At 40.0% G+C, this 144,179-nt stretch overlaps 2 protein-coding genes, 2 non-coding genes and 1 pseudogene across 7 annotated transcripts; 3 read left to right on the forward strand and 2 right to left on the reverse strand.

Moving 5' to 3' along the window:
* Nucleotides 1-838: 838 nt before the first annotated feature.
* On the forward strand, nucleotides 839-942 carry LOC118985066 (U6 spliceosomal RNA). The gene has a single exon (XR_005066050.1). It is a non-coding gene; the product is annotated as a U6 spliceosomal RNA (small nuclear RNA).
* An 11,196-nt stretch (nucleotides 943-12,138) lies between these two features.
* Nucleotides 12,139-86,527, reverse strand: ZYG11B (zyg-11 family member B, cell cycle regulator). Of its 4 annotated transcripts, XM_037043257.1 has the most exons (15): nucleotides 86,332-86,527; nucleotides 65,099-65,264; nucleotides 55,752-56,506; nucleotides 49,477-49,617; nucleotides 46,012-46,068; nucleotides 45,671-45,790; nucleotides 44,620-44,684; nucleotides 36,390-36,489; nucleotides 36,113-36,163; nucleotides 34,320-34,481; nucleotides 34,163-34,210; nucleotides 30,284-30,481; nucleotides 30,099-30,151; nucleotides 28,448-28,545; nucleotides 12,139-16,781 (listed from the first exon to the last, which is right to left on the reverse strand). In XM_037043257.1, exons 1-15 carry the CDS (start codon nucleotides 86,359-86,361, stop codon nucleotides 16,591-16,593), a joined length of 2,235 nt encoding a protein of 744 aa, XP_036899152.1. In that variant the 5' UTR covers nucleotides 86,362-86,527; the 3' UTR covers nucleotides 12,139-16,590. The 4 variants fall into 4 exon arrangements, with proteins under 4 accessions (XP_036899152.1, XP_036899151.1, XP_036899153.1 ...); XM_037043256.1 differs by lacking the exon at nucleotides 45,671-45,790 and having other exon boundaries at nucleotides 45,892-46,068; XM_037043258.1 differs by lacking the exons at nucleotides 45,671-45,790; nucleotides 86,332-86,527 and adding an exon at nucleotides 72,306-72,331 and having other exon boundaries at nucleotides 45,892-46,068.
* Nucleotides 18,195-18,301, reverse strand: LOC118985065 (U6 spliceosomal RNA). Its single transcript, XR_005066049.1, has one exon. It is a non-coding gene; the product is annotated as a U6 spliceosomal RNA (small nuclear RNA).
* A 28,550-nt stretch (nucleotides 86,528-115,077) lies between the features above and the next one.
* COA7 (cytochrome c oxidase assembly factor 7) lies at nucleotides 115,078-127,805 on the forward strand. Its single transcript, XM_037043260.1, has 3 exons — nucleotides 115,078-115,239; nucleotides 119,609-119,749; nucleotides 127,149-127,805. The coding sequence occupies exons 1-3, from the start codon at nucleotides 115,134-115,136 to the stop codon at nucleotides 127,595-127,597; spliced, it is 696 nt and encodes a 231-aa protein (XP_036899155.1). The 5' UTR covers nucleotides 115,078-115,133; the 3' UTR covers nucleotides 127,598-127,805.
* LOC118985072 (uncharacterized) lies at nucleotides 117,795-117,934 on the forward strand (annotated as a pseudogene).
* Nucleotides 127,806-144,179: the final 16,374 nt, after the last annotated feature.

Raw genomic sequence — 144,179 nt, forward strand, 5'->3', positions numbered from 1 at the left:
TAAAACTATATATATAACTAAACAAGAAATAAAAAATATGTATTTTAAAGACTTTTCTCCTGAAAATTTGGCACCAGCACCTCTCATATGGGTCCTCTGCTTCAACTCCTGCTTACAGTAGGTGGCTCAACTATGAGGCTCTTTTAACCTTGTAAGTAACAAAATGAACTAAGCTTTCTTGTTCCCTAAAGAGAATCAAGAAAACCCTTATCACATGCTCCAAGAGAATAATAAATTACTACATTTTAGCTAATCAAAATGAAAATCTGTCTTGGGAAAGGATAGTTCTGGGCCCTGGATTTGAATGCTAGTTTGGGTTGCCACTCCACCTCCTTACTAACTTCTGAGGCTCCGGCAAGATTCTTAATGCTTCTGAAACTCAACCTCCCAAAGTAAAATGGGATGAGAATTCCTCACCTCTCGAGGTCGATGCGAGGATTAAATAAGATAATGTATGTAAAACACAGGACAATGCTTACAAAGCAAGTCCTTGATTAGTGGATTCAAATGTTAAAATTATTTTTCAAGTACAAATAACTGCAAAATGCTTTTCTTTCACTTAATCCTCATACAAAAAAATTCTGGGCTATAGGTATCTCCATTTTATCCATAGAGAAACTGAACACCTGAAGGTTGTGTAGACAAATTGTTTTACCCTCCTGATAAGTGGAAAATCTGGGAGTCAAAATCGAGTTTTCTAAACTCCAAGTCCAAATCACTATTCTTTCTTTTTTAAGTGGACTATTTCATAACCTCCCCTCTGTCCTCAAACTTGGAACACCTCCTCTCCCCACCAAACTCTCAACTTCCTCTTTCCCTGAAGAAAAGAAAAGCGATTGTGCTGGTTTGGGCAGCACATACGCCATTTTGGGAATGATACAGAGATTAGCGTGGCTGCTGCACAAGGATGATGCGCAAATTTGTGAAGCATTAAATGGAAAGAAAGAAAAACAATCAAAAAAGAATGTCTTAAACCTCTGCTATTACCTCTATCCGCCAGTATAGGTTCTTTGTCTTTGCATTCCCTCCCATTACTGTGAACAATTTTTGCTGTTACCGAAGGCCAACCCCTGGACTTGTGCACTAAGTCTCATCCCCTCCTGCTTGTTCAAAGACATCATCCAGCAACATCCTTTTTTTCTCCTACATTATCATCTTCTCTTTCTTACTTTGGGATTATTGCCACCAGCATATAAACAAGCTGATATTTTCCATAATTAAATAACAAAAGAATGCTTCTTTTTCTCTAATTTCCCTATTCAGGTATTATCTCCATACCTCTACTACTTGCTGCCTCCAACTTTTCTCCTACCAATTTCTTTCATCCCTACCATTGCACTAAACCACTCTTGCCAAGAACTGCCATTCCTCATCTTAATTTGACTGTTCAGCAGCGTTTGACGCAAATGGTCACTTTTTCCCCCTAAAGTTCTCTATTTAGCTTCCAGGACACATCTTGACCTCCTCCTCCCTGTTGCTTCCTCTTTCTTCTTCCTTTCCCTTCTCCTCCTGCCTCATGGCTGCTCCTTCTCATCCTCTGGATCCTTTACCACCCAGACTCTAAATCTTTGTGTACCCCAGGAATCTATCCATTCTCTTTTACTTGTGGTGATTTTATCTATTTCATAACTTTAAAGTCAATCTATGTTCTCGTATATTCTTATTTTATATGTCTAGCCTAAAGCTCACTTTTAAACTTCAGAGTCATATATCCCGCTGTCTATTTAACATGTCCACCTTGTTATCTAAATGACCTTAATGTATCAAAAGCAGACTCCTGGTGGTCTCCCCTCAACCTGCTTTTCCTACCAGTCTTTCCCAATTTGGTTCTGGCAACCCCTTTCTTTCAGTGGTTTATGACAAAAACCTTGGAAATCATTTTTAACTCCTCTATTATTCTTACATCCCATATTCTTTTAGGAAATCTTGTTGGCTCTATCTTCATTTTTTTAATTGGTTTTAGAGACAAAGAGGAAAGGGGAGAGAGAAACATCAATTTATCGTTTCACTAGTTTATGCATTCATTGGTTGCTTCTTGTATGTGCCCCAACTGGGGATGGAACCTACAACCTTAGCTTATTTGGATGATGGAACCTATAACCTTAGCTTATTAGCTCAGTCTACCCAACTGAGCTATCCAGCCAGGGCTTGTTGGCTCTGTCTTCAAAATATATTCAGAGACTGTCTATGTCTTACCTCTTCCATCACTGCTATTCAGGTCCGAGCTTCTATCATTACCCACTTGGATTTTTACAGTATTCTCCTGTCTGGCTTCCCTGCGTCAACTCTTGCTCCATTAATATCTACTCTCAACATAGGAACTAGAGTGATCAATTTAAATGATCATGTCACTCTTCTGCCCAAAACTCTCTAATAGCTTCCCATCTCACACAGAATTAAAAAAAATAACAGTAATGCTCTGCAAGATTCTATATAACCTGTCTTCTCCATGCCCTTCTCTCACCTCACCTTCTCTCACTCTTCCCTTCGCTTATTCTACTCCAGCACTATTGGATTCCTTGCTGTCCTTATGGAAGGCTCTTATTTCCTTCAAGGTTTTTTTTAAAGATGTTATTTATTTTTTCAGAGAGAGAATAAGGAAGGGAGAAAGAGAGGGAGAGAAACACTGATGTGTGAGAGAAACATCAATTGGTTGCCTCATGCATACCCCCGGTTGGGGACATGGCCCACAACCCAGGCATGTGCCCTGACAGAGACTTGACCTTTTGTTTCACAGGCCAGTGCTCAATCCACTGAGCCACACCAGTCAGGGGTTAGTTACTTCAAGTTTTGTTCAAATGTTGGCTAATCAATAAGGACTTCTCCCACTATGATGCATTAAATGGAAATCCTCACCACCATCAGCAAGCACGCCCTCCCTATATTTCTTAGCCCTTTTATCCTGCCTGCATACTTAACACTATTTGTCATGCTATATATTTATTTTATTTGTTTATTTTCTTCCTCTTCCCAAGACAAAACTGTAAACCACAGGAAAGCAAGGACTTTGTTTTGTTGAATCCCCAGGCCTAAAACAGTGCCTAATTTATGCAAGGTGATCAATAATATTAGTGTAAAAAATACAATTGTTAACTGGAACAAATGAATTATAGCTGTTGGGGGGTTCTCTCTGAAATCAGACATGGTCGCATCTATGTAGAGAGGGGCAAATTTTGGGGTAACCTGTTCCTCTACCCTTTCCTTCCATAGTCTCCTCTGTATCTATCTCATACCTATTCTCCAGTCTTCTCCTTCAATCTAACAAATCATTTCTGAGGATTTCGTTCATGCTCTTAATTGGCCTGTTACCAGACTCATTCCTTCCAATCTTCTACCTAAAACATAAATCTGATCCATTCTCCCCAGTTTAAAACACTTGCATGGCTCCCCCATTAACCTGAAAAATGAGAAGTGAACGTCTTAGCGTGGTTTTAGATGGGCCTTCATGATCTTGACTCCTGGTTACCTCTCCAGCTTAAACCATCAGTATTCTCCTTGTAACCTTTCTTTTGGTCATTATGTACTGAGATGGTTTCAGTTCTAGAAATGTACTTTTGTATATTCATTGTTGTCCACTCTGCCTCCCCCTAATAGGTATTGCCTATTAATCTTTCAGGTCTCGCTTAGATGTCACTTCCTCTAGAAAGCCTTCACATGAATAACCCACCCTCTTCCAGCCAACTCTATAGAACAGATAGGGTAAGTGTAGTGCAGATACAGATTAATTGGGAAGTTTAAGGAAAATAAACTTCTGAAATGAAGTTAGAAAACAGTAGTTAAGATCTCTTTAAATCATAAAGTTCTTTAAGAACTTTAAATCATACAGTTCTTTAAGAACTTTGTATAAAATTTTTCCCTATTGATTTTACAGAGAAAGGAAGGGAGAGAGAGGGAAACATCAATTTGTTGTTCCACTTATTGATATATTCATTGGATGGTTGTTATACGTGCCTTGACCAGGAATTAAACGACAACCTTGGTATAGCAGGATGACACTAATCCACTGAGCTACCTAGCCAAGAGATGAACTTTGTAAAGTTTTTAAAGCTTTATTGCCATGAAGTACAGGGGAAGATCGTGAGCTTTGATGTCAAAAATCCTGAATTCAAATTTTATCTCCACCTCTCCTTTAGGTAATTACTTAACCTATGAGCTACAGTTTCCTCTTCTGGAAAATGAGATAAATAACATCTAACTCGCAGAATTTCAAAAACTAAGAGAATGTCTAATGCCTGATGTGTTATTTTTGTCTTCTCAGATGGGATGCTTTCTAAGGGAGAGAGTTCTGTCTTTGTGTCTTTCTGGGCATCAAAAACGCAAACATTAGCCCTGGCTGGTGTAGCTCAGTGGATTGAGCGCGGGCCTTCGAACCAGAGGATAGCTGTTCAATTCCCAGTCAGAGCACATGCCTGGATCGCAGGCCAGTTCCCAGCAGGGGACCCACGAGAGGCAACCATACATTGATATTTCTCTCCCTCTCTCCTTCCCTTTCCCTCTAAAGATAAATAAATAAAATCTTTAAAATTAAAAAAAATACAAACATTAGCTGTGAAGATTTGTGACTTGTGTTATCTTTGGTTTGCTTGTTTCTCCCATTGTAGTGATCAGCAGTAACACCTTTATTGTAGAAAGGGCCTGCCCGGGTAATGAAGGCTCTGGAACCTTACAGGGGTTTTAGCAGCCCTAAACAGGAAAGGGTTAAGAGGTCTTCCCGGAGGATTATTGGTAAAAGTAATACAATCAAGTAATGAACTTGAAGAGAAAGGGCTCCTGGGGAACCAAATTAACTAGGGAAATGGTCCCCTGGGGCTATTTCACAGATTCTTGCTGTCCTTACTTAAGTCATCACCCGTAGGCAGAAATGAGTAAAGTAAGGACAAGTGATACATATAAAACTAAATGCATATGCAGGTATTTGAAAGATTGTCCTGACCCCGGCTGATGTGACTCCATTGGTTGGAGCGTGGTCCCCTACCCAGTCAGGGCCTGTACGGGGAGGCAGCTTACTGATGTTTCTCTTTCTTCCTTCCTCTAAAATCAATAAATTAAATAAATAAATAAATAAAATAAAGGATTGTCCTTTATTCTGACACGATGCCTTCCTATTTATTGGTGTTAACAATTTTTTAAAATGAACTTACTAGCCCTGGCTGGTGTACCTCAGTGGATTGAGCACAGGCCTGTAAACCAAAAGGTCGCTGGTTCAATTCCCAGTCAGGGCACATGTCTATCTCTCTCCTTTCTGTCTCCTGTGTCTAAAGAGAAATAAATAAAATATTTTAAAAAATGAACTTACTCTGAGCCCTGTTGGGAGGGAAAACCCCTCTGCCAACTTAGGTCCAATTGGTGGATCTTGAATTAACTGACAATGAATAAACAGGATAAAAGTTTATTTCTAGCAATACCCTGTAGAAACTAGCTCCAAGAACACGTGGAGGTAAAGGTTTATATGCTGGTATGATCAAGGAGAGTGGTTTAGAGTTTCAAAGAATTGAAGGGTCTGATGAGTGTTGTTTATACCATCATTTTGGAATGCCCTGGTGCCTGCGGTGAGTGCCTTCCTGACTGAAGATCTCCCTGAAGGTACATGGGGTTTGTGGCAGCTGATTTCCATACAGATTGATTCTAGTTAGGTACGGGATGTCAGATAAAATTTCTTTCTGTAACTTCTGTAGCTTAGATGTTTTCACATTGAAATGATCTCTATAAGGAGTTTCCGTTTCGTGGGTTATTGATCTCTTTAGCCCCACCCAAGAAATTTTCTTCCCCAATATGTAAAATGGTACGTTTTCTTGTAGGGCCAGTGAGATCAAAAAATCATAAATTTGGAAAGCTGTCAATGGGGTCCGTTCTTTGAGATAGGCCAAAAAAGTGCATAGAAATAGCCTTAATAGTCAAATTGGATTTTTCCCCTTTAGAGTTCAGGTTTAAGAGCAAAGATTTCAGACTTGGCCCCTGGCCAGGTATCTTGGTTAGAGCACCACCCCAATACGCCTAGGTTGCAGATTGCATCCCAGTCGGGGCACATACAAGAATCAACAAGTGCACCCTGGCTGGTGTAGCTCAGTAGATTGAGTGCAGGCCTGCGTGCAAACCAGAGGATCGCAGTTCAGTTCCCAGTCAGGGCACATGCCTGGGTTGCAGGCCAGTTCCCAGCAGGGAATGCACGAGAGACAACCATACATTGAGATTTGTCTCCCTCTCTCCTTCCATCCCCCTCTAAAAATAAATAAATAAAATATTTAAAAAAGAGAATCAACAAGTGCATAAATAAGTGGAACAACAAATTGATGTTTCTCTCTCTCAAATCAATAAATAAAAGTTTTTTTTTTCCAGAAGGAGCATAGACTTCAGAGTGTGGCAGACCTGAGTCTTCTGTGTGACTCTGACACCTCCTAGCTTGTAACTATGGCAAAGTTATTTAATAACTCACAATTTCCTTACCCACAAAAGAGAATAATTATCTTCTTTACAAGGCTGTTGCAAGGCTTAAGTAAGAAAATATACACATGTGCACATTAAAAAGGCTTAGCATAGTGCCTGCCTTGATATATTGTACTTTTTGACTACATTGGAACTCCAAATCAGTTATTGGAATTGACTTAATATCTAGTGGTATTTGAAATTATAGACCCTTTGCAATAGCACCGGGTTCATAGTGCTAATTGATTGACCCTGTTAAAGAAAATCCAGAGGCATAAGATCACTTGTGTTAAAACTCATGATACCAAACAGAGACTTAATATCTGACCTAATTGCCGTTTCAGCCTCTCCCAGAAACATAATCCTAATCAACCAGTCTGGAGTTTTCTGGTCCACACCAATGAAGTAATCTGTCAGGTAGATCCTCTCCATTTCCTGCCCAGCGCCCAAAGGAAGATAAGATAATATGCATGACAAAACCCCAAAAGAATGTGTCCTGGTCTAAATATATATAATCCTTTCTTAGCTTTTGTTAATAACTCCCTTGCTTCACCCTTCTTCCTATAAAACCTTTACATTTTGCACAACCCTCGTGGAGTACCCTTCTAGTTGTTAGATAGGATACTGCCTAATTCACAAATCACTTAATAAAGCCAATTAGATTTTCAAATTTACTCTGTTGAATTTTGTTCTTTAACCACCCCTAATTCTAAACTATTGTTGATCTATCCCTATAGATTTTTTAAAAGATCTTAAAAAATATTTTGTTTATTTTTACAGGGAGGGAAAGGGAGGAAGGAAGAGAGGAAGAGAAACATACAGATTGATTTCCTCTCGCACACTCCCAAACGGGGCAGGGCTGCAACCCAGGCGTGTGCCCGAACCTGGAATCAAATCGATGGCTTTTTTGATTGGGGGAGGATGCCCAACCCACTGAACCACATCAGTCAGGGCCCCGGAAGTTTTTTAAGGGGAAGACTCTTTAAATCCACAGTCAATAATGTGATTTGTTTCATGAACCAGTTTCAGAGGGCTCTTGATTACACTTTTGTCTTCACATACAGAGACATCATTACTGAGATTGTACAAAGCAGTGAAAGGCCCTACAAAGAATGGGGATTCTGGTGTTAAAACATTGTCTAGGTTTTAACATACAGGTTCCTCTACTTATTACCTATGTGAATTGTTGCAAGTCATTTGACAATAGGCTTCCCCTTATCTGTAAAATAGAAGGTAATTATCTCCCTTTATAAGATGTTGGAGGGTTAGATTGAATACAGTACTTGGTTCATTATTCATATTTGCAGTTTTGAATTGATGACATCAAGAATTAGGTAGAAAATTTATTTGGTAACTGAATCTCCATATTCAAATATGATAATCACATTCTAAATATGTGTTTGAAATGGTTCCTTTTAAAAAAAATAAAAAATAAATTGCCCTGGCTGGTGTAGCTCAGTGGATTGAATATGGGCCTGTGAATCAAAGGGCCACCAGTTCGATTCCTAGTCAGGACACATGTCTAGGTTGCAGGCCAGGTTCCAAGTAGGGGGTGTGCAAGAGGCAGCCACCCATTAATGTTTCTCTCCCTCTCTTTTTCCTTCTCTTCCCCTCCATCTAAAAATTAATAAATAAAACCTAAAAAATTTTTTTAAAATTTCACCCTGGCCTGTATGGCTCAATTTGGTGGAGCATCATCCCATAAACCAAAAGGTTGCAAGTTTGATATTCAGTCAGGGCACATACCTAGGTTGCAGGTTCAGTCCTTGGTTGGGGTACATACAGGCAGCCAATAGATGTTTCTCTCTCAGTAATGAAAAAAATGTTCTGGCATGAGGATAACTTTTTAAAATTACAGTTGATATACAATATAATATTAGTTTTTAGGTATACAAGATAGTTATTAGACATTTATATAACTTACAAAGTGATCCCCCCATAAGTTTAGTACCTCATCTGACACCATACATAGTTATTATAATATAATTGACTATATTCCCCATCCTGTATGATTATTTTATAACCAGCAATTTGTACTTCTTAATCCCTTCACCTTTTTCACTCAATCTCCCAAACCTCCTCCCATCTGGCAACTGTCAATTTGATTTCTCTGAAAAACGGTTCCTTTTATGTGTATTAATGTAAGGTGAAAGGAAAGCAAAGGTTTTTTTGTTTTTAGTTCTTATACTTGCATCCCATTCTGAGAGAGACACTCATTAGAGATGGTCTTTGACTGAGTCATTGCAAGATGATTTTAAACAACTGTCTTAGTCAATGCATGGGGGAAAGCCATTTACCTGCAACTTCTAGTCACTGGTGCCATTTCCCCAAACCTGCTCCAAAGGCTGGCTTCTGGAAGCCAAGAGCTCAGTGTGGGTACTCCTACTCTGTGACTTATCCTTTCATAGATTGGAGCCTGTGTAAAGGCTGAATTTTGAGACTGCATTAGAATCAAATCATAGCCCTGGCCAGATGGCTCAGTTGGATGGAGCATCTTCTGTATATCAAAAGGTTGCAGGTTTGATCCCCAGTCCAGACACATGCTTGGGTTGCAGTTTTGATACCCAGGGGTGCAACCAATTGATGTTTCTCTCTTCACCATCCCTCTCTTTTTAAAAGTCAATAAACATTTTCTCAAGTGAGGATTTTATTTTATTTTTTTTTATTTTTTTTATAGATTTTATTTATTTATCTTTAGAGGGGAAGGAGAGAGGGAGAAAAGCATCAATGTATGGTTGCCTTTCGTGCGTCCCCTGCTGGGAACTGGCCTGCAGGGAACATGCCTGCAACCCAAGCATGTGCCCTGACTGGGAATCGAACTGCCATCCTCTGGTTCGCAGGCCTGTGCTCAATCCACTGAGCTACACCAGCCAGGGCTCTCAAGTGAGGATTTTAAAAAAAGTTTATAAGAGACAAAAACGACTAATGTGAGTCTCAAGATTACTGCCTTTTCAACTCTTCCTCTCAATTCGAGGAGCTATGCAGTTAGTCAGACTAGTTCATTGGAATATCATGATGCAGATTAAGAATGGGGAATTGGAGATGGCAGGTTAAGCAGAAAGAAAGAAAAAATTAGCCAAGACAGAGTGGGTCTATCTATACAATAAAAATAGGAGGAAGGGTGGGGAAGGGTAAAGAATGGAGGCTTTTACTTTTTAATTTTTGAAGTGTTGGCTATCAACAACACAGCTCAACAACTGGTTGGTTTAAATATTAACCAAAGATATTTGTTGTCTTCCTTGGTATGTATGATCCATAGTAATATCATGTAACTTTTGAGTGTGTTATTGGACAGTGAACAGTTAAGAAAAAGCTATAAACTCCTATTAAAACCACTATTACTCCAATACATCTACTCTGACGTTTCTGTTGTGAAGTAGTAGTACTTCATTCGCTGACAATTCTACAGCATCTAAATGCTGCCCAATAACACCATCCTCAAAGGACAGTTCATCTCTACTCTGACAACCTGGTGCACGTTCTTTTCTGTACCAATGCTATCTATGTAAATAGTTGTTATATTCTATTGCTTAGGGAGTAATAACAGGAAAAAGAAATCTGTACATGCTTGGTACAGACACGATTGTCATAGGCCTAATTACACAGTACACAACATCAACAACAGTCATTTTTTTCCAAATATTTTCCACCCAGTGTTGGTTGAATCCGCAGATGCAGAACCTGCCATTCCAGGGGTCAACTGTACTGCCTAAATCTAAGCAATCTCATGCTATTATGCAACAGTATGGTGTGGGGGCAGAATCCATTGGGTTGGAGGTTGGGAAATAAGAATTGTAGTGGAGTTTGTTACTGACTTGCTGTGAGATTTAGACAAGTTCATTTTACCTAAGACTTAGTTTCTTCAAATGTAAAATGAAGTTTCTGAAACTAAAATCACTAAGAATTCTTCCAGGTTATGGGGTTCTTCTACAATACTATACTTTGTTTTTCAGTAATTTCACTGACTAAATGTACTTTAAAGACATACATTATATCAGTTAATTATCTCAACAGTTTTGTGAATTAATGTCAACTCAGATATTATGTTTTCTAGTAAGTCTTCTTGGGCTGTGTAACAGCCGTCCCGTTTCATGTAGGTGTAGTCCCTGTGCCTCTGTAACAAGCACTGTGGATTGGGCTGTAATACGATGTTAAATAATATTTATTTATCTACTTACTTAATATTTCTTCTTCACAAATCTTTAATTTCCCTGAGAGATTTACAAATGATATAAGTTCCAACACTGAAATAGTACCTGGCATAGGCATTTAATGAAACAAATAAATGGAGCTCCAATGCTGGAAAACTTTTGCAATAAAACTGAGGCAAGCCCTGGCCTACTGGCCTACTAGCTCAGTTGGTTAGAGGGTTTCCCTGATACATCAAGGTTGTGGGTTTGATTCCTGGTCAGGGCACATGCAAGAGTCAACTGATGAGTGAATGGACAGGTACAGCAACAAATTGCTGCTTCTCTTTCTCCCCCCTCCCTCTCTCTCAAATCAATAAATAATTTTTATTTTAAAAAAAGAAATCATCTTAAAAAACTGAAGCAGAATAAGAAGAAGCCAGGAAAGTTCCTTGGCAAGTGGAATGCGGAAACTGAGACAGAGAGCTGACTCATCAGGCCTCATATCCAACCCCCTAACTGGCTTGCCTCCTCCCTTCTTGCAAGACCACTCTCTCAAGCATTAAGCCCTCAGGACAATGATCAGCATCAAATAATCTTTAGGAACCAAACCTGGGGTCTATTTACCATAGAGATAGTTTTAGTCAAACTAGAGATAAGATAACGTCTAGGTTTCATTTGTGTTTCAGCTCCAGGCTCAGAAAAGCAGCAAAACCAGAAGCAATGCCATGGCTACATCAGGACCAGATGCAATTACCAATACATCTCTATGACCAATGAGTAAAGACCATGACGCTGACTACACACATACCTGAAAAGCTAATGAATATCCTGTTGAGATCCTCCCCTAAAATTCCTGCCTTTAGAAAACAGATAAAAACCTTTAAGACCCAGTGTATTCACAATCAAGAGCACTTACTCACTCTCTCTCTCTCTCAGGGATGTCCAACCTGCGGCCCAACACAAAATCATAAATTTACTTAAATTTTTTTTTCCATCAATTTTCATTAGTGTTTGTGTATTTATGTGTGGCCCAGAAACATCAAAATGTTGGACCCCCCCGTGTCTAAAGCAAGACCCTTCCTTCTTTCTTCAGGCATGTAGATTTGCTTTTCTTTCTCCTAAGCTCTAAGGGGCCCCATGAGACTTGCAACCAGGGGAACAAGAGGCAGCAGCAACTTTCCTGGGCTGACCCCCTGAACCCGTCTCCAAAGATTCCTTTTTTTTTTTTTGCCTCTGTAACTTGTTTCCTGAGTCCATGCAGAACAGGTGCCTTATTTCCTCTGCCTCTGTGACTTTCTTTCTAAAAGGCCAAGGCAGCTCTCTGAGTAGCCTGCTTGAGGCTTCTCTTCAAGTATACTTTTGCTTTGAGTGTTAAATATACTTCCTCTTACATTCGACTTCTTGGCTCTGAATTCTTTCTTTGCTGAACTCAAGAACCAAGAGCTGACAATGCCAGTAACAAAACCATTGTTCTTTTACAGAAAGTAATTATTATAAAAGGATAACTAAGGAATCACAATCTTGCATTAGTATTACACTTTAAAGCAAATGTCTAGAATCAAAGTAGACAGGACATACTTTAGATAAAATTTATAACATTTATTTAGGCAAAAAAAAAAAAATCCCAAAACAAAAATCTGTACACACAACATTAAAACCTAAGTGATGTCCTGATTTAAAATACAGCATGATTCATGTATAGAACACTGCCATTCATCTGGCCACCGTGAGAACAGTGCCAGCAGGCCATAACTAAGAACCTTTGAAATGTACACACATTATACTTTCCAATAAATTTTTCAAATCCTTTGAAAGGAGTTAAACTAAACTCTTCCATTAGAATTCAAGCTAAAGATAGCTTTTCTCGCACAAACAAGTCAGAATTTGACAGTGGGGTTTCTACAAAAGTAAGGGATTTTTACAATTTTATTCTTGCAGGTTATCTGAGAATACAAATCTTGATATAACATCTTCTCATTGTTAAAGGAAGAAACCACTCTGAACCCAATTTGAACAGTTTTTCCAAAAGTGAGTCCCAAATTGAGCACATACTATGAATGAACTAGATTTACAATTTCTCACAAAATAATTTTGATAAATTTGGATTTTCTAAATATTTTTAATAGTCACTCTGTCTAGCTATAAAGTTAGGTTGTGCTGTCCAAAAGAGCACTGCTTCATCCAGGGAAATAAGAAACAGCATCGATTTTCTCATAGATTACCCCAAAACTGGGAGGTGGAAGAAACAGGCAAAGAAAAGCTCTTTCTTAGGCTACCTATCAGTTAACATAGAATGTCTTACATTAAGATTCAGAAACTAAAGAATGCATAATTAGGAGTGTACCATGTCATGCAAAGACTATGTAATACTAAAATAGATAAAGCAATTACTCATTTAAAGCACACTCAGAAAATTTTCTTATCATACTGCTATTCTCATCACTGGATGAAGGCTGGATATGCGTTATTTCTAAAATAAACAGTTCATGAGTTAACACTGAAAATTAAAAATGTGTCAATACAAAGCAAACAGTCAAGATTAAACATCCAATACCCACACAATCATCTGAAACTGCTACAATGGATTTGAGAGGGAAACCATTAATTTGCAAATCTCTCTGTAAGCTTAGAATACTGCTCTGAAGCCCTAGCCACGAAGTCCCCAACAAGTATTCAAAAACATACAGATGAAACTGCCCACAGCAGCTGACAATGTGATAGTGCCTTTAACTTACACCTTTAGTTTAATAATACTGCTTATCCCAAGACAAAAGTTGCACAATAACCAAAAAAATGAGTTTGTTTTCCCTACTACTCACGACCTCTTTTCAAACTTGGGTCATCCTGCTGCACATCAGGACCGTTCTATGGAAGGGAAGGGGTGGGGGACGGTGGTGGGTGCATGTCATCCATGCCTTTTGAAACATTAAGCCAAAACCATGATCCATTCATCTAACTTACTACCCCCGTTGAGCACATAAAATCTGTTTTCATTAAAATGTGGTTCAAAGGGCTAGAAGATGACCCAATGGTATCTTAACGCACAGCATATTTAAAAAGTCAGCCAAATGAAAGTGACTGGGGAGAAAAAGGACCAATGCCAATGGTCCCACTAGTGAAATCAACTTCCTAGGCTGGATATGTAAGATTAATGTTTTTAAATATAGGTCTTTTTTTGGATGTTCACCATCGAAAGATAAAATTAAATTCTCACAGCAGCCTGTGGTGATTCACCACCACCCTGGGTAATTCACTTAAATTGACTGGTGCCACTAAACAGCATTTCTATCCAGGAGTGAGGAGCAGCAATATTAAAGTCAATTCCTGGAATTGTGGGTCTGATATGATTTTTTAAATCTTCAATTAAGATCAGTAGCCACTGAGTTCTTGGCCAGAGGGTAAACTGACCCCTTATCACTACTTGGTTTATGGTTCTTTTCAAATGCAAAAGGAAGAAATTTTTTAGAGTACAAAGACTACAGTAAAACTTACTTGATGAAAACAATGAAATGGCTTAAATATTCTTGCTTTAATTTCAGAATGTTCTTGTTTTACTCAATGACACCAACATGCCTCATTATACTCTAAAAAGCCTAATTCAATTTCCTTTAGCTCTAACTCTTGCTGTTACTGTGGACTGATGTAGTGGTATTTTACAATATCTCAGTGCAGCTACAATTTGAGCAATGAGTGGTTCAACTCTAGTCTAAATTGTGCTTGAAACAGTACCTTTAAGCCATTGAAGAGGTAACCCTTGAAGACACCAAGTACTGTTAAATTCTATTATCTAGATGTAAAAGGGAGGCCTAACAGATGCTAACTGTAGAGACAGGCCAGTTATGCCTTATAATTTTGATATACACATCTATTATATTTTAGCCAGATTCAAGACCTTAGAAACAATTCTGAGCCTTAATTAGCTATACAATTTAAAGAACCATCCCAACAATAAAGGCACTACAATTTTTATATATTTGGGATGTGATCAATTATTTTGCTTTTAAGAATCAGAGATATCTGGCCATCATCAGTGTTCAAAGTAGTAAATTAAAATATTTTTGCATCTTCATCCATCAACAAGTTATTCTGCATAATGAAGAGATTTATTATTTTCTGTACATTTGTAGCCATTTCTAAAAACAATTTGTTAAGACAAAAATCTAGGATTAGCCCATAAGAAACGTGCACTTTTGTCTTGAACAGGATATAAGGAAAGCTTGAAGCCAAACTTTTCAAATAGGCTTTCCTTTAATTACACAAGCTAGGAGACCTGGAAATGGTCAACATAGTTCCTAGCAATTTCCAAGCTACTTCCAAGCTGTAGGCTGTCATTTTCTACATTTTGCCTTAAACATGAAAATTCAAAATAAAAGGGGGGAAGGGAATTTTAAAGAATTTTCCATTTCCTCTGAAACAGACTTAATCTGTGAAAATTTATGCTGGACCTGTAACATTTTCTTAAACCAATTAAGTCAAAATTAATCCACAATTTAATTTGATTTTTGATGGTTCTAAAAAGCTATTCAATACTTTTTTTAAATTTAAGTTTTCATCCCTGTGGAGGAATAGCAAATAATTCAAGTGTGATTATTATAATAGTGGTATAAAATGTGTACATCAAAAATGTTATCAGCATACTAATAAACCAGCTCCTTTCTAAATTGTTTCCAAATTATCACAATAATTTAAACATACCGTTTAAAATCCCCATTGAAAAAAATTTGGTCATCTATGAAAAGAAATGCAGTCATAGGAGACTGTGATTAACATTATTCACAAAGTAGAATTTGAAATGGGAATTAAGTTTCTTGGTAGCTTGCTGCCCCCTAATTGCCATTATTGATATAATGATAACTGACTCTTTACTATACTGTACTAGGTATATTAATGGAAAGGCAACTGTCTAAAAAATAAAACCATCAAGAAGTGTTTTCTCTCATGCGCTGCACCTGGATTCACTACATTTAACAACAGTCTAATTCTTGTTATTAATTTTTGGCAGTGAGATGTGGACACCTTTTCCCAGCATGAAAATATTAAGATACACATAACTTCTTGTGACAAAATGTACTGCTGTTAATTGTATTTCACTGAGCAGGTAACATCATGTGTAGTCTCTATTCCACTGAACAAAATGACTTTGAAATAGAGGGACAAGAATGGTCAGTTTTAACGAGACAGCTTAAAGATTCACATTTTTACAACAATGTGACAGATAGATTCAGACAGTCAATCTTTAACACAGAATGCTGTAATATTTTACACTGTGATGCTCAGGGAAATATTTCCAGAGAGTAACCAGCAGTCTGTGTAGGAAGCAGAAGCCCATGCTTCCAGGAAATAATATGAAGAAGCAGGTCCTGTTCACACCCTAGGACAGGTGAACTCCAGAAGGACAGCCTGCTCCAGTTTAAAAACCATACCGTAAGACCAGACCTTTTCCCAATTCTTAAATTCTAGTCTCCCTTAATAGTTTTTCTTTTCAGTAAATTTTTCTTCCAGCCGTCCAGGCTCCAGCCAGTGAGTAGCTTTCCCAAAGAGAGGATTCAGATTTCCATTCTTTCACACTAAGAAGGGCATCTTATAAAACGTACACAGATAGAGAATAAAGGCATTTTATACAGAAGCAATAAAAAATTTACAACTGAAGCAATGCTAGAAATCAGGTCAACAGCTTATCTGAAGCTGCAAACTGATTGGAAGGGTCTTTAAGATCAGGAGTTTCTGGCCTAAGGGTTCGTGCAAATTTTATCATAAAACTGTAGAATTTCAAGCACAGGTTAAGTGCAAACACTGAAAGATGTGGAAATTTTCCTAAAAAGCAATGATGAAGGAAAAGACCCTTCTTATCTCATAAGTTAAAAATCACAAAACAAATTAGAGACTGTTCACATGGGCAGTACTGTACATCATCAGTCTCAAACTGATCTAAGATTTTTGTCATAGAAACCCCAAAACATCAGAGGGTAAAGATATTCCAAATGAACCTATCACAAAAAGGATTCTTGTGATTCAGTTATCCAATTGCCTATGGCTATCAATTTAGTCTGGCCTGGGGCTGCTTTTTGCAGGGAGGGGGTCTCCCATGGCGTACAATGTGTTTTTCTAAGCTGTCCAGAATGGCCACAGCAATCTGTTGGACGTGGGGATCAGTCTGTTCATGTTCTTTGATGTTGTACAAATGCTGCAATCCTCCTTCCTCAATCAGCATGCTGCAATACCTTGAGGCTGAAAGAAATTAAGAGAAAAAGCTTTTCTTAAATTACGTAAAAATTATTCCACAAAAAATAATTCTTTTTTCACTTAAACTTTAGCTGTTTTGTTATAGACTACTAACATATGCCACAGCTTGCAATGATGTTATGTCTACAATGCAAGGTTCCACAGGAAACTAATATACATACCATGCATATATTTACATTTGTATTTTAATCATAACCTTAAGACATAGACAATCTGGAAAAAAATGTCTTTAAAGACTTCATTTATTTATTTTCAGAGAGAGGGGAAGGGAAGGAGAAAGAGAGGGAGAGAAACATCAACATGTGGTTGCCTCCCATGCACCCCCAATTGGAGACCTGGCCCGCAACCCAGGAATGTGCCCTGGCTGGGAATCAAACCAGTGACCCTTGGTTTGATAGACCCTTACTCTATCCACTGAGCAGCCAGGGCTAGTTGTTTTTTTTTTTTTAAGATTTCATTTATTTATCTTTAGAGGGGGAGGGAGGGAGAGAGGGAGAGAAATATCAATGTGTGGTTGCCTCTCATGTGTCCCCTGCTGGGAACTGGCCTGCAACCCAGGCATGTGCCCTAACTGGGAATCGAACCGTGATCCCTTGATTCGCAGGCCTGTGTTCAATCCACTGAGCTACACCAGCCAGGGCCTAGCTTTTTTGTTTTAAACTAGGAAGCATTCCACTGCATTTAATATCCCACATATTTTAAATGTTATTGTACTGATGGAGTTTGTTGGATTATTTACCCCAATGTTTTGTCATAGTGACTAAAGTGCTGTAATCATTCTTGTTCAAGTTTTTTGGTGGCCTTTTTATTTATGTATCTTGAGGAAATACCTGGAATGCTGAGCAAATGCTAAATATATGTTTAACTTTATAAAAAATCAACAAACTATTTTCTAAAGTGATTATGTAATTTTCCCACCCCCATGAGCAATGTCTATGTAAGTTGTTTGCACCCTTGCCAACACATGTCCTTGTCCATCGTGTTGATTACGGACAGTCTTCATAGTAGGTGTGAGGTGGTATCTCATTGTTTTTCTTTTTTTACTTTTCTTCTTTACTCCAGAGACAGAGAGGAAGAGGGGTGGGAGTGAGGGGAGGGGGGGGCAGGAGGAAGAGAGAGAAAGAGAGAGAGACAGAGAGAGAGAGAGAGATAGAAAGAAACATCGAGGTGAGAAACAAACATTGATCAGTTGCTTCCCATATGTGACCTTTTGGGTTAGGGGATGACGCTCCAAGAAAGAGAGCCACACTGGCAAGTGCTCTTATTGTTTTATTTTTCTCTAAAAACTGATAATGTTGAGCTTCTTTTCATATGCTTATTGGCTATTTGTGTATTTTCTTTGGAGAAATGTCTATTGAGATTCTTTGCCAACTTTTTAAAGATTTACTTACTTATTTATTGTATACAGAATGCTTCACAAATTTGCATGTCATCCTTGTGCAGAGGCCATGTTAATCTTCTCCATATCATTGCAATTTTTATATATATGTTGCCGAAGCAAGCACTTTGCCCATTTTTAAACAGGATTATTTTTCTTTTTATTATTAAGTTGTAAGGACTCTTTCTGTTTTTAAAGATTTTATTTATTTATTTTTAGAGAGAGGGGAAGGGACAGAGACAGAGAGGAAGAGAAATGTCAATGTGTGGTTGCCTCTCACATGGACTCCACTGGGGACCTGGCCCGCAACCCAGACATATGCTCTGACTGGGAATCGAACCAGTGACCCTTTGATTCACAGCTTGTGATCAATCCACTGAGCTTCACCTTCCAGGGCAACTTGTAAAAGCTCTTTACATGAGTATATTCTAAAAACAAATCCTTCATCAAATATATAATTTGCAAATATTTTCAATCATTTTGAGGGATTTTTTCACTTTCTTCTGTTTTAAAAAGTGTTTATTTATTTATTTTTTAGAAAGAGGGAGAGGAAAGAAGAAAGAGAGGGAGAGAAACATTGGTGTAAGAGAGAAACATTGATGGGTTGCCTCTTCCATGCTCCCTGACAGGGGACCAAACTGGCAACCCAGGCATAAGCCTGACTAGGAATTGAACAGGTGACCTTTCACTTTGTAGAATGATGGCCAATCAACTGAGCTACACCAGTCAGGACTTTTTTTTAAGTTTTTTTTTTCACTTTCTTGATGGTGTCCTTTGAAGCACAAAAGTTTAAAAATCTTTTTATTACATCCAATTAAATTACTTTTTTTGTCACTTACTCTTTTGGTTTCTTTCTAAGAAACAACTGCTTAATTCAAAGTCATAAAGATTTATACCTGGTTTACTTCTAAAAATTTTATATGCTCATGTTTATATAAAAGTAGCTCTTACTTTTAGGCCTATAACCCATTTCAATTTTTATGTATGGTATGAGGTAGGGGTTCCAGTTACTTCTTTCACATGTGTCTATTCAGTTTTCCCAGCACCATTTTGAAACACATATTCTTCCTCACTGAATTGTGTTGGCACCCTGTCAGAAATCAACTGACCATAGATATATGGATTTATCTCTACATTCCCAATTATTTTAAAAGGTTTTTTATTGATTTTTAGAAAAAGAAGAAGGGAGACAGACATTGATTTGTTGTTTTACTCACTTATACATTCATTGGTTGCTTCTTGAATGTGCCTTGACTGAGGATTGAACCTGCAACCTTGGTTTATCAGGACAATGCTCTAACCAACTGAACTATCGGGCCATGACTGTATTCTCAGTTCTAATGCATTAATCTATATGTTTACTCTAATGATGTTGAAACTTTTCATGTGCTTATTCACCATCCAAGAAGGGCCTGTTCAACTCTTTTACCCATTTTATAAACTTCTATTGTTTTCTTATTACTAAGCTTTGGGAGTTGTCTATATATTTTGAAACAAGTGCTTAATCAGATATGTAATTCACAAATATTTTGACCCAGTGAGTATACTGGCTTTTCATTCTCTTAACAATGTCTCTTAAAAAGCAGAAATCCCAAGCCTTGGACTTCTAGTCAAGATGGAGGGATAGGTAGACAGGCTTCACCTCCTTGTGCAATCATAGAAAGAACTCCAACTAGTTCTCAGAACAAAAAACACCCAAAAAAGCGAGCTGTATGGAAGTCTGACAACCAAGGATTTAAAAAAGCCACATTCATCCAGATGGGTAGGAGGGGTGGACCAGAGAGAGGGTTGGAGAGGCGTGGAGACGCAATGGGTACACAGCCGGTGGTGGCAGAACACACAGTGCCAAATTCAGGTATGGTGGATGAAAATCGGGAGGGATACCTTGGGAGCCAGGGATACCTTGGGAGCGAGGGATACCTTGGGAGTGAGGGATCCCAGCGCCAGGCCAGAATGCACAGCCCAGGGCTCCTGCACAGGGGAGATAAATCCCTGTAACTTTTGGCTATAAAACACAGAGGGGGTTTGGGCAATGGAAGAAACTAATAGATTTTCGGGGGACTCCATTTTTTTTTAAAGATTTTATTTATTTATTTATCTTTAGAGGGGAAGGAGAGAGGGAGAGAAACATCAATGTATGGTTGCCTTTCATGAGTCCCCTGCTGCGAGTTGGCCTGCAGGCAACCAGCCTGCAACCCAGGCATGTGCCCTGACTGGGAATCGAACCGCAATCCTCTGGTTTGCGGGCCCACGCTCAATCCACTGAGCTACACCAGCCAGGGCCTAAGGGGACTCCATTTAAAAGGTCTGCACAGACTTAGAACATACACAAACCCACCCACTCTGGGATTCACCATCAGGGCAACAGATGAAGTGTGCCAGTTGCATGTGGGAAGTGGATGAAATGATCGGAAACAGGGTGAGTGCTGGGAAAACCTTGAGATGCTAGGCACTGGCACTGTTCCCTCTCCAAGCCCTCCTCCCACACAGAGGCACAAAGTGGTGAAGCAGGTTGCCTTGCCCTGGTGGACCTGAGGCTTCACCCCACACAATTTACAGGTGCCTTTTCTACAACAGGCCATGCTACTAAGAACCTCTACTTAATACACAGAAACAAATATAAGGAGACTGCTAAATTGAGAAGACAAAGAAATATGGCCCAAATGAAAGAACAGAACAAAATCCCAGAAAAAAAAAACTAAACGAAATGGAGATAACCAACCTATCAGATGCAGAATTCAAAACACTTGTTATCAGGATGCTCACTGAGTATGACAACAACATAAAGGAAGAAATGAAGGCAACACTAAGTAAAATAAAGAAAAATGCACAGGGAACCATCAGTGGAGGGGAGGAAGCCAGGATTCAAATCAATGATTTGGATCCTAAGGAACAAATAAGCATTCAACCAGAATAACAAGAAGAGAAAAGAATTAAAAAACAAACAAAAAAAACCCAAAGAAAGAATAAAGAGCTTCTAGGACATCTCTAAACATACCAACATCCAAATCATAGGGATACCAGGAGAAGAGGAAGAGAAAGAAACTGAAAACTTATTTGAAAAAATAATGAAAGAAAACTTCCTTAATTTGGTGAAGGAAGTAGACATATATGTCTAGGAAGCAAAGAGAGTCCCAAACAAGTTGGATCCAAAGAGGGCCACACCAAGATACATCATAATTAAAATGCCAAAGATTAAAGATAGAGAATCTTAAAAGCAACAAGAGTAAGGAAGAGAGTTATTTACAAAGGAGTTCTCATTACACTATCAGCTGATTTCTCAAAAGAAAACTTGCAGGCAAGAAGGGGATGCAAAGAAGTATTCAAAGTCATGAAAAGCATGGACCTACAATCAACATTATTCTATCCAGCAAAGCTATCATTCAGAATGGAAGGGCAGATAAAGTGCTCCCTAGGCAAGGTATAGCTAAAGTGGTTCATCATTGCCAAGCTATTGGCAATGTATATAAATACACGGCAATGTATTTATAGACATGAAATGTTAAAGGGATTTATTTAAGGAAAACTATAAACATTAAAAGGGCAACAAATTCATAGCTATCAACAACTGAGTCTGAAAACACAAACTAAGCAAACAACCAGAATAGGAACAGAATCATAGATATGGAGATCATTTGGGGGGTTATTGGCTGGGTGGGGTAAGGTGGGGATGGGGAAAAGTTGCAGGGATTAAGAAGCATTAACTGGTAGGTATAAATTAAACAGGGGGATGTTGAGGATAGTATAGAAAATGGAGAAGTCAAAGAACTTATATGCGTGACCCATGGACATAAACTAAGGAGGGGGGACTGCAGGAGGGAAGGGGTGTACCGGGTTGAAAAGGACAAAGGGGGGGAAATTGGGACAACTGTAATAGTATAATCAATAAAATATATTTTTAAAAAGTAAAAAAATAAAAAGCAGAAGTCCTTAAGTTTGATGAAGAACAATTTAGCAATTTTTTTCTTCACCATTTACTACCTCTAGCTACACTTTGGTCTCTTCAATTCTTTACAAATTTAGTGTTTCTTCATCTAAAAGGTACAAAAGATTCCTGCTTTGGTCAATTTTTCAGGTCTTCATCCTCTTGAGCAAGTTCCCATGGACTTGTAAACACTCAATAAAATCTGTGTGACTTTCTCTTATAAATCTGTGTTTGTTAGTTTAATTTTCAGATTTGTATATTCCCTTGAGGTGGCCACTGGGGTCCATAAAATAGATAGATATGGGGATGCTGCACCACTGGAGAGAGACTAAATCCGGACTTACTCCCCTCGCACCCTCTGAGGCCCAAAGTGCTAGAGAGTCAAGGAGAACTTTTCCCTCCCTTATAATGGGTAAGGTGATATTCTTGTAAGAGTAACAGTTTGATAAAGAACTGGAATTGGTAACTGAAATACTGGCTGTCTAAAAAGGGGAGTGGAAACTAGCTGAGTAGCTTAGCTGCTTAGTGTGATGACCTGATTTGCCAAGATTATGGGTTCAATCCCCAGTCAGGGCACATATGAGTCAATCAATGAACATATAAATGAGTAGAAGGACAGGGTGATGTTTCTCTCTTTCTCTCTCTCCCTCTCTCCCACTCTCTCTAAAAAAAATTCAGTAAATAAAAAGGGAAGGGGGAAGGGAGGGGGGAGATGTACACCTGAAAGGCTGGCTTACACACCATCCTGAGCATATGCTCACAACTCAATATGAGCAGGACCAAGCAGTACCCCCAATAAATATTTTTCTGTTTTTATGGTGGATCTGGGAAGAGGGAGTGGGAAAGGATGTGGGTATGACTATGTAATTCTTGTCATGGGCGAATACTGGCAATGACTTTTTTGTTTTCTTCCTTTTTATCACCATATCACCTCAATTTTGGAAAATCCCCCTACCTGATGCAGTGGCCACAGGACCAGAGTTGCAACTACAAATGCTGAAAACAGTGATGATACTGAAGAAGAGCAAACAGGCCACTCCAAAGTGTGCCACTTTGGCATGCGGATTATTTTGAGCTGAAGGTAATCAAGATCCAATCGAGAAAAACTTTTACCTGTCCTGTAACTACCAGAAGGAGGTAAGATAGGGGGTCTGGCCCAGAAAGAGGAAACTATTACCAGAGACAACTTTTATCCAAACAGCCTATCTGAAAAGGGCAAACATCTTAATAACAAACCTCCTGAACACTCTCCTCCCCTTTGAAGCCCAGGCCCCTTCCCATTCCCTAGCTTAGGATAGCATATAAGCCTCATGCAAAACTTGGTCTTGAGTCTCATATTTTTATGAGGCTCCTGTACATAAGAAATTAAATATATTTTTCTCTTGTTAATCTGTATTATACAATTTGATTATTATACCAGCTAAAGAACCTATAAGGGTAGAAGAAAAATTTTTCCCTGCAACAGTTTTGGCAACTACAAAGGGACTTTCTCTAGCCAGACACTGTCCACTCTAGGGCTGCTGAAGCTGAGAGATCCTGGGAACTCTGACAAAAGACTGCATGAAGTTAGAATCCTTACCCTCTCAGTCTCCCAGACCTCTGCTTGCAGGATCTGATGGAATCTGGGCTTGTGAGAGTTCTTTTCTTTTATAAAATTTAGATTAGAATAAAATATTTGTGTGAACTGTTCCTTGAGTACAATGACTTTGGTAAAAATTAGTTATGAGTACTTTTGTTTTCTACTGATCCCTTTCCTCCCAGAGATATTCATTCTTTTAAAAATTGATTTTTATTTTTTTAAAGATTTATTTATTTATTTTTAGAGAGAGGGGACAGGAGGGAGAGAGGGAGAGAAACATCAACGAGTGAGAGAAACAACAATCAATCGGTTGGTTGCCTGTCGCACGCCCACCCACTGGGGACCTGGACCACCACCTAGGCCCGTCCCCTGACTTAGAATCAAAATGGCGACCTTTCACTTCACAGGCCTGCACTCAATCCATTTATCTACAGCACCTGGTGCTGATTTTGATTTTTTAGAGGGAGAAAAGGGAGAGGGAAACATCAATTCGTTGTTTCACTTATTTATGCATTCATTGGGTGATTCCCGCATAAGTCCTGACCCTGATGGTGGGGGCGGGGGAATCAAGTCCACGAGCTTGGCATATCAGGATGACACTTGAACCAACTGAGCTACCTAGCCAGGGCATGGTCATTGTTTGCTTTTGTCTCTGTCTTGTTCTATGTCATGAGAACTTGGCTTTATGACCAGTGAAAATATTCTCTCTGGTCTGTGCCAACCAGATACCAGTGCATATTTGATGGACAAATAATAAGCTCTTTGACTGAATGTGCCAGGTCTCAGGGGAGTTTGTTGTAAGGGGTCCTGGTCCATGAGGACCCTTTGTTGTCTCAGCTCCACTCACTGTCTTTTTTTTTAAGATTTCATCAAAGGACATGGTTATTATTTTTTTTATTTTTTATTTAGAGAGAGGGCAAGGAAGAAAGGACGAGAAAAACATCAATGTGAGAGAGAAACATCGATCATTTGCCTTTAGTGTACACCTTGACTGGGGAATCAAACCCACAACCTAGGTATGTGCCCTGACTGAGAATCAAATCCACCAAGCCACACCAGCCAGGGCAACCCTTGCTACCTCACTGGTGCTGAAAAACTCCCATTCCAACAGTACCCATCTAGTGTCAAAAATTAGCAGTTCTGTGACAAAGGAGTCTCATGTTCTTGTGGGAAACCAGAGATACTGTTTATACTATATCATTCTTACCACCTGTGACAATGAAATATAACTAATGTCTCTCAGTAAAGCTTTGTTGTTGTTTTTTTCCATGTACAGTCTCGTACAACTTGGTCTAAACTCTAAATACTCTAAGTATTTCAGAGTTTTTGATGCACTTGTAAATGTCATTTTTTCCCCATTTATAATGGTAGTTGCTAATACACAGAAATGTAAATGACTTTTATATATTAATCTTGTATATCCTGGAACCTTGCTAAACTCACTTATTAGATCTATTGCCCCTTTGCAGATTTCATGGGAGTTTTCTACATAGATAACCATATCAGCTGTGAATGCAAAGTTTTACTTCACTCTTTGCATTCTGATGCCTTTTGTTCCTTTTTATTTTTTATTTATTTATCTTTAGAGGAAAAGGGAAGGAGAGAGGAAGAGAAACATCAATGTATGGTTGCTTCTTGTACATCCCCTGCCGGGAACTGGCCTGCAACCCAGGCATGTGCCCTGACTGGGAATCGAACCGTGATTGTCTGGTTCACAGGCCCGCGCTCAATCCACTGAGCTACACCAGCCAGGGCCTTTTTATTCCTTTTTTGATCACACTGGACTGAATGTCCACTGCAATGTTTAATAATGGTAAGACTGAACATCCTTGCCTTGTTCCTGATCTTAGGGAGAAAACATTCCCATTTAATTTTTTACTTAATTGAGTTATAAGAATCCCTTAGACGCCCTTTTTATACCCGTTTGTCAAATTGCCTTTTCTGCATCTATTGAGATGATCAGATTTTTCTTTTTTTTAAGGCTTTATTTATTTATTTTTACAGAGAGGGGAAGGGAGGGAGAAAGAGAGGGAGAGAAACATCAATGTGTGCTTGCCTCTTATGCAACCCTGACTGGGGACCTGGCCTGCAACCCAGGCATGTGCCCTGACTGGGAATTGAACTAGAGATCCTTTGGTTCACAGCCCACACTCGATCCACTGAGCCACACCAGCCAGGGTTGTTCCTTTAAGTTCTTGGAAGATACTTACTACTGAGAGACAAAATAGTCCTGTGTTTTTAACAACCCATTTGTGGTACTTTGTTATGGTAGCCCTAGGAAACTGATGTATTCTATAAGAGAGATTATGTGATTATTGTAAATCATGTTGTCAAAAACTTTCTAAAATATGGAACAATGCAGCCCTGACCGGTGTGGCTCAGTTGGTCGGGTGTCATCCTGCAAAGTGAAAGGTTGCTGTGTGGATTCGTGGTCGGGGAACATCACGTGCCTGGGTTACAGGTTTATGCGACCAAGAGGCAACAGATCTGTTTCTCTCTCACATTGATGTTTCTGCCCCTCTCTTTCTCCCCGGCTTCCACTCTGTTTAAAAATAAATAAATAAGCCCTAGCTGGTGTGGCTCAGTGGATTGAGTGCCAACCTGCAAATCAAAGGGTCACTGGTTTGATTCCCAATTGGGGCACATGCCTGGGATGTGGGCCAGGTCCCTAGTGAGGGTTGTGCAAGAGGCAACCACACATGGACGTTTCTCTCCCTCTCTCTTCCTCCCTCCCCTTGTCTAAAAATAAATAAAAATAAAACCTTTAAAAAATAATAAAACATGTTTTAAAATACAGAAAAATGTTCCTTATAATGTATGAAATAGGTAGTATTATTATTGCCATTTAATAAATCTTGAAACTGAGGCCCAGCCTTAATAATTTAATTTGCTCAAGATGGCATACAGAGAAATGGTAAAACATGATTTGATCCAGCTAGATTCCTGTGTGTTCATAACCACTACCCTATACTATCCCTTAATTTTCAAAAGTTACAGGCAGCATTAAAACTTTTTATAAATTCTACTTAAATATAAACAAAATATGCCAGGAAAGCAAGAAAAAAGTATAGACTACTTTTTTAGTCTATAAAAAAAAACTAAACTACCTCAGTTGGAGATAAAATACTCTAATATTTCCCAAATTACAGTACATTTTAAAATAAATTCTTCAGAGTGGTCATTCCATAGCATAAACTTAAAAAAAAAAAACACTGACATCTAAAAGTAGTCACAAAAACAAACACTTACAGGGAAATGAACTATTATTTACTTATTAGGTTTTGCTTGCTCCCATAGAACTGTGAAAATTGTATTCCTTGAATAATAAGAAAAGAAGCCTAGGGGTTAGAGGCTGAGTATAAGATGGGATAGACTGTTCAGAAGCTAGGGAATTCTCAGAACCTGTGAGTACAGTAAGAGAAGAAAATGTTTATAGCAGAGGCTGTTTAATATAGCCAATGAGACGGTCTTATGTTTATGAATGAACGAGTCTGATTCTGGGGAATGTAGTAGGAGGGGTGAGAAAAGCTTCTGGGTGAACATTTAGGTGGGCACAAAGCAGTTTTTCTCTGTCCCATCCCATTTCCTAAACCGTCCTCCTCTGTCCATCTAATACAGAAGTGCTTTCACAGAGTTGCCTTTCTGTGGTACACACTGAGTTTTCACTAAAGAATGCAAAGATAAAAACTCTGACAAAATGTTACTGCTATTTGCTGTAAGATTATTGTTGAAAGCAACTCCCACATTTCCTATATAAGGCCATTTATAATATGGCCACTATTAATGTCCTATGAAAGATATTTAATTTGTAGTTAATTGCTTAGAAAAGCTTTACTTCATTCTCAGGATATATAATGTTTTTTTCCTCTAACACAAAAAAAGAACCATGTAGCTGATTATTTGCAGCCCAGCCACAAAAAGTATATGAAGCACTGCGTATGTATCTATATTCTATTTTCCCTCCACTCTATCTTTCATTTTCTTTTCCAAATCATTTTTCCTTGGTCCTAATTTTTAATTTTAAAACCTTTAATTTATACTTTATTATGAGTGTTTCTATGTGTTTCTTGTGCAATGTTTCAAATCATTTATGGAAGGAGCTTATATTAATAAATAACTGACAAAGAGTTGTATCACAACCTTCAAAAAAGAGTAATATAAAAGCTGACCTAAATGTTTCACTTCTCCACAGACCATGGGTAGCAACATCTTGAACAAGACAATTTTATGTAGTGAGGACTGGTACTGGAATGCACCATAAACAGTGGATCTCCTTAAAACCTTTTGCTCAACAAATAAACTCACTGTAGGCCCCTAATCTTTATAGTCCATGATGTTAGAAGAATATAAGTCTCATTCACCAGTATCATTCAGTACGTACTATTACTAGCTCATTCTGAAAGAATAAATTTAGTTTATAACCTAAGATTCTCTTACATTACATTTTCTAAAGTCTGTGTCTTTAAAAAAATCACTTTAGCCCTGACTGGTGTAGCTCAGTGGATTGAGCACAGGCCTGAGAACCAAACAACCATGGTTCGATTCCCAGTCAGGGTACATGCCTGGGTTGCAGGCCAGTTCTCATCAGGGGACGCACAAGAGGCAATCATACATTGATATTTCTCTCCCTCTCTCCTTCCCTTCCCCTCCAAAGATAAATAAATAAAATCTTTTTAAAAATCACTTTAATACACAATTTAGAAATGGCTTCCCTATGTACGGAGAAGATTCCGTGAAAAAGAAAACCACAGTTTCTTTCTGGTACATACGATTCTTGCTGCAGACATGCTGCATGGCCCAAACTGCCCACAGCTGCACTCCTGGTGTTGTGAAACAGCCAAGTAATGGGAAAAACGGATTAAAGGACCTAAAAGTTCAAAAGAAAATAATAAAAATTACATCCTATCCTTAGTGTCATCTTTTTTTTTAAAGATTTTATTTATATTTAGAGAGAAGGAGAGAAACATCAATGTGTGGTTGCCTCTCACACCCCCCACAATGGGGACCTGGCCCACAACCCAGGCATGTGCCCTGACTGGGAATTGAACTGGCAACCCTTTGGTTTGCAGGCCCTCATTCAGTCCACTGAGCCACACCAGCCAGGGCCTTAGTGTCATTTCCTAAAGCAATGATTCCTGAGCTTTTAATTTTAGAAATTTCATCCAACTATTTTTAAACTAGTATGAATAAGTTATAGTATACCTTTTCTTTGTCTTAGCCATTTGAAAAAGGACCATATTCTGACAAGTATTAGTAGAGAAGATAGACGGTGACCTGAACAAGGTACTAACACAGAAATTTGTTTTTTCCAAAAGTATTATTTTGGCCCTGACAGGTGTGGCTCAGTGGATTGAGTGTTGGTCTATGAACCGAAAGGTCACTGCATCAATTCCTGGACAGGGCACATACCTGGGTTGTGGGCCAGGTACCCAGCTGGGGACCTACAAGAGGCAACCAGTCAATGTTTATCTCCCTCTTTTTCTCCCTCCCTCCTCCCCTTTCTAAAAATAGATACACAAAACCTTAGAAAAAAATTTTTTGTCTTGAAGATATACATTTAAAGAATAGCAGATCTTGGTTGGAAAACTTAGAAATTAGTTGATAACTAACTGATATAACACCATGAAAAAAGTCTAGAATTAGCCTTTCTAGTTCTACTGGTCTTTTGCCCCAAAATGGCTAGAACATAATTTGGGGAATCAAAAATGTTGGCGGCATCAGCATTTATGAAGTGGACAACAAAATTAAGTTGTAATGATATTATTTATGCAACAATCTGAAATACTTCAGGTAATTAGTAATTAGCTATCAAGTCACCTAATTTCCATATAAACAGAGTTAGACATCCAGAATGCACTTTAATAAATTATTACAAGTCTTCCCTAAACTAATCTGGTGCTATTTGTAGTTCTCCTAATGTGTCATCTTGTTTTGGATCTCCTTGCATTAATATATTGTTTCCTGTTCCTAAAATCTTCCGTCATGGCTAAATTATCTCTCAAAACTCAGCTCACTGTTTTCTTCCTCTGGAGGCTTTTAACCATTTTCCACGGCATATTATGTACTCTCAACTTTAATTTTATAGCCTTCTATGAACACACTGGAATAATGGTGAATTCTATCTGATTCATATTTAGTCTCCCTCACTTAGCTGTAAGGCTCTTGTGTGCAAGCAACGCATCTTATTCCTCTGCACGTTTCAACGGCGCAGAACGAGTCCCTGGTGCTCGTCTTCAATAAATGTGGAATGCAGGAAGGACTGATGAATGAGGGTAACCAAAGTATAAACACGTTGCTTCATTTAAAGCCAGTAGAAAGAGAGATGTCTGAGTGAAAAATTATAAACCTAGTAGGAATGACCTTTCTGAGCAAGCAAAATGACTACATTACTGTCTTAATATTAATTATCTTGCTAATTACCTGTATGCTACCATCTCACACTCTGGGGTTGGCCATTTCAAAATAGCTGAATGCTGTAAGACACAAGACACACAAGAAAGGATTACAATATTTATTAGCACTGCACTATGGCATTATAAGGCTTTGACAATTTAACTACTCTGAATATTGTTTGTATGCTTCCAGAAAACACCAAATGATCCTACCAGATCATCCAGAAGAGAATTCCTTTGGCTACGGCTCAACGTCCAAGCTTGTTCACCTCTAGATATTAAATGGGCAATAATTCCTGCTGCAAAATAACTGACTTCCACTTCAACACTATGTAGGAGGCTACTGATGTGGTCTATAAAATCCTTCCACATTAATTCAGAATGCAATTCTTGTACTTCAGCTATATTGTTCTGAAAAAATAAAAAAATAAAAAACTTAAAGTAATATGTATAGTGAATGCCTAATGACCCCCTTATATCCTAAGAAAGAACAGCAACTGCAATAATTTAAGCATGCATCTACATATGGACAGTAAGTGAAGACTGTTGCTCTCTTAGCACTGTGGGATTATAGGTGATTTTTTCCTCTCCTCTCCAAACAAAATAATAAATAAACAGTAGAGAGTTCATTTTCAGGCAAAATGGCAAATTAGATAACCTAAAATTTTCCTAACATCAAATATCTAGAAGTGCTGGGTAAAAAATAGCTGACAACCTTTGAATATGTAACTTCACTTGGGTAAAAAGCACACGGAGAACAGCCCATCACCAACCTGCAGGAGCAGAGGGCTGGGTTTTAATAGACATGAAACAGCAGAAGGTAAGGGCTGAAAATTGGACCTAAGACTTCACATACAAAGGAAGAACTTTCAAGGTGTTACACCTCAATAAAAGATTAGACTGACATAGATACATGAGGAAAAAAACCTATAAAGACAAATATAGATTAAAAGCAAAAGAATGGGAAAAATAAACCATGTTAAGTCAAAAGAAAGCTGGAATGGCTATATTAATATGAGGCAAAGGATATTTCAAAGTAAAGAAACATAAGCAACCCTATGTTCACTGCAGTATTATTTATAGTCACCCAAGATATGGAAATAACCTAAGTGTCCATCAGTAGATGAGTGGATAAACCAACTATGGGACATTTACACAATGGAATACTACTAGGCAGTGAAAAAAGAAATTTTACCCTTGGCAACAGAATGGATGGACATGGAGAACATTATGTTAAGTGTAATAAGCCAGTCAGAGAAAGACAAGTACTTATACGTGGAATCTTATGAGCAAACTGAACTAACAAGAAAAATGGGGACAGACTCACAGATGGAGAACAAGACTACAGGTAGTTGTGGGGGGCAGAGGTAGAGGGATTGAACAAAAAGGAAAAAGGAAAAAGGACTCGTGGACATGGACAACAGTGTGGTGATTGCTGGGGGAAGGGGTATATAAAGGGACTAAATGGTAATAAAAAAAGTACAATAAAGAAAAAATATATTACTAGAGTTAAAGGAGGTTATTTTATTTGACAAAGGGACCAATTTAATCAAGAGAGGGTAACAGTTTATGAGCGTAACAACAGAGTTTCAAAATGCATGATTCAAAAATTGATACAACTATAAGAAAAAATAGACAAATCCATGACCAATTGAAGCTTCCAACACTCGTGTCAATAATTGCTACAACAGGTGAAAATGTGGTAGACTTGAGTAGTATCAGTTAACAAGACCTGACTGACATTTATAGAACTGTTATATCCACCAACAGCAGCACACACATTACTCTCAAGTACCCATGGGACATTTATCGAGATAGAGCATGTTTTAGGCCATACACAAGTCTCAATAAATTTAAAAGAACTAAAATCAGAGCCAATAACTCTAAGCGACCAACAGATTGCCAGCCTCTCAGAAGCCCAATTTAAGACACTATTTATCAGGATGCTCACAGAGTTGGTAGAGTACAGTCATAAATTAGAGGAACATATGAAGGCTAAACTAATTGAAATGAAGGGAGAGGCACAGGAAACCAATAGTGATGGAAAGGAAACTGGGACTCACATCAATGGAATGGACCAGAAGGAAGAACAAAACATCCAACCAGAAAGGAATGAAGAAATGAGAATTCAAAAAAATGAGGAGAGGATTAGGAACCTCCAGGACATCTTTAAACGTTCCAACATCCGGATTATAGGGGTACCAGAAGGGGGAAAGAAACAGCCACGAGTGGAAAACATATTTGAACAAATAATAAAGGAGAACTTCCCCAGTCTGGCAAAGGAAATAGACTTCCAGGAAATCCAGGAAGCTCAGAGAGTTCCAAAGAAGTTGGACCCAAGAAGGAACACACCAAGGCACATCATCATTACATTAGCCAAGACTAAAATGAAGGAGAGAATCCTAGAAGCAGCAAGGGATAAGGGGACAGTCACCTACAAAGGAGTACCCATCAGACTGTCAGCGGATTTCTCAAAAGAGACCTTACAGGCAAGAAGGGGCTGGAAAGAAGTATTCCAAGTCATGAAATCCAAAGACCTACAGCCAAGATTGCTTTATCCAGCAAAACTTTCATTTAGAATGGAAGGACAGATAAAGTGCTTCTCAGATAAGGTCAAGTTCAAGGAGTTCATCATCACCAAGCCCTTATTATATGAAATGCTAAAGGGACTTATATAAGAAAGAGATGATGAAAAATATTAACAGTGGAAGGACAGCAAACACACAGTTATTAACAACCACACCTAAGACAAAAGCAAACCAAGAGGACAGCTAGATCAGGAGTGGAACCATAGAAATGAAGAACACATGGAGGGTTAGAAACAGGGGGGTGGGAGGAGGAGAAGGGGGGAGAAGGCACAGAAAATAGCATAGATGGTAGGTAGAAAATAGATAGGGGGAGGGCGAGAATAGTGGGGGAAATATAGAATCTAAAGAAATTGAGACGCGTGGTTATAAACTAAGGGGGGGAGAATAGTGGGGGAGGGAGTGTGTGGGTGGAGGGGAATGAAGGGGGGAATAGAACAACTGTAATGGTATAATCAATAAAATATATTTTAAAAAAATAAATAAAAGAACTAAAATCAAACAAAGTATGTCAAATTAAAAAATAATGGAAGGTTGGGACAGTCTTAAACTTCTACATACATTATTTTCATTGGTTCACCAGTTACAATAAGCATGTATTCTTTTTTTTTTTAATTTTTAGAGAGAGGAGAAGGGAAGGGGAAAGAGTGGGAGAGAAACATCAATGTGTGGTTGCCTCCCATGTGTCTCCCACTGAGGACCTGGCCCGCAACCCAGGCATGTGCCCTGACCAGGGTTCAAACTGGCGACCCTTTGCTTCACAGGCCCGCACTCAATCCACTGAGCTACACCAGCCAGGGCAATAAGCATGTATTCTTTACAAATTTTTTTAGAAAGCATTTTTAGGCCCTTGAGATCCACTTTTCCTCTTGTAATGACTTAGGCCAACTTCTGTACCTAACAATCCTATGAACCTTGAATAAAACAATCAAGCCTACATTTTTTAAACTCACTAATCTATGCCTCTTACAACCTAATTCCTCGAGAACAGAGGTCGCCTCCAAAATGACTTTTACCACATGCACTTTGCCTGTTGCAATGATTAAAACATTTGACCCTCCCATCTTCCCCTCAAAATCCTAGAGGGCTCACTTTTCCTACACCCAATACATTTAGAGAATATCTGATTTGTCAAGCAGTCTTTTAAGTAGCAATTATTAATTACCAAACATAGCACTTAAGAATACTTTTAGGTTAATGACATTTTTTAATGAGATTGTTCTGATTATAAAAGTAAAACATGCTCATGGGGATATTTTATATTACACCAAAAATTATAAAGTATGTAATTCATATTTTTCCTTTTAATGTGGTGAAAAATCTTGGTATGTACATACAGTTTGTACAAAAGTATACATATGTACAAAAGTATACTGCTTTTTTCACTTAATTATAATGTGTTTATTTTCTAATGTCATTGTATATAAATAGAGCAGCAACTTCACTGCATTACTCAGACTGAGAACAATTACAGCTTTAAATTTAGCCAGAAATGTTTATATCTCACCAAAAGTCCTAGGACTTTCTGTTGAATGGATGACTCAGTTGGAAAAGACTGTAAAAAGAAAGAGAAAACTGTAAGCAAAGAACCAAATAAAATAAATTCTTAAATCAATCAATCATTCAATAAATGTCAAAACTGTAGGCTAAATTCCCATTCTAACCTCTAGAACCCTCATGAAGAGTTCTAACCCTTGGTTTTCAATAAAGTGTCTGCAAGTGGTTGGAGATTCATCTGTGAGGTTCCAAAGTGCACTCAAGGTAAATTTCAAAGTAGTGTCCACCGAATTTTGATTGGTTTTCTGCTTCACTATTTGAAGAAGTTGCTGAAAGAAGAAAAACTGAATTAATTTCTCATTAGTGAATTGTTATTGCTATTCCAATTATTAGTGGTAATAACCACAAGTCTATGAAGTTTCATCTCATGGCTTAAAACATTTCCTATTAAGTTTTTGTAAGTATAACAAACAACCTCCTGGATCAGACTTTTCCTTCAACAAGAAAAAAGCACAGGGACTTCATAAATACTTCTATGTTATTTTGATGGTACCTATAGTCTAATCACTTGTAAATAAAATGAAAAGCAAAATGATTAAAGCTTAGAACCAACTACCTTACCAATTGGTCCAACATATACTCATTTCAAATTCCGGAATAAAAAGGTGAAGAGGGAGAAGGAGAGAATGAAGCAAACAGTTATTTAGCAGCAGCAAACTATACTCTAAATTGTAGTAGTGCTACCCTCATTTTTCAGAAGAAGAAATTGCGTTGAAAAGTATTAAGTAATTTTTTAAAAGATTTTATTTATTTATTTTGAGAGAGAGAGAAAGGAAGGGAGAAAAAGAGAGAGAAACATCAAAGTGTGTGGTTGCCTCTCACATGGCCCCCACTGGGGACCTGGCCTGCAACCCAGGCATGTGCCCTAACTGGGAATCGAACTGGCACCCCTTTGGTTTGCAGCCCGCACTCAATCCACTGAGCTACACCAGCCAGGGCATATTAAGTAATTTGATCATAGTCAACTTACTAAGAGAATTTAAGAATTGGAAAATCTAATTCTAACTTCAAGTTTTCCTTAAAAAAAGAATGAACAAAATATAACAGTAAGATAATTAAAATTTATATTGGATTTAAATAAGATATCTTTGAAATTCTACTTGTAAATGATCTCTATCAGAACTTTAACCTAAGAGAAGTCTGAAAAATAAATGTTTTAAAACCTACACAGTGCATCCACAATTCCATTTTTAGGTTATATTTTGGGGGGTAAGAGGGAGTTCTGCTAAAACAGATATAAGAAAACATTAACGAATATTTAAAGTTACATACAATTCAAGAAAAAATTTTTAAGACATACAAACACTGCCCTGGCTGGTGTGGCTCAGTGGACTGAATACCAATCTGCAAATCAAAAGATCACCAGTTTGATTCCCAGTCAGGGCACATGCCTGGGTTGCAGGCCAGGTCCCCGGGGGCAGGGGTGGGGGCTGGGGGAAATGTAAGAGGTAACAGATCGATGTATGTCTCTCTTGCACATTGATGCTTCTCTCCCTCTCTTTCTCCTTCCCTTCCCCCTCTCTAAAGATAAATATTAATAAAATAAAATAAAATAAATAAATATGAAAGTTATAGGTGATTAGCCCTGGCTGGTGTAGTTCAGTGGATTGAGTGCAGGCCTGCGAACCACACGATCCAGGTTCGATTCCCAGTCAGGGCACATGCCTGGGTTGCAGGCCAGTTCCCAGCAGGGGACTCACAAGAGGCAACCATACATTGATATTTCTCTCCTTCTCTCTCCTTCCCTTCCCCTCTAAAGATAAATAAATAAAATCTTTAACATATATATATATATATATATATATATATATATATATATATATATAACATCAGAAGATATACAACAATGCCTTAAAACAATGAAACTGTTAGTGGTCTGCATAGAGGAGATAACACTTACCCTGACAATGAAGAGCTCAGCACCAAGTTGTGCGGTTTGTTCTGTAGAAAGCTGCAAGCAAGCAGAAATAGTAAATGTCTAAGAACCTACAAGTGTGACTTTATTGTCACTCACTGTAACAGACTCCAAACGTAGTACTAAAACCTCTGATCAGACTGGAATTCTGCAATGCTGAATACAGCTTGAATAAGCAGGATGACAGAGAGACTTTCTAATCTTTGTGGCTCACAGATTTTGGGAAAATAGTAACTATAAGGGGACACATGAGTTCAGGTACCTTAGCAGCCAGGATGGAAATGATAGCAACTGCCATCCTTTGCATGTTTTGATCCTCATGGTTGCAGAGCCACTGCATGACAAGCTTGGCTGCTTCAAACCTGAAAATACACAAATGGGTTGATGAATTAATCCTAGAGGCCCAAGTGCAGTTTCAGAGCCCAGACTGGAAACTGACACTATAATTTAAGTGTGTGAGAGGGAAAAGGAAAATTACTGTTAAATAATAGAGAATAATTATACTTAGTGTTCTGGAGATGGTACATCATTATTAACTGACAACACTTAGTAAAGGAACAAGTGTCAAAACTATTTGGCGTTCACCTTCTAAAATTATAACCTATTTCTATTATATAGCGACTTCTATACTATATACTATGTACTATGTACTATATACTATATACTATATACTATATACTACATACTACATACTACAGTTTTGGGGACCACTTTGTGTGACATCGGGAATTGTAGCCCCAAGCAAACCAGGCCTTGAATAAGGGCCTGTAAGTCTCAACCAGAACACTAGGATTGCTGAGAGGCAGGAATGACTAGGGTTCCCTCCAGAAATCAGGCCTAAAGAATGCATTATACCCCTTGAGGCTTGCTTTGCTTTGTATAGCCTGGCTGCCAAGAATCTGTTATCTAAATCCACAGCAGAAGGAATGAACTCCTAATCTCATGATCCATGCCTTAAAGACCCTCTAACAGAGACTTGACCTGAGGCAGATCTCTGCGTTTCCTCAACTGTTTAAGATAATACCTGTTTTCTGTAACTATGGCCTTTAGACATTGATTGATGAGCTTTGCATGCATGCTGTATACCCCTGCACATATCATTCTCAATAAAAGCCTCAGGAGAAAGGACTTTGGGGCTCTTCTCTGAGAGACTAGCCAGCCTTTTCTCCCCAAGTAGATCTTGTGTTAGTAGTCTCATTTCATCCGTGACTTCAGGGAACACTGTAGGACTGGGTCCCCCACACTATAGTAGTAAGTTAAGTATTTTCTGGGTTCCTCACAGTACCTAGCACAGTGGGAATTCATTCATTCATAAACATTCATTGAGTTCCTGCTTTATGCCAGACATTGTTCTTGGTGTTAGAGGTAGTGAATAAAATAAAAATATCTCTACTTTCACAGGGCTTAAACTCTAGATGGGAAAACAGATAATAAATCAGATAATAAGTAAAGTATGTAGTACGATTAAGTTCTGACATGCTACAGAGGAAAAAGAGCAGGGAAAGAGAAGATATGAAATGTTGAAATTTTAAGTAGGGTGGCTAGGGAAGGTCTCACTGAAACTTTTTTTTTTAATTTTTTTTGAGATTTTATTCATTTTTAGAAGGGAAGGAGAGAGGGAGAGAAATATCAATGTATGGTTGCCTCTCATGGGTCCCCTGCTGGGAACTGGCCAGCAACCCAGGAATGTACCCTGACTGGGAATCGAACCACAATACTCTGGTTTGCCGGCCCATGCTCAATCCACTGAGCTACGTCAGCCAGGGCCCTCACTGAAACTTTTGACGAAGAGCTAGATATGCAGAAATCTAAGGGAAGAGTATTCCAGGCAGAGAAACCAAGAAACTCACAAACCCAAAGTGAGAGTATGCCTGGAGATTTTGAGAAATAGTATGGAGGCCAGTGAGGCCAGGACAAATAGAACAAAGAAAAGAGCAGTATTAAGAAATGAAGTAAGAGACTTCCGGTCAAGATGGCAACATAGGTAAGATGGCTCATCTCCTCACACAACCACATCAAAATTACAACAAAAATATAAAAGAACCATCATTCGGAACTGACAGAAATCGAGTTGAATGGAAGTCTGACAACCACGGAATTCAAGAAACCGTTGCCTGAGGGAGGAGTGGAGGGTGCTGGGTAGAGGGTGGCAAAGGGGGGAAAATTGGGACAATTGTAATAGAATAATCGATAAAATGTACCATATTTTGCCATGTATAACGCACCCCTGTGAATAGTGCATACCCATGTTTCTGGCCCAAACTTTCAGGAAAAAAGTCTTTCATTTCAATTTTTTAATTCAACTATTTGTTTATTTATCTTTAGATACTTGTTTTTTGTATTATAAAGGAATTTTAGCATTTATTTTTTAACATATTATGGTACAAGAAATTTTATTTAACAATTACAAAAGAGAAGAACAAATACAATGTATTTGTATAATGTGCATCGTTATTTTTCCCTAAAAAATTTGGGCAAAAAAGTGCACATCACACACAGCAAAATATGGTAATTTAAAAAGAAAGAAAAAAAGAAAAGAAGTCAAAGATAATGGACCACATCATACAGTATTTTTTTCAAATCCTCACCTGAGGATATGTTTATTGATTTGAGAGAGAGAGAGAAAAACATTGATGTGAGAGAGAAACATTGATCCATTGTCTCCTATACGCACCCCAACCAGGGATTGAACCCACAACTTTTTTGGTGCGTGAAATGACGCTCCAACCAACTGAATCCCCCACCCAGGGTAGATCATATAGAACAAATTAACTTTTACTTTGAATGAGATGAAAAGCCATGGCAGAATTCTGAGGAGAGATATGATATGAACTTACTTATGTTTTTGTTTTTTTTAAACATTGATAACTTTTCTTTATTTTTTTTAAGATTTTATTTATTTATCTTAGAGGGGAAGGGAAGGAGAGAGAGAGAGAAATATCAATGTATGGTTGCCTCTCGTGCGTCCCCTGCCAGGAACCGGGAACTGGCTTGCAACCCAGGCATGTGCCCTGACTGGGAATCGAACCACGATCGTGTGGTTCGAAGGCCCGCACTCAACCACTGAGCCACACCAGCCAGGGCTTACTTATGTTTTTAATGAGATTATTCTATTGGTAATATTTAGAAAACTTCACAAGGACAAGGACAGAAACATGGATATCAGTTTGGAGGTGACCACAGTAATTCAGGAGAAAAATCACTTTCAATTTAATTCAAGTGACAGAAATGGAAGTAAAGACAAATGGTCAGATTTTGAATATATTTTGAAGATAGAGCTCGTTTTGTCAAAGGACTGGGTGTGGGGTGTGAAATAAGAAGAGAAATCAAGGGTGACAAAAAGTAATATATCTGATTATTATACCCATAATTTTATCTTTCAAAACTCAGGTCAAATAGTGTCATGCTCTTTGAGAAGCCTTCTTTGACAAGGTTTATCATTGTCTTCTCACTACTCCTTAGCACTTGTTTATAACTGTCAGGTAGTTGTGATTATCTGTAGATTCACATGAATCCCCCATTAGCATGTGAATTACTTCAAAAAAAAATTTTTTTAATCCTCTACCTGAGGACTTTTAGAGAGAGAAGAAAGGAGAGAGGAAAGGAGAGAAACTTTGATGCAAGAGAAAAGCATCAATTGGTTGCCTCCCATGCTGGGACCAAAGATTGAACTGGCAACCTAGGTATGCGACCTGACCGGGAATCAAACCCACAATCTTTTGGCCATGGGCTGACGCTCCAACCAACTGAGCCAAACCAGCCAGGTTTGGCTGAATGATTAGAGTGAGTAAATAACTCCTCTGCAACTTCTTCCAATTTCCTGTTACCTGTTTCTATTCTCAAGGCCATCTCTGATGAAGCCCATTATTGGCATTCTTTCCCTACCCTGCCCTGGCCCAACATTACAGTACATTGACATGCCTTTTAAGTGCCTTTTAAACAACAGGTTTCTTTTACAACTCCCTCCTCCCCTCCATCTCTTTGCCAATTATTTGATAAAGAAATTGGATTCTTTGCCTTGTAGAAATTCCTAGTCTAGATTTCAGAGTTTGTAGCCCCGTGGAGCTATTTTTTGTTTGTTATTTTTTTTAAAAGATTTTATTTATCTTTAGAGGGGAAGGGAAGGAGAGAGGGAGAGAAATCTCAATGTACGGTTACTTCCCCTGCTGGGAACTGGCCCACACCCCAGGCATGTGCCCTGACTGGCAATCGAACCACAGTTGTTTGGTTGACAGGCCCGGGCTCAATTCACTGAGCTACACCAGCCAAGGCTGTTTGTTATTTTTTAATGCCATTTAAAAAATTATTGTTCAAGTAGTGTCTATGGAGCTATTTAATATGTTCTTCTACCATCAGTATTTCCTATAAATTGGTAGTTGAATTTAGACATTTAATCAGACTTATACTTGATTTTGGGGGGCAAAACTACTTCATAGATTGTGTTGTGCTCTCTTGTCAGAAGGCACATAATGCCTAAGTTATCTCTCTTTTTGTAGTTTTAGCAGTCACTGGTGTTTATTACTTATATCCACTAGGTCATTAGGAATTATAAAATAGTGATGTTCTTATCCTATCATTCTTTCTTCACCTATTAGTTGAAATACAAATAATTGAATACATCTACTATTTGATTATCTAGTAACAGAGTTCATATAGAAAAGACAGGATAAATGTTTGATTCTTTCCCTTTATTTGCCAGTTTTCAAAATAATGAGTGGTTTACTATAATCCTTTAATGATGCCCTATTGTTGTGGGTGTTCTGTTTTTTTTTTTTAATAGCACATACCAGGGAATTTCAAACTGATGCATCCCAGAACACTGTTTAGGACTCCTTAAATACCTTGTATTTTACTATGATAAGGGTTGGTGATACGGAACACGACAGGGCTAAGCCTTCAGGACCCCAGCTATGGGGAAAGGCCGCTGCAGAGGTAGAAAATGAGGTAGACCTCGATAGAATCAGTCCACCAACATTTAAAAAACAATTATTTTAATTCCCTCTCCTCGCTCCCTCTCCTTTGGCAACCATCAGCTTATTCTATGGGTCTGTTTCTCTATTTTTTTGTTTATTCATTTATTTTGTGTTTTTTAGATTTCACACATAAGTGAGATTACATGACATTGTCTTTCAATGTCTGACTTACTTCATTAAGCATAATATCCTCTAGGTCCATCCATGTTGTCACAATGGCAAGATTTCATTCTTTTTTTATTTTTTATTTTTAAAGATTGTATTTATTTATTTTTAGAGAGAGGGGGAAGGGAAGGAGAAAGAGAGAGAGAGAAACATCAGTGTGTCGTTGCCTCTCACGTATCCCCAACTGGGGGCCTGGCCCAAAACCCAGGCATGTGCCCTAGACTGGGAATCAAAACAACCCTTTGGTTCACAGGCCAGCACTCAATCCACTGAGCCATATCAGCTAGAGTTCATTCTTTTTAAAAAATAAAATTATTTTCATTTTTAAAAGTTTTATTTTATTTTTCAATGACAGTTGATTCAATATTATTTTATATTAGTTCCAGGTATACAGCATAGTGATTAAACATTTACATAACTTACAAAGTGATCCCTCTGATGATTCTAGTACCCACCTGGTACCATACATAGTTATTTACAATTTTATTGACTGTATTCCTTATGCTGCACTTTACATCCCAGTGTTTATTCTGTAACTCCCAATTTATGCTTTTTAATCCCTTCACCTTTTTCACCTAGCCCCCCAACCACCCTCCCATCTGGCAACCCTCAGTTTGTTTTCTGCATCCAGTCACTTTCTGAATGTTGTGTTTATTCATTTGTTTTGTTCTTTGACTCCACATATAAGTGAAATCATATGGTATTTGCCTTTCTTTATCTCACTGAGTATAATATCCCCTAGGTCCATCCATGTCATCACAAATTGCTAGGTTTCATCTCTTTTATTTCTGAATAATATTTCATTATATAGATATATAGATGGACCACATCTTCCTTGTCTATTCATCTATTCACAGACATGTGGTTGCTTCCACCTCTTGGCTTTACTAGTAATGTTGCAATAAACACAGAGGTGTGTATATCTTTTTGAATTAGTGTTTTTGTTTTCTTCATATAAACTGGCATTCTCCTACAGCATATTCCTAATGGGTCTCTGCAGCTATTGCTTTCCCTTCAATCTGTGCCTACACATTGGCAAGAAATAAATCTGTCAGAGGATTTACAAATGATGTCAATCCATATACTAACATTATTTTAGGACTCTAGCAATGGTCCCATACACTTATATCTTTTTTCCTGCATATCCTACACTTACTGCAAAGTGGAGTGCTCATTAGTCTCCAAATATACCTGCAATTATGAGGTAATACAGCTGGTATTTAAGAACACAGATTCTGAAGTTCTTTGGATTTTGGGGTTTAAATTCTACTTATACTCAGCATCAATAATAATAATAAAATAAATTATTTTATCATGTGAGGCAATGTAGTCAAGTCATTAAAAACATAAATTTGCTCTGGCTGGTGTGGCTCAGTGGACTGAGTGTGGACCAAGGGGTCACTGGTTCAATTCCCAGTCAGGGCACATGCCTGGGTTGTGGACCAGGTCCTCAGCAGGGGGTGTGTAAGAGGCAACCACACAATGACGTTTCTCAACCTCTTTCTCCTTCCCTTCCCCTCTCTCTAAAAATAAATAAATAAAATCTTTAAAAAAATCAAAACATCATAAACTTTGGAGTCAGCCTGGATTCAAATATCACCTACTACTTACTAATTTTGGGACCCTAGGCAAATTCCTTAATCTCTCTGAACTTCAATATTCTCATCTGTAAAATAATAAGATCTGCATAGGATTGCTGTGAGGATTAAATAATATCACATATCATGATTAAGACTTAAGAAGTTGGTACACCCAAAGCTTTTAATAGAGGCTATTTTTTACTAGTATTACTATTGACTTCCTCTGTGCCTTTGTTTGTGCAGTTTTCAAAACAAAACAATCAACTCAACTAGCTTCACCTTTAAAGCAGTATGGCATGGTGTAAAAGGTAGAGGCTCTGAGTCACTCTGGATTTAAATCTATATTCTGCTACTTACTACCTTATCATCTTGAGCAAGTTACTAAACCTCTCTGTGCTTCTGTTTGCTCATCTATAAAATGAAAATTATGAGAGAAACAATTTCACAAGACTGTTGTAAGGAATGAATAAGCATATGTAAAATACAGCACAATGCCTGGCGATTTCAGTGTTTCATACATTTAGTTCTCTTTATTATTTCAAATGCCATCACCAATATGAAATCTTTAGTGATCACCAATCAGAGGATATTTTTCCCTCCTTATATGGGGGCCCAGTGTATTCTGGCATCCTCTTCTAGGAAAAATTCTGTCTTCTATTATAGTCATTCATTCATTCATCCTTCCATCCTTTTAAACACCCACTTAATCACTAGAAACAAAGAGATTAAGCAATCACAATCTCTGACCACAAAGAGACTCACTTCTAGTAGAGTACATTAGCTATAAAATAAAATTAGTGATCTACATAAAACATATACAGTTATAATTTATCCAAACTATTTATTTAAAATGGTAAATGGGACACCTCATTCCTCAGCCAGGCCAGACAACAGTATACTGTTAACAAAATAAAAATAAATCACAGTAAAATTGCTGCTGAGAAATATACTTTTCATTAAATAATAGAGTAAAAATTTCTGTTTTAAAATAGCATCATAAAAAGCCCTGGCTGGTGTAGCTCAGTGGATTGAGCACTGGCCTGTGAAGCAAGGGGTTGCCGGTTCGATTTCTAGTCAGGGCACATCCCTGGGTTGCAGGCCAGGTCTCCAGTGGGGGACACATGAGAGGCAACCACACATTGATGTTTCTCTCCCACTCTTTCTCCTTCCCTTCCCCTCTCTCTAAAAATAAATAAATAAAATATTTAAAAAATAGCATCATAAAAAATTACATTTTAAAATAGTAAAATTAAAAAAATCACCTTTTTAGCTCCCAAATTATAACATCTTAGAAAGCAAAAGAACCCTTTACACTTATTGAAACCCAGTCTTCCTTTAACCTGTGCTTAAAAGTATCTTTTTAAAATTTTTTTCTATAATTCAGTAACAAATAGAGGTACGATACAAAGAAAAGAACACTGGACCTAGAACTAGGAGACTTCTAGCCTGGCAGTCACTAGTCACAAGACCATGGTCAAGACACTGACTCTGTATGCTTCAGTTTTTTCAGCCCACATTATTGTGTGGATATTTTAAAAACTATAATCAATAAAATTCTTAAGCAAAAAGTTATGAAAACAGGAGCCATTCTGCTATCACGAATGTCAAGGTGCTAACCCAGAGAAAGTAGATTTGGCATTCCATAAGGAAACACAGAATCCCACCCACTGTATTAATCATACACCAGGGATATCCTAACTGGTAAGAAATGCCCCAAGACAAATTTCTACGAATTCTATTTAGTCCCACTTTAAGTTATAGGACCATCACTTGCCTGTTAAATGGTACATCTTGAAGGATCCGGTCACTGCAAAGTGAAAGGAGGCAATTCTTCTGTAACTAAAGAATCAAAGGGAGAAAAAAATCCTAAATAAAATATTACTTTGTTATTTTTTTAAACAGGGGTAGTCTCTATAAAAAAAAAAAGGAGGAAGACTGAGGAAACGCCACTTATTTCTTACAACCTTTATTCTGGTTGTAAGAATACACCTACTTCCACCAAACCCATGTAAATTTACCGGCACCTATTTTAAAATATAATTTTTATTTCTTTTCCATTAGGTGAGAAATAGGATAATAGAATAATTCCAGGTAATTCCCTCTGCTCTGGCAGACTTTGGGTGGGTCCTGCTTCATCTTCTGTCCACCTTGCTTCCAGAGGCCATAAAAAAGAAAGTCTGACGTTCATCTAGTTTGAGGGAAGCCAGCTTTAATGACCCACTCACAAATCTGAGTTGACATTTTTACTTGGTTTTGGACCTTGCAAGTATTGCTTAATAAACTTGTCGACTCACTGCTAAATTTTAAATGTTAAAAATATCATTTAAGCAGTATTTTGAGTTTTTATCCAGAGGATAGGCTAGGACCTAAGGACATCAAACTCATTTCCACCAGGGGCCACATTGGCCTCGTGGTTGCCTTCTAAGAGCCAAACATAATTTTAGGACTGTATAAATGTAACTACTCCTTAACAGTTAAGTGAGAGCTCAGTGCTGCTGACAGGTAGAAACAAGGTACCAGCCTGATAAAACAAGGTGGAGGGCCAGAGGTGGACCACAGGCCTTCTGTTTGCCACCTGTGGGCTAGGTTATATAGCCTATCATACGCCAGAAATACAAAATCCACGTCTCCTTCATTTCTGTATCCTAGTACTTGAGCGTGTGTGGTCCAGAACAGATTTTCAATGTCTGTTTATTGAAATTATCACAAACTCAAGATCTAGACTGAAGATGAATTTTATATGGTTTGCACTATTTCCCTCAATGTTTGGATTTAAACCCTGTTTCCTACTTCTCTGTTGCCCTATACTCAGTCATGGTGCTTACCTGCTGATGATTAGGAAAATGTTCCATGGCTTTAAGCAGTAAATGGGTCACATCGGCCAGGAGTCGGACAGGCATTCCCGCAGCAAGATCTTGCTTGGTTAAGTTAAATACACAGGCGCTNATGAATTTTATATGGTTTGCACTATTTCCCTACTTCTCTGTTTGGATTTAAACCCTGTTTCCTACTTCTCTGTTGCCCTATACTCAGTCATGCTGCTTACCTGCTGATGATTAGGAAAATGTTCCATGGCTTTAAGCAGTAAATGGGTCACATCGGCCAGGAGTCGGACAGGCATTCCCGCAGCAAGATCTTGCTTGGTTAAGTTAAATACACAGGCGCTTGCAGCAAGTTGCACTGGCAAATTCATAGGGTGGTTTCTCATCCCAGTGACCACAAGCTGGAAAAAAAATTAGTTCTCTTAATCCACATTATAAAGCCAGGCCCTCTTCATGCAATGCCATTATTTTGTTGATGTATAATAATTTCTAATGTATCTTAAGTATCTTTTTAAAGAGATTTTATTTATTTATCTTTAGAGGGGAAGGGAAGGAGAGAGGGAGAGAAATATCAATGTATGGTTGCCTCTGGTGTGTCCCCTGCCGGGAACTGGCCTGCAACCCAGGCATGTGCCCTGACTGGGAATCGAACCACGATCGCCTGGTTCACAGGCCCGTGCTCAATCCACTGAGCCACACCAGCCAGGGATTAAGTATCTTTTTTATCCACATGTGCAAAGAGCCTAGGACATAGCAGTTACTGGCTAATGCTTAGTTCCTGCCTACCTGGTGGAGGTAGGCATCAAGCTGTTCATATCCAGAGATTTTTCTGTAAGACTAATGAATCTTTTCTAGTCAGGTCATTTCTGAGACCTAGTACAGTGCCTGTTATATGCTTAACACTACATAAGTGTTTAAATTCTTACTGACTTGAATAGAGTAAAACAGATACAAACTTCACTTTCAGACAAGATTGGGCACATTCATCTAATATAGCAGTAGACTAAACTTCACTTTCTTTTTTTTTCTATTTTTACTGTTATTAGCATTTATTTTATGCCAAATTTACTCCTGAGCCATAGTCTTTTTGTTTCTTCACTTTCTCCTGGAATGTATTTTCCTTCCCCGAAACTTCCTTTTCTGGCTTAGGAACAATCTGCTCTTTTTCAATAGGACCATCTCAAGGTGGCAGGGAGAACTCTTGCATAGGTTAATCCACCCATGAGCTCTGTAAGTTATGCACCACATCTTCAGAGCTCTGTGTACCTGGATGTGCTCAATGACCAGAGAATCTACATCTAAACCCTTAAGTTCAGTGCTACTCTGCATTTTTAAGCATGTGCAGCAAACATTCAGCATTCTTTTTGGGCGACTGACCCTGTGTCCTGGTTTCTCCCACTATCTAGCCCAAGCAAACTTGCCAACTCCACCACTCTAATGACAGAATGGCACACACTGCTTCTGTGAAGTGACATCCTTCAGATACTTGGTGGCTTTTCAAATATGCACAATTTGGGCAATTTCACCAGTGTCCTTAAAGTGAACACAAGGATCTGAATTGTTTTATTTGCATGATTTTGTGGGGCTTTCTGGGTCAAGTGAATAGCAAATATTTTCAGAAGTCACTTCGGACCACTCAGGGGAAGAATTAAACCTTACTTTCAAATTCCAATTTTCAGTTCCTTGAGAACACTGCTACAGGTAGAGTACAATAAAATCCATTCACTTCGCTCTCGTCTAGATAATTATTTTTCACCTTTTCCACTCTAATCTAACCCCCAACAAATCTTCCCCATTCCTCACTATCAGCTGAAAACCTTGCTTGCAAACTAAAACTGAAGCAATCAGAAAAGAACCAGATTATCACTACCACATGTACCCTCTTACCAGCATATACACATGCTACCTTCCTGCCTGTTAACATAAATGATTTTTGTGAGGTCCTGCTAAAAGTAATCCCTCTAGTATGTCATAGATCCTACCTTTCCTGTCAATTCAATACTGTTTCAGCTATTCTCCCCTCTCACTTCTACATCACTTTAAAATTCTGTACTAGATTATTCATATCACCATATAAACAAACTACTTTTTAAATTTACTTTTCATGTGTATCTATGAGGATTTTGTTATTTTTTTTAAAAATTTTACTTATTTATCTTTAGAGGGGAAGGAAAGGAGAGGAGAAAATATCAATGTATGGTTGCCTCTTGTGAGTCCCCTGCTGGGAACTGGCCTGCAACCCAGGCATGTGCCCTGACTGGGAATCGAACTGCAATCATGTGGTTCGCAGGCCTGCACTCAATCCACTGAGCTACACCAGCCAGGGCTGTTCTTTATTTTTATTGGTGACACTATTGCAGATGGCCCTATCTTTTCCCAAAACAAGCTATTTCTTCTCCCATCTTAAAAACAAACAAACCCACTCCCTCAGCCAAATACTACCTTTTTCCTTTGCTCCCCTTTGCAACAAATGTCTCCTTAAAATAATTACTTATATTATTACACTGATCTGTGTATCATTCTCAGAATGAATGAGTGACTAAAATATTTCAGATCAGGACTAAAGATCTAGTCCTTTGTTGCTCCAGAAAACAAAAAAAACCACACACACGAAAAAGAAAAGATAATGCATATACTTGCTAAGTGCTAACATCCTCTGGTGCGTATGGAGGGGTGACAGGTGTTGGGGTTAACATCCTAGGGACTGAAGTGTACTTATTCCTTTCTAAGCACTCCACTCTCAAAATTTAAGATACCTAAAGTTAAGTCATTTCTGGTTGTGCCACTAATTTATCATTACTTAATCTCATAGACTCTCAGTTATAAAATTTATAAAATAGAAGATACAGCTTATCAGTTGGGATTGTGGTGCCCACTAAGGTACCAAATATGATATAGTCCTATACTCACTGGTTTCAAATATAAATGTGCATAAAGATTACCTTGGGGAGTTATTAAGGCAGATTCCTGTATCTAATTTAGTCTTACTGAATCTACAATTCTTGGTGTGGGCTTCACAAATCTGCTTAATAAGCAATATTCCAGACTTCTGGTGGACAAAAGACCACATTCTGACATACTACCCTAAGCAATCAACAAAATTAAGAATCTTCCTTTCCTGCCCCTTAAAAGCTGTCTTGGTTAAAATAATATGGATTAGTTATGAAAGCACAGGTAAATGGCATGGTAAAGTGCCTTACAGAATTCCAATACTGTATTTCTTTTTTTTTAAGATTTTATTTACTTATCTATCTTTAGAGGGGAAGGAGAGAGGGAGAGAAGCATCAATGTCTGTTTGTCTTTCATGCGTCGCCTGCTGGGAGTTGACCTGCAGGGAACTGGCCTACAACCTAGGCATGTGCCCTGACTGGGAATCGAACCGCGATCCTCTGGTTCACAGGCCTGTGCTTAATCCACTGAGCTACACCAGCCAGGGCCCCAGTACTGTATTTCTTAAAAGAGCCTTTATGGAAGCAATGCAGGGCTAATACAAATTGCAGAGTCCTGATTCCAGTCACATACTTCCATTTTTTACTACAACTGGTAAAAAAAATATTACACTGGCCACTGGTTTTAGGTAAATATAATCTGGAAGGCATTTATATTGTTTAATGAGACCACTATAAAACTTTAATAACATTACACAGTATTTTCTCTCTTTGTCATTTACTGCTAATAACTGAAATTACACATCATGGACCCTATTACCAAAAAAAGTCAAAGACTAAATGCAAATTTTCACCAGTTTTCTTTACAAAACCATCAGGCAGATAATTTCAAAATTTTCATATCCAGTCTCTTATCCTTACCTTTAAAATTTCTGGCTTTGTTTTTTCCATCACGTGTGTCAGGCTAAAAAGGTGAAACAGAGCTTCTCGGACAAAGAATGCCCGTTCACTGTACCGCTTCAATGCTTCTGCAATCTGAGTTTCATTGGCTTCTCCAGACACCTTTGAACATACCCAGAAAATTAGCTTTCAGGATTCCTTGCAACCCTCTAACTTTCTCTATCCAAACATCATTTGTATAAATGGCATCCAAGACAGCTAGGTAAGGCTTAAAACAAGTAAGAATGATAACTTCCCAACCTACCCAGAATAGTCATCCTACAGATGTGTACATATGCTAAAGAGATATATTTCAGATAGGCTCAGACCCCACTCTAAGCCCATGGGTAAAATTTTCTACACTCCACCTAGAATAAACCTCAAGTTACCTAACACTAGCTATAAGATCTTGCCTTGAGATCAGGCTTTTACCTGCCTCTTAACGTAACCCTCCCTCTCAAGATACAAGGTAATAGCCACATTGGTTTTTTCCTGATTTTTCAATAAGCCAAGCTCTTTTCCAGCAAAAGGCCATTCTATATAATTTCCTCTGATTAAACTCTTCCTCTCTTTCTTTGACTAATTTCCACTGACCTTTCCCAATTCAAGTAAAATAATACCTCTTTAGAGAGGCTTTCTCTGAATCATCAATCTAAATCAGGACCCTCTGAAACATCTCGTTGGAAGCCATTATCCCAACAACTAGCACTATGTGTGCCCCACAACAAACATTCAGTAAGTATTCATCACATAAATGTATTAATTAATTTCCCCAGATTTATCAAGCTCCCATTCAGCATCAAAAGGTTCTGCTCAAAATTAAGTCCACCTAGGAATTTCCCACTTACACAAGGCAATACACTTAAACTATGGTTTATGTACCACTAGGTACTCAAATGCATATAACAAGAACTGGCTCTTTATAAAAGTAATCCAGTAAATGAAAAGAAATGATTAGAATAGCACCATGATCTCCAACTAATCCATGGAACTAGCTATTAAGTATCAACAACTGTATCATGATAGAAAGAAAACAACCAGACGTTATGTACTTCCTTAATGAAAGAGCACAACACTTTGGGTCCTGCCAAAGATACCAAACGTGAGTGTGATTAAGCCTTCAAATCCAGCTACCAATTTGCAGAAAATTCAAAGACAGAAAAATATGCACCAAGAGAAAACAATCCAGAAAAGCCAGATTGAGGGAAACTCTACAAGCCAAAAAGGCTAGATTCTTTAATAGATAAAACATAAGGTAAAGGAAGAAATAGAGAGGGAACCTATACATAAAGATACTCAAAATATATAATTTTGTAAAATGGGTAAGATAACTGCCTAGAGATAAATAGGTGGGTCATAAAACTATAGAGAAAAGCAGGTATGTGATTATCAGAGCCAGGATCAGGTTACTTTTGTGGGGAAGAAGAGAGCTGTAATCAGGATGGGACACGTGGTAGCTGTGTCCAGCCCTCTTCAGGAGAGCTGACAAAGTTCTACTGGTCAACCTGAGTGACGGTCTCAAATGTGTTCACCTTATTTTCACTCACTAAGCTATACATTTGTTATTTATTATCTTTTTTAAAAAAGAATTTTTAAAAAGATGTATTTATTTTTAGAAAAAGTGGGAGGGAGAAAGAGAGGTAGAGAAACACTGATATATGAGAGAAACATCAATACGTTGCCTCTTGGCCCGCAACCCAGGAATGTGCCCTAACTAGAAATCAAACCAGTCAGTCGTTCAATTCTGGTTCGCAGGCCAGCACTCAATCTGCTGAGCTATACTAGCCAGGGCCATGTGTTATTTATTTTATTATAAGGTTTAAAAACGTGTAAAAACTGTCATTCAGAGAGATATAATCTCATTAAGTTGGAAGACTGAGTCTTTTTTGGCAGAACCACTGTACCAAGTGACACAAAAACAAATACTTAAAAAATACTACTCAGCAACTAGGTTTTATATGAACATACCTGTATTCAGGTAGGAATATGCAGCTTTCAGGAAATGAAGGGCTGCATCATGACTGATATTTCAACCACTGATATAAGCTACAAGGTCTCATACAAACTGGAGTACAAATGTGTGCCAACTGACACATGGGCACACACTGAGCATTTATAAGGCTGTACAAATAACAATGTTATTTGTTGTTTTTTAAAATTTATTTATTTTTAGAGAGGGGAAAGGGAAGGAGAAAGAGAGGGGGAGAGACATGGATATTTGAAAGATACGTCAAATGATTGCCTCTCACACACCCCTAAGTGGGGACCTGGTCTACAACCCAGGCATGTCCCCTGACTGGGAATCGAACTGATGGCCTTTCAATTTGCAGGCCAGTGCTCAATCCACTGAGCCACACCAGCCAGGGCTAATTCAGACATCTTTAAAAAGTACTTGGCAGATATTGTCTTAGAATGAATCAACTTCACTTGATGTTAATTACTCTAACTTGATATAGGAGACTTATTAGTTCAAGAGAGAAGTCTAGGCTAGAGATTACATTTGGGAGCCATTAGCAGATAGGTTAAGGGCAAGGCCTCCAATATTTAGAGGCCTGACACATGAGGAGGAACCAGCAGAGAAAGCTGAGACTGAGTAGTCAGGAAGGTAGGGAAAATATACAAGACAAATGTGATATCCTGGAAGCTAAGTCAAAAAAGTATTTCAAGGAGGGAAGACAAGATCAACTGTGTCAAATATCGTTTTAGGTAAAATCAGATGAAGACTGAGAATTGATACTGGGTTTAACACACTTCCAGTGATTCTCATGGGAACCACGGCTTGGTAGACAACCCCAGAGTCTGGGAATGAGGTGGCCCACAAACCTAGGAGTCCTAGTGGTAGAGAAATAGAAGGCTCAAGAACTGGATGGTGACAAAAGAGCAAACTGGGAGGGGAAACAGTGGTGACAGAGTTGGAAATTCTATCGTAAGGAAGCCCTCTGTGTTGGGACTAGAAACTGAGAAAAAAGGAAAGAACAAAAACACTCAATTAGAAGCGATGAGATGCAGCAGAAAGGACACACACTCTGGAATCAATCAAATAGTCCCAGGGTACAGAGCAGGGTCTAGTGTTATCTAGTTGTGACCCTTAACAAAACTGTTCCTTCTCATTGAGCCAAAGTTCAAAATAAGTTATATGCATACACATACACACACATATATAAATATATATATAATATATATACACATGTATATATATAATATATATATTATGTATATATATAATATATATATACACACATGCACATAAATGCAAAAATATTCTTATAACCACCCCACTCAGAGTACCATATACGAACATTAGGAAGTCACACTGTGTCTATTTCTTGCACCTTTTAGTGTGACCTAAAAAACTCAGGCATGTAAAGACAAAAAAGCCAATCTAAACTAATTTAAAGCATCACAATATTAAGATAATCATTTCAGACAAGTTTCTCAGTTTGCTAAGTTAGATGATTTTTAAAAAAGTGACATGGCAATCTCAGCTCTCCTCCCTTAACATGACCTTTCATTTTTCAGTCGTCAAATCAATAGTCAAATAATTTAAAAGGAACATCAATTTCTGTACATAGTTGAATAAAGGCCAAAGATCCAATGATCTTTATTTTTAAAAATATTTTAAAACAATGATTCTCACTTTCAGCTGCATATTACAAACACCTACACAGGTTTAAAAAATACTGAAGCCTAAGTTCCACCTCTCCGTGATTCTGGTTTAATTGTTCAAGCTTCCCAGGTTATTTCTTTTTAATTAAAAACTTTTTTCCAGCTTTAGTAAGAATGACTGAAATACAACACTATGTAAGTTTAAGGTGTACCACATGGTTTGATGCATGTATATACTATGAAATGATTACAATTGTAAGGTTAGTTAACACAGCCATCATCGCACATAATTACACTCCAGCTGATTTTAATTGTAGTCAAGGTTGAGGATCACTGCTTCAACACATACAGAGGAGGAAATTAGATAATGACAAAGTGTTTGCTAGGTTCAAGATTTCAAAGTAATTTCAGTTGCACTTGTGAAATCAAACATTTCACGTAGGCATCATGGAATATAGATGTCCTAATAGCCTCAATTTTAAAATTTAGGCTAATTCACTGCTCTCAGATAACTTCTTTTTAGGATCTTTATCCTAAAAAGAGATTATTTAGTTTAATGTACCAGGAACACATTCCTTTCATCCTTCAGGATGCAGGTCTGGTTGCCTCTTCGGGGAAATCCTTCCTCAATTCCCAGCACCCAGGGCTTTCTTCCCCTTTAATGTTTTATAATTCTTTATTATTTGATCCAGGGACCTCATCCCTTAAATCTGTACAATTCTTAACTATCTGACCCACTATTAGGCAGTTAAGTACAATATTAAAGTAGTAATTTACATTTTTGTGATTCTTTCATCAACAAGCCATACACTAGAAATTTACCTTGTTCCATAACAAGTTTTTCAAATAAGTTCCTCCTACTTCTTGTTGCCCTGCACCTTGCTGATGTGGTGCTTCCAAGCCTGGCCCTGGCACCTACTTCTCCAACTTTATTTCATCACTTTCTGACTTTTTACCGTTGAGCTCTAGCCAGTCACCTTCCTTCAGTTCCTTGCATGTACTATGTTCCTTCCTACCACACATCTATTGCATATATTATTCTCTCTGTGAAAAGAGAATAAGTTTCCTACCAAGCTACTCACCCTTAGGTCTTCACTCATTTATTAGTTACTCAGAGAAGGCTTAAATTAAGTCATCTCTCTCTTAAACATTCTTATATATGGTATTGGGTATCTTCTAGATTCTTAGCACCACTAAACAGTTTAAGGTGTATGCATGTATATATATATAACATATAAATATATTTGCATATAATGTACACAATTCAAGTGCACACACACACATATGATATTTGATTGACTCCCTTGCTAAATTACAAGCTCCATGAGAGCAAGATCTTGTCTCTCTGGCCTCACCATCAAATCCCCATGTCCAGCACAGTAATAAGTGTACAGAGGCATCTGACAGAATTTTATTGAGTAAATGAATAAAAAAGAGTAACTCAAAACTATTTTCTACATTCTGTTTTTTAAAGTCTAAATTTACAAATAACCTAGGAACTGAATGTTTATAAGACATTTATAGTTAACCTTTCCTTCTCCTTTATTGAGGTCAATGATAGTTGCTCAAAAAAGGTGTCTTGTCACCTTGCCATTTAGCCACAACATTCCCTTCTAGGCCATCCCTGACTCTCCTCCAGGTAAGATCAAAGAATGCTTCTGCTTAAGTTGTATAGGTAACAAGGGGGGCGGAAATGGGGCTCTGGAACTAGACATGTAGATCCAAATGTTAGTTCTAACTAACAGTGAATCATACAATTTCTGAGCCTATGTTTGGCATCTATAATATGGGGTTAATACCTATGAATATAAAGCATCTAGGGGATATAATATATGTAAGAAATATTCGTATTCCTTAAATTTGTCACATTCTACCCTTCAGGTCTGACTCAGATACCATATTCTCCATTAAACTCCAAATTCTCCAGCTAGAAGAAATTTCTCCTGCTCTCCTACAGCAATTGTACTTATTCTTAGCTTTACAGTTTTTTTGTTGTTGGTCCTGTTTTTTGTTTTGGTGATCATATCATTACCACTCCTATTAGACTAAGCTCCTAGGAGGAAGATCCTGCATCTCTTACATCTTTGAATGCCCAACGGTGTCACAGCTCAACAGATGTTTGCTAAACTGCATTTAAACCAGTAGGCATAAGAAACCAGACAAAAGCAAAAACTGACAATTTCTGCAAAAGAGATCTCCTTGGAGAACTTGATCTCCCACCAGATATTCAAATCAACAAGGAGTATCCCTAGTTTTTTAAGTGATTCATTAGAAATGGTAGGTTTAAGTGGTTCAAAATATCTAAACATATCATCATGAGAACCATCATTTATCCTGGGCTTACTATGTGACTTGCACTTTACATGTATAATTATTAATCTTCAGAAGAATTCTGCAAATAGGAATGATATCTACTTATAAATAAAGAAATGGAAACTCAAAAAGTTACATCATAGCTTGCTCTATGTCATAAAATAAACAAGTCCTTAGGACTTACAATTAGGACCTATAGAGGAAAGCAAGATCTTTCCTCTATACAATGCCCTGTTTCATGCATATGTTCCACGTATCATTACACATTCACCTTAATGTAGTCTTACACAACAAGACATTGGCCAGCTGGACAAAATAACACATTTTTAAAGTCTAACCTTCAAATGCCCTCCGCCGGTGAGGAATTCAGAGTAACCAGCATCAGTGGCCAGCAAACCTACAAACTGCATGCTGGGCCGTTGTTGTATAAAAGCTTCAACAGCTTTATCTGTCACGTGCTTTCTCCCAGAAACATCCAGGGAGACGAGGTTAGGAAGGATGTCCTTTTGTTCAAGTAAACGAAGAGCTATGTCTGATGTAAACTGTTTATCATCTGAAATATCAAGATGGTTCAGATGTTTTAGTTCTCGAACAACATCCAGTATCTGGGTAGTTGTCATTTTTAAACATTTCAAGTGGTGCATGGTAAGAGACTTGAGTCGGTCTTTGCAGGCCAGCAGAGCTGTGATGTCTGTGATGGAGGTGTTAGAAATATCCAGGCTCTCTAATCTTGGCAATGAGGCAACTTCGGCCAGGTCTTCATTGTAAAAGAGAACATTAGTGATGCTTAATGCTCGAAGGCCAGAAAGCCGGCTGAAACACCGCTCATAAGGATCTTCAAGGGACAGAGTTAATGAGTTCAGCACCAGGCACTGCAGATTTTGCTGGATCCATTTATTACTGCCAAGCCCACTGATGATGTCGGTAATCGTGATGTCAGCATTCACACCTGTTGCATCAAGTTCCACTAACTTGTGGTGGCAGAATGCTTTCCGAAAAGCAACAGCAGAGATCTTGGCTTTGCGAATGCAGGCTCTCTTTAAGCGCATCTGGTTGCCCCTAAAAATACCTACAGTTCCATCATTCAGTAGACCTGAAAAAAACAAAAGAAAACAACACCTTAACTTCTAAAAAAAAATGGTTAAAGAAAAACTAAACTTTCCAGCATACTTTACATTTCCAAAGCACTCCCATGTAACAATATCTCATTTAATATACATAAGAACTGACTTAGGTAAAAATATTATCACCAACAGTTTATAGATGAGTAAACTGGGGCTGGGAAAAGTGGCCTTCCAAGACCACAGAGCTATCAAGTGGCAGAATCAGGACTAAGGCAGACACTACCGATACTAACATCTGGTTCTCCTTGTCTCCCTGAACACATGAACAACTATATTTCCCAGTCTACCCCAGAAGTCAGATGGGGTCATGTCCCTAGTTCTGGCCAATAGGCTATATAAGTTGAAGCACCTGAGAGCTAGTGCATGATCTTCCATGCTACCTTTTCCTGCTTTGGCAAATGAGGAGCCTTCAAGTTCTAGACAGTAGATCTATGAGAGTGGAGCTTTCATCAGCCTACGTCCTAGGGTCACCATGGAGCAGAACCCTCCATGGACTTGCAATGTTTATGCACCATTTATGCAAGGTGTAAACTTTGTGTTATGCTACTAGATCTGGGAGTTAATTTATTACTAATGCCTTTCTAGCCTATACTTTAAATTCACTGTAACACATTATTATATACACAAACACATATCTACATAAAAATACAGTTAGCATAAATGTCCATAGTTTATTATTAAACCACTAGCTAATAAGATCTAAAATCTTATTAAAAGGGCCTAGAGATTATAGTGCCTGTCAGATGAATTCCCTCCGTGTCAGTGAACACAGTAACCTCTTAAAGTCCCTAAGAGATTAAAAAAAAATCACTCATTCCAAGGACCAGTAAAGTCTCAAACTGAATAAAAGACAATCTACAGATGTCAACATGAGATAACAAAAATGTTAAAATTATTTGACAGCCCTGACCTGTGTGGCTCAGTCGGATGGGTGTCATCCCACAAAGCAAAAGGTCACCAGTTCGATTCCAATCAGGGCCTTTGCCTGGGTTGCAGGTTTGGTCCCCAGTCAGGGTGCCTATGAAAGGCAACCAATTGATGTCTCTCTCTCACACTGATGTTTCTCACCCTTTCTCCCTCCCTTCCCCTCTCTCTAAAAATAAGTAAAATCTTAAAAAATTTCTTTGACAAATATTTCAAAGGAGCCATCATAAGAATGTTTAAGTGAACAATTACAAACATGCTTGAAACAAATGAAAAACAAAAAGAATCAGAAAAAAAAAAAGTTGTAAAGATAAACCAAATGGAATTGTAGAACTGAAAAACGCAGTAATTGGGTTCAACTAGATGGGAAGGAACAGGGGAAAGAATTAGTAAACCAAAAGATAAAACAATAAAAATCACTCAAATCTATACAACAGAAAAAAAATAATACACTGGAAAAAATTGAACAGAACTATTTGTGTTGGTGAAGTCCCAGGAAGGGAGGAGAGCAAGGGCAGGGCTGAAAAGGTACTTGAATAAACAATGGCTATACACCTACTATAGTGGCTCAAATAAAAACCAGTAATAACACAAAGGCTGGCAAGTACGCATAGAAAATGAATCAGTCGCATATTGCTGGCAGTAGTGTAAAATGGTACTACCACTCTGAAAACAGTTTGGCAGTCTTAAAACCTAAACATGCAACTACCATGCAACCGGCAAGAGCACTGCTGGGTATTTACCCCAGTGCATGAATGGCTACACAAACTGATGTACTTCATGACATGGACTACTACTCAGAAATGAAAAGAAATTAATTGATATACACAATAATCTGGAGGAATCTCCAGAATAAATTATACTGAGTCAAAAAAAGCCAATTCCAAAAGGTTATATACTAAATGACCACATTTATATAACATTCTTGAAATGACAAAATTACAGAAACGGAGAACAGAAATGGTTGCCAGGGCTTACACAGGAGGAAGGGGCAGAAGAGAAGTGATTGTGGCTATAAAAGAGCAACAGGAGGGACCCTTAAGGAGATGGAAATCTTTTTTTTTTTAAGATTTTATTTATTTACTTCTAGAGAGTGGGTTAAGGGGAGAAAGAGTGGGAGAGAAACATCAATGTGTGGTTGCCTCTTGCACACCGCATACCGGGGGCCTGGCCTGCAACCCACACATGTGCCCTGACTGGGAATCTAACTGGCAACCCTTTCATTCGAAGCCTGCACTCAATCCACTGAGCTACACCAGCCAGGGCAGGAGATGGAAATCTTGACCACATCAATCTCAATAACCTGGTTGTGATAACGGTTTTACAAGATACTACCCCTGAAGAAAGAGGATATTATCATCTGTATTACTTATTACCACTCTATGTGAATCAACAATTGTCTTAAAACTATGAAGTTTAATTTAAAAAAAGAGATCACTGCAGAAAATTTAAAGATGTGTTGACATGGAATTAAGGAAATTCCATCTGATGGCTTCAATTTTCTTGCTAAGAGTAAGTGATAGGAAGTCCAAGAAGAGCAAAGAACATCTGAAACAACTATTAGGAGCACTAATGATGATCAGAGAACTGCTCAGGAATTCCTGGGCAATGCTGAAGGGCCTTATCGTTATATTACTCACCTTCCTCCTCCTCATCATTCAGGTCTCAGTCTAATTATCACCTTCCTTGGAGAAGCTTTCTTTCACCATCCAGGCTAAAGTAGATGCCTTCCTTTTTTACCTTCCCTGAGAACTATGTTCTTTCTCTCTCAGAGGATCTATCACAATTTGTAATTCTACATTTGTTTGCTTCTTAGTTATGCATCCCACAGGACTATACACTTCATGAGAGCAACATTTACATTGTAGTCAATACTGTACACTCAACACCGGACATAGTGGTCAATGATCTTCTCCTCTGGAACTTACTTCTTATACATTTTACTTATATTTAACCTCTTCTGCACTTACTACTAACTCCTTTCACACACATTAAGCTAAAGATCTTCTGTTAAGGATGCTTGTAAAAAAAACAAAAATGATAATAGACCTTAAGTTAATATCAGTTTTCCTAGTTTATGCCACAAAATAAGTCTCTTAAATGCTAATTTTTTACAGCTGAAACTTCAGATTCTTCAGTTAATTAAGACTGATTTTAATCTTTAAAAAAATTTTATTTAATTATTTTCAAGTACAGTTTTCTGTCTATTTACTCACATCCCATCCAATCCCCCATGCTTCCCCCTCCCTCCCATTTCCACCCTTCTTAGTTGTTGTCCATGTATTCTTTATATTTGTTCCTCTAAATCCCTCCCCTATTTCCCCTGAAATTCCCTCCCTTCTCCCCTCTGGTCACTGTCCCCCGTCTTTGGTTATATTTTGCTTGCTTATTTGTTTCGTTGTTTAGCTTCCTGTTAAAGGGGAGATCATATGGTATTTGTCCTTCAACACCTGGCTTATTTCACTCAGCATAATGCTTTCCAGTTCCATCCATGCTGTTGCAAAAGGTAGGGGCTCCTTCTTTCTTTCTGCTGCATAGAATTCCATTGTGTATATGTACCATAGTTTTTTGATCCAGTCATTTACTGACACCTAGGGCACCTAGGTTGCTTCCAGCTCTTGGCTATTGTAATTGTGCTGCTATGAACATTGGGGTGCATAGGTTCTTTGAGATTGGTGTTTTAGGGTTCTTAGGATACAATCCCAGCAGTGGAATTGCTGGGTCAAAAGGCAGGTCCAATTTTAGTTTTCTGAGAAAATTCCATACTGTTTTCCATAATGGTTGTACCAGTCTGCAATCCCATCAACAGTGGACTAGAGTCCCCTTTTCCCCACACCCTCTCCAACATTTGTTGTTTATTGCTTTGTTTATGATGGCCATTCTCACTGGTGTAAAGTGGTATCTCATTGTGGTTTTAATTTGCATCTCTCTGATAGCAAGCGATACTGAGTATCTTTTCATGTGTCTCTGGATCCTCTGTATGTCCTCGGAGAAGTGTCTGTTCAAGTCCTTAGTGACTATCGCAGTGCCTTACAAATTTTGCTCTTAAATTTTGATATTGTATACATGTATTTAATAAAATGGGTTACTCCTGGTCTATTTGGGTCAGTCTACATCAAGTGAATTTTTCTAATAACTAAGTTTAAGTGTCTATATTTGAAAGTAATGGAATTAAAAGAGCAAAGAAATTAAAATGAAAAAAAAAGACAAAAATAGACCTGTGTTTGAGTCCTGGTTCCAATATTTATTTGTTTCTTGACACTAGACAAATTAGTCCACAAGTCTAAGATTCCTTATCTGTAAAATGTGAATAGTTATAGCTCCCTCACAGGGACTGCTATAAAGATATACATAAAAAGCAGTTTGCAAACGGAAAGCACTACACAAATGTCATTAACTATATTATATGAAAGAAATCTTTCTGCATCTTTTCATTCTTTCAAAAATAAACATACTGAAAAATCATCTATCTTTTTCTATGACCAATCATTGTACTTGCTACAATGTATTTAAGCCAAATCTTCCTTGCTGTTCATTTGATCTACTCGGGTTGCCGTAGGCAGACTTCGGATTACCAATTCTTAATTTGCTGTCGTCAAAAAACAAAGGTAATTAGAACTGTGTATATTTAAGAATCAATATTCTAAATGAAGGTTCCTCAAGGGGTTCTTTCAAGGAGTAAAGTACAGAAGTCTTTTTTTTTAAAGTTTTAGATTATTTATTTATTTATTTATTTATCTTTTTTAGAGGGGAAGGAGAGACGGAGAAAAACATCAATGTATGGTTGCCTTTTGTGCGTCCCCTGCTGGGAGTTGGCCTGCAGGGAACCAGCCTGCAACCCAGGCATGTGCCCTGACTGGGAATCGAACCGCGATCCTCTGATCCGCAGGCTCATGCTCAATCCACTGAGCTATGCCAGCCAGGGCTACAGAAGTCTTAATGTGAGGATTTTGCCCCAAAGCATTTTTAAAAATTTCTTCCTGGTTTGGTCTACAGGCTGTCTGTAGACAGCTGAGGTGACCAGTAATGTGACGACCTCCAGGTAAGTGACCCCACTAGACTGGAGGTGTAAGCCCTCAATCACTTAGAAAGTCTCCGTGGCTATACAAGGATGTAATCCATATTCTAATTTAATCTCAAACCCGAATATGTCAAGGTGTATGAGTTTAGGGTGGACAGACACGTTATCACTACATGGCAACATCCTTATTCTAATTTCTAGCTTGTACATGCACAGTTCCTGGAAAATTTTGAGCACTGAGACACAAATTGATAGAATGACCAAAGATTACAGTATGAGAATAATAGATCCCAATAAGTGAAACTTTCATATCAGGTTTATTTTAATAAAGACTATTACCAATAACAGTAATCCTTTGAATTGGGTAAATAAGTAAAAATTTTAAGTGTAATATTTTCTAAAATCATGACACTATTAGAAAAATTTTAAGTGTAATATTTTCTAAAATCATGACACTATTAGAAAAATATCACCAATTTTAAAAGAATTCTCGGAACTTTTTCCCCATTTGTTGAGGTAATTTTTAAACACAGAGAAAAGGTTATGAAACAACTTTTTAAAACTGTGACAAGAATAGGCAATATGTTCTTTTTTAAAAAGTATGTTTATTGGTTTGAGAGATAGAGANTAAAAATTTTAAGTGTAAATAATATTTTCTAAAATCATGACACTATTAGAAAAATATCACCAATTTTAAAAGAATTCTCGGAACTTTTTCCCCATTTGTTGAGGTAATTTTTAAACACAGAGAAAAGGTTATGAAACAACTTTTTAAAACTGTGACAAGAATAGGCAATATGTTCTTTTTTAAAAAGTATGTTTATTGGTTTGAGAGATAGAGAAACACTCAATGTGAGAGAGAAACACTGCTCCAATCAGGGATCAAATCTGCAACCTGGGTATGTGCCCTGACCAGGAACTAAACCCACAACCTTCTGGTATACCAGATGATGCTCTGAACAACTGAGCCACACCTGCCAGGGTGGCGATATGTTCTTTTGCACAGAATCAGCAGTACCCACTCTTGATTATTTGAAGATGAATATGATTTTTAATTTATTTTTTATCTTCACCTGAGAACATTTTTTCATTGCTTTGAGAGAGAGAAACATCAATGTGAGAGAGAAGTATTGATTGGTTGCCTTCCACATGCACCCAGACCAGGGATCATATGTACCCAGACTGGAGATCATAGCCCACAATCTAGGTGTGTGCCCCGACTGAGAATTGAACTGGCAATCCTTCAGTTATGGGACGACACTCCAACCAACTGAGCCACACTGGCTAGGACAGATATGATTTTTACAAAGAGATTAAATAATTCGGAACACTTTTTGGTGAATAAGGTAATCACATTGGGGTAATACAAATGGGGGCAGCACATTATTTCTCTGACCCTCAGTTTCCTTATCTGAAGGCAGTTTGAAAAGAAGTAGAAAATACATTTTGATCAAACCTATTGCCTCTCTAAGACACTAATCTTGAGAACAATTACTTGGTTAGACTAACTTAAAAACTACTGTACTTCCATTATTTTATCCATTTAGGCAGTTGCCACTGTACTTTATTACAAAATAATAAGCATCCAATACAGGTTAGTGGCTATCATTAGCTATCAGTAGTTGTATTTCAAAAGGCATCTCGCAAAGTTAAAACTTTAGTTAACATTTACTCTTGATTTACGAGACTAGTTATATGTGTACATATACATTTAAATTTTTTAAATTTTACTTATTGATTTTATAGAGGAAAAGAAGAAGAAGAGAGAGAAAGAGAGAGAGAGAGAAACATTGGTTTGTTGTTCCATTTATTTATGCATTCATTGGTTGACCCTTATATGTGCCCTGACTAGAGATCACACCCATAAGGTGTATGGGAATAACACTCTAACCAACTGAGCTCTACCTGGCCAGGGCCTATATTTAAATTGAATATGTTCAACGTATATGTTCATATATATTTAAATAGAATATGTTAAGCATAATCATTAAATTGAGACTAGAAACCTCAGTTTTCTTATCTGTACTGTAAGTGGAATAATGATAGCTTCCTTACGGTTTTTTGAGAAAATTCAAGGAAAACATATAAAATGCCTGGAATATAATAGGCAATCAACAGATGATAATATTATTGCCACATTTTCATTCTACTTTATGGTTGTAGACAACTTATTTTTTCCTACTATAAGAATTTATAAACCCTGCCCTAGCTGGTGTGGCTCAGTGGCTTGAGTCCCAGTCTGTGAACCAAAGGGTCACTGGTTCAATTCCTAGTCAGGGCACATGCCTGGGTTGTGGGACAGGTCCCTGGGTGGGGCGGGGGCGGGGCATGTAATAGGCAATCACACACTGATTTTTCTCTCCCTCTCTTTCTCACTCCCTTCCCCTCTCTAAAAATAAATGAATAAAATCTAAAAAAAAGAATTTATAAATCCTATCTATAAAGGTATTATATCTCTTTCAACTTGAACAGAAGTAAAAAGAATCCTTAATGTACATAACCAGAATTTCACAGATGAGACACTCCCAATACATTTTTAGAATTTGTTTTTAAAAACAGAAGTACTAGCTTAGCTATGATTTCCCATTTCAGAAGTCAAAAACAGAAACTATTTTTGCTGTAAGAGTATTTATTGATTTTCCTACTGCCAAATAAAGATATAAGGTATTTTTTACACCAACAGACTTCTAAACAATATTTTGAAAGAGAGGTTGTTTTTGCCATGAGAATGGCTTCTCAAAGCAAAAAGAGGAGGAGAAGGAGAAGGAGGAGAAGGAGGAGAAGGAGGAGGAGGAGGAGGAGGAGGAGGAGGAGAAGGAGGAGAAGGAGGAGAAGGAGGAGAAGGAGGAGAAGGAGGAGAAGGAGGAGAAGGAGGAGAAGGAGGAGAAGGAGAAGAAGGAGGAGAAGGAGGAGAAGGAGGAGAAGGAGGAGAAGGAGGAGAAGGAGGAGAAGAAGGAGAAGAAGGAGAAGAAGGAGAAGGAGAAGAAGAAGAAAGGAATTTGCCCAGGCTTGGCCACGTAGCTCAGTTAGTAGGAGCATTATCCTGTACACCAAAAAAGTTGCAGGTTTCAATCCCTGGTCAGGGCACATACCTAGATTGAAGGTTCTATCCCCAGTCAGGGCATATATGGGAGCCAACCAATAGGTATTTCTCTCTCACTCTCTAAAATCATTAAAAATATTGAGTGAGCTCAGTGGATTGAGCGTGGGCCTGAGAACCACAGGATTGCAGTTTGATTCCCAGTCAGGGCACATGCCTGGGTTGCAGGCAAGTTCCCAGCAGGGGACTCACAAGGGGCAACCATACATTGATATTTCTCTCCTTCTTTCCTTCCCTTCCTCTCTAAAGATAAATAAATAAATAAATCTTAAAAAAATATTGAGTGAGGATTAAAAACAAAAGTAATTTGCCCAGATTAGAAAAAAAATGCTTATTTCAAAATACACAAAAGTGGCAAGGTAGGCAAAGATAAATAAATTTCTCTTCCTGTAATCAGGCTCACCTGGCCTTTTCTGTTATTGCTAGGAAAATAATTAAAGGACCACAGTAGCACATCAAAATCCAATGTCAATTAACAGCACAAACTCTGTTTCCTATGTTTATATTATTTTTTACCATGAAAGGCCATGGTCTGAAGCAGTCGGTCAGCCACTTCCTGTGGGAATACTCCAGGTTCCTGCAGACACAATGTTCCATCTTGTCTTGCTGAACAGAACTTCTCAAGGTGTGTAGTCAGGAAATTCAAGCAGATATCAAGTAAGGAATAGGGAGATGCCTCCTCCTTGTAGCCCAGGAAGAAACACAAAGGAAACACAAAAGCCAACAAGTTAGTTTCCAGAAAAGTAGAGAACAAAATATTCATTTTTCATCCATCAAGTATTTTTATTCAGTGTGTACCATATGCTAGATACTGTGCTAGGTAATACATCATGTGATCCATGTTTTCAAGAAGTAGGCAAAGAGAAACATGTAAACAAATATTTACATAAAGCCTATTAATACTATAATAGAGAGCATACTATAATAGTATGTAAGCATATAGCATGATACCCTACTCGGTCAAGGATGGTCAGGAAAGACCTCAGGGATCACAGCAGGTTAATTTTCCTAAAACACACCACCTATGACCTCTCCACTGCTGAAACCTTCAGTGGCCTTCTGTGGGTCTGATGACCAAAAAAACAAAAAACAACAGCAACAAAAAGAAAAGAAAAAAGCTGGGGGAGGGGTGGGCTAGGATGGGAGTAAAAGACAGAAAACTTTACTTGAACAATTAAATAAAAATTTTTTTAATTAAAAAAAAGAAAAGAAAAAAAGAAAAACCCTTAGATTGTTAGATTGATGCTTGAGTTTGAAAATCTAGCTTCAATTTACTTTCCCACTTGATTTCCCACAAAATCCACATCTCTACCTATAGTTCAAATATGATAAATTTATTTGGGTAAAAGAAAAAAATTCATTACAGGTATTAGTATTATCAAAAAACAAAAAGTTAACCTGGCCCTGGCTGGGTAGCTATGTTGATTAGAGCATAGTCCCAATATGCCAATGTTGCAGGCTCAATCCCTGGTCAGGGCACATATAAGAATCAACCAATCAATTTATTAAGTAACATAAATAAGTGGAACAACAAATTGGTGTTTCTTTCTCTTTTCCTCTCTCTCTCCAAAATCAATTTTTAAAAAAGAAAAAAAGAAAAAGTTAACACAGTTATTCCAGTTTGAGAAATAAAGACCTAATCAAACAAGCACAAAAATGTAAGTATAAAACTTTTATCTATAAACACTCTAAATGTCCCCAACAACAATTAATTATAATTATGGTAGCTACCATCAAGTGTTTTCATTCTTTCTTTTTTTTTTAGATTTTATTTATTTTTAGAAAAGGGAAGGGAGAGAGAAAGAGAGGGAGAGAAACATCAATGTGTGATTGCCTCTTGCATACCTGCTACCAGGGACCTGGCCCACAACCCAGGCATGTGCCCTGACTGGGAATGGAACCAGCAACCCTGAGGTTCACCCTCAGCTTGAGGCTGACATTCAACCTACTGAACCAGGACCCATTAAGTGCTTTCAATATGACTGTGTTGAGTGTTTTACATGAATTATTTATTATTTCACTTATTACCCATCCCAAAATAATTCCAGTCCTAGGTATATGCCTAAGAGAAATTAAAATGTCACATAAAAACTCTTACATGAATGTTTACAGAAGCATTATTCATGATAGCTAAAAAGTAGTAGCATCCCAAATGTCTATCAATTGATGGATAAACAAATATAGTATATCTATACAACGGAGTGTTGGTCATAAAGAAAAGGAATTCCAACACACCACATAATATGGATGGATCTTGAAAAGATTATGCCAAGTGAAAGAGGCCAGTCACAAAAGACTACATATTGTGTGATTTCATTAATATGAAATGTCTAGAATAGGCAAATCTATAGAAAGTATACTTGTGGGCCTGGCTGGTGTGACTCAGTGGATTGAGTGCTGGCCTGCAAACCAAAAGTCTCCAGTTTGATTCCCAGTCAGGGCACATGCCTGGGTTGCAGGCCAGATCCCCAGTTAGGGACCTATAAGAGCAACTGATTGATGTTTCTCTCCCTCAATTTCTCCCTCCTTTCCCCTCTCTCTAAAAACAAATATATAAAATCTTAAAAAGAAAAGAAGACAAGTATATTAGTGGATGCCTAGGGCTGGGGGAAAGGAGGGTTGGAGGAAAAGGGAAAATGAATACTAATGAGTACAGGAGTTCTTTGGGGGAAATTTTATAATATGCAAATTAGATTTCCATAAGAATGTCATAAAAATAGTTTATAAAACTGTAAATATAAGACAAATAAATACCACAAAATGTTAACAGTAGTTAACTCTCGGAATAAATCAAACTTTCTATGTAGCGTGTTATTTCTATAATCAAAAAATAAAATATTTACATATTTTACAGTTTACAAAGTACTTTCTTATTGATATACTTAATATTGAAATGACTGAGTAAGGTGGGTAACAAAGACATTATAGATGAGGAAAGACTTCATAAAAGTTAAATGGTTGGCCTCAGTGTGGTAAAGACTGTTAACTACTGGCTCTAATTCTGTTCTTCTCTTCTTCCACATTAATAAAATCTTTTATTTTCATTTGAGCACAAAACCACCTGTAATAAAGACTATATATTCCAGTCTCCTCTACAGCTAAATGTAGCTGAGACAAAATGTAGCTGATCAAATTCAACTTCTGTATCATAGAACTTTGCCTATCCTTATTTCCTAAGTTGTAACAATTTTGCTTTTTTTTACTCTAGGAAATATACCATGTTCCTAAATATTTAAAATTTATCACTCAGATGAAACAAGTTGCCCTTTTATCTCAAATTTCATCTAAATTTCAAAGAAATCTACTTATTTTGTAGAAAAGAAAATAAAAATTGGGTAACTGTCAGAGGAAAATGTATAAGCCCTCTAAGTACACAACCTTTAAAGGTCATTTTAGTAAAATAAAACCAGGCAGTAATATATGAACACTCAGAATATTTATGTCCTGTAATAATTAATTAATATTTAATTAATCATTCTAAAAACTTGTTTCCAACTGTTAAAAGTTTGTTCAGCAAGTCCTGGAAGGTGTGGCTCAATGGATTGAGTACTGGCCTGCAAACCAAAAGGTCACCAGTTTGATTCCTGGACTGGGGACACACCTGGTTTGCGGGCCAGATCCTCAGCTAGGGACATGTGAGAGGCAACTGATGGATGTTCCTCTCGTACTTCTATGTTTCTCTCCCTCTCTTTCTCCCTCTCTTCCCCTCTCTCTATAAATAAATGAATAAGTGAAATCTTAAAAACCATTTTAAAAATGTATGTTCAGAGCCCTGGCTGGTGTAGCTCAGTGGATTGAGCGCAAGCCTGCGAACCACACAATCGAGGTTCGATTCCCAGTCAGGGCACATGCCTGGGTTGCAGGTCAGTTCCCGGTTCCCAGCAGGGGACACATGAGAGGCAACCATACATTGATATTTCTCTCCCTCTTTCCTTCCCTTCCCCTCTAAAGGTAAATAAATACAATCTTTTAAAAAAGTATATTCTGCAAGAAACAAAGGCAGGTTTTGGGACTGCACAAACTTTTCCTTTTCAAAGAAACTCCCTTATCTCTGTTAATTTTTATTAGGAAGCATAAGATTTTTCTTCTGTTGAGAAGTGCATCTTCCTAATAGTTAATAACCTGGGCTTTGAAGCTAGAGTGTAAATTCAGACTTCGCTCACTAACTGTGTGACAGTATACAAATTACCTAACCTCAATTTTCTCATCTTATGATAAAGATAATAGTAATACCTACCACATGAAGTTGTTTTGAGAATTAAATGAGATAAAACAGGAAGCACATGGCTTGTATGGGACAGAGCCAGGATTCCAACCAGAAAAAAGTGGTTCCAGAGCCTGTGTCCTTATCCATTGCAATATTCTACCTTGCAACTTTACCACCTCTGAATACATTATTATATCACCTGATACACAAAGCAGGTCTGTGATATGATCAACAGTAATGATTCCCATTTAAAGATTAAGAACAGACAGGTATGTATCAAGCAAGCGACAGCACTAGAAATGTACTCAGGTTATCTGAGATTTTTGCTGTTAAAAAGTGGAAAACCAGGAACCTAAGGAATAAGTGTAAATACTTCAGCAAAGTATTCAAAATGTTTTGTTAATTGGCCGCAACCTTCCTTTCTAGCCTCATTTTCCACATCCTCCCTGCAAATGTGCTACCTACCAGACCCACTAAATTGAGTGTTCCTTAATGTAACCTGTTCCTTAAGCACTGTAACAGGCATTTTCACACCTCTGAGCCTTTTTTCCCAATTAGTCCTTCTATGTGGCAAAATCACACACCTCCTTCAAAATTCAGTCAAACCTAACTAGCTCTGCCATGACTTTCCTAATTTCCAAGGCGGAATTAGTTTTACTCTTAGCACCTGAGAAATTAAACTGCCCACTAACAACAGCTATTATGTACCGAATGACAGCTGTGTGATGCCAGGCAGTAATTCAGCCACTTTATATATGTATACAGGTAACCTGAACAACACGGGCTTGAACTCCACTTACACATTAAAAAAAAAATACTGTAAAGGTATTTTCCTTACAATTTTCTTAATAAAAAAATCTTTTACTTTATTGTAAGAATACAGTATATAATACATATAACACATAAAATAAGTGTTAATTGGCTTAATTTTATTGGTAAGGCTTCCAGTCAACAGTAGGCAATTAGTTGTTAAGTCTTTGGAGCATGGATTTTCAACCGCACCAGGGGTTGGCACCCCTAACCCCATGTTCTTCAGCGGTGAACTTGCAGTTTTCAGAACAACTTTGTTTTGAACAAAGTAGGTAAACAGAGGCTCAGAAGATTAATTTACACAGCAAAGATAAAAACAGCCAGCAGATAGCAGAGCAAGAATAAAAATGACAACTGCTATCTTTCATGAAACACTATGTCTCTGGTCTTGGTTCAGAGTTCTTAAGAAACATGAACTTTCAAATTCTACATCTTGTGAGTTAAGAACTGTTCCAATGTGCATTTTATTTATTTACTTTTATTTTTAGAGAGAAGGGAAGGAAGGGATAAAGACAGGGAGAGAAACATCGATGTGTGAGAGATAAATCAATGATGTGCGATACATCAATCAGTTGCCTCTCACATGCCAGACTAGGGACTTGACTTGCAACCAGGAATGTGCCCTGACTGGGAATTGAACCAGCAATCTTTGGGGTTGCAGGCCAGCACTCAGTGCATTGAACCACACCAGTCAGAGTCCAATACCCATTTTATTTTATTTTTAAAGATTTTATTTATTTATCTTTAGAGGGGAAGGGAAGGAGAGAGGGAGAGAAATATCAATGTACGGTTGCCTCTGCCGGGTACACACAATGTATCGTGTGTTCCCTGCCAGGAACTGGCCTGCAACCCAAGCATGTGCCCTGACTAGGAATCGAACTGCGATCCTCTGGTTCACAGGCCTGCGCTCAATCCACTGAGCTACACCAGCCAGGCAGTCCAATACCCATTTTAAAGATGAGGAAATGGGTTTAGGTTAAATATCTTCCCCGTACTTACATGGCCAGCTTGTTGCTAAACTAGGACTCCAACTCAAGAATGAGGCCAAAATCTGTATTTTTAACCTCTTAGCCACTATACTATAACATCACAATCATTACTGACCTCAAACTTTTTGTTAATATATGCTGTTCTATATACTATAAACTCTGCTAAGTTAAGGTCTATCAGTGTGCCTATTCTACAAAGATGAGGACACTGAAGCTTTGAGGAACTGAGTTATTTGCCCAAAAATGATACAGTTAATAAATGGCAGAGTCAGGATTAGACCCCAGGCAATCTGACTTTCTAATTAAATCCATGCTTTTATCAATACTATATAAGCTGCCCTTTATGTCTGACTCCAAAGCCAGTTTTCTTTTAAAATTCCATGCTACACCGCCGTTATTTATGACTATCTATCTCCCCTACTAGGTCATGATGGTTTTTCAAGTTTGAGGAAACTGTCCCTTATATATCTACCAAAACACAGGTAGACACAATCAAACTACACTTTGTATATAGTCCTATTAGTTACCCACTGTATAACTCTTATTTGTTTAGATGACCATCCCCTCCTCTAGACTGAGTTCAAAGAAAGTTAGTAGCTCCTAAATGGTTTTTTTTTGTCCCACTTAGGTGGGGCAAAAAAACCTTTTAGCTTACCCACCCCTCTCAGCTCCCAAGTTACAGCAGAAAACATTGTTAACAAAGAAGTATCACTGCAAGGAAACCTTACAGATATCTGCTCTGACAAGAAAATGAACATCTTCTATTTGAAAAACAGCACCTACATCATCAAAACCTACTTTGGATATTTTTATGTCAAAAGTATTATTGAAGCAAACATATTACACTCACACTAAATAAACCAAATACACCACAACAAATGATACCAAATAAAGTTAAATTAATAATTCATCATTAAGATACAAAACTAGCAACAATAAAAAACTACCAACTCAAAACACGCCTGATGTACTGATTACAAAGCTCTCTTCCGAGAAATTAAGAAACATTCCAACAAGTTACATTTGTAGATATGTAATAGGAGCTTTACATTTCCAAATGTCGACTTTAGAAAAGGATGGAGTCCTCCTCAGTAAACTCCAGTACTCTGCTAACTTTAGCCTTATGATTACTAAGTGACAGTAATTCTTAGTAACTCACTGAGTAGTTCTGTAGATGGAACTCTTATAGAAGATAAAAATGAAAAGTTTGGGAACAGCATTATTAACCAGCAGCCCACAGGAGTTCAGGCACAGGTGGCAAACACAAGGCCCATGGGCCAAATCCAGCCCTCCACCTTGTTTTATCTGACCCGGCACTTTGTTTCTACTCAGTGGCAGCACCAAGCTCTCGCTTAACTATTATGGAGTAGTTACAAAAAATTTATACAGTCCTATAATTACATTAGGCCCTTTGAAGGCAACCATGAGACCCCTGGTGAAAATGAGTTTGACACCCCTGAGTTAAGGAAAGGATTTTTTAGGACATTGCATCATGCATCAGGAGGAGGTCTGTGTCCTAGACATTGAAAACCATTAGGGTTAGGACCCACGCCTTACATTCTTCCGTATTTCCTACTCCAAACACAGCAAATGCTCAGTATCTACTGAGAAGTGAATAAATGAGCTACCTATTAGCAGATTCCCTACTTTTGAACCAGTGCCTCTTATAAAAATACAGCAGCAAAAAAAAAAAAAAACCCAAAACCCAGCAGCATACTTGGGGGCATGGGGCAACAAAGACAGGGCTCCCAGAAAGGAGTAGAAGAGCTCCCAAAACAGCTTTTCCACTTGACTACTTTTTGTGGCAGGTTCCAATTTCTAAGTAAGAAAAGGTCCGACTCAGAGATCAACCCTCCCCACACACTACAGAAATGGCACACTTGCACTCACAACAGTACTGTATCTTTCCATTGGCCTTCCAGGTCTTCATAATCCAGCTCCTTATCTCCCTGACAACAAAGAAGATTACTACTTATCTACTGTTCATTATTAATCCAGGTCCAATATTTCTCCATTTACTAAAAACAACGCCTCTGACAAAGCCACTTTGTTTTGTGCCTCAGCTTCCTTATGCGTAAACTGAAATTTGTTAATACTTTTCCTTTCACTTCTTAAGGTTACTGTATCACATGAAATATAGGACATGAAAAAATTTTTAAAGATGTTATTTATTTTTAGGGAGAGGAGAAGGGAGGGAGAGAGAGACAGAAACATCAGTGTGTGGTTGCCTCTCGTGCGCCCCCTACTGGCCAGAATGACTGGCTGGAAACCCAGGCATGTACCATGACTGGGAATCAACCTGGCCACCCTTTGGTTCAAAGCCCAGCCTCAACCCACTGAGCCACACCAGTCAGTGTGAAAATGTTTTGTTTACTGTAAGATATTGTTACCAGAATCACCCACAAAGTATTTTTCCTTATAATTAGCCAAGAGAGACTTCATTGCTCAGATTCTAAAGACCACAGGGTTTGTCTTTGAGGATTCTCATATCGACATTCATTAGCCCTATCTAAACCTTCTCATGGCTTTTTAAAAAATCTCCCTTAAAATTTTTTTTGGCTTTCATATATTCTCCTTCCTTGAAGTATTTAGTCATCTATGCAACACTCAGCTACAGGCATTCTCAGTCTTTCCCCACAATTTGGATATCTATTTTGTTGGTTGGTTTCTTTTACATGTTTAAAAACTTCATTCTGTTACTGTATTGCCAGGGTCACATCTAAGAAGCATTTTAACACTCTGAGCTGGGCCCACCCCTTTCTACCAAGTAGGGAGGGTGAGGAACACTGGGAATTGACTACGTATTATAATTGTATTCTACTGTTAGAGGGGGCAGGGAATTTTACTGCTGTTGATATGACAAATACGAAAAGAATCCTCACAAATTAGGCATCATTTATACCCAGAGCCCCATAAAATGCACCCAATAAATTATCTGTTCAATGAATTAGTGAGTCACCAGATGGTAGCCTGCCTCAAAACTTATTTTATTTCCTTTGTACTTTATAAGGACATACCATGGAGTTTTTTTCTTTTGGCTTTTAGACTTCCTTGGCAAGTGTTATTACCTTGTAACAGTGTAGGGAACAATCTATGACAGTAAATAAAAGTTCAAAACTACAAATTTTAATAAGGTTTTTGATGCATCTAGTTAATCATTCAAACTCTGGCGCTTATAACAGTCTGGTGTGTGAAATAATTTATTGTTTAAGCATCTGCTATGGAGTCCTCAATTACTTGGAGCAAAAGCATTCTAAATAATCCATAATTACATCATTGAAGTCACCAGGGAATGTCACCTACCTTTCTAACATTCCATTCTAAATGAGCTCAAAATTGTGTATTAAATATTTTTAGCAAAAATAGAAACTAGATAATAAAACTTTCTGATAGTAAAACTCATTTTACTTCTCTTTGTAACACTATTACATCTGATATAAAAAGTATTAAAATTGTCTTAACTCCTCAAGACAGACCATGACTTTGCGGACTTTACAATCACTGAGTAAGGAGGTCTCTCTTTTGGTTAATTACAAGGAAAAACACACTTTATGGACGATGCTGGTAACAATGCCTTAGAGTAAACAAAGCATATTCATATCTTTTATTTCATTTGATACTCAAAATAACCTTATGAAAGGAAAGGAAAAATATTACAACTTTAATTTTATAGATAAGGAAGCTGAGGTACAAAAATGAAGAGACTTGGCCAGAGGCATTGTGGTTAGCGAGAAGAATATTACACCTGGATGTGAATTCTAGTGGTGTTACACTGCAGACATCTAGCTTTTCTGGCCCTAAGTTCTGTCTTTTGTAGAATGGGGATAATATGGTACTAGTACTTATGATGTTATTGTAAGACAAAGCACAGACATATGTTTAAAACCCTCAGCACAATGCCTGACAGAGTAATTACTCAGTAAATGTTCCCTTCCCACCTACTAGACATGACATCGCACAAGTAATATAAATGTTTGTTTCTGACACATGGGACAGCAAGTTCATGGTTTTAAATCCTCAAGAGAGACTTTTCCTATCCAGACTCCATATCAAGACAAAAAAAGCCTCTTTGTCTCCCCACACCATCAGGCAGATATTTTTCAGTCTACCTTTTCACTAAGGTAGATGCATTTAAAAATTCTGATTTTATGTAGCTGTCCTCATCCCAACTCATGAATCAGGCTTACAATCTCATCTCCTATCTGAAAGTTTCCTAAAAGTGACAAATCCTCCAATAGAAAAAGATAATGGCTCTGATAGTGCTTCATTTTTATGTATCTGTGGATGATTTTTTTCCCAAAGATTGGGCCAGAAACCAGGTGACTATAAAGATTACAAACCTGACAATTTTTATGATTAGAAATAAATTTTTTATTGACCTCTCTCAGCAGGACTGTGTAATACTGTGGGTGAAAAGTGTGAGGTTGGGATTCAGACCCCCCTAGGTTAAAATGCCAGCTCTACCACTTACAAAACTATGTAATCTTAGGCAAAGTACTTAATCTCCCCAAACCTCAGTTGCATGATCTGTAAAATGCTGGCAATAACAATGACTATATCATAAGATTGCTATCAGGATTAAGGAAATTCTAAGTGAAAGACACATAGAATAGTGACTGGCATATATTAACTAAAGAAATGTTGGCTATTATTACAAAGTATAAACTCCATAAAACAAACACTATGTTTTGTTATTGCTAGAACCTAAAACAATGCCTCCTACACAGTGGACACTAAATGTTTATTGAATGAATAAACAAACAAGTACAATTTTATTGTTAGATGTATTTAAAATAATTATTTCCCAGCCCTGACTGGTGTAGCTCAGTGGATTGAACGCAGGCCTGCATTCGAACCAGAGGATCGCAGTTCAATTCCCAGTCAGGGCACATGCCTGGGTTGCAGGCCAGTTTCCAGCAGGGGACGCATGCGAGGCAACCATACATTGATACTTCTCTCCCTCTCTCCTTCCCTTCCCTTCTAAAGATAAATAAATAAAATTTAAAAAAAAATCTGACTCATTGTTTTTAAAATAATAATAATAATAAAATAATTATTTCCCCCTAGAGAAAGAGACTGCATGTACAGAGAGAAATATAAGCCCCAAGTCCAGCCCTGAAATTAAAGAATGGAATTGATGTGCTTGCTTCAGTGCATGTATACTAAAGAACAGGACTGAATATCAGACAAGTATCATTTGAGTTCATGGGTACAGAAAACTTCAGCTATTGACAATTTTTCACTCTTCATTTCTATAGCACCCCATGGGAAATCTCTCTTTTGTTTATGGGTGTTTTCCCCTTATATTTTCTACTACTAATTCAATCAAGTCAGACTTCCAGGAATAAATACTAATATAACCTTAGATATACCTAACCTTTTCCTTCCCCAAACACAATCACTTCACAAATGAGGAGGAAGGTCAAGAAGACAGTACCAAAGGCACAGATATATTGTGCTCAGGTGTACAGATATAATGAACTATTTGGCATGGACAATAGGAAAGTATTTTTCTTTTTTAAAAACCACCAACTACCTTCAGAGATCCCCAGATGTCAAATAATGCAAGTAAGGCAAGTTTCTTGCATATTTTACTACAAGGCCTAGCCAGTGTGGCAAACACCACTATGTGCTAAAGCTTAAGAGGCTAGAGTTCCATCTATGAGAGATCAAGGCCTAGAAGGGTAAATAAATCCCCTTGCCTTCTATCTTAGTCCACATAACTAGTCCAAGAAACAAAACTAAAATTCGAGTCAGTAACCACTGAGCTGATGATGAGCAGATCATAGGAATCACTAACTCAGAGATATTTTAGCATCATTTTCCTCTTAATTTACCAGCATGAGTTTTGAAATAGGATATGGTAAACAGAGAAGCCAGGTTAATAATGGAAAGAGCACTGGGCTTGCAGTCAGCCCTTGCTTTGCTACTTACTAGCTGTGTGACCTTAGGAAAATAAATTACCTTCCAGTTTTCTTATCTGTAAAACTGATGCTAAATCTCTATCGTGACAACCACACAAAATGGTAGTGAAGAATAAATGGGATACCTATGAAAATGCCTTTAAAATACTGAAGTACTACACAAATATTAACACAATTGAATGAATAGTTTCTGGTATAAAAATTTGGATAATATATTCAAGGAGGTAAGAGCTCAAAAAATTTAAAGCTATTAAAGCAGCTTGCCATAATCCCACAATACGATAGCTAGTAGGACATACCTACTATACTATAATACTTACTTTTAACTTACCAAAAATTTACTTCACTTTTTAAAAAGATGTCATTTACTTATTTTTAGAGAGAGGGAGAGAAACATCAATATACGGTTGTCTCTCACACGCCCCCTACTAGGGACCTGGCTGGCCTGCAACCCAAGCATGTGCCCTGAGTGGGAATCAAACTGCTGACCTTTTGGTTTTCAGGCCTGCACTCAATCCACACCAGCCAGGGCAACTATTACACTTTTTTGAGAGGTATAAGGGATCACACAGAGGATATAAAATAACCTTTTCACTTTGTAGATTTAAAAATGGAAGCATAGAACTCTGGCTGGTGTAGCTCAGTGGATTGAGCGCGGGCCTGCGAACCAGACAATTGAGGTTCGATTCCCAGTCAGAGCACATGCCTGGGTTGCAGGACAGCTCCCGGCAGGGGACACACCAGAGGCAACCATACATTGATATTTCTCTCCTTCTCTCCTTCCCTTCCCCTCTAAAGATAAATAAATAAAATCTTTAAGAAAAAATGGAAGCATAGATAGGTGAAATTATTTGCCCAAGTTCACAAAGCCCATGAAATGAAATTGATATTACATAACCAAGAACATAAAAACTTTTAATTTTTTTTTATTTATGGATTTTTTTGAGAGAAAGAAATTTATTTGCTGTTCCACCTATTCACGCATTCACTGGTTGATTCCTGTACGTGCCCCAACCAGGGACTGAACCTGCAATCTTGGCGTATCAGGACAATGCTCTAACCAACTGAGCTTCCTGGCCAGGGATAGTCTTTTATATACATATCTTCTGTGTTTCTACTAAACTTTTTGAACATATAAATATATTTATAATAACTGTTTTTACTGTCCTCTGCTAATTTTAACATCTCTGTCAGGTCCTAGATGGTGTGGCTCAGTAGATTGAGTGCTAGCCTGAGAACCGAAGGGTCCCAAGTTCAATTCCTAGTCAGGGAACATGCCAGTAGGGGGCATGCAAGAGGCAACCACACATTGATGTTTTTCTCTCTTTCTTTTTCCCTTCCTCTCTCCTTAAAAATAAATAAATAAAATCTTTTAAAAAATCTTTATTTAAAAAAAAGATCTGTTAGTTCTCGGTCAATTTCAAGTGACTAATCATTCTTACTTTGAGTTGTGTTTTTCTATCACTTTGCATACCTAGTTTTAAAAATATATATTGTTTTTACTGGTTTTTAGAGAGAGAGAAGGGAGAGGGATACAGAGAGAGAGAAATATCGATTTGTTCCACTTGTTGATGTATTCATTGGTTGATTCTGTTATGTGCCCTGATCAGAAATCAAACCCACAACCTTGATGTATCAGGACAAGACTCCAACCAAGTGAGCTACCAGGCCAGGGCCAAGAACACTCAAACTTTTAAAAGGCTTTTTATTTTTATAATTAAAAATTTTATTTATTTATTTTTAGAGAGAGGGAAAAGGAGGGAAACACCATGGACACCTGGCCCACAACCCAGGAATCAAACCAGCAACCTTTTGGTTTTCAGGCCAGTACTCAATCCACTGAGCCATACCAGTCAGGGCTAAAGGCATTTAAAATATGTGTTTAGGAAAGAAGACTATGACATTGAACAGGTATTAAGATACTGGAGAGCTAAGAAAAATGTTTTTACAGAAGAGAAATGGAGATAGGAAAAAAATAAAAACGAAAGATCTTCATACAGAATTAACAAAATATTTAAATGATTAACCACCCCTTTAGTAGTTAATCATTTAGATTAACCACTAGATTTACCTGTAACTGATTCTTTACTATCTGTGTTTAAATATGCTATTCTCTGAAAGGACACCTCCATATATTATAAACAAGTAATTTGCAAGTATTTATACAAAGGGATATTGTTTTGCAATTCATCTTGAAATCACTTGACTTCCTTCTTAACTCCAGCTCAACTCTTCTGGACAGAAACATCTATCCTAGGTCAAAAGTACCATTTAGGGTAGTAAGAGAAACTATCTGATCAAATATTTCTTACCCATCAAATCTCTTTTTCCCTCTCAGGGGGACCGTACAGAGTGTTCACCTTTTTTTTTTTTAAGGTTTATTTTATTCTTATTCAATAGAGAGGGGAAGGGAGAGGGAGAAAGACACAGATAGGTAGGAGAAACACGGATCAGCCACCTTCTGCAGGCGCCCCAACCAGGGATTGAGTCCACAACCACACTAGGTGCCCTGACCTGGAATCAAACTGGTAGTGCTTTGGTTATGGGATAACATTCCGACCAACTGAGCCACATAGGCCAGGGGGAGTGTTCACCTTTTTTGCCCTCTTTTGTAACTCACATCCCCGTTAACACCAACTTACTCAATTCTCTACAAAATACACACATTCTTTCTCTGAACAAATATCTTCTTACTATGCCTCCAGCCTTATACTAAATGCTTAAGACCTGAAGTTGATAAAACACAGTAATGTCCCTGCCTTCAGGAAGCTCACAAACTGGAGAGACAGCCTTGTTAGCAAACAATACCACCACCACAGAGTAACTGTTGTAACCAAGACATATCCAAAGTCCAGAAAGGCAAATAAATGTAAAAAAAGTAATACAAGGCTACCTGGAGGTAATGAAGGCTTCAAAAAGGAGGTAACGTTTAAGGCACTGATTTTCAGACGAGATCGGGCGCGTTCAGGGTGGTATGGCCATAGACTAAGGCAGTGATTTTCAACCTTTTTCATCTCATGGCACATATAAACTACTTACTATAATAAAATTCTGTGGCACACCAAAAAATATATTTTTTGCTGCTCTGACAAACAAAATAGGTAATAATTTTGATTAATTCACACTGGACAGTTATTGTTGTGTTGGCTGTCATTTTTTAACTTGACAAGCTAAGGGAAAACAGGTCAGTGTCCCTGACTAAACAGTCAGGTATTCCACGTTTTAAAAATTCTCACCAGTGTGCCTCTTGAGGCACACCAGTTGAAAATCACTGATTTAAAGTAGCACATGAAGGTTAAACAGTCAGGAAGGAGGGCAGAATTCTAGGCAAAAACAAAGTGTAATCAGGAAAAAAGAGTATAATGTTTGCTATTACAGAGCACAAAATGCAAAGACTTTACCTCATAAAATGATTAGATCATTAAGTGATTAGGTTGTTGAATGATTAGATCATAAGGATCCTAATATACTATTCAAAACACCTGCATTCAACAACTACTTGCTGAGCCCCTACCCTACTATGTGCTAGACACTGACAAGTAAGTACACAGGACAGGTCTTTGCAGACCCACTGCTGTCAGAACAGCCCTGTAAGAACACTGTACACTAGCCAGGTCTAACCTGCAGGCTCCTTAAGTCTCATAAAAAGTCTGCAAATTCACATTCATACCAAGTATGCTCTCTATATAATAATATCTTGAAATATACAGCTTTCAATGCATGATAGACGCTGTTAGAATTAAGAGCAGTATCATTTAAAAATGATACTTAATTCCTACTAGCCTTTTTCTTCACCCCCCCATTAATGTATTCTGAAAGTGTATTCCCATCATACCTCCCAAGCTTTCAATGTTAAAAAAAAAAGTTTAAATACTAAAGACAGAATGGCATCTACATCTGATATCAAGTGTTTTATAGAAGGCAATATGGATCAAGAACCATAAAATTGTATATACCCTTTGACCAATTTTCTTTCAATAAATATAAATTAGTTTTTTAAAGGTTATATTTATTTAATTTTAGAGAGAGGGGAAGGGAGGGAGAAAGAGAGGGAGAGAAACATCAATGTGTGATTGCCTTTCATGTGGCCCCCCACTGGGGACCAGGCCCGCAACCCAGTCATGTGCCCTGATTGGGAATCGAACCAGCAACCCTTTGGTTTGCAGTCAGCGCTCAATCCACTGAGCTACACTAGCTAGGGCTATAAATTAGCTTTATCATGGAAACAATGATGCAAATATTCCTACACCCTCATAAAAGTCCAGGAAAGGTGTTTGAAATAGCACCAGCTTAGAGGTCAGACAATCCTGTGCTTGAATCCTTCTCTGTCACTTATCAGCTACATAACCTCAGGAACACTACTTGATTTCTCAAAGCCTCACTATTCTTATGCATGCAATGAGAAACTATCATCAACTTCATGGGACTGTGAAGATTAATTAGGACATCATCTGACACATTGTGTGCTCACTAAATGAAAGCTATTGTATGAGATCATTCTCCTCTAAATAAACGTCCCAGTATTCAAGAATTATGTTTTAACATTATTTTTATATTTTAACTACTGTTAGCACTAAAAATGTCTTTCATTACATTGTATCTAATAACTATTTCTTCTCCTGGGTTAAATGTGTTTTCAAGGACTAGCTTTAGAACCTATGAAAAAAGTAGGGTTTTAGCCAGCATTTCCCAATTGCTCAAGTCATTAAATTCAATACTGATGTCTATCTCAAATTTGTATATTTTTAACTATTTAATGAAATAATTATTAAAAGTTTTCCCCTTTAAAAACAGAATAGTTTGAAGGTATCCAAAATTTTATCTGCTGCACATAAGTGAATTAATGAAAATTAAGAGACTGGCTCATGATAATCACTCAATTATTTTACTTTTTAAAAAATATTTTTTTTTATTTTTAGAGGGGAAGGGAAGGAGAAAGAGAGGGAGAGAAACATCACATGGTTGCCTCTTGCATGACTGGGTACCTGGCCTGCAACCCAGGCATGTGCCTTGACTGGGAATCAAAGTGGCAACCCTTTGGTTCACAGGCCAGCACTCAATCCACTGAGCTACACCAGCCAGGGCTATAGTCACTCAATTATTATAACTTCATCTGAACACTGATCATCACTGTAGTTTAAAATTATATTTACTCTTATAATGAACTGTTGGTTAAAGACAAGAAACATAGGCTACACTTATTATGAAACAAATATGAATGCATTATTTGATCAGGATTCTTTTTTAAAGCATGTGCCCTGACTGGGAATTGAACCGGTAACCTTTCAGTTCTGCAGGCCAGTGCTCAATCCACTGAGCCATACCAGCCAGGGCTGATCAGGATTTTTAAATGGTACTACATCAAGATAGCACAGTATCTTTAAGCATTAAAAAAAAAAAAGAAAACAGAAAAGAAATGTGGTAATAGTTACCTCCAATTAGGATTTTCATTTATTGGAAATAAACTACCAATACTTCCAATGTTTTATTTGTGGAGATAAGCTTTCAAGTAGCAGCCAGGAACTAGTCCTTTAATTTTGTCATTTAGAAACACAACAGAACAATTATAAAAACCTGTTGATTTTTTTTAAGTACAAAAATGCAATAATTCCAAATTTAAGTTTAGAAAGTCATTTCTTATCTATTTTGATACCATAAATGTAATTAACTTCAATCTACATTGTAATATATGTCCATTTCAAATACGACAGATAATGATTTAGCTCATGTTACTATGTCATTTGTAAAACAGGAAAAAGAAATTTGTTTTAACGTATTTTGTTCAAAGTATTATTAAATAAATTATATATGTAATTTAAAATAAATTATACTTTACTTAAAATCACTCCTTTATCATACCATACAATTTTTAAAATTTGCGCTGTCTGGTGTGGCTCAGTGGACTGACTGAGCACTGACCTGCAAAGTGAAAAGTCACTGGTTCAATTCCCATCAGGGCACATGCCTGGGTTGCAGCCCAGGTCCCCAGTTGGAGCATGTGACAGGCAACCAATCTATGTTTCTCTTGTGTATGATGTTATCACTCTCTTTTCTTCCCTTCTTTCCCCTTTCTCTAAAAAAAAAATAAATAAAATCCTTAATAAAAAATATTTTTAAAATTAAACAAGGTTGGGAAGTGCTGATTTTCTCTACATGACCTCATACATGACCTTTGGGAGACCTACTATTTGTAAATAAAGGAGTTTGGTATAGTAAATATACTTTAATATTCTCATACATCCCTAAAGGCAGTACATATGAAAACTGAGGCCCTACAAGCAAAATTACAAAGCTGTTATCGATTCTTTGTTTCTTATACAACTCCATAGTAATGTCTCTATGGAGAATCCACTAAAAGTGGTGTGCCAGATCTTCATATTTCATTTCCCTTTTTTCTCCTTTCTCCAATTAAATCACCACCACCATAACAAGGCTAGGGAGAAAGTTCATGTACTTATTTTTTCACTAAGACTAGTGCAACAGCTCTTCCCACTCTGAATCATGTTTCATATTGATTTGTAGTAATCATCCTCCAAATCTCTTAATTTTGACATCCCCTCACACACACAAAAACTTTTCAAGGTACTCAGGGTCTTTACAGTGAAACCAAAACTCCCAAGTCTGTGATTCAAGTTCCTCGGCGACCTGACTGTAGGCTCACCTAGTCTCATTTTCTACTGCATCCTCAATGTTAGAATCACATATTTCCCAGAATATATCACAACTGCTTCTGTCTCAGCTTCAGGCTGGTCCCTTTGCCAAAAACGGCTTCCCTTCCTAAATACCCAATAAAACCCCACCTTGTTAAGACCCCCAGTTCAAATGTCCCCTCCTCAACCAAACTTTCCTGTCTTTCTGATCATGCCTAAACTCATTCATTCATTCAACAAATATTTACTGAGCATTTATACACAAGGCACTAGGTGTTAAAGATTCAATGATAAGCCAATATATGGTTTCTATATTCATAGAGCTAGTACTTATTAGGTTGCTATGAAGATTAAATGAGAAAAAGTATGTAAATCAATTAAAACAAGGCCTACACAGTCATATTAGCTATTAGTGTTGTTGCCTAATCATACTATCTAAAATATTTGCCACATACACACATACATTACTTTATATCTTACCCTGATTTATTATTTATTTATTATTTTTATGAGTTTACTTGAGCCAAACTGACAAAATATACTGAGAAGCAAGGTCTCAAGTTTTCCCTGATTTAGTTCTTCTTAGCATTTATAATTACTTCTCACTACTCATTTGTTTATTTATTGTCGATCTTCCTCCCTCCACAGGAACCATGTCTTTTCTTTAATCATTGTAACCCCAGTATCTAGAACATCACATGGCCCTTACTTAGAGCTGGTAAAAAACCACCTCTACATCAATGATTTGTATGGTCTGGGGTTGGATACAGATATTAACCAAATAATCACATCAAGAAATTTAAAATTACAGTTGATATGTATACCATGAAAGAGGGTTATATGATACAGGTGTGTGACTAGTATTTTTTGTTTTGTTTTGTTTTGTTTTTGAGGGATAAGCAGGGCAGATGGGGTTTCCGTGAGTTCCTTTAGCTGAAACCTCCAGGATATGCAAAGTTAAAATGGCCAAAGAGAATAGCACCAGTGGTCATTCACATGTGTTATTCCTTCTATCTGGTTTTCCACAAACAATTCCTATAATTTAATACTTCAGTTTCCTTCCTCAAAGTAAGATCCTCTAGGAAACCATCCCTGACTATCCCATACCTTCATCCTGCAACTTTTCCATTTTTAGCACTCTTCACATTTAAAATTACTCTTTCTGCCTGATGTCTGTATTGTCCACACATATAAGAAACAAAAGGCAGGGACCATATCTGTTTTATTTGTAATATCCCAGTGACAGTAGTCAATGGCACTAAAAATTGTTAGATAAGTAAAAAATAAGGATTATATATTAGACTAGTGATTCTTTTCTCAAAGTGTGGTTCACAGACTAGGAACATCGGCACGATATAGGTTACTGGTTAGAAATCCAAACTCTCAGGCCCTACTCCACACCTAATAACTCTGAATGAGGCAGCCTGAAAGCTCTCCAGGTGATTCTGGTTCATGGTAAAGTCTGAGAACCTCTGTCTTAGACATCTGAACTGCAGTCACGCATTGCATAATGAAATTTAGGTACACAACGGACTGCATATACAATGGTGGTGTACCATAAAGCCTAGGTGTGTAAGGTGCGTAGCAGGCTACACCTAGTTTAGTGTAAGTGCGCTTACTCTATGATGTACAATGGCAAAATCACATGCCAATGCATTTGTCAGAACACATCCCCATTATATATTTTACTGGGCACTGGGAACAACAGGAATAAATAAGGCACAGTTGCTGCCTAGAAGAACTCATGTCTCAGGGGGAGAACAGGTTAACACAATTGACAGTGTGATGGGTTGTGCATGTGAGGGGTTGTTGTGGAGGCAAACACAGGAGAATGACAACCCAAAGATGCAGAATCAGTGAGTTAGAGAAAGTTCACAAATTAAAGTATTTCATTATAAACCACTTTCCTAAAAAACAGATGGGGGAAACAATAGAAATTAACTAGCCCTCTAAGAGAACATGATTACCAGGACTTAGATTTGAGTAGAATGTCTTCTTTCTGCCAGAGGTCAAAATATAGATTGCTGCATATGATTGAGAAATGTGTTGAGTGACCCAACTCAATGAAAAACCACCTGAAGCCTCAACCTATTACAAAACAGGAAGGAGAAAAATTGCAAATGTAAGGGCCACTCAACTAAATTCAGAAAGGTCAAAACCAATGAAGGCATGGAAGGTACTAAAGAGTATGTCACACTCTAACTACCAAGCTGATTTTCAGTCTTTAGAAGCCCTGGTCTCTGCCTCCAAACAGCAACAAACAATTTGTTCTGAGTAATAGTCAAACCTGTAAATAAATATTTAAAAAATTTCCAAATTGTACATCCACATTAAAAGGCCATCAAGATAAAAATACATTCCAAAACATTTGAGCTATTTCTGTCAAAAGGCTACATATCTCATACGGTCATAGTATGCATGCTGGCCTCATTCCACCATTCCAAAACATACTTTCACTCAGGTTTTGCAGTGACACTAGATGATAAGGCTCCGAGGCTCCCCAATACCTGCAGTAACGCCTTTACCCTCCACAAAACAAGAGGAAGAAGAAAGCCAACGAATTCCCATGTGCGCCTCTCGGGAAGCAATCGCCCTCAAATTGCCCTGCTTAGACCCCTGAAACCCGGAGAAGGAAATGGGGACCGCTTCCTTCAATGAGAGCCGGGGGAGAGAGGATGGCGGATAAGGGGGAGAGGAAATGTGGATGGTAGAGGTCGAAGGGGAGAAATGATTCGGAAAGGAGGAGGCAGTAGAGATAAAATGGTGAAAGGGGGTAGAAAGCGAGAGCAAGGAGCAGGAACGAAAAATGGGGAGGAAAAGAGGTAAGGAGCAGAAATCCCAAAAGAGAGAGATAAAGGCATAATGGTAGAGAAGAAAGGAAGGTCGGGTTAAAGGACGAAGAGGGGGCGGCAAAGGGGAACGCGAAAGACGCTGTCACTGGGAGTGATTTTCAAAAAGGGTGTCACCAGAAAGGAAAGAGAAAAGGGGGAATGTCACCCCAGCAGGTGGCCGGGGAGCACCGGGAAAGGAGGACCGGCCGCCGAGGGGGCGGAAACAAGCGGGTGACGGAAAGGCGGGGCGCAGAGAGGGCACCAGAGCTGGGGAAGGGCAGGCCTGCGGGAGCCGGGGTGGAAGGCGGCTGCGATTCGGGCAGGCCTTGCTCCCTCACCATGGCTGTGCCGGCCTGGTCCTCGGGCATGCAGCCTCTGTCCTGGGCTCGGCGGCGGGCCGGGCCTGAGCCCGCCCCCAGGTTGAGCCGGCGCGGGGGCTCCAGGAGGCTCCGGTGAGCGGCGGCTCCGGGCTCGGCCCAGGCCTCAGCCTCCCTCCCTCAGAAGCTGAAAGTGCAGCACCCGCAGCCGCAGCCGGACCCCCGAGCGCAGACTCCGCCCCCAGGAGGCCCCGCCCTCGCCCCCGAGCTCAAGCTTGGCCCCGCCTCCTCTACCATTGCGCAGACTCGGCTGTGTAGTCTGTACTCGCGATTCCTCTCTGGCTTCTCCCCATCCATGGCACTTAAAGGACTCACATCCCCTCAAATCCTATACTACCCTTAAAAATAAAAACTTTACACATTACGTCATTACGGGAAACTAGAGCACTGACTCGTTTCAGTCACCTTTGGCCCCCAATGCTTCTGGTTGTCATTCATTAATAGTGTCATAATTCTTGGAGATTTCAATTCTCTTAGATGATTCTTCCAATGCCCTGGCGTCTCAGGTTCCTTTCCTCAGGTTCCTTGCCTCAGCCTCGCATTTCCACGCTCATACCTTAGATCTTTTCATTACCAAATTGTAACGACTCTAAAATCTCAATTTTAATCATCCAACTCTCCCACAAACCCCTTCCTTCCTAGCTCTGTTCCTCTAATAACCAAGTCCAAAAATTCAAGTCCAAAAACTCTACCAAGACTCGGAACCCATTGATCCTACTACCTTTTCAATACTCCTCACATTACCGTACGTCCTCACTTCCTTTTGTGAACAGCTTAGATTCTACTGCCTCTCCTGAAAATCATTCCTAGATTAATCTTCCTTTCTCCAGTCCTGCTTTCCTTTTCTTGTACTCACTTGACAGAACTCTAATCCTGAATCTGCTGCAAAATGGGGTGGGAGTGGGGATGTTTGGGGAGTGAAGAATGCAAGACCATACTGACTGAAATGATTGATCTCCCTCTAAATTATCGTTATCCTCAAATAGGCTCCTAATGCTTGGCTATACTACCACATTTTTCCAGTTCCATACACCCTTCACCCTACTAGATAACTATTTCACGCACCTCTCTTGAAACCTTCCTTCCTCCCTTATCCTCATTTAACTGATTATTTTACTACTAATTCACTGAGAAATTGAGGCAAAAAAAAAAGAGAACATCTTCAATTTCTCACCAGCCACCATGTCTTCCAACTACCTACAAGTCTGCTCTGCATGCTACTCTGCTCCTACACGCTGCCTTCCTTTCTTTCCTACTAATGATTTGTCTTTTATTGGAGGTCTTCTCAAACTATCTCAGGTGTGGGTTTTTTTAAATTCACAATCAGTTATACACACACACACACATATATTTAGATTATTTATTTATTTATTTTTTACACAGAGGGGAAGGAAGAGAGAAAGTGGAAGAGAAACAGCAATGTGTGGTTATGCGGTTATGTCTCATCCACCCCTTACTGGGGGCCTGGTGCACAACCCAGACATGTGTCCTGACCTGGAGTCGAACCAGAGACGCTTTGGTTCACAGGCTATTGCTCAATCAACTGAGCCACACCAAACAGGGCATGAACCTATATATTTTTAAATGCAATGAAAATTATTAGAAAATAATATAAAAACCAATACACAAAATGTAAGCCCAGATTTTTTAACCATCATAACCACTTTTAAATGTACAATTCAATAGTATTAAGTACATTCACGTTGTTGTGCTATTATCACCTCCATAGAGCTTCAGAATTCTTTTTATCTTGCAAAAGTGAAACTTCAAACCCATTAAATAACTCCTTATTGCTTCCTCTCCACAGCCCCTGATGACCACCATTCTACTTTCTGTCTCTATGAATTTGGCTACTCTAGGTCAGATCTTTTATTATTAGATCCAACAGACATAAAATTGCTATACAATATTTAAAGATTTTAAATTTAAATACTGCCAATTTCTGCCATAAACAGGTGACAAATTATTCATAGACCATCACTAGTCCATAGATCACACTTTGAGTAGCACACTGCTTGGTCCCCTACTGTTTCATTTTTCTCAAAGATAACTGTCCAGCAATTCTCTCTCTCTTCTACATGATCATTTTTGTGTTTTTACTTCCCATTGGCATACAAACATGAATTTATTTCTACCATCTCAAAAATGAAAAAATATATCTCTTTTGACCCAGTGGCTGCTGCCACCCTCCGCCACCACAGGTGGCGGTGGCAGCAGCGGCGAGAGGTGACAGAAGCGACCACCATTGCTCCTCTTTGGCCCCGCCCCCACATACAGCGTCACAACCCAGTGACTGAGTTGCCCTGCTCTAGTGAACACTTTAGTGCTCCAATCCTGATACATAACAGGCATGAACAGTTCAAAAGATGGCTCAAGAAGAACTCAAAGCCCCAGAGCCAATAACTCTAAGCTACCAAGAGATTGCCAGCCTCTCAGATGCACAGTTCAAGACACTGTTTATCAGGATGCTCACAGAATTGGTAGATTACAGCCACAAATTAGAGGAACATATGAAGGCTAAACTAATTGAAATGAAGGGAGAGGCACAGGAAACCAATAGTGATGGAAAGGAAACTGGGACTCAAATCAATGGAATGAACCAGAAGGAAGAATGAAACATTCGACCAAAAAGGAATAAAGAAATGAGAATTCAAAAAAATGAGGAGAGGCTTAGGAACCTCCAGGACATCTTTAAACGTTCCAACATCTGGATTATAGGGGTACCAGAGGGGGAAAGAAACAGCCACGAGTGGAAAACTTATTTGAACAAATAATAAAGGACAACTGCCCCAGTCTGGCAAAGGAAATAGACTTCCAGGAAATCCAGGAAGCTCAGAGAGTCCCAAAGAAGTTGGGCCCAAGAAGGAACACACCAAGGCACATCATCATTACATTAGCCAAGATTAAAATGAAGGAGAGAATCCTAGAAGCAGCAAGGGATAAGGGGACAGTCGCCTACAAAGGAGTTCCCATCAGACTGTCAGTGGATTTCTCAAAAGAGACCTTACTGGCAAGAAGGGGCTGGAAAGAAATATTCCAAGTCATGAAATCCAAAGATCTACATCCAAGATTGCTTTATCCAGCAAAGCTTTCATTTAGAATGGAAGGACAGATAAAGTGCTTCTCAGATAAGGTCAAGTTCAAGGAGTTCATCATCACCAAGCCCTTATTATATGAAATGTTAAAGGGACTTATCTAAGAAAAAGAAGATAAAAATATGAACAGTGAAAGGACAGCAAACTCACAGTTATTAACAACCACACCTAAAACAAAAGCAAACCAAGAGGACAGCTAGATCAGGAGTGGAACTATAGAAATGAAGAACACATGGAGGGTTAGAAACAGGGGGGAGAAGGTACAGAAAATAGCATAGACAGTAGGTAGAAAATAGATAGGGGGGAGGGCAAGAATAGTGGGGGAAATATAGAATCTAAAGAACTTGAGACACATGGTTATAAACTAAGGGGGGGAGAATGGTGGGGGAGGGAGTGTGCCGGGTGGAGGGGAATGAAGGGGGGAATAGAACAACTGTAATGGTATAATCAATAAAATATATATTTTAAAGAAAGAAAAAGAAAAACTGTATACCTATCTAGAAAAATTTATCTTGGATCTACACCTCACATTATTCTCCAAGATAAATTTCAATTACATCAAAGATTTAAATGTAAAGAATATATAATTGAAGGATTTATAGAAGGTTTTGTGTGCATGAGAGAGAGGGGAAGGGAAGGAGAAAGTGAGAGGGAGAAACATCAGTGTGTGGTTGCCTCTCACGTTCTCCCTACTGGGGACCTGGCCTGTAACCCAGGCACGTAACCTGACTGGGAATTGAACTGGTAACCCTTTGGTTCGCAGGCTGGCGCTCAATACACTGAGCAACACCAGCCAGGGCTTTATTTTTGTTTTATTTTTAGAGAGATGGGAAGGAAAAGAAAAAGGGACAGAGAGAAATTTTGATGTCTGAGAGATACATCTATCAGTTGCCTCTCATCTGTCCCCATCTGGGGACCTGGTCTGCAACCCAGACGTATGCCGTGACTGGGAATCAAATCTGCAACCCTTCAGTTCGCAGGCCAGCACTCAATCCACTGAGCCACACCAGCCAGAATGGAGAAGTTTTTGCGTTAAAGTGAGCAATGTCTTTTAAAGTACATGGTACAAGACAAAACCTAGATTCTATAAAAGACTGGTGAATTCAACTATATAAAAATGAAAGATGTCTATGAGGCATAAAATTATCTTAGAAGGGTAAGATGGCCCTGGCTGGTGTGGCTCAGTGGATTGATTGAGCACCAGCCTACAAACCAAATTGTCACCTGTTCCATTCCCAGTCAGGGTACATGCCTGGGTTGCAGGCTGGGACCTTGTTTGGGGGCATGCAAAGAGGCAATCACACAATGATATTTTTTTCTCTCTCTTTCTCCTTCTTTCCCCCTTTCTCTAAAAAAAAAAATAAATGAAATCTTTTAAAAATATATTCTATTAATTATGCTATTACAGTCATCCCATTTCCCCCCTTCACTCCCCTCCACCCTGCACACCCTCTCCCACCCACATTCCCCCCTTTAATTCATGTCCATGTGTCATAAGTTCTTCAGTTTCTACACTTCCCATCCTATTCTTGCCTTCCCCTTGTCTATTTTCTACCTATCATCTATGCTACTTATTCTCAAATAAATGAAATCTTTAAAAAAAGAAGAGTAAGATGACTAATAACTATATATGCTTGCATTTTATGTCATAGGAAAATGGATAATTTTCATATTTATATATAGAGCTGAAAAGAATAGGAACAAAAACCCAAGGTGAAAAATGTATGAAAGAGCCCTGGCTGGTGTAGCTCAGTGGATTAAGCATGCGCCTGTAAAGCAAAGGGTTGCCAGTTCGATTCCCGGTCAGGGCACATGCCTGGGTTGCAGGCCAGTTCCCACCAGGGGTACATAAGTGGCAACCACACATTGATGTTTCTCTCCCACTCTTTCTCCTTCCTGTTCCCTCTCTCTAAAAAATAAATAAAAATAAAATATTAAAAAAAATTTTAATGTATGAAAGATATGAACTGGTAGTTCACATAGAAAGAAGTAGAAATAGATCTTAAATGCTTGCTTTTACTCATAATAAATGCAAGTTACAATTTCTTTTTTTTAATATATTTCATTGATTATACCATTACAGTTGTTCTATTCCCCCCCTTCATTCCCCTCCACCCGGCACACTCCCTCCCCCACCATTCTCCCCCCCTTAGTTTATAACCACGTGTCTCAAGTTCTTAAATTCTATATTTCCCCCACTATTCTTGCCCTCCCCCCTATCTATTTTCTACCTACTGTCTATGCTATTTTCTGTACCTTCCCTCCCCCGTTTCTAACCCTCCATGTGTTCTTCATTTCTATGGTTCCACTCCTGATCTAGCTGTCCTCTTGGTTTGCTTTTATTTTAGGTGTGGTTGTTAATAACTGTGAGTTTGCTGTCCTTTCACTGTTCATATTTTTATCTTCTTTTTCTTAGATAAGTCCCTTTAACATTTCATATAATAAGGGCTTGGTGATGATGAACTCCTTGAACTTGACCTTATCTGAGAAGCACTTTATCTGTCCTTCCATTCTAAATGAAAGCTTTGCTGGATAAAGCAATCTTGGATGTAGATCTTTGGATTTCATGACTTGGAATACTTCTTTCCAGCCCCTTCTTGCCAGTAAGGTCTCTTTTGAGAAATCCGCTGACAGTCTGATGGGTACTCCTTTGTAGGTGACTGTCCCCTTATCCCTTGCTGCTTCTAGGATTCTCTCCTTCATTTTAGTCTTGGCTAATGTAATTATGATGTGCCTTGGTGTGTTCCTTCTTGGGTCCAACTTCTTTGGGACTCTCTGAGCTTCCTGGATTTCCTGGAAGTCTATTTCCTTTGCCAGACTGGGGAAGTTCTCCTTTATTATTTGTTCAAATACATTTTCCACTCGTGGCTGTTTCCTTCCCCCTTCTGGTACCCCTATAATCCGGATGTTGGAACGTTTAAAGATGTCCTGGAGGTTCCTAAGCCTCTCCTCATTTTTTTGAATTCTCATTTCTTTATTCCTTTTTGGTCGGATGTTTCATTCTTCCTTCTGGTCCATTCCATTGATTTGAGTCCCAGTTTCCTTTCCATCACTATTGGTTTCCTGTGCCTCTCCCTTCATTTCAATTAGTTTAGCCTTCATATGTTCCTCTAATTTGTGACTGTAATCTACCAATTCTGTGAGCATCCTGATAAACAGTGTCTTGAACTGTGCATCTGAGAGGCTGGCAATCTCTTGGTAGCTTAGAGTTATTGGCTCTGGGGCTTTGAGTTCTTCTTGAGCCATCTTTTGAACTGTTCGTGCCTGTTCTGTAGCAGGATCAGAGCACTAAAGTGTTCACTAGAGCAGGGCAACTCAGTCGCTGGGTTGTGACGTTGTATGTGGGGGCGGGGTCAAAGAGGGACAATGGCTTCCCTCTGCCGCCCGCTGCCGTGACCCCCACCGGCACCGCAGCCACCACTGTCACCAGGCCCACGTGTTTCGTTCCACTGCACTCGAGTGTGCCACCGCTGTCGGCCCTCCACCACTGGGTTCGTCCCCTGGGGCCTGCGTGGTCCGTCTCACTGTGCGCAAATGTGCGACCTTGGTCAGTTTGCCCCGCACCCCGACTGGCTTTGGGCTGCCCGAGCGCCTAGCGCCTAGGTCGGGGGATCTGTCCTGCCCGACCCAGCTCCGTTGCTGGTTCTGCCTCTCTTACCGTCCCCATTGAACGGTTCGTAGCTGTCGGACTTCTGTATAATTTCATGTTCTGGTCTTTGGGTGTGTCCTTGTTCTCCAAACCTTTGTTGTATTCAAACTTGGTTATGGGAGAAGGCACAGTGTTTCCACCTATGCCTCCATCTTGGTGGAAGTCCACAATTTCTATGAAATACTATTTTTCTCCTATCAGACTGACAAAAATCTATAAGAATTAAGGGGTGGTGAACACTCAATACAGTATACCGTTGGTGTATTTTAGAACTGTCTGCCTGAAACCTATAATTTATTAACCCATGTCACCCCAATAAATTTAGTTTAAAAAAAGACTGATAAGACACTCTATGGTGAGGAGACATTTGACAGTACTTTCATATTTTGTTGGTGGGAGTGTAAATTGTAAAATGTTCTATGGAGGACAATTTATCAAGTTTTTATAGACATTCTCTGACTCAGAATTTTACTACTAAAAATTTAATCTATACATATGCTCAAGTATATGTACAGCCTTGTAGTTGCACAAGATTGAAAACAACTTAAATGTTTATTAATAAACATTAATAGCATGTTACTAATACACTTGTGAAATAGTAGTGTAATTCTATAATGCATACTCTGCAGCCATAAAAAAAAAGATAGTTCTTAGTATACTGATATAGAATCTCCCAGGTCTATTGCTCAGTTAAAAAATGAGTTCCTCAACAATGTATATTTTATGCTGTTGTTCTTGTAAAAAATTATGGTAGCAAAATATATTCATAATTGCTTTATCTGTGCAAAAAATATCCTTGGAAAAATTTAACAGAAACTGATATAATTGATCATCTGATTGCTGCAAGGAAGGACAACTGTATGGCAGGAAATAGGTAGAAGGGAAACTTTTCATAGTATAACATTTTGTATCTTTCAATTTTTTTAATCATGAAAATGTATTACCTATACTAAAGGTAAATAAACAAAAATTTAAAAGATAATAATTTAGAGCCACTTATTTTACAAAGTAAAACAATGTTTTACAATGAAGAATGAATATATTGATGTTCCTAAATTTAAGAGGTTCTGTACACTATTTTATTTTATTTGGGGGGGGGGCAGACCGGGGACTGTATCTTTTTATTCTTTTTTTAACATTTGAAAAATATATTTTATTGATTACGCCACTACGGTTGTCCCATTCCCCCCTTCACTCCCCTCCATCCTGCACACCCCTCCCCAACTATTCCCCCCCTTTAGTTTATGTCCATGTGCAACAAGTTCTTTAGATTCTATATTTCCTACACTATTCTTGCCCTTCCCCCTGTCTATTTTCTACCTACTGTCTATGCTACTTATTCTCTGTACCTTCTCCCCCCTTCTCCTCCTCCCACTCCCCTGTTACTAACCCTCCATGTGATCTCCATTTCTATGTTTCTGCTCCTGATCTAGCTGTCCTCTTAGTCTGATTTTGTTTTAGGTGTGGTTGTTAATAACTGTGAGTTTGCTTTCCTTTCACTCTTCATGTTTTTATCCTCTTGTTCTTAGATAAGTCCCTTTAGCATTTCATATAATAAGGGCTTGGTGATGATGAACTCCTTGAATTAAACCTAATCTGAGAAGAACTTTATCTGTCCTTCCATTCTAAATGAAAGCTTTGCTGGATAGAGCAATCTTGGATGTAGGTCTTAGGATTTCATGACTTGGAATACTTCTTTCCAGCCCCTTCTTGCCAGTAAGGTCTCTTTTGAGAAATCCACTGACAGTCTGATGGGAACTCCTTTGTAGGTGACTGTCCCCTTATCTCTTGCTGCTTCTAGGATTCTCTCCTTCATTTTAATCTTGGCTAATGTAATGATGATGTGCCTTGGTGTGTTCCTTCTTGGGCCCAACTTCTTTGGGACTCTCTGAGCTTCCTGGACTCCCTGGAAGTCTATATCCTTTGCCAGATTGGGGAAGTTCTCCTTTATTATTTGTTCAAATAAGTTTTCCACTTGGTGCTCTTCCTCTTCTCCTTCTGGTACCCCTATAATTCAGATATTGGAACGTTTAAAGATGTCTTAGAGGTTCCTAAGCCTCTCCTCATTTTTTTTTGAATTCTTGTTTCTTCATTCTTTTCTGTTTGGTCATTTTTTTCTTCCTCTGGTCCACTCCCCTGATTTGAGTCCCAGTTTCCTTTCCATCACTATTGGTTTCCTGTGCATTTGCCTTCATTTCAATTAGTTTAGCCTTCATTTGTTCCTCTAATTTGTGACTAAAATCAACCAGTTCTGTGAGCATCCTGATCACCAGTATTTTGAACTGTGCATCTGAGAGGTTAGCTATCTCTTGGTTACTTAGAAGTATTGGCTCTGGGGCTTTGAGGTGTTCTTCTTGAGCCATAATGTTTTGGTCTGTTCGCGCCTGTTATGTATGAGGGGCGGAGCCTTACATGTTCACCAGGGTGGGGCAACCCAGTGGCTGGGTTGTGACGCTGTATGTGGGGGCGGGGTCAGAGAGGGGCAATAGCATTTGTTCCACTGTCTCTCAAACCTCGGTCTCCTCTGCTTCTTCCCGTAAGCAAATCAGGCCCCCTGGTGACGGCTCCAAGGTGTGTGGGCCTGTGTACCCTCCAGGACCCCGTGAGTCTCTCCAACAATCTCTCTGTGAGCCTGGGAGCTTCTCTCGACACCTCAACCCCGAAAGTTTTTCCAATTGGTGCTTTTAGGCTTTAATTCCCATTGCTGGGGCCCTAGCCTGCGTGGTCTGTGTCACACTCACTCCTTCACCTGGTTTATTTGCACGTGAATGTGTGAACGCAGTAAGCCAGCCGCCTTGCACCCTCACTTGGTCTGCTGGTTGCCACCCCACACCTGGGATTCACCAACTGTCACCTGTGCTCCTGGGTCGGTCCGGCTGATCTTTCCTTCCCGACCCCTCTCCGCCAGCCGCTGACTCCACTCCTCTTACCGGTCTGGCTGAATGGTTCGTTGTTGTTGGACTTCTGTACAGTTCAATTGTCTTGGTTGTGTTTTTGCTACTAAAACTTTGTTGTCTTTAAACTTGGTTGTGCAAGGAGGCAGTGTTTCCACCTACGCCTCCAACTTGGCCAGAAGCTGTACACTATTTTATTTTTGTTGAATTGATTAGAACTAGATCAGTAGATAGTTATCATAACTTTGTTGAATATAATCAACCTTCTTTGGCAAATAGAGTATATAGCTCCACATGCACAAATACTGTTTTATACAACAAACACTCTAACAATTCATAATTTCAAGATTACAAATTGAGATTCTTTGGAACTACTAAAATAAACCTTTAAATATTATAGGGAAGCTCTGCTCCTTTTGATAACCATAGAAACTCAACTTTACGAGCAAAGATTGAGAGTAAGTATAGCTTTAACTTAAATTCAATGATAAATGGTATGTAAGTGTACACTAGTCTTTCTTCTTATCTATGTAAACAGAAATTAATGGTTAATTCAGCGCTCTGCCCTCTCAAAGACCACCTTTAAAAATTCCTGCTATTAAAGCTTCAGGCCTTTGTTCTCTAATTATAATCAAACTGAACCTGAGGTTTCAGGGCTTATAATAATTTATTTCTCAAAAAATTCAATTGTTTACAAAAATTAAAATATTTCTTCATAATTTTAATGATGGCTGGTTATTATTATTATTAAGAGAATATCAATTGCATTTTGCTCTAGAATGTGAAGCCAGAGGCAAAGAGGGGATGGGGAGCTACAGGAAGGTAGATTTCAGTTCAGCGAAGGGAAGGGCATTCTAGGAGCAAGATCTGTTCCACACAGGATGGGCTACTCATAGTAAACACCTGGTTACCGGAGAATGGCAAAAAGGGGCCTCCTTAAAAAATGTTGCTAATGCAATAGACAGGAGTTCTATCAGGAGTTAAAAAAATAGAATCAATGATTGTTCACATTCCTCCTAATTATAAAAGTCCGTGGTTCAAGAAAGTTAACTACAAAAGCAGGGGAAAGGAATTTCAATACAATTCACTTATTTTCGAGGCAGGATTTTCTGTTACTTTTACTATCCTGTGCCCAGAATCTTTAAGGGAGGGAACCATTCTAAAGTTGTCCTGTCTTTTGTACTTTGTTGAATAATGAAAAAGATGCCCGGTTAAAAATAAACAAGCTCCTCCTTAGCAATTGAATAGGGGGAAAACAAACTTACTGAGTATGGTGAAATTTCAGCTGGCTACTCCTGAGCGTGAGGTGCTGAGTTCCATTCCAGCTATTCATTGGAACCCATGACTCAGGGCAGACATTTCCAATAAGCATCATCTCTTCAGAGTTCACCCTGGTTGGTGGGCTGACTACTCTCCATATACAGCTAGACCGTATCAAAGAGATTTTTTTTCAGAGCTAAAAGTAGCAATCCAGATACAGACTCCAGCAATTCCTCACAAGGTCACAGTCTCATCTAGCACACAGTTTTTTTTTTATAAGTTTTTTTAAAGATTTTATTTATTTATCTTTAGAGGGTAAGGAAAGAGGGAGAGAAACATCAATGTATGGTTGCCTTTCATGGGTCCCCTGCTGGAGGCTCGCCTGCAGGGAACCAGCCTGCAACCCAGGCATGTGCCTTGACTGGGAATCGAACCGCGATCCTCTGGCTCGCAGGCCTGTGCTCAATCCACTGAGCTACACCAGCCAGGGCTAGCACACAGTTTTTTAGAAAGCAGTTTATTGGACAACCTCACGTTTAGTCTTCAGGACAATCCCCTGGGGCTGGTAGAAGGGATTATTATCACATTTGATAGATGAGAAAACACAAGCTTAGCGATTGGAGACCTCACCAGTCAGCTATGGAAGGGCTAAATATGTCCCCAGAGCTCATCTCATTCCATGACCAGCCTTGGAGGGAACTGGAATTTCTAAGATAGGAAGAACCAGGTGAACAAGGGGTCTTCCTAATGCATAATTTTCTACTATAATTCAGCATCAATTTCTAGCATTTATCAGAATCAACTGGAGCATTTCTAGGTCTTCCTCCGGGGTTGATCCATTAGGATCAAGGTTGGGGCTCCTTGATCCATTAGGTCAAGGTTGGGGCTCAAGATTTTGCATTACTAGCACATTCCCAGAAGATGCTGATAATGTTGGTCCAGGATAGAACTGGGAGAACCACTCTCCTACTCTAGCCTTCCTTCTTAGTGTCTTCTATCAGATGCCAGAAGGCAAATGAGGATGATTTGAACAGCGAAACAGAAGGGTTTTGTACCTCCCTGGACTGCTGCTGAAGCAGAAATGTACTGTCTCAGGATGAGACTGAGGAGCACTGTACCAGGAGTCAGAGGACTGCATTCTAGTTCCCTGACTATGACACAGGGGAGGCAGGATCGTGCCTTTAAGGACACTTGGACCCCTGAGATACAGAGGCCTTGGGCAAATCCCTCTTCTCTCTGCAGGAGTGGGTTTGATCATCTGTAAAATGTCTGGGGATGAGTGGTCAGGAGGGGTCAACTCCAAGGTCTCTACCAGTTGTAACATTCTGGCTCTGCGCTCATCTAACCAGAGTCTTTATTTCTCTAGGTGCCTTTGCCTCCAGGGTATACAGAGAGAGTAGCTAATATTAAACATGGGTCACAGGAACTTAGAGAAATCAGACTGTGTTTAGGAAATCCTCTTCATACAACAGCTCCAAGACCTTGTGTCCTTTGGAGCTGGTAAAAACTCCTGACTGTGTAATTAGACATTATGTCTCCAGAGAGGAGAAATGCAGATTAAAAATCAATTTGATATCTTCTTATCCTGTGTTAATTTTAAAAAAAGAGTGGACAGAAGGATTTGTACAGAAAGGAAATAAACTCTTTGGACCTATAAGTACAGTGATATAAAATGAATCTTCTTATAAGACTAATCAGGCTGAGGCAGAGGTCTCTAATAAGGTTATATTCTACCATGCTGTGCTTTTTAACGAAAGTTACAAGTTCTTCCTGTATTTTCCTTTGAATGTAAATAGACAAGGTTGACTTCTAAATCTTGTAAAATATGTTTCAGAGAGTTGCATAGAGGCTCAAAACATATATATTGTGAGAAATAGTATTAGTTTGAAAAATCTGCCTGCTATTATTCACTTAATCTATAAATGACCTCTTGGGTTTTTTCCATTTCTTTTCTATTTTTTAAACTTTTTTTGTTGTTGTTGGAAATGGAGATGAGCATAGTTGTCTCCATTCTCCCCCCCAACACCCCCCTACCCCAGCCATCCCCGCCTCCCACCCCTGATCCCACCCCACTTGGTTTTGTCCATGTGTCCTTTATAGATGTTCCTGAAACCCCATACCCATTACCTACTGTCAGTTCTTAATTTCAATGTCTCTGGCTATATTTTGCTTGCTTGCTTGTTTCATTGATTAGGTTCCACTTATAAGTGAGATCATATGGTATTTGTCTTTTACCACCTGGCTTATTTCACTTAGCATAATGCTATCCAGTTCCATCCATGCTATCGCAAAGTATAGGAGCTCCTTCTTTCTTTCTGCTGAGTAGAATTCCATCATGTAAATGTACCACACTTTTTTGGCCCATTCATTTACTGATGGGCCCTTAGGTTGCTTCCAGCACTTGGCTATTGTAAACTGTGCTGCTACAAATGTTGGGGCGCATAGGTTCTTTTGAATTGGTGTTTCAGGGTTCTTGGGGTATAATCCCAGCAGTGGAATTGCCAGGTTAAAAGGCAGTTCTATTTTTAGTTTTCTGAGGAAATTTCATACTGTTTTCCACAGTGGCTGCACCAGTCTGCATTCCCACCAAAAGTGCAGTAGGGTTCCCTTCCATTTATTTTCTTCACTCCCCAACACATAGTGAAACCTCTGGGGGTAGAAAGCAGTTCAGCAGTTAAGTCCTTCCCCCAACTCCGAGGTTCCTGGGTTTAGCATAAAGGTGGCTCTAGCTATTTCTGATTCAAATATCAAGGTGAAGTGTATTCCACAGAACAAAAATCAAAGCAGAGGATAAAGCTTTAAACGGAGGAGGGGAAATGAAGGCTGTCCAGACTTCTAGTATAGACGGCAGGGAGGAGTATGTGCCCAAGTTAGACAAAGAACTGACCATTATGTGGGGTGTCCAAGTGGCAGGGCCACATTCTAGGTCAACTCTTCAGGGTTGGTATCCCTCCCTCTTCACTGCTTCACCCACTAAACGCATTCATGGAAGACCTTGGCACCTGATCCAGGCTTTCCTCTGCTGCAGTAATTGCCAAAGTGTGGTCTTTAGACCACTGGTATCAGCCTCACCTGGTAACTTGTTAGAAATTCAAATTCTTGAGCCACCAAGACCAACAAAATGAGAAAATTATGGGGCCCAGAAATCTGTGTTGTAACAAGCTTTCCAAATGATCCTGATCTATACTAAGGTTTGAGAACGACTAGGCTACTGCAACCCTACAACTTGGGTGACTTCAGGATCCACCTCAGTGACCCACCTAGCATTCTGGCCTCTCTGCTCCTTGACCTTCTCAATTCTAATGACTCTCCCTTCCACTTCAGCCACCCACTCCCATGTCCCAATCCCATCAAACTCAAAATGTATTCATCTCTGAAGTCTGAAAACATCCTACACACACACCTATGTCTCTTTACCTCTGTACTCTCTGTGCTTTCCTCAAATGGTGGCAAATTCTCTGATAACTCCACATTGACAGGGAGAGGCCAGCCCTATACTCTGATGAGTCCAACACTTTTCTCCCAAATCTTTCTTCCAAGCTTCTGACGTGTGCATCCAATGCCAAATGCAAACTCCATCTGGATAGACCACTGGTATCTCATAGCAAGAGCTCCAAAAATTAACTCCCTATCTTTCCCCAAACCTTTCCCTTTATTGTGTTCCCCATCTCAGAAGCGCAGGGTCACAGAGGAGCTCGTAAAAGTGACTTGGGTGTCATTTTTGACATTTTCCTCTCCTTCACCCTTTACAACCAAGAAATCACCCAAATTCATCCAATTTTACCTCCTGGGGGTCATATGTAAGTTAACTTGTTCTTCAACAGATACTGAGGTCTGCAAAGCCCGCACCAGACCAGGAATTCCATGGGTGATTTATTTCTCAAATATTTTCCCCCTTGATAGCCTATCAGCAGTGCCTTTGTTTAAACAGTTCTCAATACTGACTTCATATTAGAATCATCTACAGATTTTATTTATTTACCTATAGAAAGAGGAGAATGGAGGGAAAAAGAGAGGGTGTGCAGGAAATACATCAATCGGTTGTCTCTCACACTCCGCTAATCGGGGACCTGGCCTGCAACCCAGGCCTGTGCCTGGATTGGAAACTGAACCAGTGACCTTTTGGTTTGCAGGCCGGCACTCAATCCACTGAGCCACATCAGCCCAGGCAGAATCATCTAGGAAGCTTCCAAAATTACACAGCCTTGGCCCCTACCTGAATAATCTAATTTAACCAGGCTGAGCTGGGGCTCCGGAACAGGAGTTTGTTTTCATTTTTTAAGACTTTTAACTTTTTAAAGGAAATTTTAGAATCACAGCAAAATTGAGAAGTACAGAGATTTTCCAAAATACCTCTTGCCATCACACATGCCTAGCCTCTCCCATTATCAAAATCCCACACCATATGACCAAGGGTTTGTTGCAATTGATGAACCTAAACTGATACATCATAATCGATCACCTAGAATCCATAGTTTACATTAGAAAGATAATTTTGGTAACAAAAGGATCGTTGAGTTAGAGGTTTAAAACTGGAGACAGCTTTCAAACACTTGGAAAGTTGCTCAACATCATTAGTCATTAGGGAAATGTAAATTAAAACAAAAAATATCTTTTTAATCCACCCTGGCTGGTGTAGCTCAGTGGATTGAGCATGGGCCTGTGAAGCAAAAGGTCGCCGATTCGATTTCCAGTCAGGGCACATACCTGGGTCACAGGCCAGGTCCCCAGTAGGGGACACATGAGAGGCAACCACACATTGATGTTTCTCTCCCACTCTTTCTCCTTCCCTTCCCCTCTCTGTAAAAATAAATAAATAAAATTTAAAAATTATCTTTTTAATCTATATTACACTCTTGTTTGGAACTTTTCAGTGGCTCTCGATCCCCTACAGGATAAGGGCAAACCCTTTAATCTGACGACTATAGCACTTTCCCATCTGGCCTGTGTCTGTGCCTTGGGCAACAACACTTCCATTGCATGTCTCCCAGCTCTACTGTGGCCGTACTGAGCGGTTATAATTCTTGGCATGGACAGTACTATTTGAATCCCCCTTGTTTGCTTGTAGCATTCCATCTGCCAAGAAACCCTTCTTGCTTTCTTCAATTATGTCTTCCATTTGCCTTCACTACTCACATGTCTCCTCCTTTGGAAGGCCTTTCCTGAGCAATCCCTCCATAAACAAGTTGCATGTCCCTTATGAACTTCCCTCTATAGCAGTACTCTACTGGGGTCGTCTCCCCAAATAGGCTGTCTCCAGAACATAGCCTGACTGGAGGAATTAATTTTGTAGGATCCGCATGTCCCTTAAATGTCCTCTGGCTGAAGTGCTAAGACCTTGTTCCAGTTCCTCAAGAGAAGCCAAAGCCAGATCATCTTTAGAGTATCTTAAAATAGCCCAGACTACAGAGATAGAAACCTTCTTTTAGTTTTTTAAAAAAGATATTATTTACTTACTTATTTTTAGACAGAGGGGAAGGGAGGGAGAAAGAGAGGTTAAGAAGCATCGATATGTGAGAGAGATGTGCAAGGACACATCGATTCTATCAGTTGCCTCGCACACACCTCCAACTGGGGACCTGGCCTGCAACCCAGGCATCTGCCCTGACTGGGAATCAAATCAGCGACCTTTCCGTTCCCAGGCCAGCAGTCAATCCACTGAGCCACACAGGGCAGAAAACCTTTCAGTCACAGGAGTATGTAACAAATGAAAGATAAAACATTTTTAAAAGGAGTAACAGTACTCATTAAAAGCATAGACTGGAGCAAGCCAATCTGTCTGGGTTTCACTCCCAGCTCATACTTACTAGCTGTATGGTCTTGAAAAAGTTATGTGACATTTCTGTGTCTCAGTTTCTTTATTTATAATATTTCTATGAAAATTCTACTTATCTCATAGAGTTCTAGTGAGGATTAAGTTATTAATATATTTAAAGCTCTTAGAACAGGACTTGGCAGGGTATAAATGTAATATAAGTATTAACTATTATTACAAAATCCTCCTGCCAGTCCTGCAAGCTAGATATTATTATTCCTATTTTACAGATGAGGAACTGAAATTTAGAGAGAGAAGCGACTTGGTCCAGGTTATAGAGTTAACTTGTCTCCCAGGTTTGGGAACTAATCCAAATCTCATACTTGGTATGCTCATTTTTTTCTTTGTCTTTAACCCTTCTGTTGCTTTCTGTCAGGGTAGGGGCAGGAGGAAGAAAGATGTGGCAGCTAGTGTGGAACAGTCGCCCCAATTAGACTATTGGGGCCTTGTCTCCAGGGTACCTTTCTGCAGAGGGTCATCGTTCCATGTGCTAGAAATGATGCATCGGCCATGGACAGTGTGTGTGTATAAATTCCACTTCTCCAGGCATCCTTACCTGTCATCTACTATTCACCAGTGTCACAGCCCTTTCCTAGGAAGTCATATGTTTGTAAATAATTTATTCCTCAACAAATATTAAATGAGGTTTGGCTAAGCCCATATTCTTTTTAAAAATATTTTTTTTATTTATTTACAGATAAAAATAAGTAAAAGGGGAGGGGAAAAGAGAGGGAGAGAAACTTCAAAGGGTGAGAGAGACATCAATTGGTTGCCTCTTGCTCGCCCCCAACTGGGGACCTGGCCCACAACCCAGGCATGTGCCCTGACTAGGAATCAAACCAGTGACCTTGTGATGTGTAGGCCAGCATTCAATCCACTGAGCCACACCAGCCAGGGCCAAAGCCCTTATTCTTAATTTAAAAAAAATTTAAACTACAGCTTACCCTCAATATTATTTTGAGTTAGTTTCAGGTGTAACAAAGCCCATCTTAAACCTGGAATTCTATGGGTGGCAAATTCCCTGACTAATGATAACTCTTCTACTCAACAATCTTTCCACTGGACCATGTGCCTCTTTTTTGTGTCATGCCATATGCTGGATTTTATGGGGATACAGAAATAAATAAGACGTAGCCTTTGTCTTCAAGGTGCTCAAGTCTTGTGGGGAGAAAAGACAGACAACAGCAAAATTTGGGATCAGTAGTTTTTTTAAAATTTTTTGTTTATTTTTAGAGAAAGGGGAAGGAATGGAGAAAGAGAGGGAGAGAAATATCAATATACAAGAGAAGTATCAGTTGGTTGCCTCTTGCATGTGTCCCTAACTGGGGACCTGGCCCGCAACCCAGGCATGTGCCCTGACTGGGAATCGAAGAAGCAATCTTGCCCTTTGCGGGATGATGCTCAACCCATTGAGCCACACCAGGCAGGGATAAGCAGTACTTTTATAAAAAGAAGCAGAGCACCTACCAGAGCACAGAGGAGGCATCCAGCCCAGTGGAGCCTTCAGAGAGGGCTTCCTAGAAGAGGTACTACTTGGCAGGGGCTTTGAAACACAAATAAGAATTACCTAAATTAAGAGGGAAGGAAAGAGTATTCTAGACAGAAGGAACAATATGTGTGAAGGTGTGAAACCAGGCTCTACAAACAGTTTTGGATGATGCACGAAGAGTATGTAGAGGGGTGGAAGAGCCAGCTGGAGAGGCAGGTGGGGCCAGATTATAGCACAGCAAAGGTAAGGAACTTATACTTCGTCTTTAACACTACATGACATTTGGTCACAACTCTCTCCCTGCACCACTGCTTCTTACTGACAGTCATCATTTGGTTAGGAAGAAGCCCAGATTAGTTTACCCATTTATTTATTCACTCATCAACATGTACTGAGCACCTACTTGTATCGGTCCTTATGTAGGAACTGGAAGCCTCAAGGTCACGATTTGAAATCTTGTGAGCTTCTAAGAAGACACTAATTCTCAGCCCGGACTTGAGATGACTGACCCTGAAATCAGACCCCTTCATTGCCCTTGGTGTTGCTGCCTGTTGTGTCAGTTGGGCATCCCTGAGCACGCTGCACTGAAGCCGTGTGGGGGCACATTTTAGGAATGACCACAATCGCAACACCTAAGCCAGGCAGCCCGAGTGCTGCGGGAGTGCCCCCTGTGCCCAGGCACAGGGAGAGAATATGAAGTGCCTGCTCTCTGGGAATTCACAGTCTCAAAACACAGAAAGTTATACCTGGAAGACACCTTAGAAATCCTTAGTCACACGGGATAACTTGAGCTCTTGCAAAGTTCTCGACTGTGTAGGGACCTGAGACAGGATTTCCACCCTTAAGGAGCGCACAGTCTGGTAAAATAGGTATTGTAAAAACAGGTGATCACAGAGCTTCAAGAGGTGGAGGAAATTTCAGCTGGCTAACCACAGCCCACTGTCAACCAGTAAAAGTCAGGCAAGTATCCTAAACAAAGACTGAGGGTGTCATGTCTGAGCTGGTATCAAGGGTGTCATAGTCTGAGCTTGAGCTCAGAGAGAAGTGGGAAGGACAGCCCACACAGAAAATAGCTTGAAGAGTTCAGAGAAGAGGAGAGTCAGGGATTGGCTTGTCTCATACAGGTCGAGAAAGCATTCAATATCAAGTGCAGTGGTCAGCAGGGGTCAATGCTGAGCTAAGGATGTGGGCAATATAGAGCCAATGGCTTGCGACATGGGGGCAACAGAGTTAGATCTGCCTTTTAGAAAAACAAGTCCCTTTCACTGCTGAGCTCCAGTGTTCTCATCTGTAAAATGAGGGAGTTGAAGAGGATCTTTGAAACGTTTTCAGTGAATGTGTCCTGTGAGTCCCATTTAAAGCGGTACTTGTCAAACTTGGTTGTGCCTCTGAATCCCCTGAGGATCTTGTTAAAGTGCAGATTCTGCTTTAGAGGCCTGGGTGGGGCCCTAGAGTCTGCATTTCCCCCAAGATTTCAAATGATGCTGATGTTGCAGCTCACACTTTCAGTGCAAAGGATTTAGAGTTGTTTCCAGCCTGCAAATTCTGTTAAGTTGTAAATTATTTGCTTAGAAGCAGTATTTTAACTTTGATAGTGTTTGAAGATTTATGAAAAGGTCTACCTACATGATCCCTTTTTACTGCTTTCAGTAATTCTTCCTGAGATAAATTATTTAGTGGTAGTGTGAAGCATCCTTAAAAGTTAGGCATTAAATTTGGTCTGTCTCCTCCTGGCATCATGGTGGGCAAGCGATTATGAGTTCAATGTTACAGATTAGGAGACTGAGGGTCTGAAAAGAAAAGGACTTAGCCGAGGCTGACTACTGTAGAAGTAGCAGGACAGAAATTAGGATGAAAGCTTTCTGACCCCTATTCCACTGCTGTTCCTTCAGGCATCCATTCACTAAACACGGGTTTCCTGCTCACCAGCTACATTTCAGACCCATCGCAAGTCACGAATGTGGAGAAAGTTATCTTTCAGTGCTGCAAAGAGTGAAGTGGACCAACGCAGGGGGAGAGGAAGGCTTATTGGAGAGCGTGGCTTATTTTTGAGATGTCGGTTCTAAAGATGGATTATAAAGTAAACCCAATCAGTATTAATTTCTGACTTTTGCACATATATTCATCAAATATTCACTGTACCCTAATCTGCACCAGGCCCCGTGTTAGATTTGGGTGACATAAGCACGAGTCAGCTGAGTCTCAGAGAGCTCATAGCTTAATCGAATGTGGCGTCGCACCGTTTACAAATCCGTTCCCCATCATGATAACTGCTGCCAGATGCTGAGTGTTCAATATGTGCCAGGGTTGTACTAAGCTTTATGCATCATTATCATAATTACTTTAATGAATCCTCAAAAATCTCATTAGAGCAAATACTAATTGAAGGCAAAGGTTTTTGTTATTTTGTTCACTGATATGTTCCTAGAACCTAGAATAGTGCCTGTCACATACTAGGCCCCTAAAAAAATTGTTGAATCAATAAACAATTGTTGTGAAGGTACAACTATTACCCCCATCTCACAGATGAGTAAACTAAGGAACAAGTAGGTAAAATGCTTTGCCTCAGGCTTCCCAAACAGTAAAAGTCAGAACTAAGACACTTTTAGAAGAACCCAGAATTGCCTGACTTCAAACCCAGTGGGCTTCACCCAGTGTATACCAGTGATTTGCAAACTTTAGCATGTGTCTCAGTCACCTAGAAAGTTCATTTATACACAGATTGCTGAGCCCCAGAGCTTCAGTTTGTGATTTGGGGTGGGGGTAGAGAACATTAATTTCTAACAAGCTTCCAGGTATTCTGATTCTGCTGGCCAAGAGGCCATACTTCTAAAACCACTGCTCTATACAAAACTGCCTCCCAGTTTCTTAATTATTTCTATCAGGTAAATAGAAATTAATATCCCGTAGAGAATGAGAACAATAAGGCCAGAAAAGTAACACAACTTGTTCAACCTCCCACAGAAAGTATGAGATTCCAAGGTCAGTGTGATTCCAAAGGCCTTATTATTCTTGATGAACCTTGCTGCCTCAGACAATGATATATGGGTAAGGGACAAAGAGGAAATGAGAGACAAAAAAGAGGGGTGGTGTTTGTCAGGAGGAGGTGAAGATAAAGTTGAAAAAGTTACCATCCAACTTCTTGTCCTGAGGGAAGAGTCCGTGGCTTCCATTGCTCTCTCATTAACTTTCTGTGTGCCCTGGGTCAAGTCTTTTCCTCCGTCTGGCCCTTGGTCCTCTTCTCTGTGAAGCAGGGGCCTTTCCAGCTTGAAGCACAGCCTGGCAGCCTCAAAGACAGGCAGGAATGTAGAGGTTGCATTGAATTCTGTTTCTGATAGCTTTGCCCTGGCTGGAAGTCACGCAGGTCATGTGGGGACTACGCGATGTGCAACTGTGCTGCTGAAACAGGAGTCTGAGAAGAGCTGGCACCTGTCATGGCCATTCCCTGTTTCCATGGGAAAATAGGTACAGGGAGGCAGGGCTGGAGGCTAAGAAGGCTCAAGCTAGGGGATTGGCCACAGCAGGAAGGGCAGGGCACCTCCAACACTGATAAACCCAATGCTGAGGGTCCCCAGGGTACCTGCAAAGGATGAAGAGCTGGTGCCTCCAGGGCAACCCTGGGAAAGCCTAAGCATCCTGAGCCTTTTTGGCCACCTACAGCCACACCAGCCTGCACCAGCCACTGAGAATCCTTTGCTCAGTTTAGACACAAGTACCAATCCTAGGTCTTTAAAGTGACATCACAGCAAATGTGATTGGTCTTCTTTTTCCCCATTGGGCGAATCCTGTCTACTCTTAGATATGTAACCTTTGGGGGAGGCTTGCTGGGCTGTGTGACCTTTAAGAAATCACTTTACTTCTCTGACCTTTGTTTATAAAATGGAGATATTAATACCTGAAATGACCCATAAGACAGTGAATGTGTCTGGAAAGGCATCATTTAAAAGTCTTTAAAAAACACTTACAAAAGTAATATATGATTACTATAAAGGTAGCCCCAATTGGTGTGGTTTAGTGGACTGAGTACTGGCCTTTTGAAAAAAATCAAAAGACAGGTATCATTGAGGCTATGCAGAAATTGGAATCCTCACACCCTGTTGACAAGAATGCACAATGGTACAGCTGTGGAAAACAGTATGGATGTTCCTCAAAAAACTAAAAATAGAGTTAACATATGGTCCACCAATTCCACTTCTGGACATTTATCCGAAAGAATTGAAATCAGCATTGTGAAGAGATATTAGCATCCACATGTTCACTGCAGTACTATTCACAGGAATCAAGATGTGGAAAAACCTAAATGTCCACTGACAGGTGAATGGATAAAGAAAATGTGGTGTACGTGCATACATTGGAATACTATTCAGCCTCAAAAAAGAAGCAAATTCTGCAGTATGGTACAACTTGGAAGAACCTTGATGAAATTATTCTAAATGAAATGAGCTTATCACAGAATGACAAAAACTGCATAATTCCATTTGTATGAGGTATCTAAAATAGTCAAATTCCTAGACTCAGAGAATGGAATGGTGGTTGCTGGGCCTGGGTGGAGCAGAGGAAATGGGGAGTTACTAATCAAGGGCATAAGTTTCAGTTAAGCATGATCAGTAAACTCTAGAAATCTGTGTAATAAACTCTAGAAGTGTATAACACTGTACATTGTACCTATATTCAACAATAATATATTGTACACTTAAAAATCTGTTATCAGGATAGACATGTTAAGTGATCTCACTAAAATAAAATAAATCGAACAAACAAAAATGCAAGTGGTGCCCTGCCTTGTGTAGCTCAGTGGACTGAGTGTGGGCCTGCAAACCAAAGGGACACTGGTTCAACTCCCCATTAGGGTACATGCCTGGGTTCCTGGCCAGATCCTCAGTAGCGGGTGCACGAGGGCAACCACACATTGATATTTCTCTCCCTCTCTTTCTCCCTTCCCCTCTCTAAAAAGTAAATAAATAAAATCTTTACTAAAAAATACAAAATGGCTGTAGCATTTTGCATTCCAACCAGAAATATATGAGTTCCAGTTGTTCTACATCCTCATCAACACTTGGTGTTGTTTGTTGTTGACTATAGCCATTCTAGTAGCTGCGTACAGGTATGTCATGGTGGAAACATATCTGTGTTTTACCCTGCTAGGTGTATTTTTGTAAGCTTATTGCCTATTCATACTTCTTCTTTGGTAAAATGTCTACTCAAATGTTTTGCTCTTTTTAAAACAATGTCTTTTTATTGTTGAGTTATAGGAGTTCTCTATACACAAGCCCACTGTGAGAGGGACCGTTTGCAAATATTTTCTCCTAGCGCCCCCCAAATATACATACACATTTTATTTTATTTTATTTTTTAAAAGATTTTATTTATTTTATTTTTAGAGAGAGGGGAAGGAAAGGAGAAAGAGAGGGTGAGAAACATCAATGTGTGATCGCCTTTATGCACCCCCTACTGGGGGCCTGGCTTACAACCCAGGCATGTGTCAGTAATCAAACCCATAACCCTTGGCTTCATAGGCCCACGCTCTATCCACTGAGCTACACCAGCCAGGTTATATATTCCCACCAACAGTGTACGGGAGTGCTGGTTTCTCAGCATCTTCACAAACATGGGACGCCACTCTTCGTTAACCTACACAATGAAAAATGACATCACACTGTTTCTCATTTGCCTTCCTTTTATCACTGGGGGAGCATCTCATTTTGTTTATTTACCAGTGCTTTTCCTCTTCTAAGGAAAAGCATGTTGTTGTTGAAACTTTGCATTTTTCAACTTTGCATCACTTAAGCCCTAATCATTATTTAGCATCCAGGAAGTGTTTGTTAAATGAATTAAGAGTAATGCTGTGAAGAATAAATGAGATAAAGTACTAAATTAAAGAACTAATTAGAGATCAGTTAACATTATTTGAATGTCTGGAGTCAGGAGATGAGTGCTATAATGCTCTCCACTTCTTCCCCTTCAGGATCTGGGGTGGGCGGCTGAACTCTAAGATTCCAAGAGGCCTGGTTTCTCTGGAGCTTCTCATTGTGTGTTTTTGGACAAATAAATCCTTTGACCCTCCACTTCCCTGTAACACTCTGAAAAGTGTATACTAGCTGCATCATGCTTATTGAAAAGGGTTATTAGACTGAAAACATTATATTAATTTACAATAAGTATATACTCCCCTGTTGCTAACCCTCCATATGATCTCCATTTCTATGGTTCTGCTCCTGATCTAGCTGTCCTCTTGGTTTGCTTTTGTTTTAGGTGTGGTTGTTAATAACTGTGTGTTTGCTGTCCTTTCACTGCTCATATTTTTCATCTTCTTTTTCTTAGATAAGTCCCTTTAACATTTCATATAATAAGGGCTTGGTGATGATGAACTCCTTGAACTTGACCTTATCTGAGAAGCATGTTATCTTCCCTTCCATTCTAAATGAAAGCTTTGCTGGATAAAGCAATCATGGATGTAGGTCTTTGGATTTCATGACTTGGAATACTTCTTTCCAGCCCCTTCTTGCCTGGAAGGTCTCTTTTGAGAAATCTGCTGCCAGTCTGATGGGTACTCCTTTGTAGGTGACTGTCCCCTTATCTCTTGCTGCTTCTAGGATTCTCTCCTTCATTTTAATCTTGGCTAATGTAGTGATGATGTGCCTTGGTGTGTTCCTTCTTGGGTCCAACTTCTTTGGCACTCTCTGAGCTTCCTTGACTTCCTGGAAGTCTATTTCCTTTGCCAGACTGGGGCAGTTGTCCTTTATTATTTGTTCAAATAAGTTTTCCAGTCATGGCTGTTTCTCTTCCCCTTCTGGTACCCCTATAATTCAGATGTTGGAATGTTTAAAGATGTCCTGGAGGTTCCTAAGCCTCTCCTCATTTTTTTGAATTCTTGCTTCTTCATTCTTTTCTGTTCGGTCATTTTTTTTTCCTTCTGGTCCATTCCATTGATTTGAGTCCCAGTTTTCTTTCCATCACTTTTGGTTTCCTGTGCATTTCCCTTCATTTCAATTAGTTTAGCTTTCATATGTTCCTCTAATTTGTGACTAAAATCAACCAGTTCTGTGAGCATCCTGATCACCAGTATTTTGAACTGTGCATCTGATAGGTTAGCTATCTCTTGGTTGCTTAGAGTTATTGGCTCTGGGGCTTTGAATTCTTACCTGAGCCATAATGTTTTGGTCAGGTAGCACCTGTTACGTATGAGGGGAGGAGCCTTAGGTGTCCACCAGGGTGGGGCAACCCAGTGGTTGGGTTGTGATGCTGTATGTGGGGGGTGGAGTCAGAGAGGGGCAATGGTGTTTGTTCTGCTCTCTCTCAGATTTCGGCCCCCTCTCCTGCTTCCCACAAGCAAACCTGGCCCCCCTGGTGCTGGCCCCTGGCTCTTGGCCCTGTGGGTCTCTCCAACAAACTCTCTGTGAGCCTGGGAGCTTCTCCTGACACCTTGACCCCAAAAGTTTTTCCAATTGGTGCTTTTAGGCTTTAATTCCCATTGCCGGGGCCCTAGACTACGTGGTCTGTCTCACTGCTCACTCCTTTGCTTGGTTTATCTGCACGTGAATGTGTGACTGCTGCCTTGCGCTCCCAGTGGATCTGCCCGTTGCCACCCCACACCTGGGATCTGCCAACAGCCATCTGTTTACCTGGATGGGTCCAGCTGATCTTTTCTGCCCCACCCTTCTCCGCCAGCTTCTGACTCCGCCCCTCTTACCTGTCTGGATGAATGGTTGGTTGTTGTTGGACTTCCGTGCTGTTCAATGTTCTGTGTTTTGGCTGTGTTTTTGTTACTAAAACTTTGTTGTCTTTTTTAAAAAGATTTTTTTATTTTTATTATTTATCTTTAGAGGGGAAGGGAAGGAGAGAAGGAGAGAAATATCAATGTATGGTTGCCTCTTGTGAGTCCCCTGCTGGGAACTGGCCTGTAATCCAGACATGTGCCCTGACTGGGAATCAAACCTCGATCGTGTGATTCCCAGGCCCACACTCAATCCACTGAGTTACACCAGCCAGGGTGTTGTCTTTAAACTTGGTTGTGCGAGGAGGCACAGTGTTTTCACCTACGCCTCCATCTTGGCCAGAAGTTATATTCATGTATTTCTTGAATAAAAAATAAGTTTAAAAAATAAATGAGAAAATTTATAAGAATAGGGAAAATAAACCTATATAATAAGTCCAGGACTAAGAAAAGATGCTGGCTGTCTTTGTAATGACCTTAAATTTCCTTTTAAATACATGATTTTCTACTTGCCCCTCCTTCTCTTCCACTTTTTTTCCAACTCTCTGTCTCCCTCTACTGCTCATGTATTCTCATTTCAGTGCATTTCAATTTAGCAAATAGGACTAACGGAAATAATATTTGTGGCCTGTCCTTGACCTTAGTTATCTATATCACCCTCACCAAACCTTGCTCTATTCTTGGCTGTGACCAGCACAAGGGACATAGAGCTCACAGTCTGGTGGGGGACACAAATTTTAAAGCGTTATAACCATTATGAGTATGACAAGAGATAATTTGAGCCAGCCACTCTGCTAAGCACATCGCATACATGAACTTTTAGTCCTACTGACAGCCATACAAGGGATCTCATGTACAGAAAAGGAATCAGGGTCACAAATGTGACTGGTTCAAGGTCACAATTTAGTAAACATGGAATGTGGATTCTGACTATGATCTGCCTACCCTCCAAAGTCAGTCCTTTCCTACTACAACAGAATAATACAAGTGGTGTGAAACACTGAAGTGGAATCATTAAAATCTACTTTAGGGAGTGCAGTTTTTGTGCCTGGGAAGATTTCAAACGGTGGGAATCTCTGATTTGGGCAGAGAAGGGTGGTCCACACATCAAGAGCAGCAAACCTGGGACCTACTTGTTCAATGAATAAAAGGTTGGGTGGGGTGTGGGAGAACAGAGGCAGGAAATGAGGCTTGAATCAGATTGTACATGACCTCACAGGCCAGGCTAAAAATCCAAGGTCAGGGCTTCCCTACCTGGGGCATGTATACCGAATGACCTCCCAATGTGGTCAGGATATGAGAAACCATTGGTGAATGTAGCATATCACCTGGAATTTCAATTTTACTCAAAGGCTTGGGGAAAAAGCAATCTTATGCTTTTCTAGGAAAGATGTATTATAGAGCTCTGGCCAGTGTGGCTTAGTTGGTTGGAGGGTCTCCCATTAACTGAAAGGTAGTGAGTTTGATTCCCAGTCAGGGCATATGCCTAGGTTGCAGGGTTAGTCTTAGTTGGGGTGTGTGCCAGAGTCAACCAGTTGATATTTCTCTTTCACACTAATGTTTCTCTCTCTTTCTCTCTCTCTGGAATAATAATAATATAAAAAGTACTGTGAAATTGAATGTAATATCATGGATTTTAAAATTAAACCTGAGATTTCAAAGACATTTCCCCGTTGCAGTAAGCTGTTTCCCATTGATCAGTGTTGGGAAGCCTACACTCTCTGATGCCCTTAGGGATAGATATTTGGGAAACATTGTTGTAGGTGCTGGACGGGGAAATGGGAAACAGTGGATTGAACTCCACATGAGGGCTCTAGACTAGGGCTGGCTGGGACTCAAAGACTAATGGGAACTGTCTTTGTAGAGCTTTTAGTCTGGGCTTTATGACACTGATGATTCTGAGCAGGAGAACAAATTAAAAACCAGGTGAAGTTCCTTTCCTCTTCCCTATCTTCTTGACACAGTCCTCTTGTAACTCAACCATTCTTTTATTCAAAAAATATTTACTGCACAACAACTCTCACTTCCTGTGTGATCTTGGACAAACTACTTAACCTTTGTGTACCTCTGTTTCCTTATCTGCAGAATGGGAATATAATAATACCTACTACCCCATAGCATCACCAGGAGTGTCATAGTGAGAACTAAATGGGAATTTGTATACTGCTCTTACAATAGAATGTGGAAAAAAGTTCAGCCCTGTTTAAACATTAGCTATTATAACAATATTATTTGTACAACCTCTACAGCTACCGTGTTCCAGTCATTACCTCGCACACACAGGCATCATTCCTTAGGTAATTCATGTTGGGTATGGCAGGAATATAGAAATGAATCAGACTTCTCCTTGCAGTTGTACAGACTTGTAAGTATCTGGCACATAGGAAGTGCCCAAATTGCTTGGCTTAATAAATAAATGTCTTTCTACTAAACTGCAAACTCTTTAAAGGCAGGGACCATGCTTCTCGCTGTGAATTACTAGAAGGAAGCACTGGGCGAGGCACACAGTGGGCACTTGGAAGTTGAAGGGATAAAAGACTACAGGCAGAGGAATCATTTAAGGCTACAAAGCTGGCACAGTTAAAATGCTGCAGAAAGGCTGCCATCAGTTTTTGAAAGAGCAGAACAGAGGAAAAGATGTGACCGCCAAAGGTTTTAACAGCGTGAGGATTTGGCGAAAGCCCAAGCTTGCAGAGACGACTCTCCAAGAAGGCGTTGGTGAGCGCTGACCTCCGAGGCAATTCGGCCCAGGCTCCGCCCCTTCGCCGGCTCACGTGACTGTGGGCGGGGCTCCGGCGAGGAGTTGGTAGGAGAGACTCGGTAATCTAGTCTGGGAGAGTAAGAGCCATGGCTGGCCTGGTGGACTTCCAGGATGAGGAACAGGTGAAGTCGTTTCTGGAGAATCTGAAGGTGGAGTGCAACTATCAGTGCTACCAAGAAAAGGACCCGGATGGTGAGCGCCCTTTGAGCACGTGGGAGATCCTGGAGGAGGGGGGGGCGCCGGACAGGTCGGGAGAGCGACCTCTGAGGGACTCTGGAAACGGTCATGGGCCGGGGACACCTCCGGACGGAGTCTGTAGGACCCAGACGACCTTGTGTGTGTTAGGGAGAGTTGGGATTCCACGAGGTCTCTACCCGGGCTCGCTGTAGGGGAATGCTCTGCGGGTTTCAGCCTGGAGCCTGGGCGGGAAGGAGAATTGCCTAGGGGAGAGGAACGTGGGGATACATCATTGAACAGATAAAATTTCCTGTTCTCTTGTAGCTTACATTCCAGCGAGGTGAATTGGGCAATAAACATAAGGAAATAAGTGAAATAATGTGTTAGAAAATAATAAGTGCAGCCATGACTGGTGTGGCCCAGTTGATTGGAGTGTGGTGTCCTGTGCACCAAAGGGTTGGGAGTTTGATTCCAGGTCAGGGCACCTACTTAGGTTGTGGGTTCGTTCCCCCAACCCTCCCCGTCAGGGGCATATAGGAGGTAACTAGTCGCTGTTTCTCACATCGGTGTTTCTGTTTCTCAGTGTCTCTCCATCTCTCTCCGCCCCCTCCTCTCTCTAAAAAATAATATATATACACACACACACACATATATACACACACATTTTTTTAAAGAAAAATGCAATAAGAAAAAGAACTGATTGAGAAGTGTTGGGAGTTCAGGAGGTCAATTTTATTTTATTTTTTAAAGATTTATTTATTTATTAGAGAGAGAGAGAGGGAGAAAGAGCAGAGAGATACATCAATTGCTTCTCACCCCCCCCCCTACTGGGGACCTGGCCCTGCAATCCAGGCATGTACCCTGACTGGGAATCCAACCAGCGACCTTTGGGGTCCTGGGTGTGCAGGTTGGCGGTCAATCCAGTGAGCCACTCAAGCCAGTGCAGGAGGGAATTTTAAATTGAGTGGTCAGGGGGAATCATTGAAAAAATGGCATTTGAACAAAGTCTTGAATAAGGTAAGGGAGATCTATGCCAGATGGAAGTGACAGCTTTCCTGTGTGAAGAAGGAAGGTACCAAGAGAAAGACCCGGATAGTAAGTGCCCCCCAGGAGCCCTGGGAGTATGTGGGAGATCATGGAGGAGGGAGCGGGGGCGGGGGGTGGGGGGCAGGGGCCAGACAGGTCACATGCTCGACCTCTGAGGGACTCTGGAAAGGCTCAGGGGCCAGGGACACATCCGGATGGAGTCTGGGACACTGACGACCTTGAATGTATTAGGGAGAGTTGGGTTTCCACGAGGTCTGTCTGGGCTGGCTTTGGGGGAATTCTTCGCGGGTTTCAGCCTGGAGGCTGGGCGGGAAGGAGAAATGTAGGAAGGTACAGTCACGCAGGAAAGGACCTAAGACATGAATGTACCATATGTGCTCTGGGAACATTGAGTTGACTTGAGAGTGGGGTGGATGTTTGGTGTCCAGAAGGGGCCACCCAGAGCAGTCAGTTTTTCCTACTTTACAAAGGAAAAACAATGGCACTGGTCATACCTAATAATAACTTGCATCCTAGTTTCCAGAGCATGATATAGCTACATTTTGATGCTAACCAACTACACAGAGTTGCCCTGCAGCATAATAGCTTAAAAAGAACCCAGGGTTGCTCTTCAAGGGCTGGTGTGTGTCCTAAGTGTAGAAAGAATTCACAGGAGTTGGAGTCACTGAGGAGCTGGAAGGTTGGGACAGATTTCTGGGGTTGGTCAGAAGGAATAGGCCTTCCCTGGTAACCCAGTCTGTTAACCATTTCCCCAGCATGCACCAAAAAATGTTATAATCCTGTTTTATTTCAGTCATGACATTTATTTTTGTTGCTTATCAACAGTTACTTTATTTTTTAAATATATTTTATCGATTATTACAGTTTTCCCAATTTTTCCCCCTTTATCCCCCCTCTGCCCTGTACCCCCTAACCCTCCAGTATTACCCCCATCTTAGTTCATGTCCATGGGTTGTACATCTAAGTTCTTTTGAGTTCTCTTTTTCCTGTACCATTTTTGATCTCTCCCCGCCTATTTGATACCTACCAATTATGCTTCTTCTTCTCTGTACCTTCCCCCCCAATTCCTCCCTTCACCCGCTCCACTGAAATCCCTCAGTGTGATGTCCATTTCTCTGATTCTGTTCCTGTTCTAGTTGTTTGCCTAGTTTTTGTTTTTGTTGTTTTTCTTTTAGGTTCATTTGTTACAGTTGTGAATTTGTTGTCATTTTACTGTTCATAGTTTTGATCTTATTTTTAGATAAGTCCTTTTAACACTTCATATAATAAGGGCTTGGTGATGACAAACTCCTTGAACTTGATCTTATTTGGGATACACTTTATCTGCCCTTCCATTCTAAATGAAAGCTTTGCTGGGTAGAGTAATCTTGGTTGTAGGCCCTTGCCATTCATGACTTCAAATACTTTTTTTCATCCCCTCCTTGCCTGTAAGGTTTCTTTTGAAAATCAGCTGGTAGACTTATGGGTACTCCTTCGTAGGTAACTCTCTCCTTTCCTCTTGTTTCTTTTAAAATTCTCTCTTTATCACTTCTCGGCCTTTTGGCTAAGATCAAGTGTAAAATTCTCTCTTTATCTTTAATCTTGGGTAACTTAATGATTATGTGCCATGGTGTATTCCTCTTTGGGTCCAACTTTGGGACTCTCTGGGCTTCCTGAACTTCCTGGAAGTCTGTTTTCCTTTGCCAGAGTGGGGAAGTTTTCCTTCATTATTTGTTCAAACAAGTTTTCAATTTCTTGCTGCTGTTCTGCCCCTTCTGGTTCCCCTATAATTTGAATATTGAAACATTTCAGGTTGTCCCAGAGGTTCCTCAGCCTCTCTTCATTTTTTTGAATTCTTCTTTCTTCATTTGGTTCTGTTTGGATGTTTACTTCTTCCTTTTGTTCCAAATCATTGCTTTGAGTCCTAGTTTCCTTCCTGTCACTGTTGGTTTCCTGAATATTTTGCTTTATTTCATTTTGGGTATCTTTCATTTGTTCTTTCATTTTTTGACCAAGTTCAATCAGTTCTGTGAGCATTTTGATTACCACGGCTTTGAACGCTCCATCAGATAGGTTGACTATTTCCTCATCACTTAGCTCTCTTTCTGAAGTTTTGCTTTGTTCTTTCCTTTGGGCCATGTTTGTTTGTCTCAGTGCCCCTGTTAAATTGTAAGGGGGTGGGGCAATTCTTGCTGCCTTGCAGTGCTGCCTGTGGGGGAGGGGCCAGAGAGGGACCAATGCTGCTCTCCTGCTTGGCTCTAGTGCACTTTCTTGTGCGAGACTGGGAGTTTCTCCCTCCAAGGCAATTGCCACAATCACCTCTGAGTCTCAGTTTCCCGTTCAGCCAGCCCTGCGCCACCCCCCATCCCTAGCCTCCTCTCTCCCCCACACACTTCTCTCTCAGTTGGCCCTGCCCACGGAGTTCTCGTCTGGGGTTCTTACTGGTCTGGTTATTCTGGTTGACTGTTTCTTTAATTCCTCAGTTGTTGTTGGAGTCCCATGCAGTTTGATTTTCTAGCACTTCTGGTTGTTTATTGATTTTAGATTGATTGTTATCCTCCTTTTGGTTGTGCAAGGAAGCAAAGAATTTCTTCCTATGCCTCCATCTTGGCTGGAACTCCATTTACTATTTTTTAATACAACTTGTTCACCTATGTAGTTAATTAGTGTGCTTACTCCTCTAGAATGTAGTTTTTAGGAGAGCAAGTGGCTGTATTCCCAACTTCTGATACATAAATGAACATAGATGCTCCAATATAGTGGAGTGAAAATGAATGAGAGGTAAGTGTTATTGGGAGTGAAGAAGAGACAGAGGGGAGAGATGGTACAGAGAGGCTTGATGGGCCAGAGACTGCCGAGGAGAGAGAGTACTATTTCCAACTCCTCTGGTAGCTGCTGTTCCTACTGTTTTCAGGCTTTGTGTTCCCAGCCTGGCTGAGGAGTAGTAAAATGCAGTCACAGAAGGACCTCTTTCTTGCTGCTACAGAGACTAGCTCATGGACCCTTTTGGTTTTCTGTTTGACTACTGAACTTCCTAAGAAGTTCCAAAGCCAGCAGAGTTTCAAAGCCACTGCATCTTTGTGCTGGCCTGGCTGACAGGGAGCAGAAGGGCTGGTGTGAGGAGGAGTCAGTGCAGGAGCCAAGGTCTCCCCAGGCTTTATATTGCTCAGTCCCTGCCTGACAGCAGATAATGCCATTTGTAGGAATGGCTGAACACCACCTGCTTTCCTTGCCACACCTGAGGATAACCGAGGCTAGTCCTAAATGAAAGACACATTTGGCCAATCATACCTGGACCCTCTCCAGTGCTGAGCAGTGGCCCCAGATGTGAAGAACAGCTCTTGTTCTCTTTTCACAGGTTGTTATCGGCTGGTGGACTATTTGGAAGGGATCCAGAAGAATTTTGATGAGGCTGCCAAGGTCTTGAAGTTCAACTGTGAAGAGAATAAACACAGTAATAGCTGCTACAAACTGGGGGCCTATTACGTGACTGGGAAAGGTAAGGAGGGTCTCCTTTCTTTGGTCCTTGTCATTGAAATTGTGCTGACCTCATCCTGAGCCTTCCTTGCAGAGGGGTCCTCACAGTCTTTGGGGAAGCACATTGTAGATATATTTGGAAAGGTGGTCAGGGGAAGATCACAGTCTTTTAAGGCAGGGAGTCTTAGAAAATGCTGTTTGCAAGTAATGCCCATCACTCTAACTCTGTGCCTATAGGATATAGAAGACAAATAGTATTTGCTTCTTTGGATGGTTGTGAGGATTAAATAGGATAAAGTAGGTAAAGGCATCAACACATGCCTGGCCCAGAGAAAGGGATCAATAATGATTCATTTCCTTGCATCAGTCTTTTTCTCCCCGGGCCTTAATTGCGATTGTCACTGGAGTAGTGTTGAAGTTATCTGTTGCTAAATAGCAAATTATCCCAGCAAACTTATTTCACAAAGTTTCTGTGGGCCAGGAATTTGGATGTTGGCTTAGTTGTGTGCCTCAGGGTCTCATGATTTTGCAGACATTAGCCAGGAAGCTAGGGCTGCAGTCATTTGAAGGCTTGACCGGAACTGGAGTTTCTGATTTAAAGATGACTTACCTCATGTGGCTGTTGATAAAGACTTTTTTCTGTTCCTTGCCACCTGTTATCAGTGGACTGCAATTCTTTGTAACATGGATCTCTTTATATGTCCTCATGCTATGGCATCTGGCTTCCTCCAGAGTAAGCAATCCAAGAGCAAGAAGGAATCCTCATTGTCTTTTTAAAAAATATGTTTTATTGATTATGCTATTAGAGTTGTCCCAATTTTCTCCCCATTTGCCCCCCTCTACCCAGTACCCCTGTTCCCTCCAGCAGTCCCCTTCTTTAGTTCATGTCCGTGGGTCATACATATAAGTTCTTTGACTACTCCATTACCTATCCTGTTCTTAACATCCCTGTTTTGTATATACTAATATGTACTTTTTAAAAAAAGAGTTTATTTACTTATTTTTAGAGGTGGAGAGAGGGAGAAAGAGGGAGAAATATCAATATGTGGTAGTCTCTCATTCACCCCTTACTGGGGACCCAGCCCGCAACCCAGGCATGTGCCCTGACTGGGAATTGAACCAGCTACCTCTTGCTTTGCAGGCTTTTACTCAATCCACAGAGCCACACCAGACAGAGCCAATTTGTACTTCCTAATCCCTGCACCTTTTTCCCCATTGTCCCCTTTTCCCCTCTCAGCCAAATACCCTCCAAATGATCTCCATATCTATGATTCTGTTTCTGTTGTGCTGGTTTGCTTAGTTTGTTTTTTAGATTCAGTTGATGATAATTGTGTATTTGTTGCCATTTTAATGTTCATAGTTTGGATCTTCTTTTTTTTAATATGGTTCCCTTTAATATTTCATATAATAAAGTCTTGATGATGATGAACTCCTTTAACTTGACCTTATCTGGAAAGATAAGGTCTGCTCTTCCATTCTAAATGATAGATAGCTTTGCTGGATAGAGTAATCTATGTTGTAGGTGCTTGCTTTTCATCACTTTGAATACTTCTTCCCAGTCCCTTCTAGCCTGCCAAGTTTCTTTTGAGAAATCAGTGACAGTCTTATAGGAACTCCTTTGTATATAAGTATCTTCTTTTCTCTTGCTGCTTTTAAGATTCTTTCTTTGTCTTTAACCAAACATTTTATTTTTTTAATTTTTTAAAAGATTTTATTTATTCATCTTTAGAGGGGAAGGGAAGGAGAGAGGGAGAGAAATATCAATGTATGGTTGCTTCTCCTGAGTCCCCTGCTGGGAACTGGCCTGCAACCCAGGCATGTGCCCTGACTGGGAATTGAACTGCGATCATGTGGTCTGCAGGCCCGCGCTCAAACATTTTAAATATGGTGTGTCTTGGTATGGTCCTCTTTGGGTCCAACTTCTTAGGGCCTCTGTGTTTCTTAGTCTTGTATGCCTATTTCCTTCACCAAATTAGAGAAACTTTTCTTTCATTATTTTTTATATAAATTTTCTATTTCTTGCTCGTCCCCATCTGGCACTCTTATGACTTGGATGTTGTTACATTTGGAGATGTCCCAGAGGCTCTTTATTCTGTTCTCTCTCTTTTTGTAAAATTCTCTTTTCTTCTTTCAGTTCTGATTGAATGCTTATTTTCATTTTTCTTTTTTTATATATTTTATTGATTATGCCATTATAGTTGTCCCATTTCCTTCTCTTCATTCCCCTCCATGCTGCACAACCCCTTCTTCCACATTCCCCCCCTTTAGTTCATGTCCATGTGTCATAAATTCTTTAGCTTCTACATCTCCCATACTACTCTTGCCCTCCCCCTATTTTCTCCCCACTGTCTATTCTATTTATTCTCTGTACCTTCCCCTGCCCCCCACTCCCCTGTTGCTAACCTTCTGTGTGATCTCCATTTCTGTGGCTCCGCTCCTGTTTTAGGAGTCCGCTTAGTTTGCTTTTGTTTTAGATGTGGTTGTTAATAATTGAGTTTGCTGTCCTTTCACTGTTCATATTTTTTATCTTCTTTTTCTCAGATAAGTCCCTTTAACATTTCATACAATAAGGGCTTGGTGATGGTGAACTCCTTTAATTTGATCTTATCTGAGAAACACTTTATCTGCCCTTCTATACTAAATGAAAACTTTGCTGGATAGAGCAATCTTGGATGTAGGTCTTTGGATTTCATGACTTGGCATACTTCTTTCCAGCCCCTTCTTGCCTGTAAGGTCTCTTGAGAAATCAGCTGACAGTCTGATGGGAACTTTCTTGTAGGTGACTGTCCCCTTATCTCTTGCTGCTTCTAGGATTCTCTCTTTCATTTTAATCTTGGGAAATGTAATGATGATGTGCCTTGGTGTGTTCCTTCTTGGGTCCACCTTCTTTGGGACTCTCTGAGCTTCCTGGATTTCCTGGAAGTCTATTTCCTTTGCCAGACTGGGAAAGTTCTCCTTTATTATCTGGTCAAATAAGTTTTCCACTTGTTGTTGTTCCTCTTCCCTCCTCTTCTGGTACCCCTATAATTCGGATGTTGGAACATTCAAAGATGTCCTGGAGGTTCCTAAGCCTCTCCTCATTTTTTTTGAATTCTTGTTTCTTCTTCTTTTCTGTTTGGTTGTTTCTTTTTTCCTTCTGGTCCACTCCGTTGATTTGAGTCCCAGTTTTCTTCCCATCACTGTTGGATCCCTGTGCATTTTCCTTCATTTCACTTAGTGTACCCTTCATTTTTTCATCTAATTCACCAAAATCAACCAGTTCTGTGAGCATCCTGATCACCAGTGTTTTGAACTGTGCATCTGATAGGTTGGCTATCTCTTGGTCACTTAAAAGTACTGGTTCTGGCGCTTTGATTTGTTGTGTTTGAGCTGTAATTTTTTTGTCAGGTCACACCTGTTATGTATGAAGGGTGGAGCCTTAGGTGTTTACCAGGGCTGGGCAACCCACGTTGCTGGATTGTGATGCTGTATGTGGGGGCAGGGTCAGAGAGGGAGCAATGGCGCTTGTTCTGCTCTCTCTCCACTCTCTCTCTATTTATGGGCATATTTTAAAACCACTACAAATATGGACTATAACCTTTGATGGGCAGCTAGTTTTTCTTTTTTTTTTTTTTTGCTTACTAGATTATGAGCTTCTTGACAATGTTATGATTCATTCATCCCTTGTTCCCAGTGTCCAGCCTAGCCTGGTTAGAAAGATGTTCAGTGAAAGTTTAATGAAGAAGATGTCTTTTTAGCCCTGGCTGGTGTGGCTCAGTTGGTTGGAACTGAGTTGCTCAGTTGGTCATCACGTAATCAAAAGGTTACGTGATGTTCGATTCCCAGTCAGGCCACATACCTCAGTTGTGGGTTTGATCCCTGGTTGGGCATGTGTGACCTTTGGTCCAGATACATCGGGTCCCCAGTCCAGGCGTGGATCCCTGCATAAGGGAGGCGACCAGTCAATGCTTCTCTCTTGCATTAGTGTTTCTCTCTCTCCCTTCCTCTGTCTCCCTTACTCTCTCTCTCTAAAACCAATGGAAACATATATAATCTCAGGTGAGGATAAGAAAGAAAAAGATGTCTTTTTAAGTCTCTGGATTACTTCTGCTTTCACGTGGGACACTGGGTCTGTGGTAGTCTCTATTTTGATGAAAGTTTGGCATCAACAGGAGTATCATTTTCTCTTCTGGTACAGAGGGGCATTTCTTTAACCTAGCAAGTCTACTATCCAAAACCTAAGGAAATAACTGAAATTGCAAATAAAGTTTGTGTGCAAAGATACTCACCTCAGCATTATTTTTCTGGAAAATTTATTAATATATAGTTTACAAGCAGTATATAACTGCATTATATTCATTATTTTTATTTTTTAAGGTTTTATTTATTTATTTTGGAGGGAAGGGGAGGGACGGAGAAAGGGAGGGAGAGAAACACTGATGTGCATGAGAAATATCAACCAGTTGCCTCTCACATGCTTCCAACTGGGGATGTGGCCCACAGCCCAGGCATGTGCCTTAACTGGAAATTGAACTAGCAGCCTTTCAGTTTGCAGTCTGGTGTTCAGCCCACTGAGCTACACCATCCAGGGATTATTAATTACATATTTAAAAACCTATGTGCCAAGAGTAGCAGCTTAGTTAAATAAATATTATTTCCACTGGATGGGATGTTATTTAGCCCATTAAAAAATGTTTCTACTCTTCCGCCAAGATGGAGGCATAGGTGGAAACACTGTGCCTTCTCCCACAACCAAGTTTGAATACAACAAAGGTTTGGAGAAACAAAGACACAACCAAAGGACAGAAAATTGAATTATACAGAAGTCCGACTACATCTAACCGTTCAACAGGGACGGTAAGAGGGGCGGAGCCAACAGCGAGCAGGGTCGGGCAGGAAAGGGCCCCCGACCCAGGCGCACAGGCAGACGGGAACCAGTTGGGGTGCGGGGCAGACCGTGGGCGCATATTCGCACACAGTGAGACAGACCATGCAGGCCCCAGGGGGCGAGGGCTGACAGCGGTGGCACACTCGCGTGCGGTGGGACGAAACGTGTGGGCCCGGTGACGGCAGCAACTGCGGCACCGGTGAGGGCCGTGGCGGCAGGCAGTGGACAGGACACCATAGTCCCTCTTTGACCCTGCCCCCACATACAGTGTCACAACCCAGCGACTTAGTTGCCCTGTTCTACTGAACACTTTAGGGCTCTGATCCTGCTATGGAACAGGCACGAACAGCCCGAAAGATGGCGCAAGAAGAACTCAAAGTCCCAGAGCCAATAACTCTAAGTGACCGAGAAATTGCCAGCCTCTCAGAAGCACAATTCAAGACACTATTTATCAGGATGCTCACAGAACTGGTGGATTATAGTCACAAATTAGAGGAACAAAGTCACAAATTAGAGGAACATATGAAGGCTAAACTAATTGAAATGAAGGGAGATGCACAGGAAACCAATAGTGATGGAAAGGAAACGGGGACACAAATCAATGGAATGGACCAGAAGGAAGAACAAAACATCCCACCAGAAAGGAATGAAGAAATGAGAATTCAAAAAAATGAGGAGAGGCTTAGGAACCTCCAGGACATCTTTAAACGTTCCAACATCCGAATTATAGGGGTACCAGAAGGGGGAAAGAAACAGCCACGAGTGGAAAACGTATTTGAACAAATAATAAAGGAGAACTTCCCCAGTCTGGCAAAGGAAATAGACTTCCAGGAAATCCAGGAAGCTCAGAGAGTGCCAAAGAAGTTGGACCCAAGAAGGAACACACCAAGGCACATCATAATTACATTAGCCAAGACCAAAATGAAGGAGAGAATCCTAGAAGCATCAAGGGATAAGGGGACAGTCACCTACAAAGGAGTACCCATCAGACTGTCAGCGGATTTCTCAAAAGAGACCTTACAGGCAAGAAGGGGCTGGAAAGAAGTATTCCAAGTCATGAAATCCAAAGACCTACAGCCAAGATTGCTTTATCCAGCAAAACTTTCATTTAGAATGGAAGGACAGATAAAGTGCTTCTCAGATAAGGTCAAGTTCAAGGAGTTCATCATCACCAAGCCCTTATTATATGAAATGCTAAAGGGACTTATATAAGAAAAAGAAGATGAAAAATATGAACAGTGAAAGGACAGCAAACACACAGTTATTAACAAGCACACCTAAAACAAAAGCAAACCAAGAGGACAGCTAGATCAGGAGTGGAACCATAGAAATGAAGAACACATGGAGGGTTAGAAACAGGGGGGTGGGAGGGGGAGAAGGGGGGAGAAGGCACAGAAAATAGCATAGATGGTAGGTAGAAAATAGATAGGGGGGAGGGCGAGAATAGTGGGAGAAATATAGAATCCAAAGAACTTGAGACACGTGGTTATAAACTAAGGCGGGGAGAATGGTGGGGGAGGGAGTGTGCAGGTGGAGGGGATTGAAGGGGGGGAATAGAACAACTGTAATGGTATAATCAATAAAATATATTAAAAAAATAAATAAATAAAAATAAATAAATAAAAAATGTTTCTAGCCTTCACAGGGTGGCTCAGTTGGTTGAGCATTGTCCTGTACACCTAAAAGTTTCAGGTTCAATTCCTGTTCAGGGCACATAGCCTAGGCTGCAGGTTCATCCCTGGTTGGGGTGCATACAAAAGGCAACCAATTGATTTTATTCTCTTTCCCCCATTCTCTCCCTCTAAAATTAGTAAAAGCATATCCTCAGATAAAGATTTAAAAAGAAAGAAAAACAGAGAAAATGATATTGAGGGGAACCATGGTGAGAAGACAACCACTGACTTCTTAGAAGGAACAGCTTAAGCCAGAAGACTTAGGAGATCATAAGCCAAAAGAGCAATATCTTTTAAATGCTGAAAGAAAAAAACTGTCAAATTTGAATTTTACTTTAGCAAAAATGTCTTTTAAAATGAAGATTAGCCCTGGCTGGTGTGGCTCAGTGGATTGAATGCCAGCCTTCAAACCAAAGAATCATCGGTTCAATTCCTGGTCAGGGCACATGTCTGGGTTGCGGGCCAGGTCCCCATTTGGGGCATACAAAAGGCGACCACACATTGATGTTTCTTTCCCTCTCTTTCTCCCTCCCTTCCCCTCTCTCTATAAATAAATAAAATATTAAACATATAATAAAGTGCTTATAAGATGCCATGTTCTTGCTGTAACCCTATAAGGTAGCTATTATCATTTCTACTTTTTGCCTTCTTTACCTGTTTGGTCTGCCTCATAAGGTCTCATTTGAAAAAAAAGTTTCCCTGCTAAAAAAGTTGGAAGGTGTGTTGGCTATACTAGTCCACCTTCCCTTCATGCTGCCTTTAAATCGAGGTATATGAACTTTATTTAGGAAGTGTTCCCTATCTTTGGCCTGAGACATTCAGGTTCTGCCCTGGCTTCAATTCATTTTTTTGTTTTTTGCTTTTCCTTTTCTTCCTCCCAGGTGGACTGACCCAGGACTTGAAAGCTGCTTCCAGGTGCTTTCTGATGGCGTGTGAGAAGCCTGGAAAGAAGTCTATCGAGGCATGTCACAATGTTGGTCTCCTGGCACATGATGGACAGGTCAATGATGATGGCAAGCCTGATCTGGGGAAGGCCAGAGACTATTATACAAGGGCCTGTGATGGCAGCTATGCCCCTAGCTGCTTCAACCTCAGCACCATGTTTCTGCAGGGCGCTCCCGGCTTTCCCAAGGACATGAGCCGAGCATGCCAGTACTCACTGAAAGCCTGTGACCTAGGTCATATCTGGGCCTGTGCTAATGCCAGTCGCATGTACAAGCTGGGAGACGGTGTGGAGAAGGATGAAGCCAAGGCCGAGATGCTCAAAAACCGGGCCCTGCAGCTGCATAAAGAGCAGCAGAAAAACGTCCAACCTTTAACGTTTGGGTAGTGTGGCCCACCCTGCTGTGCAACAGAGACTGGCCCCTCCTATTCCTGATGCAGCCCTGGGGGTGGTCAACCTGCTGGAGCAGAAAGACTTGGGACTTGGAATTAGTAACCCTGGTTACATATACCTGTTACGTATCACCTACTGGGATATAGCCTGAAGTGTTTATTTCTTTAACTGGTGCGTTCTCTGAAGAGACCTATATTAGTGGAGTCTTAGATCTTAAATTCTTATAGTTCTGTGAAAACCAGCAAACTAGAGAGCTATGGAGATTGGGGGTGAGAAGAAGATTGGGGGTGAGAAAAACAGCAAACTACAGAGCTATGGAGATTGGGGGTGAGACAAAGAGCAGGAAACTGGATAAATTAGCAGTTACAGAGCCTGAGGGAATCAGACATCATCATCATGATGATTGTTTTAGTTGGAGGAGTGGGGCTTGAAAATCAGAAAGTATCTTGATTTACATAGTAGAGGGCTTAAGGAACCAAGAATAGTCATGACTGCCACCCTCTGGTTTATGTAATCTTGGCGTGGGCTTTTGCCTTTAGAGTCACATTTTTCAATAAATTCAGAGATCAGAAAGGTCGAAGGTTGATATACTTCAGGGTTGCTAAGGAGGATGAAGCAGGCTCTCCTTCAGTGGAGACATTCCCAATGGGCCAGCATCCCCAGCCCACTTACCTGGTGCTGCTCATCACGCTGAGGGAGCAGGTTATTCATGTAGGAATTTGTAAGTAAGGGCTTTGTGGCATATTTTGTCCCTCAGAACTGAACCTTTTTAACCATCTCTGTGAATAAACTATTTTGATTGATTAGTATTTTTGTTAGCGTGTTCTCTCCTGTTTCTGGGTAGGGTAGAGATTATGTTCTTGAGTTGTGCATTTTCTTTAGAACATTTGCCTTTTCTATTCTCCTAATTTATCACTAGGGGGCGAGCTTGTCATTTTCTTGTTGATAATAGGACTTCTTTCTGGCACAACCTACAGATTTGGGGGATTCCAGTTTTGCAGCTGCGTTAGAAGGAAGGCTTGCTGTGTGGATGGTTTGTAAGCATAGTCCACCAGTTTCTCCAGTTGATAGAGGAGAGGGACTTTCCCAAGAGCAGACAGGTTCCAAAAAAGTGAGTTCATTTAAAAATACAGGACTTCTGCCAAGATGGAGGCATAGGTAGAAACACTGTGCCTTCTCCCACAACCAAGTTTGAATACAACAAAGGTTTAGTAAACAAAGACACAGCCAAAGAACAGAAAATTGAACTATACGGAAGCCCAACCACAACGAACCTTCAACCGGGACTGGTAACAGGGGCGGAGCCAGCAGCAGAGCAGGGTCGGGCAGGAAAGATCCCCCGACCCAGGCACACAGGCAGCCAGGGTAGCAGCTCGGACCCAGTGAGGGGGTGGGGCAGACCGACCCTCGGTCACACATTCATGCACAGATAAACCAGCAGAGTGAGCAGTGAGACAGACCTCGAAGGCCCCAGCAGGCAAACCCAGCGGTGGAGGGCTGACATGGTCACACAAGGCAGTGGGAGGTGGCAGATGGGACCGCCATTGCTCCTCTTTGACCCCACCCCCATGTACAGCATCACAACCCAGAGACTGAGTTGCCCGACCCTGGTGAACACCTAGGGCTCTGCTCCTCATACATAACAGGCACGAACAGTCCAAAATATAGCTCAAGAAGAACTCAAAGCCCCAGAGCCAATAACTAAGCAACCAAGAAATAGCCAACCTCTCAGATGCACAGTTCAAAACACTGGTGATCAGGATGCTCACAGAACTGGTTGATTTTAGCCACAAATTAGAGGAACAAATGAAGGCTAAACTAATTGAAATGAAGGGAAATGCACAGGAAACCAAAAGTGATGGAAAGAAAATTGGGACTCAAGGGAGTGGACCAGAAGGGAAAAAAATTACCAAATATAAAAGAATGAAGAAACAAGAATTCAAAAAAATGAGGAGAGGCTTAGGAACCTCCAGGACATCTTTAAACGTTCCAACATCCGGATTATAGGGGTACCAGAAGGGGGAAAGAAACAGCCACGAGTGGAAAACTTATCTGAACAAATAATAAAGGAGAACTTCCTCAGTCTGGCAAAGGAAATAGACTTCCAGGAAATCCAGGAAGCTCCGAGAGTCCCAAAGAGGGTGGACCCAAGAAGGAACACACCAAGGCACATCATCATTACATTAGCCAAGATTAAAATGAAGGAGAGAATCCTAGAAGCAGCAAGAAATAAGGGGACAGTCACCTACAAAGGAGTTCCCATCAGACTGTCAGTAGATTTCTCAAAAGAGACCTTATAGGCAAGAAGGGGCTGGAAAGAAGTATTCCAAGTCATGAAATCCAAAGACCTACAGCCAAGATCGCTTTATCCAGCAAAACTTTCATTTAGAATGGAAGGACAGATAAAGTGCTTCTCAGATAAGGTCAAGTTCAAGGAGTTCATCATCACCAAGCCCTTATTATATGAGATATTAAAGGGACTTATCTAAGAAAAAGAAGATAAAGGTATGAACAGTGAAAGGACAGCAAACTCACAGTTATTAACAAGCACACCTAAAACAAAAGCAAACCAAGAGGACAGCTAGATCAGGAGTGGAACCATAGAAATGAAGAACACATGGAGGGTTAGCAACAGGGGAGAGGGAGGAGGAGAAGGGGGGAGAAGGTACAGAAAATAGCATAGACAGTAGGTAGAAAATAGATAGGGGGGAGGGACAGAATAGTAGGAAATATAGAATCTAAAGAACTTGAGACACGTGATATCGTGTGATACGATACATGGTCATTTATGATACGTGGTCATAAACTAAAGGGGGGAATGGTGCGGGAGAGGGTGTGCAGGGTGGAGGGCAATGAAGGGGAATAGAACAACTGTAATGGTATAATCAACAAAATGTATATATAAAAAATAAAATAAAAATAATAAATACAGCTTTTGTCATGTTTCAATAGCAGGCCAATAAGCACATGAAAAGATGTTCAACATCACTAGTCATTAGGGAAATGCAAATCAAACCACAATGAGGTAATTATCTTACCCTTTTCAGGATGGCTATTTTTAAAAAAAGACAACATGTTTGCAAGGATATATAGAGACTGGAAACCTTACACATGGTTGGTGGGAGTGTACAGTGGTGCAGTCACTATGGAAAACAATATGATGTTTCCTAAAAAATGAAACAGTTAACATGTGACCTGGCAATTCCACATCTGGGTATATGTTTGAAAAAATTGGCAGCAGAGTCTCTGAGATATTTATACACCCGTGCTCATAGAGGCAATCATAATAGCCCAAACACACAACAGTGGCATGTGGCCTTAAAAGGAAGGAAATTCTGATACATGCTGTAACATGGAGGAACCTTGAAGACATTACGCTAAGTGAAAGAAGCCAGTCACAAAAAAGTAAATGTATAATTCCACTTAGATGAGGTATCTAAACTCAGAATGGTGGATGCCATGGTCTAGGAGGAGGGAGAAATGGGGAGTTGTTTAATGGGAATAGCATGTCAATTTTGCAAGATGAAAAACTTCTATAGATGACTTGCACAAAGAAGATGAATATTCTTAACACTACTGAACTGTCAACCACAGATGGTTAAGATGGTAAGTTTTCTTTGTACTTAACCACAGTATTTTTAAAAACTGACATTTAAATTTTTTTAAATGCAATATCTGAAGTTGTGGGCTATTAAAAAAGCCCTGGCTGGTGTAGCTCAGTGGATTGAGCACTGGCTTGCGGACCTAAGGGTTGCTGGTTCAATTCCCAGTCAGGGCACATGCCTGGGTTGCAGGCCAGTTCCCAGCAGGGGACCCACAAGAGGCAACCATACATTGATATTTCTCTCCTTCTCTCCTTTCCTTTCCCTCTAAAGATAAAAAAATCTTTAAAACAAAGAATCACATCTTTTGCAGAGATTGACTTTATCAGATTGATTTTTGGCCTACCTCGTTAGACATGTAGCAGTAGGCTAAAAACAGCAGCAACAAACAATGAATAAAAGAATAGGTTTCAACCCCTAATATGTTACTTTGTATTTGACAAATGGAAGCACAACATTTAGTTTAGGCAGTCTCTCAGATAGGACATGTGCAAGGTCAGGGAGTAATGATTGACTTGTATAGAGTGAAAAGCCAACAGAAATCTACACCTGTTGGGGAACAAAAAATACAGTAACTCATTTCTACCAGCATTTCCTTTTAAGAGCAGGGTTAACTTTGCAAATCTGCCAAAGATAGAGCATCTGATTTGCTGAATGTTCTCATTTACCAAATTTAACACCACACTTGAAATTATTATTGGACTTCCATCTGTTGAGTAGAGAGATAGGAGTGTAAATTTAAAGATTTCAATAGGAATTTTCCTTTTAACCACCAGGTAAGTATTTCTTGAATTAAAGTATTTTGTTGCAACCACCATATATAATACTAGGACCCTGTCCTTCCTAAGTGCGTTAAAGGCTGTTTGTGTTGGACGTGTCAAATCATTTGGTTGAGGAATCCATGATACCAAAGTCTCTCTTGCATTATTACAACTTTTCACATAAATATTTTTTGTAAAGATTTTGTATTCATATTTAGAGAGGAGAAGGGAGGGAGAAATGGAGAGAAACATCAACGTGTGGTTTGCCTCTTGCGCATCCCCCACTGGGGACCTGGCCCACAATGCAGGCATGTGCCCTGACTGGGAATCAAACCAGCAGCCCTTTGGTTCACAGGCCAGCACTCAATCCACTGAGCCACATCTGCCAGGGCCATAATAAGTATTCTTACTCATTGGTTCATTTTAGCCTTAGGAACAAAGCTCATTAACATAAAGCCAAGTAGTATAGGTTTAGAGTGTGGATTGCACGTGTAGACTAAATACAAGATGGAAGGGGAAAGAGATAGCTGTTTTTCAGATGACTTTCAGAGCTTTTGAAAGATCTGTTAAAAGGTAATTATTATTACATGATGGTTTTATTTGCTGTATCACTAAAAATGAAGTAGTGAATACAGTTTGATTTTTTAAAAACTTCACATCTTTTCAATTAAATAATCGGTTTTATAATTTTGAAAAATTAGGTTAACTTGATTTGGGGGGCTGTTTTTATGGACCTATGGTGCCTGCCTGCCTGCCTTGGATCACATACTGAGATAGGGCTGGGAACAACAGAATAAGTATTAACAGTGTCAAAATGTTGTCTTTTACAAAAGTTATTAAAATGCAAACATTAATAATTTATGTCAGAAAGGTCTAAGGCCATTTCGTATCCAGGTTGCTGTGGGAAGGAATGGGCTGGTAATGGATGGATAGGCCAGCTGGCTGTGTCTCACTTTTTTAAAAAATAATTTAAATGTTCATTTGGTTTTACATATTTATTTTCTTTCTTTCTTTTATTTTATATATTTATCTTTAGAGGGAAGGAGAGAAGGAGAGAAATATCAATGTATGGTTGCCTCTCGTGTGTCCCCTGCTGGGAACTGGCCTGCAGTCCAGGTATGTGCCCCGACTGGGAATCGAACCACGATCATGTGATTCGCAAGCCTGCACTCAATCCACTGAGCTACACCAGCCAGGGCTGTTTCTCCCTTTTGTTCAACCTTCGGGGCCAGGTTTAAGAGTGGGTTATCAGATTCTTGTCACAGCAAGCAGTATTATTGCTGTGTCTTCTGCCCAGTGAGCATTGGAGTCATTATTATCAGTTATTTCCAACATTCCCTCCCTGCCAGGCTTGGGGTGAGCTGTCTAATGAAGGAGAAGTTTCATAATTGCTAGTGGTTTGTGTTCTCACTAGTGTTCTCACTCAAGTCTCACAGTGCAATGCTATGTGCTGTGAGAAAAGATAGGAAGAGTCCCAGAGAGTGATGGGAAGGATAGGGGTGGAGAGATTGGGGTTTTATCTTCTGAATCATGCAGCAATGCTAAAGAATGAGCAGGAGAATGAAATTCACATATGGAAGAGAGATCCTCCTAGTGAGAGAGTCCGGTAGGGGAGGAGAAGGGTGGAGTCAAGCTTGGGGTTAAAAAGGCAGATTTCAAGAGTATTTGAGATCTTGCTCCCCAGCATATGTTGTTAGTTTGGTGTAAACTCTTATAAAATTTTAATTTTGTTTTTTTAAAAGGACATTTCTAACCTGGGCACCTGGATGGATAGGGGGAGTCATTCATATTGATTTGGAGCCTATGAGTTCAAGATGGAGACAAAACAACTTTTTTGAGGTGTTTGATAATTTTTTTAAACTTAGAAGTATATTACACTTTAATTTGTTAATGTTTTATGTATTTGCTTAAAATGTTTGCGAGAGGACAAAAGGAAAATGCCTAGACTTCAGGTCCTACAGGGCCTGCAATTCTGGATGAGGCAAAGGCATACTAGGCGTGAGTGTTCAGGGCACCTAACAAATAATGAGAAAATAGAAATTTTTTTTAATTTTACACTTTTAAAAAGCCCAAGTAATCACTTTGGGGGGTGAAATGCAAACATTTTTGGCTTCCTAATGTTCATTTTGCAGTTTTGATCTCTTTACTCTGAATTCTACATTAGGCTTGGGGGGCACTGGATTCTTGGTGGTGCTCAGGTCTAAAGATCTGAACCGTGTTCCGACCTGGGGTTTGCCCTTTATTGGCTGTGTGACCTTAGGCAAGGTACCCAGCCTTCTGGGTCTTGGTTTTGTCACCTTTTAGATGGGAATAAAAATTCCTTCCAGGGTTGTTAAAAGGATTAATATTAGCTCTTATCATAGAATGATAAATGTTTGTTGAACATTAAGGGGTCCAGATTTTACAGTTAGATCATTATTTTCTTCTAAATGGCAATGTTGGCTTGTGAGGGAGTCTAGTTTTCAACCAGGCTGCCTCTGCTGCCCTTCTTTTAAACCCAGGGAGCTGGTTGTGAGGCTCTCTAGGGCCTTCACGGCATAAAACAGCTGCAGGAGGCAGGCCTGGCGAGGGGGCGGGGATGGGCCTGCCCTGCCACCTCCTCCCTCTCTGCTGCTGCAGGAGAGAGTCACTGAGAAGGCTTGCACCTGCTGGGGGCCCAGAGTGGAAACTATTCTCAGCTGATGCCCCTCTCCAGGCTTGAGGAGTGGTGATTATGTTACAGTTTATAAATCAGCCCTGCCCACTGTCTAAAGGGGAAAGGCCAAACTTTTTTGCCCAACATGTAAGTTTCCCCACCCCCATGATACAGTCCCTGCCTCCATTTTTAGCTCCATCTTCTTCTAACTCGGGCTTTTACAACAGGGAACGAACCACTTATAGTCTTTGTAGCACTGCCACAAAAATAACGAAAACAACCAGGCTATTTCTTACTGCCATGTTGTTGTGATGTTGGTTCTCTCTGGAATGTCCTTCTATCTTTTATGTACAATGACCTCCATCTTTAAGACTCTGGAAGCATTCCCCTCACCCCCACGCTGTTAGAGGCTCTGCCCACCAGCCCCCGGAGTTTCCATCCATCACAGCACTGATCACACGGTGTTATCATCTGTGTATTGATGGTCTCCACTTCCCACAAGACTGAGTTCCCGGAAAACAGGGACATGGTTGGCTTCGTGTCTGTTCTCAGTGCCCAGGATGAGGCTGGGCCCAGGCTGGGCCATGAGGGGCTGCTTGCTGAGACGAACCGTGCAGAGTGGCACTTCAGCAGCCTCCCCACCACCCCAAGACAAATCACGCCGGGGCTCCTCTTTACATCCAAGGACCAGTGTCAGCCACCAGGCTGGACCGTGTTTGAAACTGCTTATCAAGAAAAACTCCCGTCTAAGCTGGAGCTGGCACATGATGAATCAGTACTGTTTGGGGGGATTTTATTCACAAAGGTCTTAAAGAAACGTTTTTGAAATAAGGAAGGAAAAGGACCCAACAGTGACACCCTAAAGTACGGGCTCAATAACTCAATGCCCAAGAATCCAATATTAATATCCTCATGGCTAAAGAATCACAAGTCCAAGTATGGCATTTTTTTTTTTTGCTTGGAATACTAAGAATTTCTTGAAATACTAAGAAGTAATGGTCTTTGCATATTATTATAATTACTTGTTTTCATTTTTGTCTCCCTGATTAGTCTGTGAGACTCCAAAGACAGGAACCAAGAATTCAATCCTCTCTGAAATCTTGCAGAGATTTCTTGTCCCCTGCAGCGGTGATAACCCACCAATCCCCAATCTCTTGTTGGGGGGGTACCACTTAAAACATTTTGGGGGGTTCACCTAGAGGTACTGTATAAATAAGCAAATCCCAGAGAGTTTTAAATATACAAATCCCAGGAGATTCTTAGGCATCCCGCAATGTATGGCACACTCTAGTGGTACATAGTCCTAGCTACTGAGCGTGGTACCACAACTCCTCTGCAGTCTGGGCCCCACAGCTTCAGCCTTCTGTACCTCGGTGGCACCAAAACATCTTGCTTTCTTCCCACCATACCCCCACCCCCGCACAAGCCAGACTAGCTTCTATTAAATTCTTCAAAACTCAACCCAATTGTCACCTCCTCGAGGAAGCCCTCCTAGACCCCTCAGGTCTGTGATGCTTCCATAGTCCTTGTGAGTCTCACTTTCAGTTCTTTTCGCATGGTTTGGGAGAAGCCGTGGGCACTTTAAGGGTATGGATTATGTCCGACTCGTCTCTATTTCCAGTACCTACCTCAAGACCTGGTATAAATAAGATAATTAAATAAATCTTTATTGAAGAGCAGAGACTCAGAATAAATTCTATCTTCCAGTGGATCCACTGAGCATTGGAAAGGTAGTGTTTTGGGGAAAGATCTGGAGTCTGCCGGAGCCTCCTGGAACCTGATCGGAGGTCACTGGAGAGCCTTTTCTCTGCCATATAAAATCATTCTCTGCCATATAAAAAGTGTTATATTACTTCTCTGAGCCTCCTTTTCCTCATCTGTGAAGTAGAGCTAATGTTTACTTCTCAGGGCTAATGTGATGGTTAGAGGGTTGAAGGAGATCCACTGAGAGGTACTTAGCTCAACGACTGGCATGTTTTAATTGTGTAAAAAATCACTGAAGAACTGTCTTCTGGAAGTGGAACTAGGCTCATTCTATACAGCTCCAGAGAGCAGAACTAGGCCCAATGGATGGAAACTGCGAGGAGACAGACCTCAATTCATAGACGTCTGAGTAGAAGGAAGAACTTTCTACCTGACAGAATAGGAAGCCTTGGTAGGAGGTGAGCTTCCTATCACAGGAGTGTGCAAGCTGAAGGTTCACTAGTCAGGGGTGATGCAGGGAGGCTGAGGTTGTAGGGCGGTGGTGAATGCGGTGACAGATGGGAGCCCTATGAGGCATTTCTGTTCAGTGCATTCCATAGTTCATTATTTACTTAACTAACTCTGAGAGTTTCCCCTTAGCTGGGCCCTAGGTTGGTCCCCGAAGACACAGAGCTGAATCTGACAGGTTTCCTGTCATTTAAGAGACCACGATCTAGATGGTGATCATTAACTGAGCATTTACTATGTGCTAGATGCACTAATCCTCTCAATAATCCTCTCAGGAAGCTTTCGTTGTCACCATTTCTCAAAGAAACTAAAGCCCAGATGGACAAAGTGACTGCAAAGAGACACAGATGCAGTGAGTAGTGCCACTGGGATTAAAACTTAGTCCTGCCTGTTTTATAACCCCTCTTTTTACTACCAAGGCTGCCTGTCATCCAGATGTTGGAACCTCTTTGCAGTCTCAGGGAGATGCCCGTACAGCACCCAGGGCCTTTCTGGGCACCGTGGAGATGCTGATGAACGTAATGGAAGGCTGAGGTCAGCTTCAGGAGGACGCAGTCTCTCCGTAGCACACCCTGTGCCCCAGGGTTCCTTCCAGCCTGGACCATGTGGAGGGTCCAGGAGAACATCCTGAGTTCAGACCTCACTGCTCACATGACCGGCTGAACACGACCAGTCAAGGCTCCCTCAGGGAACCTGAAACTTGGCTGACTTCCAGGATCTCCAAGAATAGCAACTGACCCCACCCTCCTCCAGCCAGTGACCTCCGATCAGGTTCCAGGAGGCCCCGGCAGACTCCAGACAGCAGTGGCAGCAACCTTTGATCTTGGAGCTGCCCCGGTGTGGGGTAATAAATAACAGATACATTTTCTAAGGGCCCACTGTGTGCAGGACACCTAGCGGAAGGGACATCCTTTAAGGGAGGTCTAGGAAGTATGGAACCCATTTTGCCGATGAGAAAAAATTGGGATTTAGAGATATTGAGAACTTGTCCCAGGTCATAGTACGTAGCAGAACAGGATTCCAGCTCAGGCTGCCTTTGCCAGTGAGCCTGCTTCTGTGAAGAGAGAAGAGTACCCTGGAAACCTCAAAAGAGTCCTAGGCAGAGGAGACAATTGTATCAGTTTTCCAAGTAATGTTCCTCCAGCAGAGTGAAACTCATGTGCTTAGAAACAGGACGTGAGAGGCAGTAGAGATCCTGGAGCCAGCATCCCCTGTTTCCTCATCTGTACAATGGGGACCACACCCACAGGGCAGGTGACTAAGCATAACATGGACTTTGGAGCCGGGCCAATCTGCATTTGAATCCTGGCTCTGGAGTTTTCAGACCATATGATCTTGAACAAATCACATTGCTGCCTCCCTAAGCCTGTTTCTCCGTGCATTTGTTTCACAAATAGCTTTTGAGCACCTACTATGTGCCAGACATTGTTCCAGCAGCTGAGGATACATCAGTGAAAAGAGGGAACAAAAATCACTACGCCTACCAAGTTTAAATTTTAGAGTTCTGGAAAATATCTCATTGGATTATCGTGAGGATTAAAGAGAGAAATATACAGTGGTGTAATGTGTTTGGTAAATAATAAGTACTCAGTTTAATGATGTGATTATTGTGATGTGGGCATGCCAGTTAGTAGTCAATGAAAGAGCCCTTTTTTTATACTGAATTCAACCATTTCATGTAGTAGACAGGGAAACGGAGACCAAACAGATCATGATGTGCCTCTGGTTGCCCAGCAAGGCAATGGTAGTTTCCACTTCCTAGTCTGATGTTTGTACCACTTCACTGAACCCAGTGGGCTGTCTCTGACACAGGGAGCCAAGGAGGGAGGTGAGTGGACCTAATCTTAGAGCCAGTGAGGTTCAGGCTTGACTTACAGCTAATTGATTGGACTCCAACCCCAAACTGGCTTTTACTCTCTAGGTATCAAATGCTTTCTGTGTTTCTCAGGTGCGCCAGGAATTTTTCAGGCTCAGCTTCCACAGAGGTAGATGGTAGCATGCACTGAGGGTGAGGTGGGCTGATGGAGAGACAAAGATACAGGGTACTTACTCAGGGCCAGCTTCATGGATGAGCCACCTATGCCTTTGCAGAGTGCCCATGCTTGGTTTAATGCTCTGCTGTCAGTGGCTTGAAATTCTTAATTTTTTTGCCATTTCTGAATTCCTTTTTTTATGCTTCAATTGGGGTCTACTGCATTATTTTATTTTAGTATTATTTTTGTTTCAAATCTTTTTATTTATTTATTTATTTATCTTTAGAGGGGAAGGGAAGGAGAATAGGAGAGAAATATCAATGTATGGTTGCCGCTCGTGAGTCCCCTGCTGGGAACTGGCCTGCAACCCAGGCATATGGGATACCCAGGCATACTGCCCTGACTGGGAATCGAACCGTGATCTTGTGGTTTGCAGGCCTGCACTCAATCCACTGAGCTACACCAGCCAGGGCTCAAATCTTTTTTTTTTAATATATATATATATATTTTAATTAATTAATTTATTTATTTATTTATTTATCTTTAGAGGGGAAGGAGAGAGGGAGAGAAATATCAATGTATGGTTGCCTTTTGTGCGTCCCCTGCTGGGAGTTGGCCTGCAGGGAACTGGACTACAACCCAGGCATGTGCCCTGACTGGGAATAGAACTGCAATCCTCTGGTTCGCAGGCCCGCGCTCAATCCACTGAGCTACACCAGCCAGGGCTTTTTTTTTTAAATATATTTTATTGATTATACCATTACAGTTGTTCTATTCCCCCCCTTCATTCCCCTCCACCCACACACTCCCTCCCCCACCATTCTGCCCCCCTTAGTTTATAACCACGTGTCTCAAGTTCTTTAGATTCTATATTCCCCCACTATTCTCGCCCTCCCCCCATCTATCTTCTACCTACCATCTATGCTATTTTCTGTGCCTTCTCCCCCCTTCTCCTCCTCCCACCCCCCTGTTTCTAACCCTCCATAGAAATGTGTTCTTCATTTCTATGGTTCCACTCCTGATCTAGCTGTCCTCTTGGTTTGCTTTTATTTTAGGTGTGGTTGTTAATACCTGTGTGTTTGCTGTCCTTTCACTGTTAATATTATTCATCATCTTTTCCTTATATAAGTCCCTTTAGCATTTCATATAATAAGGGCTTGGTGATGATGAACCCCTTGAACTTGACCTTATCTGAGAAGCACTTTATCTGTCCTTCCATTCTAAATGAAAGTTTTGCTGGATAAAGCAATCTTGGCTGTAGGTCTTTGGATTTCATGACTTGGAATACTTCTTTCCAGCCCCTTCTTGCCTGTAAGGTCTCTTTTGAGAAATCCGCTGACAGTCTGATGGGTACTCCTTTGTAGGTGACTGTCCCCTTATCCCTTGCTGCTTCTAGGATTCTCTCCTTCATTTTGGTCTTGGCTAATGTAATTATGATGTGCCTTGGTGTGTTCCTTCTTGGGTCCAACTTCTTTGGGACTCTCTGAGCTTCCTGGATTTCCTGGAAGTCTATTTCCTTTGCCAGACTGGGGAAGTTCTCCTTTATTATTTGTTCAAATAAGTTTTCCACTCGTGGCTGTTTCTTTCCCCCTTCTGGTACCCCTATAATCCGGATGTTGGAACGTTTAAAGATGTCCTGGAGGTTCCTAAGCCTCTCCTCATTGTTTTGAATTCTCATTTCTTTATTCTTTTCTGGTCGGATGTTTCGTTCTTCCTTCTGGTCCATTCCATTGATGTGAGTCCCAGTTTCCTTTCCATCACTATTGGTTTCCTGGACATCTCCCTTCATTTCAGTTAGTTTAGCCTTCACATGTTCCTCTAATTTGTGACTGTACTCTACCAATTCTGTGAGCATCCTGATAAATAGTGTCTTAAATTGGGCTTCTGAGAGGCTGGCAATCTGTTGGTCGCTTAGAGTTATTGGCTCTGGGACTTTGAGTTCCTCTTGCGCCATCTTTTGGGCTGTTCGTGCCTGTTAAGTAGCAGGATTGGAGCCCTAGGTTTTCACCAGAGCAGGGCAACTAAGTCGCTGGGTTGTGACGTTGTATGTGGGGGTGGGGTCAAAGAGGGACAATGGCTTCCCTCTGCCGCCCGCTGCCGTGACCCCCACCGGCACCGCAGCCACCACTGTCACCAGGCCCACGTGTTTCGTTCCACTGCACTCGAGTGTGCCACCGCTGTCAGCCCTCCACCACTGGGTTCGTCCCCTGGGGCCTGCGTGGTCCGTCTCACTGTGCTCGAATGTGCGACCGAGGTCAGTCTGCCCCGCACCCCGACTGGCTTTGGGCTGCCCGAGCGCCTAGCGCCTAGGTAGGGGGATCTGTCCTGCCCGACCCAGCTCTGCTGCTGGCTCCGCCGCTCTTACCGTCCCCGTTGAACGGTTCGTAGCTGTCGGACTTCTGTATAATTCCGTGTTCTGGTCTTTGGGTGTGTCCTAGTTCTCCAAAACTTTTGTTGTAGTCAAACTTGGTTGTGGGAGAAGGCACAGTGTTTCCAGCTATGCCTCCATCTTGGCGGAAGTTCAAATCTTTTTTAAAATTGTTTTAAATTTTCTCGTTGTGTGGTTTTTATTTATTTATTTTAGTATTGTATTTATTACACTCCCAGAGTTGCTCATATCTTTTTAAGATTTTATTTATTTATTTTTAGAGAGAGGGGAAGGGAGGGAGAAACAGAGGGAGAGAAGCATCACTGTGTGAGAGATTATAGTGATTGGTTGCCTGTCACATGCCCCCTACTGGGGACCTGGCCTGCAACCCAGGCCTGTGCCCTGACTGGGAATCAAATCAGCGACCTTTCTGTTTGCAGGCCAGCGGTCAATCCCACTGAGCCGCACCAGCCAGGGCGAAATTCTTAATTTTGAACAAGGGGCCCTCCATGTTAGTTCACTGAACTCCACAGATTATGTAGTTTATTTTTTTAATTTTGTGTTTTTGTTTTATTTTATATTCTTTTTCGGTGTAGTTCATTTATGTACGTAGGTGCCGTGGTCTGGGGTGGGAGGCAGTGTCTCCTGACCTGCAGTGGTCCTGGAAGTCGTCAGAGGCTTGTCAGTCCTGGGGTCAATGGCAGAGTCACCAACACACAGGAAGGAAGCCAGATCAAACCCCTCGATATAGGTCTGGCCTGTAAATGCAAATGTCTAAGAGACCTTAGCGGAGCAAGGGAGAGGACAAGTTCTATGGAGACTCTGTGGGGAGAATAGGAACCCACAGAGGAGAGACATGATCTGAGGAGGGTTTCAGCTCCTAGTCAAAATGTAATTTAATTCAATAAAGCTGTTAAAAATGTAATCATAATACTGGTAACTAACATCAGATGGGTGCTTACTATATATGTATAAGGAGTTATGCTAAGCACTTCATTGAAACTATGGAGAATAGCAGAGTGGAGCGGTCAAGAACACGGAATCTGGAGCCATACTGCCTGGGTTCAGTCCGGGTTCTACCACCTGTTAGCTGTATGAACTGGAGTGAGTTACCTGACCTCTCTGTGCCTTTGTCTTATCAGCTGGAAAATAGGAATAAGAATAGTATCAACCTCCCAGGCTTATTGTTATTAAATGAGGTCACATTTAGAAAACTCTTAGAATTTGATGTATACTATGTACTGTATGTAAGGTTTGTTAGTTATTTTTTATTTAGTCCTCAGGACAATCCCACAGCATAGGTATTATTCAGCATTACTCCCATTTAACAGATATGTAAACTGAGCCTTAGAAGGCTGACCACAGAGTTGGTAATGGTGGAGCTGGAATATGGCCTGCAGTCAAGTAACTTTCGAGGAGATTCCACCTTAGGAGCCAGGTCAGACTTCATGACTGTTATGCCCAGTCTATGCTTAGACCAGAGTAGGAATCTGGTGAGTCTTTGTTAAATTAATCAATTAATTATTGTTTCGTTCACCTCTGAGATTCTAAGCCTCTAGGAAATGTGTGCTCTGGCTGGAGGAGGATTAAGGAACCCAGCTGTCTCGACGTTTCTTACCAATTATTGGCCTCAGTATAATTAAGTATCAGGTATGTCCACTCTAGGCCTTCCGAGTTAATTGCCGAATGCTCCCTCCTTTCATCACTATGGGCGCTGCCCAAGCTCCAGTCTCTTTTTTTCTCTGGAGTCTGGACTCAGCACCGCTGTACACTGATCCTGGTCTCTCACATCTGCACAGCACTTTACAGTGATTTCACATTCAGTGGTTCACTGGTCTGTGTAGTAGACAGCCCCGTACTCAGGCCAGGCCTCTGAACAGATCCAAGCCAGCTAGGGCTACCTGCACCAGACCCAGGGAAGACTGCATGGGAGGGGTGTGCAGGCTGGACACCTTGGGGAGCTCAGTGAGTTCTTGATCTCTGGGTTGTGTTTGGGGATTTTCTAAGCCAAGGAGTAAATGGAAAGGGGCAAGGCCTTCTCCAGGAAGTGTTCATGGTCAAGCATGCTTAAAATCTCAGATTCAAAACTGGTGCCTGGGGAGAATTATCTGAAGGCAGGCAGTCCCTCAGTTCCTCTGAAATTATAGAAAGCATGAAGCTACAACCACAGAGGGCTGGGGTCCTAGACCTTGTCCCTCCATGGAGTATCTTTCTCCAAATTGCCGTAAACATATATCCAGGATTGCTGTAGGACATACGGTAACATGTCAATATTTAACAACAGTGAGAGCAGCCACCCTGTGTCAGGAATTGTTTTAAGTACTTTGTAAATATTAACTCTGTTAATTCTCAGAACAGCCGTATGAGATAGGTATTATATTTATTCAATTTACAGAAGTCAATGTTATTGCTGTGACTAAAAAGAGAGAGACCATTAACACATTAAATATTTCACTCACTCAGCATATGCCCAGGAGGGTGTGTCACAGGAGAGGTAAGTCTGCCGCTCCTTCTGTTTGTGTAAGTTCCTACACGCCTCATAAAAGCCCCAGTGCGTGCACATTTCACCACACCGAGTGTGATTCTAGTGCTTAAGGATACGTCTTGCTCCCAGGCAAGCCAATCCCTTCATCAGATTTCCCACCAAAGAAACAGCAATCCGTTCCATTGCTAGAGGAAAAATTGGCTGTGCTATTGAGAGATGGTTCTATACTTTATGGGTGGTTAAAAGGATTTCCAAGGGTTATTTTGATTTTATGCATTTTTTAGAAGATTACTCTAGGTCAGCTTTGACTGAACTATGACCACAAATCAGCTGACCAACCATCTCAGTTTGTCTGGGAGTCACGTGGCTCCTGTGGGGCAGGACTTTCAGTGCTAAGAATGAGAAAGTCCCAGGCAAAACGGAGAAGTGGGTTACTTACCATGTAACACATCTCTGGCTCTATTGTGAGAGGCCTGTGGAGGCCATGGTCCATGACATCATTCTTTAAAAAAAAATTTTTTTATTGTTCAGTTACAGTTGT

The sequence above is a fragment of the Sturnira hondurensis genome, unplaced genomic scaffold, assembly GCF_014824575.4.
Source record: "Sturnira hondurensis isolate 20B ecotype Veracruz unplaced genomic scaffold, ASM1482457v3 Scaffold0004068, whole genome shotgun sequence".
Lineage (NCBI taxonomy): Eukaryota > Metazoa > Chordata > Mammalia > Chiroptera > Phyllostomidae > Sturnira > Sturnira hondurensis.

Bases quoted from the DNA above. Each gene is read 5' to 3' on its own strand.
- ZYG11B (XM_037043255.1), bottom strand. From the start codon at position 65,345: ATGAATATTTTGTTCTCTACTTTTCTGGAAACTAACTTGTTGGCTTTT. The intron at 36,164-36,389 runs GTACCTGAACTC...GCTTGCTTGCAG, and splicing joins TTTCCATCCTGGCTGCTAAG to CTTTCTACAGAACAAACCGC. The intron at 30,152-30,283 runs GTAGGATCATTT...TGTGTCTTACAG, and splicing joins ATTCTCTTCTGGATGATCTG to CATTCAGCTATTTTGAAATG.
- COA7 (XM_037043260.1), top strand. From the start codon at position 115,134: ATGGCTGGCCTGGTGGACTTCCAGGATGAGGAACAGGTGAAGTCGTTT. The intron at 115,240-119,608 runs GTGAGCGCCCTT...CTCTTTTCACAG, and splicing joins CCAAGAAAAGGACCCGGATG to GTTGTTATCGGCTGGTGGAC. The intron at 119,750-127,148 runs GTAAGGAGGGTC...TCTTCCTCCCAG, and splicing joins CTATTACGTGACTGGGAAAG to GTGGACTGACCCAGGACTTG.